The 128,371-nt window shown below is 38.7% G+C and overlaps 1 protein-coding gene across 1 annotated transcript; it reads left to right on the forward strand.

The window, feature by feature from the left end:
- The first annotated feature begins 4,625 nt into the window (after positions 1–4,625).
- SLC25A12 (solute carrier family 25 member 12) lies at positions 4,626–104,160 on the forward strand. The gene is made up of 18 exons (XM_068968469.1): positions 4,626–4,639; positions 5,589–5,636; positions 24,342–24,484; positions 38,390–38,505; positions 46,482–46,621; positions 59,838–59,984; positions 62,122–62,260; positions 62,932–63,025; positions 64,580–64,664; positions 78,005–78,086; positions 79,399–79,557; positions 82,610–82,662; positions 83,054–83,134; positions 97,374–97,514; positions 99,557–99,695; positions 102,101–102,259; positions 102,384–102,474; positions 103,808–104,160. The coding sequence occupies exons 1-18, from the start codon at positions 4,628–4,630 to the stop codon at positions 104,004–104,006; spliced, it is 2,028 nt and encodes a 675-aa protein (XP_068824570.1). The 5' UTR covers positions 4,626–4,627; the 3' UTR covers positions 104,007–104,160.
- The last annotated feature ends 24,211 nt before the right edge of the window (positions 104,161–128,371 follow it).

Genomic DNA, 128,371 nt, shown 5'->3' on the forward strand with positions numbered 1-128,371 from the left:
AGAATCATGCTATCTATTCTTCTCATATTTCCTGTAGCTGCAAGAGCTAGTTTAGTACCAACACAAGGCACTTAATAAATTTTGTTAACTAAAATTTGTGTTATTACAAGTCATAATATCAGAGTGTTAAAAGAAGCATTAAAGCTCACCTAGTTCAATCCTCCATCTGATCATAAGGTTTCCCACTAAATACCAGCGTGTACTGACTTATATAGTAACAGGGTACTCACAGCCTTAAGCATCTACAACAGTTCATTCCATGAATTCCTTTCAAAATCCACTGGGAAAAACAAAACAAAATGAAAACCTGACTGTTACTGCTTCCATAAGGGAATAAAGAAGACTGTGGTCCCAAACTAAGATCACTGTTATTCCCACTGCATAATTTATAGAACTTAGAGTCAGACTGTGAGGAAAAGCAGCTTAGGCATATGCAATTGTAAGAGTACAGCTATCTCATCTGATTCTGATATGCCACTCTTCCCTCTCCACCAAAATGAGAATTTATTTCAATTAGAGCAAATGTTTCTACAGGGGATATAATACTTGTATAGTATAGAGAAGTCCTAAAATGTGTCATTTATCTAGTATCTAACTATGAGTGGCATATAGACTCTTAGCAAGAGTCTAGTTGCTGTGAGTGGGGGATACTCTGTTGTGATGCATGGGGTTCTCATTGCAGTGGGCTTCTCCCTTGTGGAGCATAAGCTACAGGTGAACGGGCTTCAGTAGCTGAAGCTCACGGGCTCAGTAGTTGTGGTTCACGGGCTCTAGAGCATGTGCTCAGCAGTTGTGACATACATGCTCAGTTGCTTTGCAGCGTGTGGGAATGTCTCAGACCAGGGATCCAACTATGTCCTTTGTGGGATTCTTAATCACTGGACCACCAGGAAAGCCCCTATTCTAAATATCTAAGTGAGCATCTTGATGTGGGGGAGGGATACAATCCAGCTTCTTCCTCATCATAGTGTCATAGTGATGACATAAGTACCTTTAGTCTAGGAGGAGCCCCACTCCTGGTTTAATTAGTCACTGACATCCTAATGCTCTACTAGTGTTTGTAGATTTAGTTTTTGAAAGATGACATCCATCATACCTGTGTGGGATATGGAAACAGGAGCAGAATGTATTCCTGCCAGTAGGGCCTCCCAGGTGGCGCTAGTGGTAGAGAATCTGCCTGCCAATGCAGGAAACGTGGGTTGGATCCCTGGATCTGGAAGATGCCCTGAAGTAGGAAGTGGCAACCCACTCCAGTATTCTTGCCTGAAGAATCCTATGGACAGAAGAGCCTGGCCGGCTACAGTCCATGGGGTCACAAAGAGTCAGACACAGCTGAGCACATACACACTGACGGCCTATGCAGGATCTCTCACCTCTCAAAATAATGAGAGGAAGCTAGAAAATAAACCAAAAGAATATGTTATTAAAGATAAAAGGAGGGCCGAGAGTTGTGGCAGAACAGGCTCATTGGAAATTGCCTCTTGTTTTAATAATTACATTTTGGTTTATTAAAGCACTAGGTATTAGCATAATTCTAACTTTCACCTACAAAGTTAATACAGTGTAAGCTGCCTGGGAGTTGGAGACATATTTCTGTGGGTTGGTCTAGTAAGCTCATACTTTGCTTTTGCATCTAGGGGTAATATTTTTTGGGCAAGGACTTTACAGGCAGATTTAAATTCCCAGCTAAGTCAAGCTACATATTAAATATTTTATGAAACCAACACTAAAAAGTGACTATTGATGAGAATACTTTTGCAGCTAGTCTCTTAGCCTTTAACTTCCAATTTTGCTTTCGGCAATGTTATTCTTTTCGACTCAATCTTCAAGTTTTCAACTTATAGTTGTTGTGCCACAGTTTTAAAATTATTTATTGTTTATAAATATCACTTTGCAATCTAAAGAAAGAGTTATAAATTACTAATCAGGATTTTTATTTTTAAAAATTGTAAAAAGTTTTGAATTATTTCTACCTCCTTTTCCCAAATATACTGTGAATCTTATTTGACAGGTTTGTCTTTTGCTATCCCATTAAATCATAAGTCTACCCTCAACCCTGATCATCTACAATTGAGAAAAAATAAGTTTTAATATCTAATAATACTGTTAGCCAATCATCATAATAGAATGACAGATTGCAAAATTTTTGAGGGCAGAAGCTCCAATTCACTTGCTTTTGTATTCCTTTTAATACTTAGTTCATCTCATGGTACCTACTTTTAATACCTTTATTCACTTTATTGTTTGTAATATTTGGATAGATGAAAAATCCAGCAAAATTCACCTTTATTTAGGGTAGCTGAGTTTTTCTAACTTCACATTATTTAGGGTAGCTGGCAGCCTTAGTTTTAAGTTGTTAATATTATCTCCATTGTGACTAGATTGGCACCAGTGAAACTCTTAAACTTGCTTAAAAATCATCTATTTTTTATCCAGGAAAATTGTTACTATGGCCCAGTGTTTATTCCTATGAATTATTGTGGTGAGTTCTGTCTAAATATAGTGTTGTCTTCTTCTCTCCAAGTGGCCAGTCTGACCCTAAATTTCACTCCAACAGTATGGATTTGGCAAACAACAATATGTTCCATTAGCAAATAATCCCTTCATTTAAATAAGTGCCTTCCTTTCCCTTAAAAGTACTTTTATTTGAACTGAGGGACTTTGGGCTACAAACAGACATCCTTCCCTTGAAAAGTAACATACAATAAACATCTTGAGATTCCTACTTAGAGAAACTTCATAAAATAAGAGAGCAGAGTGTCAGGGACATAAGGTGCTAGTAAAACAAATAATGAATTTGTAAATGTTGGTCCATAGGGTCACAAACAGTAGGACATGACTGAAGTGACTTAGTACATATATCCAATTACATTGTTAAAAGAGGTTTGAACAGACTGAAGAAAGAGATGTGATGGTGGCAGACAGTTAAATCTACTGCAGAAGGAAAGCTCACTTTAGGAGTACCTGTCATATATTGTTCCTTATCCGCAATTTCCATCTGCCGCTGTACTTTCGTCATTTCTCTGGATCTGTGTTCGGGGTGCTCAGTCATGTCTGACTCTTTGCAGCCTGATGGACTGTACCCTTCCAGGCTTCTCTGTCTATGGAAATTTCCAGGCAAGGAAACTTTCCTGGAGAGGGTTGCCATTTCCTCCTTCAGAGGGATCTTCCTGACCCAACCTACTGTGTCTCCAGCTTTGGCAGGCAGATTCTTCACCACTAGTGCCCCCTGGAAAGCCCATTAACTTGGATACTTAACAGAAATAAAACCATTAGTGAGACTTTAGAAAAGGAAAACCTGTTGTGAGATTCAACACTGGAAACATGAAAGAGGGTGGAGGAGGGATTATTGCACTAAATGAGATAATATAAAGCTTGGAGTGTTAGACTTTTTTTTTTTTTTTAAATAGGGAGTATGCTTTCTTTAGACTTCTCTGGTGGTTCAGATGGTAAAGAATCTGACTGCAGTGCAGTAGACTTGGGTTCCATCCCTGGGTTGGAATGACTATCTACTCCCATATTCTTGTCTGGAGAACTCTATGAACAGAAGAGCCTGGTGGGCCACAGTCCATGATGTTACAAAGAGTTGGACAAGACTAAGCGACTAACACTTCACTTTTATGCTTCCTTTAAAGATACAAACAAACAAAATACACAGAGCTGGGATTGCAGGATGCACTGCCCACCTGTAAACTAGAAGTAGGGACTGTATGTTATTAATCTTTGTATTCTTTATAAGCAGGACTGTATCTGGCATATAACAGATGCCCAGCAAACAATTGTTGAGTGACTCAATATTCAGCTCAATATAGTGGTAATGGCAAGACTCAGTTTGAGACATTATTTTGGTTCAAAGTAGAGCTACTTATTTTTGGATGGGGCTGGAAATGTTTTTGTAGAGGGAAGTTGGGCCAGGATTCAGTGCCAGCCCTGGCAGATGGATTTTTTCCCCCTAAACATTTGTGTCCCACCTCAACCAGACAGGGATCTGAGTGATCAGGAAGGTGGAGTCTACTAATAAAGCTTTGTAACAGTTCAGGAGGCACTCTATTAAGTGTATTCATCTGATGCCAATTTAAGGGCATATTTCTCAAGTTACGTTTACCTAGGTTTGCCCCAGAATGAATGAGTCCTAGTCTGTTTTATTGTCAGTATTTCCCTCTCGTCAACAATTCAATTATTATTGTTGTTATTACTGAGACACGTTCTTTGATCCTTCGAAATCCTGCTCAATGTAGGCCTCAAGTGTTCCTGTAAGTCTCAAGGGAAAACGACTTTGGCTGAAGTCGGCGCCCAAAGCCACACCCTCCAAGAGGCCTTAAGAGACCTGGGGCTTTCCTGGCAGCTACTCAGCTGCTGGCAACCACGCGGCGCGTCGGAATCCCATGGCTTGGCATCGAGGTCGTCCCCGTGGGAGGCCGGTCCCCTTCCTCCGCGTCGCGGACCAGCCGCTTCTGGCCGGGACGCGGCCCTTCAAGCCGCCCCGCCCGCCCCGGGCTCATTTGCATAGGGACGCGCGCGGCGCCGGCGAGCGGGAGGGCGGGCGCGGCCGGGGAGGCGGCGCGCGCGCGCCCTGACAGCTCGGCCCTGCTCGCTCACTCGCTCGTCCCCGGCTTCCGAGCACAGCATGGCGGTCAAGGTGACTCTAACTCTCTGCTGCTGCCTTTATTTCATAAGAGACATTCCAGGGACCCTGCCTGCAGCCCCTCACCTCTTCCCATTGACTCTTTGGCCTGATTGTTAGATGGCGTGTCCTGGGGCTCCAGGGAGAACTGTGCGGGGCTTGGACCGGAGGGAGAGGATGCCCGGCGGGGGGAGGGGAAGGAGGAGGGCTTGTGAGTTGGAGGGGCTTGTAAGGACCACTGGTCGGTGAAGGAGGAGGAGTATCCTGCCCTAGGTACATGGGATTGTGAGCCAGCAGTTGGAGGGCATCAGAAAGGGAGTGGGAGGAAGTGGCATGGAAAGCCGGGGATACCCAAGGCATCCGTGTATTGTGGTGGGGGAGGGGATGAGTAATTGAGTATTTGGGGGCCTCTGGAGCCAGGGGCAGCGGTTGGCATTTGAGCTGCAGGTGACAGGATGTCTAAAGTATTTAGAAACGTTGTGGCTGCTTTCACTATTTTAGGTTGGGTGGAGAAGGAAAGAGGCGTGGAGATAATTATATTCTGCATTGCTTTCCACGGGAAGAAAGGCCAGTAGGCCATGCGATTAATTTGGGTGTTCCAACTTTGCTGTTGTTTCTACTCTTGCTGGACTCTTGGTTTGAAGGTGGGTGGATGCTCACTGTGTCGCGAGTGGATGTGGAGTAAAGTAAGGGCTTGATCCTCATGGCCTTTCCTTTCCAGCCCAGGGGAAATCTATCTGATAGATTTGCTGTTTCTTAGGCTCTTCACACCTGTCTTTCCACCGTGTGATCGCACAACTCCAATTTGACAGTTGTTATCAGTATTAGTGCTTTTAATATGTTTTCAACTAAATGCACTTGTAAAAGATAAGAGCATTGATTGTTAGCATCTGTGAACTCTAATCTGCAGAGATTATGTGATCTCTAGTGAAGCATTAACTGCCTTTTTCTTTTTTCCTTACAGACAACCAAGCGAGGTGATCCTCAGGAGTTAAGAAACATATTCCTACAGGTAATGGCTTCTGTGCTGTGCTTCTTCTTGGTAGAGCTGGGGTGGGGGAAAGGTGTAAGTCTAGTACTTTTTAGGCCTTAGCTTTCAGGAATGTTTTATCAGTATTTTCATGTTTCCTTCAGAACATGAGAATAAATAATATAGATTATAAGTCTTATTAAGATTTGATAAAAAGATTTCCCTCAAATTATTTTTTTTTAAGTGACTTAAGACATTAAAAAAAATCACTAAGGAGAAAAATTGCACCTTCCCTTAAGCATTGTGACCAAAATAAAATTTCAAAACATATTGACACACTTGTGCAATTGATAGGTATGATTAAAATTCTTTGTTCTTTGAAAATTATGTTTATAAAGTTTTCCTGCTTCTAAGCTACTCTCTTTGCAGTTTGTTACAGAGATAAGAATAGTATAGTTATTCTTAATTTGTGTGTGTCTTTTCTGCCTCCATTTATTTTTATTATATCCATGGGCTTTGGGGGTTGTGTTACAAAATGTTACTATCTGTGATTCTTGCAAGAATCCACCTTCAGTTCTGCTAAATTTTTATGATCAGTGACTTGGCTGTAGACTTTTTAAAAATTGGCTTAGTTTTTTGTTTTGCTTTATTTCTTAATTTCAGAAGTTCTGCATGCAGGAAATTGTGTTTAAGTATATAAAAAGGGAGACAAGCTTAGGTGACCTACCAAATACTGTATTTTTCTGAATTCTTTTGAGAATTTTTGAGAACGGGTCTATTCTGGACCCGTTCTTGTATAGAAACTTTGACCTTGGGCACGTCCCTGCTGGGTGTTGTAAAATGAGAGGTGATCTTCCAAGGTTCCTTCCAACTCCAAAAGTCTATGATTCTATATTAGGAACAGATTCTAACATGTGCATCAGCCTGGTGCAGATGACATTTTTATCTGAGAAATGTAGATTGCTTAAGCTATTGTTGGGGAGGAGGCTGCATAGATGACCAAATAGTGAAAATGCGAATCTTAAATTTTATAAACTCTGGTAAAGGGAAGCATCATTTCCAGAACAAAAGTAATTGTAATAGAAATGTTCTGTTTGTGGTTTGAAACCTTGATTTCTCACAAGTGTTCTTGAAAATAACCAAAAATATGTCAGTGTTAACCACACCATGTGCTCAATTGTTTCATGAGGAATTCATGTGATATGGTTAATTTTGTTTTCTAAATGAAGTAGGCATAGGAAAAATGAGTGGAAATGCTTCATGAACTAATGAACAGAGTACTGACCAGGTGTTGGGAACACTGGGTTCAATTGCCAGTCCTACCCCTATCCTGTGGTTTTACCTGTGAGCTAATTATCTGGCTTTCCTCTTCTCATGTATTTCTCAATGGGCTATAAGGAAATGGGAATTGAAGTCCTTTCAGCTTTAAAAATCTTGTGGAAAAAAAAATCTGTGATTCTGTATGGATTTGATTTTGGAGAGGAGAGGGCTGGGACGATGCCTAGCTTTTTGAAAACTTTCAAATTTTATCTTTTTACACGTTATTTTGATGATACCCTTACTTTTTATACTGAAAATTTGTGGAATTCATTAACTACATGTTTAGCAGTAATGGTAAAGCATTGACCCAAGAGTTATTGATAAGGGGCAGAACATAGATACTACCTTCTGGTAACTGAAACAGCTTGATAGAGAATATAGTTAGTTGAATCAGTTTGAGGGCTATTAGCAAGTAACATAGATTTCAAATTTATATCTTAAATACTTCAAACTATAGTTACTTGAAGCTATAGGGCATTATTTAGAAACAGTTTTGTTTTAGATGCATATGGTTTTTTAATATTTTAGAAACAATAGCAGGCAAAAATACATACTAACTATGCATTTCTTTAGCAACTTAAACATATTTATCGAAATAGTCACTGACAATTATTTACTGTGTGTCATGTATGTACTTGTCTTTAGTTTAGTAGACAGTAACATGTTGAATAATTAAAGGGGAGAATTGAGTCAAGACTTGAATGGACAGGTAAACATGACTAGTCCCTCTTTGAGACCTGTCCCATATACCACAACTTGTGGTTGAGGGAGTCAAGAACAATGAAGGGAAATATGTGACCTCTGGTATGATAGTCAAATTGATTTGTCTAGATTCTTGTGGTCATGTAATAATAATAACAATGGCTATTATTTACTGATCATTCTGAAGTATGCTGAACATTGGCCTAGTCTTTTGGGGTATTATATTAATTTTTTTTCTTTTTAAACTGACGTATAGTTAATTTACAATATTTCAGATAAGGATATCTTTTTAATTTTCATAACAACTTTTCTACATGCTTAGTCACTCAGTCATGTCTGACTCTTTGTGACCCCATGGACTGTAGCCCACCAGGCTCCTTTGTCCATTGGATTCTCCAGGCAAGAATACTGCAGTGGGTTGCCATTTCCTTCTCCAAGGGATTTTCCTAATCCAGGGGTTGAACCTGGGTCTCCAGCATTGCAGGCGGATTCTTTAACAACCTTAGGAAATAGCATTATTGTCCCTGTTAAATCATGCTCAGTTGCTAAGTTATGTCTGACTCTATGACCCCATTGACTGTAGCCCACCAAGCTCCTCTGTCCATGAGATTTTTCTAGGGAGGAATACTGGAGTGGGTTGCCATTTCCTTCTGCTGGGGATTTTCCCAACTCAGGGATCATACCTTTATCTCTTGATTCTCCTGCATTGCCAGACAGATTCTTTACCACTGAGCCACCTGGGAAACCCCTCCTGTTAAATAGATGAAGTTGAATGAGTTGGTTAATGTCACTTAGCTCATAAATGGTGGACCCTGGATTCTAGTCAAACTCTAGAATCCATATTCTTAACCCTTACATGATACCACTTGTGGGTTCTTGAACTGGAATGAGTTTTGAAAGCTGCTGCTGCTGCTGCTGCTAAAAGCTAGAGGCATGTAAAAGTCTAACCGCAACTGTGTTAAGAAATTAAAGCAAAAAAAAACTGGTTTGTTAGGTGATGAAATATAATACCTTTCCACTGTGACTATCTAGAACATTTGGCTAAGGCCTTCGGATTTGAAACAGTAGGAAGGCACTCTGGGTTTCTCAGTGGGCAAATTGAAGTGGGTAAATTCTGGCAGCTCTTGGTGTATGTTGGATAAAGTGTGGAGAGGTTGAAAGTAGGTAGAGAGATCTGTTAAGAGGCCATTGAAATAATTCATGTGGGAGATAATGACCTGCAGTGGCTGATGGCTGGGGAAATGGAATGGAAGGACGATGCCAGGGACTTTGGAAGGGATGAAATCAATTGAATGTGGTATTAAATATGAGAGAAAAGGAAAGAGTAGTAAATCTAGCATTTTTATGATAGATGTTAATTCATAAGGCATCTATTTTAGGAGTTGGGTGAGGGCATTGTTAAAGTTTGGTTGCTAAATAAATGTGCCCCAATAAGTTGAAGTCAGATACAAGTTTTGTATAGGTGGTAGATGAAACCTCGGATTAGGAGGATTAATTATAAAATAAACAAGACAGGGAATAAAGGACTGATTTATAAGTGATATTATCAATTGAAATGGAAGGAGGAGGAGTGGAAGTGAAGGAGAATGGCCTCATGGGAGTTTAGAGTGTCACAGAAAAGGGTCTAGTCAGAGTGAAATCTAGATTTTTCTGTTATTAATATAATTTTGTTTTGGTAGGATTTGAGGGGTCTTGAATTCAGGGTCGTTTGAGCTAATTAAAGACTACAGAGAAGATATAATTTTGAATTTTAGAATGCAATTGAAAAATTCTGGAAAATTTAGATCTGTGGCATTGACTGTCTAAATTCACAGCTAGCTGATGTGGCTCACAGTCATTTGTAAGCAGCAAAATACTCCTGTTTGAAAGTGATATTATACCTGTTTAATGACACTCCATTTTATGTGCAAGTCTATTTAGATGGAAGTTGATGAGTAAGTGAGCATTTTGATTCTGAGTATAGAGAAATAGGTTTTTTTATGTTCATCATTTCTCAAATTTTGATAAGCCGTGTTTTCTATTAATTAAAAGAAAAGAACAATAGTATTCACTAGGATTCTTTTTCCTGCCCCCTCCCCCAAGTACATAAAATTGGAGCACAGCAAATGAATTCTTATGTGTTAGACTACTGTAATTTTACAACCAGCTGTCAAGCTAATATTTTACTGTTAGTACCCTTGAAATTGTCAATTCTGGATTTATGTCCTCTTTTACCTCTCTCAGCCATACGCTATCATTGACCCAAATCTGCTCCATCAGAGGTATATGGTAGCAAAAGGACACAATGGAGGCAGTGAAGAGGAAGGTGAGCTAAGGACAACAGGGATGTCATAGGCTGGCTGTTATACACCTGGCAAATTTAAAAATGAAGAGTTAATCTGGTTTGGTCTGTGTTTTGTGGCAAAGTAGGTTGATCAAAAAGCAGTTTTAAGGGACTTCCCTGGTGGTCCAGTGATTGTTAGGACTTGGCTCTTTCACTGCTGTGGCCCTGTGTTCGTTCCCTGGTTGGGGGAGTTAAGATCCTGCAGGCCGTACAGTGCTGCCGAAAAACAAAAAAACTGTTTTAAGATTTTTGAAGATGTCTTTTTTTTCTTTTTAAATTGGTAGATTTTTCTGTTGCTCATTTACCAATGTATTCTATGATAAAGGCAATACATGTTGAGACTGTAGCATAATATATGCTAGACCCAAAATGTGTGGCAATGTAGAAATCAAATACTATTTTTATCCTTTTTTCTTATCACCAGTGTAACTAGAAGATCGTATCCCATATCAAATTATGAAAATCCATTTTTTCGTGTTTATTTTACATTAGAAAATAAGTAGAAGATGCTGCTGCTAATGTAAAGAAAACAGTGATTCTTCTTTAGGGTTTTTATGATAACATAAATTTTTAATTGAAAGAAATGTCCTTTATTCAATAAATATTTTTTTTTACATATTATGTACTTATTTACTTTTGGCAATAACCTGCAGCTGAAAAGGGAGTTAGCTTTTAGCAGGAGACTCTTCTATTTTGTTGAAATATGAGTTAGGGCTATGTTTTCCAAAGTGTAGGAAGTGTATCACAATATTATAGTTATAATAAGAGAATCAGGTATTGAAAGATGATAACATCTACTGAGGCCAAATGTGGAGAAAAATGGTGCTCTCATAGTACATTTGTGGAAACAAAGACTCTTTGCAAAGCAATTGGCAATGGTTTAAAATAAAAAGATAACCATTTAAAGAAACAATCCTATTTTGGGGATATTTATCCCAGAGAAATAAAAATACTTATAAGAATATATATGTACAAGATGGTTAGTGGCAGCACTCAGTTCCTCAAAAACAAACAAAAAAAAAGTTGGGGGCACAAAATAAATGCTATCAATGGGCAGTGGTAGAAAAATTATGAAATAAAAACCATGGAAAATTAAGCAGATACTAAAAAGAATGAGTTAGACTTACTCCAGCTGATTTAGAGGGATTTCAAATGTACTATAAATGAGTCTGCCTGCAGTGTGGGAGACACAGGTTTGACCCCTGGATCAGGAAGATCTCCTGGAGAAGGGAATGGCTACCCACTCCAGTATTCTTGGGACTTTCCTGGTGGCTCAGATGGTAAAGAATCTGCCTGCAGTCAGAAGACCCAGGTTCAATCAGGATGATCCCCTGGAGAAGAGAATGGTTACCCACTTCAGTATTCTTGCCTAGAGAATTCCAAGGACAGAGGAACCTGTCATGCTGTACTTCATGGGGTCACAAAGGGTGGGACACAACTGAGCGACTAACACTTTTTTTTTTCTTTATAAATAAGGAAAGACACATGTATATATGGAAGGATAGATAATGTTAACTTGGTTGAGGTAAGAATTCAGGGGAAATAAAAACAAAATCTCAATGTATATGTGTTAAATTTTGAGCAAGTGCATAATTTAAAAGTAAGAACTTAGTAATTCAGCTGCTGCTGCCAAGTTGCTTCATTCGTGTCCGACTCTGTGCGACCTCATAGATGGCAGCCCACCAGGCTTCCCCATCTCTGGGATTCTCCAGGCAAGAATGCTGGAGGGGGTTGCCATTTCCTTCTCTAGTGCATGAAAGTGAAAAGTGAAAGTGAAGTCGCTCGGTCGTGTCCGACTCTTAGCGACCCCATGGACTGCAGCCTACCAGGCTCCTCCACCCATGGGCTTTTCCAGGCAAAAATACTGGAGTGGGTTGCCATTGCCTTCTCCATAGTAATTCAGAAGTGAAGTTGCTCAGTCGTCTCCAACTCTTTGCGACCCCATGGACTGTAGCCTACCAGGCTTCTCTGTCCATGGGATTTTCCAGGCAAGAATACTGGAGTGGGTTGCCATTTCCTTCTCCAGGAGATCTTCCCAACCCAGGGATTGAACCCAGGTCTCCCGCATTGTATGCAGACACTTTACTGTCTGAGCCATCAAAACATGAAGTTAAAAGAGACTTCCCAGCATGAATTGAGTTGAAGAAACCAGTAAGAGACACACAGAAAGGGATCTATAGTTTTCTTAGCCATCCTGATTAAAGGTTTTCACCAGTTTTTCAGGCTATAGGAATTGCAGATAATAGCCTTTATCTTTGGTTTATAAAGTATTTGCCATAAACTATATAGAGTTCTTATTTTTTAAAAAGTATTAGGCATTAAGGGCATGCTAGCAACATAGTGGCCTGGCGTGCTGCGATTCATGGGGTCGCAAAGAGTCGGACATGACTGAGCGACTGAACTGAACTGAGCAACATAGTGAAGACTTTATCCTTGAATCAACTAGACAGATGAAAGAATAATTAAGATTAAAACATTAGAGTTATTAAATGCTATCTATGTCCTACTACCTGGAGAAGGAAATGGCAACCCACTCCAGTATTGTCCTACTACCAGTCAATACATTTTTAATTGCCTAATAGGCTAGGCACTGTGCGAGGTTTGTAGGTATGACAGAGCTGTTTAATGAAGGTATGGGTATGACCTCACATTCTAGGTAGGGGTGAGACAGACAATAACAAAGACCACACATTAAAAAACAAATATTAACCACAGGATTGTGACAATTCCAATAAGTAGAATGATGGAAAAGGTGATCGTTTTTCAAGATGGTGGCCAGGCCCCTAATGAAGTGATATCAGGGTTGAGAACTGAAAGGTAAGTAGAGAGAATTCCACATGTGCAAAGGCCTGGATGTGGATAGGATTTGGTATGTTCAACAAACAAAAATGAGGCCAGTGCTCCTGAAGCCTCAGTGAGTGAGGGGGTGAATGGCCAGTAAGAGATGAGGCTGAAGGAACCACACCAAGCAGGACCTTGTTTATAGGCCATGAAGAAGAGTTTGGATTCTTTTCTAAAAAATATTGTGGAACCTGTCGGAGGTCTTTCACCTTGAAAGTTGAATGATTCAGTTTATATGTTAAATCGATTGTACTTAAAGATAGATCATATTGAAATGTAAGCTTTCGCATATATTTCTGTGCTTTCTCATGGATTTTCTACTCTACCTTGAGTAGACTGTGATTGTTCCGATTTAATTTCCTCCTGTCCATAGCATTCTTAGGATATCTTGATCTGGGCCTTGGTTGACTCCTTTTCATCCAGGAGGCAACAGAATGTAGCCAGAACCTTACATGGGCTTTGTAATCTAACCAGAATCTGAATCCCCTTTGATCCCTTTTGCTGAGTGACCTTAGGTGTTTACATTTCTGTGGGAGTCTGTCTTCTCATCTGTCTAAGAAAGGATAACTGCATCTAGCATATAGGAATATTACAAAGATAAGATAGTGTGTAAGTAGTGCCTGGCACTCAGAGAACCTGGTAAAACTTAGTTCTTTGTCCCTTTCCTATTCTTCTGAGCTGAGGACTTTTCTTTCCTGAAAAGGATCTCAGTCTCTTGTGTTCCCCAGGTCACTATGCTGAACCTAGAAAGTGACTAAGGATGCTAATACGTATTTATGATTATGTACATGTAATCAGTTAGTTATTAATTACATTCTTGAGATATACACCTGAAGATCTTCACAAATCCCCATATTCAGAAATATCTCCACAAAAGATAATTTCTCTCTCAAGCGTATAGATCCCGAGAAGGGGTAGAGCCATGATTAAAAACTGGGAGACTGCGGAAGTATGTGCAGAGTTTTCATTTAAACCTTTTGTTGCTCTGTCTTAACCAGAGAAGGAATAGTAGTCCAACCAAGGAACACCAAGACGCAGAGCTGAAAGAGAGATTATAATTCATTCTTTGTTTGTAGTTTGTGAAAAATCATCTCCCTGTTCTGTTCAGCTCTCTCTCTCTTAGCACTGCTGAAATTTCTGAAACATGGCTCACTGAAACCAGAGCCATGGCTTCTAGAACTGTACTATTGTTTGTTAACTGTTACGTTGTAGGGACTATTTTAAGCTTTTTATACAAATCACTGTATGTAATCCTCAGGACAGCTCTATAAGGTAGGTGCCATTAATATTCCCATTTTATAGATGAGAAAACTGAGCCCCAGAACGGTTAAGCAACCTGCTCAAGGTAATATAGTAAATGGAGGAGACTTGCTTTATGTGTGTTAATACAACTTGCCTTATTTACTTAACATTGTATGGCAATGCAGGTACGGTAGTACATATAGAATCATCTCATTTTGGGGGTAGCCTTTTTTATTATGAAAAATTTCAAACATATATGAATTTAAAGAAAATAGCATAATGAATTGCCATCTACCATCACTAATCTTTGACTATCATGGCTAATTTTGCTTCATTTATATTGCAGCTGCAGGGGATTATTTTGAAGCAGTTCTCAGACATCTTATCACTGCATCCATAAACACTTCAGTGTCTATCTCTAAAAGATGATGACTCTGAAAAACAAACCAAACCAACCACAATACTTTCTTGTACCTAAAATTTTTCCTTAACAAATGAATTTCAATTCAGAGTTGCAGTTTCCATGCTTGTTTCTTTCTCTTTTTTTAAGCTATTTTATTACAATCAGGATCCAAGCCAGGTTCCTACATTGCTGATCTGTCGTCACTGCTCCCTGCCAGGATAAAAGGCCTTTTTTCCTTATGGCAAAAATCTTGCTATGTAATCAAGGCTTACCGACAGTAAAGCATTTGATACACCTAGGAGCTATACCTTGATTATCAAACACATGATTTGTCCAGGCTTGTAAATATATATGCCCCTTGAATGTTCCCATGGTTACTTAGACCAAGAAATTGAAGTGTTTTTAAGAACAATGCAAATTATTCAACTTAATCTGCTATGAAACATTCTAGTTCCAGTTATTGAATTCTCTGGGGTCGTTATTTCCAAGGTTTTTGGCCATTTTTAGGGGTTAAATTGTTTTAAAAGACTTAGCTTATTATGGTAACTTCTGTTAATTTCCGTGATTAACTGGAGTCTTGCACCTCCTCACTGTGTTAGACATTGCATGGTAGCTGACAGTAGGCCTTGATGTAAAAATACACATATTAACACAAAAAGAAGATAGTATTTCATGAAACAATCTGAGGAAGGCAGGTTTCTGGAGAATTCTTTTTGGAATATTAAATAGATTTTGTTTCCAGTGTAAGTGAAATATGCAACTGAAAATGCTAATTAGATGTATAAAACTGCCTTTTCCTAAAAAATGCATGTGTGCTGCTGCTGCTGCTGCTAAGTCGCATCAGTCGTATCTGACTCTGCGCGACCCCATAGACGGCAGCCCACCAGGCTCCACCGTCCCTGGGATTCTCCAGGCAAGAACGCTGGAGTGGGTTGCCATTTCCTTCTCCAATGCATGAAAGTGAAAAGTGAAAGTGAAGTCGCTCAGTCGTGTCCGACTTTTTGCGACCCCATGGACTGTAGCCCACCAGGCTCCTCAAATGCATGTGTAGATTATAGTAAATACCAGAAAAATTTTGTGTCACTCATTAAAATCTGTTTTAAAAAATTAATGTGGCTTCATAGAGTTGCTAAAATCAATGAGGCTATATGTATTAATCATTTTTTCTCATTAAAATATCATTTCTGCTATTGAATTCCGCATTGCACTATTGTAACCGAATTTGTGTTGTTGGATCTGTTGTGGTCTTTGCTTGTTACATCGAGTGCTTGAGTAGTGAAAGGGCATGCATTCCGGACTAAATTTGGCTTGCATTAGGAGTAAGAGCAGTAATAGTGAAGGACAGCAAGATTAGCTTCATGTGCTCCGCTCTTGCTGTGGTAGAAGTCTTTCTCTTCCTTTGCTCATGTAATTTCTTTTTTTCTGTGTAGGAAATGCTCTGTGTGATATTTGTAGTTACCAAATTTTGTGACATTGTCCTTTGAGAGTTAGAAATCGCAAGGATGTTGCAATCTGAAAATGTCAGTTTATCTCAATTGGAACAAAGTCAGGGAGGAACAGTTTGTTTTGACTCATGTTACAGCCACATGTTGGATAAGCAGAGATGAAGCTGCCTAGACCAGTCAGGACTGATTTTCTGATAAACCCAAGAATAGTAGGAGCCAACCCCAAGGAAACCTTGGTTAGAATAAGGGTGAAGAGTTAGTAACTCATTCATGTTTGAGCAGAAGCAGAAATATTCAGTATGCAAGGAGGAAACTGGGATCTGCTGCTTTTTTGTGTTTCTAAGCATTTTAGAATAACTATGTCAATCTGCATTAGCTTTACTATTTTCAAGTACTTTGATGTTCAAGGTCTCACTTTATTCCCTTAAAAAAGATCTACCTTTATGTAATTTCTCATTAAAGAGACTCTGAGAAGTGTGTGTTTGCTCCAGAAATCTCTACTATTTAACAACGCAGGAGATTAGAACCTCTTTTCTGACCTTAGTTTCAGTGTCCATCATGCCATGGTCTCTGAGTGACTTGAGGGCAGGAACTATGTTTTCTTGATTCTGCATCCCTAGTGCTAGGCCTAGTGCCCAGCACAAAGTTGGTACTTGGTAAATGTTTTAAAATGAATGCAAAATAACCTGAAAGATTTAAGCAGATTTTTGGCTTAATAAGAAGTCCTTCTAGATATATTACGTTGGTTTTGGTGGGCGTACTGAAAAAGAAAATCCTTGATCTTGACACAGTGTATAATTTTTAAAAAGTAACCAACTTTCTAGTCACAGCCTATCAGAACTTTCCTTTATAATTTCTAGAAAATCTTTTAGAAATATAAAAATCAAAAACATCTGTTTTTAAACTTACACCGTTTAAACAGCTAATTTATATCATTAGAACTATTTGGGCCTATTTACTCATTCATGTTCTTGTTAAAACTGTTTGGGCCTATTTACTCATTCATGTTCTTGAATTTTAAGTTAACCTTTTTTTTTTCTTCCCTTATTCAGTGGAAATGTAGTGTGTAAACTCTTTGTAAAGTCTGCTTTATAATTAACCTGTGATGTTGGTTGCATACATTCTAAAGGTTACTTAAGGTTATATTTGGTAAAATTGCAAAGGAGTTATTAGTATCCAGTTAACTACAGTCACGTGAGGTCTTGATGTGTTGATCTGTTGGCTTGATAGAACATTTCTGGGTAATATGATCGTCTCTTTTGAAGCTCGAGGTAGTTCAGTGAAAGTATAACATAAATCTGTGTATGAAACCATACTGTCTTTTATCAGCAATGATTTTGATTAAATATATAAAGATTCTAATTTTTCATTAACATCCATTTTCTTTTTCATGCTTCAGAATGTCAAGGCTTTTTCAAACACCTATGAACTATACTCAAAGTATTTCTGGAAATGCCAAAACTATGGGCACTTTTACATTAAAACACTTCAGTTAGGTTTTAAAAAAGTTTAATTGAGAAAATAGACCACCTATTTTTTCCTGATACTGTCAGCTACTTCTTGTCTATGTCTTTTATGAGTCCTTGACTTCTTGCCCAAGAAGGATTTATGACTGCTTAAGAAACATCTTTGAAATGGCAAATGATTAACTCTAAAGTTATTTGGAGTATGGATATAATATTTGGCTAATTTCATTTCAAGTCATTTTAGTTCAGTCTTTGAAATGATAGGAACAAAATAGAAACAATATTGTGCAACTAAATTAATATATTAATTTTTTAGCATAAGTGTAAGCCTAGGAGATCCAAAAGTTTGTCTTAAATTGCTTTTTTTCATTTTTTGTGTAAACATGCAAGTCATTTTGGTTAGCAGAAAAAGTCTTAGTAAGCCCACTTAACCTTTTCTTGTTTCTAGCTGTGTTACTTTAGGCCATGTTTCCTTTTTTTGTTTGTTTAAGGTTTGGACACGACTGAAGGGCCTTAGCAGCAGCAGCAGCAGCAGTAAGCGTTATTATTATCCAGTCAATTAAAATCAGCATTAAAAGTAATGAAGTTATTTAAAATAAATAGGTCATTCTTATTTTAAAAAATATTTTTAGTTTAAATGTATCACCCATTTTTGAGGTACCTGCTTTTCTTTGTTAAGGAAATGTTCTAGCCTTTTGGCTGACTGTGGGTAGATTCTAGTTTCAGATCTAAATTCCCTCTTCTGTTTTGTCTGTTCAGGCAGCAGGCTCAGTGACATTGCCAAGTAATTGTCTCTAATTTAATGAGTTAATTAGTTAACTGTCTCCTGCAGAAGTCAAGTACTGACTCCTTGTGGCTGAGAAGACTTGTGTTTTTTTTCCTCTGAGCTATGCACTTTATCTTTCAGTTAAAATAGACTAGGAGAGTTGGGAAAAACTCTAGCAAAATACCTCAGGGTAAGTGATTCTCTGGCATCATTTATAACCCCAGTTATTGGCAAAGCCTGTTCCAAGTACATGTCAACAAAAGCAATTGATTTCCTTGCTGGCTACTGTGTCCTTGGTGGTTTGTGCTAAGGCTGCTCCATTTCCTGATAGTTTTAAAGTTAAGAATGTTGGTATTTCTGTGTGTATGTAATCTGTGTATATAGTGGTGATAGTTGGGAATAAGATTCAGGTATTAGATATCAGACAACTTTGTGACAAAAACAAATGGACACCTCAGTCAGTTCAGTTCAGTCACTCAGTTGTATCTGACTCTTTGTGACCCCATGGACTGCAGCATGCTAAGCCTCCCTGTCCATCACCATCTCCTGGAGTTTACTCAAACTCATGTCCATTGAGTCAATGATGCCATCCAACCATCTCATCCTCTGTCATCCCCTTTTCCTCCTGCCTCCAATCTTTCCCAGCTTCAGGGTCTTTTCAAATGAGTCAGCTCTTCACATCAGGTGGCCAAAGTATTGGAGTTTCAGCTTCAGCATCAGTCCTTCCAATGAACACCCAGGACTGATGTCCTTGAGGATGGACTGGTTGGATCTCCTTGTAGTCCAAGGGACTCTCAAGAGTCTTCTCCAACACCATAGTTCAAAAATATCAAATGGACACTTACTTGCTTTATTTTGTCAATACTAACTGAAATGTTTTCATATTGTTCCTTTTGAAAATTAATATCTGCTAATTAAAGAAAGCAACTCAATTGGGAAGTGAGAGAACAAAGATCACCACAACCCATCTCTTATATTTACTTGTTTTATATTTAGTTCTTAATTATTTTAAATTTCTCATAGAAATTGGCCCAGGAGTCTTTGTTAATGAATATGAGCATTTTTATGGTTCTTTATGGACTTCCCTTGTGGCTCAGATGGTAAAGAATCTGCCTGCAATGCAGGTGACCTGGGTTCAGTCCCTGGGTTGGGAAGATCCCCTGGAGAAGGGAAAAGCTACCCACTCCAGTATTCTGGCCTGGAGAATTCCATAGAGTGTATAATCCATGGGGTCGCAAATTGATGCTTTTGAACTCTGTTGATGGAGAAGACTCTTGAGAGTCCCTTGGACTACAAGGAGATCCAACCAGTAAATCCTAAAGGAAATCAGTCCTGAATGTTCATTGGAAGGACTGATGCTGAAGCTGAAACTCTCAATACTTTGGCCACCTGATGAGAAGAACTGACTCACTGGAAAAGACCCTGATCCTGGGAAAGATTGAAGGCAGGAGGAGAAGGGAATGACAGAGGATGAGATGGTTGGATGGCATCACCAATTTGATGGACATGAGTTTGAGTAAGCTCCTGGAGTTGGTGATGGACAGGGAATCCTGGCGTGCTACAGTCCATGGGGTTGCAGAGTCAGACACGACTGAGCAACTGAACTGACTGATAGTTATAGATATATATATGTATGTATATTTATATATTGCTAAATTACTTTTTTGTTTAATTTTTTTAATTGGAGGATAATTACTTTACAGTATTGTGTTGGTATTTGCTGTATAGCTGAATCACCTTTTTAAAGGACTGAATGTGAAAAAGCAAGATGGATAGAACCGTGTGAATAGTATGTTATCACTTGTGTTAAAAAGACAAGGATAAGAATAATCGTACATATTTGTATGTATATATTGGCATATATGGGGCTTCTCAGGTGGTGCTGGTGGAGATATGAGACATAAAAAATGTGGGTTCATTCCGTGGTTTGGGAAGATCTCCTAGAGAAGGGCATGACAACCCACTCCAGTATTCTTGCCTGGAGAATCTCCATGGGCAGAGAAGCCTGATGGGCTACAGTCCATAGGGTTGCGAAGAGTTGGACCAACTGAAGCAACTTAGCGTGCATGCATGAATATTGGTGTCTATGTATATATCTCCTATATATAAAATTGACTTATGCACAAAAAAATCTCTGGAAGCATGTGTGAGAAATTGATTGCCTCTGGAGTGAGGAATTGAGTGAATGGGAAGAGGTGAGAGGAAAACTTTTTTCATTGTATATTCTTATTTTGAATGCTGTGAATTGACAGTATTAAAAACACAAATAAAACAAAAAGCCTCTAGCAATGGGTGAGAATCCCCATTGCTTTTTCATTTTCACTCCCACTTGGGCGCAGGCCTCAGTCTCTCTCCCCTGGATCTTTGCAGTGGCCACTGCTTGGTCTCCCTGCCCCCAGTCAGCTTGTCTTTTCTCCTGCCCATCTTTCACATTGCTGCTGAGGAAAGCACATGTCAGATCATGTCTCTCACTTCCCAGAATTTCCAATGGCATCCCATGGCCCATAGGATAAAGTTCCAACTCTTTGTTTTAGCATTCCAAGTCTTCCACTATCTGCTCTCAAATTGCCTTTTCAGTATCACTTCTACAGATCTTTATATACCCTCTCTTTGTTATCTTTCTCCAGACAACACCCCCCTCCCCCCAAAAAGAAAGAAATTCATTTTTTAAATTTCTGTTTTTTTTTTTTTTTTTAAAGCCTGAAATACCCTTTCTCTCGATTTGCAGTTAAAACTGAATTTTGCTTTCAAGGCCTGTTCTGAACATTATTTTCTTTTTCCTCTCTCCAACTCCCTGCCATCTATCCTCAAAATGAATCATTTATTTTTGGTTTCCATCGTATGTGTCTCATACCTTTGGCACTCATTCTACTTAATTGCTCACTTATCAGTTGTTTACATTCTATTTTTAGACTTCCTTGTATTGATCCCTCTTTCCAGCCCCAGTAGTCTTGCCAACATGGTGCCTTTCTCCACTCCTGCCTGTCTTTTACCCTGGTGGTTTTCATATCTTGGTAAATGTGTCAGATTATGTTATACATTGAAGAATTTTGAGGAGAAGAAGCAATTGATTAGAATTAGTAGAATCCACTCAACCTCATACAGTTTAATTTTTCTTTATCCTGTTTGCATGCCTATTTTGAAATGTCAAAGATTATTTAGTTTTCATTTTATAGATATGTGATATATATCTAGAGGCCTGGGAGGAAAATGGCATTGTTGAAGGACTCACAGTGAATAAGTTTAGAGCCAGGGTGTAAACACAGGAACCTTTCAGGTATGACTTTTACAGCATGTAGAGAGAACATGACTTTATTTGGGGGTTATACTAGTTAGGTGCTTTTGGTAGTACCAGCTAGTAAGAATGTGTCCACCTTTGGACATTCTTATGTTGGCTGATAGAGCATTTGCTGTGATAACCTCAATGATATTTTTCAGAATACCACAAAGGAAACAATTTAAAATTTAATTTTATCCTTATTGAAGGAGCTAATGGCTTGGTTTAGTCAGATTCCCAAATGAGGACATTTGAAATGTTTAACCAAAAGCAAACCAACAGTCCTTTGATCTTTTGATCCTTGTCTTTCCTAGAAGCAACCTCTTGTAACTTTTCTAGCTATTCATTTTTCATGAATAGAAGTATTTCTATTCTTCTTTATGAAAAGTAAAGTATAGAAATACTTCATATCTTTGTACTGCTGCTTCTAGACACTACTGACTTTCTCTTATAGCAGCTGAAGTATTTTACTTCCTCTCCCTCCATGCTTATCAGTATATTTATAATAGTCATTAAATTAATATTTGGTATCTACATTATTATAACTCTAAATTGTTTATTTTCTGCCAGATCATATAATGTTTTCTATTTTTATATGACAAAAATACTTGTTCATAATTTACTTTTTTATAGAGTTAAAAATTGCTTAACTTTTTGTTTATTTAATGATCTGTGTACCTGTTACTAATCCCTTAACAAATATTTACTGAGTGCCTGCCGTGTATCAGCTATTATTCTTGGTGCTTGGGATACATCAGTGAACATACTAGGCAAAAATTCCTTCTTTTGTGATATTTACATGCCACTTGCGAGATAGACAACAAACATGATAAGTAAAATACATAGTGTGGTAGGTGCCAAGGGGGAAAGCACAACACCAGAGGGGAATTGGGAATATAAATACAAGTCTGGGCGGCAATGCTAAATAGGGTGATAAAGGGTAAGTCTCATTGAGAAGATGACATTTGTGTAAAGATTTAGGCTCCTCCCAGGGTTATTTTCCACAAAGCCAAATGCCTCGAATAATCTGACGTTGCAGTTTCCCTAGCGGCTTGCTGTCTTGGAGCCCTCTCTCTGCCAGCCAGGACTGGCAGTCCAGAGACATACAGCACAAATGTTGTCCCGGGGTTTCCCTTGGCCACTTCACTGGGTTGGATCATCTGGTTTCCTGGATCCTCCATCTTTCTATTACTTGGTTCATGCTGTCTTTTTGATGGGGCAAATTATCCCATATCCTGAGAAAGGGTACATAAAAGGGAGGAAAAGCATATTGAGAATATGGATATTCCAAAGTACTTTTAACCCACCCTTACGGTTGATTGAAAATTTGGCTCAGTTTAGAATTCTTGGTTAGAAATCATTTCTCTTTGAATTTTCAGTGCCTTACTGCATTGTCTTCAAGCTTTCAAAGTTTCTGTTGGAAAACATTGAGGCCCATGATTCATAACTGTTTATACATGACCTATTTTTTCCCTCTGAAAACAATTAAGATTTTCTCTTTATTCTGATGTTCTATAATTTTATGATGATGAGTCAAGCCCTGGTGTGGGTTTTTGTTTTGTTTTAATCGACTGTGCTTGGCACTTAGTGGCCCCTTGTATTTCTCAATTCTGGGAAATGTTCTGATGTTACTACTTTGATAGTTGACTGAAGTAGCTAAGTTAATCAACTGCAACCCATAGAGGAAGGCTTTGGTTGTTCATGTTTGGTCATCAGTTCAGTCAGTTCAGTTCAGTCATGTCTGACTCTTGGCGACCCCGTGGACTGCAGCACGCCAGACTTTCCTGTCCATCACCACCTCCTGGAGCTTACTCAAACTCATGTCTATCAAGTCGGTGATGCCATCCAACCACCTCATCCTCTGTCGTCCCCTTCTCCTCCTGCCTTCAGTCTTTCCCAGCATCAGGGTCTTTTCCAGTGAGTCAGCTCTTCGCATCAGGTGGCCAAAGTATTGGAGTTTCAGCTTTAACATCAGTCCTTGCAATGAACACTCAGGACTGATCTCCTTTAGGATGGACTGGTTGGCTCTCCTTGCAGTCTGAGGGACTCTCAAGAGTCTTCTCCAACACCACAGTTCAAAAGCGTCAATTCTTTGGTGCTGAGCTTTCTTTACCACAGTACATAAAACCCTTACTATATATTGAGGTGTTTATTTAATAAGCAGGTATTATTATTATTTTATTCTCTAAAATTATTGACATAAAAGGCAGAATTTTTTTGTTTCCTTTTTCCAGCTCCTGGTACTTAGAAGGAATACCTGTGTTGGAAGGGCTTGTTTGTTATGCTGTTGTTGTTCATTTCCCTTTTACGGTTTGGCAGGTGTGTCTCCACCCCCATCTCTTGCCATCAGGAAGCCTCCAGAGGCTTTGAGGCTTTTTACCTTGGTTGCTCTTTCACCTTTCTTTATCTTTCTCATATTTCTTCATGTATATATATACGTATATACACACACATATATGCCATAAAATTCACCATTTTAAAGTGTCCAAGTCGGTGGTTTCTTTTTTGGTTTATTTACAGTGTTATGTGACTATCACCACTGTCTAATTCCAGAGCATTTTTATCACCCCCAAAGAAACTCCCCCTACGTAAAATGGTTAACTCCATTCCCCCCTCCTTCCGGTTCCTGGCAACTACTCCTGTACTTTTCTGATGCTATGAATTTGCCTGTTACGGACAGTTCATATAAATGAGGTCATGTGGTATGTGGTCTTTTGTGTGGTTTCTTTTAAGTTAAAGTGTTTTCAAGGTTCATCCATATTGTAGCGTGTATCGATACTTTGCTAATGTTCTGAACTCAGGCTCTGGGTGTCTGTTTTTGGACTATCCAGAGAAAACTTCTGCATTTATTGTTACCTTGATTATGATACTGGCGTTTAATTTACTTTTTCAGAAAACTTTTGTTGGGTACAAAAAGATACTGAACAATTTTAATATTAAGTATACATTATTTACTTTTTAGTATGCCAGTACTGAGGTTGATGGAGAACATTACATGACCCCGGAAGACTTTGTCCAGCGCTATCTTGGACTGTATAATGATCCAAATAGCAATCCGAAGATTGTGCAGCTCTTGGCAGGAGTAGCCGATCAAACCAAGGATGGGTAAGAACTTGTATGCTGTTCTTAAAAGCTAATGTTTTTCAATATCATACTAAAAAAATGGGAAAACCGTAAACTTACCCATGACCATTTAGAATTTTAATATTAATAAACCGTATCTTTTCTTAGAAGTTTAAAAAAATTGTTATTTACTGCCATTATCAAGTATACTTGCATTTCTTTCTTTTTTTTTGAAAAAAATACATGCAAAGCTGTATTTTATGTTGAATAATCTGGGCAGAATGGTTTTCAGATAGCTAAGTTATCTTTTATTCACTCATTCAGTAAATATTGAGTACTTACTATGTTTTAGGCACGTTCTGTGTACTAGAATTCCATCAGTGAATAAACCACAGAAAAACAATAAACAAAATTTAAAAATAAACTGTAGCATTAGGTGGTTATAACTGCTATAAGGAATAATAGGGAAGCATTTAGAGTGATACTTATTCATTTATCTGTCAGGTATTTATGAGACAGCCATCATTTGCCAGGCACTGTTGAACATTAGAAATATAAACAAAATGAGGTTCATGACCTTGAGAAGAAACTCATGGCTTAGTGAGAAAGGATGAGTAAACAAAGAGAAAAAGTAATACTTTGGGAATAAGGTGCTATGATAGAACCATATGAAATATACAAAGGACACCTACGACAGCATAATTAACTCTGTTTTGGGTGTTCAGGAGAGCATCCTAGAAGAAGTGATACTTGAGTGAATCTGGCAAGACAGAAAGAGTTTTCTGGACAAAGAGGGAGCATTCCAGGAAAGAGAACAACTGGCAGGAAACATCAAGGGGCGGGGACATGCAGTTTTGAGGGCATTAGCCTGCTGTGTCCCCTTTGCCTAGCAAAGCAATAAAGCTATTCTTTTCTACTTCACCTCCCCCCACAAAACCCATCAGGGGGCACCTGCATGTCTGTGTTGCCTCCACAGTGGGCAGGTTGTCGGAGTAATGGTCTTGACACAGCTGGGGACCTTGTATGCTCAGCTCTGACTGTATCCTATAGGCCTGTGACTCTCAGACGTGGAGGTATTTTTAGCCTGGCATTGTAGGCATGTGTGCAGTCACAGTAATTACAAAGTGCATCTTACTTGAGTGTCAGTTTACTCAAGTCAAGGGGGAGGGGCATTTTTCTATTAAAATCTAGCAGGACTGTATTATGGAGGGAGTGGAATATTTGTATTCTTTCCTTTGTGAGTTCCAAGCTAGAGCCCCAGGACTCCAAGGGCCTGGTTTCTTCTTCTTGCCTATAGAGGGGCGTGTGAAAAACTAGGCAAAATTAGTTTTAACTGTTTAAAATGTTTAGAAGGCTGTCATAATACAGTGGAAGTGTTGGTTTCTAAGTTTTTTGAATCCAGGGTTATTGTATTCATTTGTATTTTCTCACAGAGTTTAGCACAGTGCATGAAATTTACTATGAGTATTTTATATGTTGGAAAGATTTTATATGATTCATCACTGACAGATATTGAGGAACTTGTATACATTTTGTGCCCAGTCTCTAGAAGAAGTCAAATTGGCTGCTAGGTTACTGTGGACAATTCAGTCATTAGGTCTCTCAATAGCGATTAGACAGTGAGGCATATAAAAATTAATCGTATTTAATCAGAATTCCTTCTTCAAATCTAGAAATTTTAACTGTTGTCATTAACTTGGTCTGAGACTTGCCAGACATATCTTTTCAGATGCTTCCTCCGTATCTTTTCAGGTGCTTCTTCCGTATCTTTCCAGGCGCTTCCTCCGTATCTTTCCAGGCCGCTTCCTCCGAATCTTTCCAGGCGCTTCCTCCGTATCTTTCCAGGCGCTTCCTCCGTATCTTTCCAGGCCGCTTCCTCCGAATCTTTCCAGGCGCTTCCTCCGTATCTTTCCAGGCGCTTCCTCCGTATCCTTTCAGGCGTTTCCTCCGAATCTTTCCAGGCGCTTCCTCCATATCTTTCCAGGCGCTTCCTCCGTATCCTTTCAGGCACTTCCTCCGAATCTTTCCAGGCGCTTCCTCCGTATCCTTTCAGGCGCTTCCTCCATATCTTTTCAGGTGCTTCTTCCGTATCTTTCCAGGCGCTTCCTCCGTATCTTTCCAGGCGCTTCCTCCGTATCTTTCCAGGCGCTTCCTCCGTATCCTTTCAGGAGCTTCCTCTGAATCTTTCCAGGCGCTTCCTCCGTATCTTTCCAGGCGCTTCCTCCGTATCTTTCCAGGCGCTTCCTCCGTATCCTTTCAGGCGCTTCCTCCGTATCTTTTCAGGTGCTTCCTTTTGTGACCATACGTTCTGATCCATTCTACGGGTGTATCTTATTTGAAGCTTCATGTTGTTCTGTCAGAAGCAGTCGTGTTGTTAACGTGTGGTCAGGTGGAATTGAGTGTTTAAGTTGCCAGAGTAGAATCTATTAAAAATGGGTTTTGGCTAGTAAAGAGTCTAATAATGTTGAATACTGTTTACTTAAAAAAGCAAGCTATTTCTCTTTTGAAAAGGTATATCTGTTCTATTTAAAAATTTAAAAACTGCTTAAACTTCCTTTTTTCTCCTCCCTCCTTAGAATAAGTCAGATTGAGATTGGGTAGGAAACTTGATTCATAGAGTTAGGTCATAAAAATTATAAACATATAGATTATTTCTAAAAGCAGAGAAAGGTGGAATTTTCTAGAAACCTCTCATTCATGGATGATTGTCATAATTTCCTGAACTTACTGAAATGTAATGCAAAAATGAATGATTTTGTATTTTCAATTTTCTGGGGAGAAATGACAGGTTTTTCAGAGGGTCTATATGATTTCAGAAGGGTTAAATATCATTGTTAAAGTTTTTTAAAAAATACTTTTAATTTAAGAAAATCAAAGGAATTGATGATGTTTAAATTTATTCCAAGTAGCCAGCCCTTCCTCATTTCACATTTAAGGAAAATGAACTCCAGAGAGATTGACTGACTTGTCCAATAACACACGATTAATTCTCTTATTTAATTTTTAGCTCAGCTTCTTGTAATCATTTTAAAAAGCTCTCTTTTCTCTATTGTTCCGTTTCCTACTCCTTTAAGCAGGGCAGTGATGAAAGTTAGGATAGTTTAGTTGGTTTATCTTTTTTTCCAACTCCAAGAGGTATTCCTTGATTCTGTCATAGTTTTTTGAGGACAAGTCCTGTAGGTATACGGGCTACCTAGGCAGCGCAGTGGTAAAGAATCTGCCTGCCAATGCAGGAGACGCAAGAGACATGGATTAGATCCCTGGGTTAGAAAGATCCCCTGGAGTAGGAAATGGCAACCCACTCCAGAATTCCTGCCTGGAAAATTCTGTGGACAGTGGACTACAGTCCATGGTTGCAAAGAGTTGGACATGAACGAGCACAGCATGGCCTATAGGTATGTAACCTGACAAGAATCACATAATACTGTTTATAATTACTCCAGACCAAATCTGAATTAATAGAACTAGTATAAACAAGTTTGAGTGATTTAGGTAAGTGTATGAGAAAAGCAGTGTTCAGTTCAGTCGCTCAGTTGTGTCCGACTCTGCGACCCCATGAATTTCAGCACGCCAGGCCTCCCTGTCCATCAACAACTCCCGGAGTTCACTCAAACTCATGTCCATTGAGTTGGTGATGCAATCCAGCCATCTCATCCTCTGTCATCCCCTTCTCCTCCTGCCCCCAATCCCTCCCAGCATCAGGGTCTTTTCCAATGAGTCAACTCTTCGCATGAGGTGGCCAAAGTACTGGAGTTTCAGCTTTAGCATCGTTCCTTCCAAAGAAATCCTAGGGCTGATCTCCTTCAGATTGGACTGGTTGGATCTCCTTGCAGTCCAAGGGACTCTCAAGAGTCTTTTCCAACACCACAGTTCAAAAGCATCAAAGCAGGTTTAGGGGTGGTTAATACTGTGTCCCTTTGGTGTTCTATCCTTGCCTGCCCTCCCTCGTTTTCTTAGCATGTTAACTGCTCCCTTTCTCTTCTCCTGGCTCCCTTTTCTCTAATAGTAAAGTAAGCAAGAGTGTTTTGATACAAGTGCTTGCTATGGACAGCCATGTATTTTTTTAAATTGTTTTTTGTTTTGTAAATATTTTTTTTGGCTGTGCCACATGGCATATGGATCTTAGTTCTCTGAAGAGGGATCAAACCCAGGCCCCTCGCATTGGAAGCTCGGAGTCTTAACCACTGAACTGCCAGAGAAGTCCCTGGAGAGCCATGGAGAAACAACATTGTATAAATAGCATGATAGTTTGTCTAAAAGTAAAAGCCATTCAATTCAGTTCAGTTGCTCAGTCGTGTCTGATGCTTCTTGACCCCATGGACCACAGCACGCCAGATCTCTCTGTCCATCACCAGTCCCAGAGTTTACTCAAACTCATCTCCACTGAGTCAGTGATGCCATCCAGCCATCTCATCCTCTGTCGTCCCCTTCTCTTCATGCCCTCAATCTTTCCCAGCATCAGGGTCTTTTCAAATGAATCAGCTCTTCGCATGAGGTGGCTAAAGAATTGGAGTTTCAGCTTCAACATCGGTCCTTCCAATGAACACCCAGGGCTGATCTCCTTCAGAATGGACTGGTTGGATCTCCTTGCAGTCCAAGGGACTCTCAAGAGTCTTCTCCAACACCATAGTTCAAAAGCATCAATTCTTCAGCACTCAGCTTTCTTTGTAGTCCAACTCTTACATCCATACATGACTACTGGAAAAACCATAGCCTTGACTAGACGGACCTTTGTTGACAAAGTGATGTCTCTGCTTTTTAATATGCTGTCTAGGTTGGTCATAACTTTCCTTCCAAGGAGTAAGCATCTTTTACTTTCATGGCTGCAATCACCATCTGCAGTGATTTTGGAGCCCCCCAAAATAAAGTCTGTCACTGTTTCCACTGTTGCCCCATCTATTTGCCTTGAAGTGATGGGACCAGACGCCATGATCTTAGTTTTCTGAATGTTGAGATTTAAGCCAACTTTTTCACTTTCCTCTTTCACTTTCACCAAGAGGTTCTTTAGTTCTTCTTCACTTTCTGCCATAAGGGTGGTATCATCTGCATATCTGATGTTATTGATATTTCTCCTGGCAATCTTGATTCCAGCTTGTGCTTCATCCAGCTCAACATTTCACATGATGTACTCTGCATAGAAGTTAAATAAGCAGGGTGACAATATACAGCCTTGACCTACTCCTCTTCCTATTTGTAACCAATCTGTTGTTCCATGTCCAGTTCTAATTGTTGCTTCCTGACCTGCATACAGATTTGTGAAGAGGCAAGTCAGGTGGTCTGGTATTCCCATCCCTTGAAGAATTTTCCACAGTTTATTGTGATCCACACAGTCAAAGGCTTTGGCATAGTCAATCAAGCAGAAATAGATGTTTTTCTGGAATTCTCTTGCTTTTCGATGATCCAGCAGATATTGGCAATTTGATCTCTGGTTCCTCTGCCTTTTCTAAAACCAGCTTGAAGATCAGGGAGTTCATGGTTCACGTATTGCTGAAGCCTGGCTTGGAGAATTTTGAGCATTACTTTACTAGCATGTAAGATGAGTGCAATTGTGCAGTAGTTTGAGCATTCTTTGGCATTGCCTTTCTTTGGGATTGGAATGAAAACTGACCTTTTCCAGTCCTATGGCCACTGCTGAGTTTTCCAAAATGTCCATCAACAGAGGAATGGATAAAGAAAATGTACATTAATGCAGTAGAATATTACTCAGCCATTAAAGAGAATGAATGCTATTGTAGCACCATGGCTGAACCTAGAGATTGTCGTGCTGAGTCAAGTAAGTCAGACAGAGGAGGAGAAATATTGTATGACATCAGTTATATGTGGAATCTAAAAAGAAATGATACTAACGAACTTACAAAACAGAAAGAATGGATACATGTATATGCATTTGAAGTGTGCAGCCTGTGAGAACTCCAAAATTAAAACTTGCTGCTGAACGACTGTCGACAGGAGAATGTGGGATCCCACCAAAAAAATGTACCCCACATACAAGGGCAAAGGAGAAGCCCCAGCAAGTCAGTAGGATGGGCGAAATCATGTTTAGAATCAAACCCCATACCTGCCAGAGATGCTCAGAGGGCTCAAACAAAACCTGTGCATACCAGGAGACTCCACAGAGAGTGAGCCAGACCTGCCTTTGAGTGTTTGAGTGTCTCCTGTGGAGGGACAGGTCAGCAGTAGCCTGCAGGGGCTCTGTGCAGCAGACCTGGGTATTGCATAAGCCCTCTTGGAGGAGGTCACCATTAACCCCACCATAGAGCTGCCAGAACTTACACAGGACTGGGGAAATAAACTCTTGGAGGGCACAAACAGAAGCTTGTGTGCACCAGGACCCAGGAGAAAGGAGCAGTGACCCCACAAGAGACTGAACCAGACTTGCCATGAGTGTCCAGGAGTCTCCATGGGTTGACGATGGCCTGGTGCAGGGTCGGGGCCACTGAGTGCAGCCGTGCGTGCATGGGCCCTTTTGAAGAAGATTGCCATTATCTTCATTACAGATTCAGTTACAGTTCAGTTGCTCAGTCGGGTCTGACTTGGCGACCCCATGGAGTGCAGCATACCAGGCCTCCCTGTCCATCACCAACTCCCGGAACTTACTCAAACTCATGTCCATCGAGTTGGTGATGGATCATCTCATCCACTGTTGTCTCCTTCTCCTCCCGCCTACAGTCTTTCCCAGAATCAGGGTCTTTTCCAATGAGTCAGTTCTTTGCATCAGGTGGCCAAAGTATTGGAGCTTCAGTATCAGTCTTTCCAATGAATATTCAGGACTGATTTCCTTTAGGATTGACTGGTTGGATCTCCTTGCTGTCCAAGGGACTCTCAAGAGTCTTCTCCAACACCACAGTTCAAAAGCATCAGTTCTTCAGTGCTCAGCTTTCTCTATAGTCCCAACTCTCACATCCATACATGACTACTGGAAAAATCATAGCTTTGACTAGACAGACCTTTGTTGGCAAAGTAATGTCTCTGCTTTTGAATATGCTGTCTAGATTGATCACATGGACTAGAACCTTGTCTAATTCAATGGAACCATGAACCATGTGGTGTAGGGCCCCCCAAGGTCATGGTGGAGAGTTCTGACAAAACATGGTCCATTGGAGAAGGGAATGGCAAACCATTTCAGTATTTTTGCCTTGAGAACCCCATGAACAGTATGAAAAGGCAAAAAGATAGGACACTGAAAGATGAACTCCCCAGGTCAGTAGGTGCCCAATATGCTACTGGAGATCAGTGGAGAAATAACTCCAGAAAAAATGAAGAGATGGAGTCAAAGCAAAAACAACACACCGTTGTGGAAGTGACTGGTGATGGAAGTAAAGTCCGATGCTGTAAAGAGCAGTATTGCATGGGAACCTGGAATGTTAGGTCCATGAATCAAGGTAAATTGGAAGTGGTCAAACAGGAGATGGCAAGAGTGAACATCGACATTCTAGGAATCAGTGAACTAAAATGGAGTGGAACAGGTGAATTTAACTCAGATGACCATTATATCTACTATTGCGGGCAACAGTCCCTTAGAAGAAATGGAGTAGCCCTCATAGTCAACAAGAGTCCGAAATGCAGTACTTAGATGCAGATCAAAAATGATAGAATAATCTCTGTTCATTTCCAAGGCAAACCATTCAATGTCATAGTAATCCAAGTCTATGCCCCAACCAGTAATGCTGGTGAAGCTGAAGTTGAACGGTTCTATGAAGACCTACGAGACCTTCTAGAACTAACACCCAAAAAAAGATGTCCTTTTCATTATAGGGGACTGGAATGCAAAAATAGGAAGTCGAGAGATACCTGGAGTAACAGGCAGATTTGGCCTTAGAGTACAGAATGAAGCAGGGCAAAGGCTAATAGAGTTCTGCGAAGAGAACGCAGTGGTCATAGCAAACACAAGAGAAGACTCTCTACACATGGACATCACCAAATGGTTAATACTGAAATCAGATTGATTATCTTCTTTGCAGCCAAAGATGGAGAAGCTGTATACAGTTAGCAAAAACAAGACTGGGAGCTGACTGTGACTCAGATCATGAACTCCTTATTGCCAAATTCAGACTTAAACTGAAGAAAATAGGGAAAACCACTAGACTGTTTAGGTATGACCTTTATTAAATCCCTTACGATTATACAGTGGAAGTGAGAAATAGTTTCAAGGGATTAGATCTGATAGAGTGCCTGAAGAACTACAGATAGAGGTTCATGACATTGTACAGGAGACAGGGATCAAGACCATACCCAAGAAAAAGAAATGCAAAAAGGCAAAATGGTTGTCTGAGGAGCCCTTAGAAATAGCTGAAAAAAGAAAAAATGCAAAAGGCAAAGGAGAAAAGGAAAGATACACCCATTTGAATGTAGTTCCAAAGAATAGCAAGGAGAGATAAGAAAGCCTTCCTCAGCCATCAGTGGAAAGAAATAGAGGAAAACAGTAGAATGGGAAAATTCTAGAGATCTCTTTAAGAAAATTAGAGATACCAAGGGAACATTTCATGCAAAGATGGGCACAATAAAGGATATAGATGGTATGGACCTAACAGAAGCAGAAGATATTAAGAGGTGGCAAGAATACACAGAAGAACTGTACAAAATAGATCTTCATGACCCAGATAATCACGATGGTGTCATTGCTCATCTAGAGCCAGACATGCTGGAATGTGAAGTCAAGTGGGCCTTAGGAAGCATCACTACAGACAAAGCTAGTGGAGGTGATGGAATTCCAGTTGAGCTATTTCAACTCCTAAAAGATGATGCTGTGAAAGTGTTGCACTCAGTATTGCCAGCAAATTTGGAAAACTGAGCAGTGGCCACAGGACTGGAAAAGGTCAGTTTTTCACTCCAGTCCCAAAGAGAGGCGATGCCAAAGAATGTTCAACTTATTGCACAGTTGCACTTATCTCACACGCTAGTAAAGTAATGCTCAAAATTTTCCAAGCCAGGCTTCAACAGTACGTGGACCATGAACTTCCAGATGTACAAGCTGGGTTTACAAAAGGCAGAGGAACCAGAGATCAAATTGCAAACATCCTTTGGATCCAGTGCCCTGAATACTACCACCACAAAGCCATTCTTTTCCCTCAATAAAGGGCAAAGGCATAGAGTATACTGGGCTTCCCAGGTGGTTCAGTGATAAATCTGCCTGTCAAGCAGGAGACTCAGATTCGACCCCTGCGTTGGGAAGTTCCCCTGGAGGAGGAAGTGGCAACCCACTCCTGTATTCTTGCCTAGAGTATCCCATGGTCAGGGGAGCCTGGCAGGCTACAGTCCACGTGGTCACAAAAGAGTTGGACATAACTTAGCAACTAAATAGCAGCAGCATTGCTTTTGGATATAATGTAATTTGTGTAATTTAAACATACTTTGAAATGTTTTAAGTAATAAAAATAACTTTGAATGTGTAACGTGACTTAGGTGAGTGAGAGCATAAAATGAAATGTGAAATGTAGTCATTTTCTTAAAAATGTGTTGGAAAACATGTCTCTAAAAAGTCATATATCCTTAATTGAGTTTCTTCAAGAATATTTGAGTTCCTGCCCTGAATCAAGCCTGTGCTCTGACAAGCCTACTTTCTGACAGGGAATTAGATTTGAAATAATGAATTATGTAATTACTTTAACAGGAATTTTGTGAGGGGCACGGAACAAATGCTGTAAGGATGTGAAGTCATCTGGGGACTTTAAGATGATTCTCTTGAGGAAATGATATTTGGAATGAGCTATGTAAAGATTGTGTGTGTGCTTAGCTGACTTTTTGCAATCCCAAGGACTGTAGCCCACCAAGCTCCTCTGTCCATGGGATTTCCCAGGCAAAATACTGCAGTGGGTTGCCATTTCCTTCTCCAGGGGATCTTCCCAACCCAGGGATTGAACCTGCATTAGCAGGCGGATTTTTTTTTTTTTTCACTAAGCCACAAGGGAAGCCCAAATGCTCTGTAAAATCATTGAAGGCTGTTTCCCACTTTTTGATTGGGTTGTTTTTCTGGCATTGAGTTGTATGAACTGCTTATATATTTTGGAAATTAATCCTTTGTCAGTTGTTTCATTGCTATTATTTTCTCCCATGCTGAGGGTTGTTTTTTCACCTTGCTTATAGTTTCCTTTGCTGTGCAAAAGCTTTTAAGTTTAATCAGGTCCCGCTTATTTACTTTTGTTTTTATTTCCATTACTATAGGAGGTGGGTCATAGAGGATCTTGCTTAGATTTATGTCGAGTGTTCTGCCTATATTTTCCTCTAAGAATTTTATAGTTTCTGGTCTTACATTTAGGTCATTAATCCATTTTGAGTTTATCTTTGTGTATGGTGTTAGGAAGTGTTCTAATTTCATTCTTTTACATGTAGCTGTCCAATTTTCCGAGCACCATTTATTAAAGAGGCTGTCTTTGCCCCATTATATATTCTTGCCTCCTTGGTCAAAAATAAGGTACCCATAGGTGCATGGGTTTATTTCTGGGCTTTCTATCTTGTTCCATTGGTCTATATTTCTGTTTTTGTGCCAGTACCATACTGTCTTGATGACTGTAGCTTTGTAGTGTAATCTGAAGTCAGGAAGGTTGATTCCTCCAGCTCCATTCTTCTTTCTCAGGACTGCTGTGGCTATTCGGGGTCTTTTGTGTTTCCATATGAATTGTGAAGTTCTAGTTCTGTGAAAAATGCCATTGGTAGTTTGATAGGGATTGAATTGAATCTGTAGATTGCGTTTGGTAGTATAGTCATTTCCCCAGCCAGTCAAAAAGTGGGAAAAAGACTTAAACAGACATTTCTCCAAAGAAGACATACAGATGGGTAACAAACACATGAAAAGATGCTCAAACATTGCTCATTATTAGAGAAATGCAAATCAAAACTACGATGAGATATCACCTCATGCCAGTCATAATGGCCATCATCAAAAAGTCTACAAACAAGAAATGCTAGAGAGAGTGTGGAGAAAAGAATGCTCTTGCACTGTTGGTGGAAATATAAATTGAGACAGCCACTATGGAAGACAGTATGGAGATTCCTTAAAAAAACTAGGAATAAAACCACCATATGACCCAGCGATTCCACTCCTAGGCATTATACCTTCAGGAAACCAAAACTGAAAAAGACACATGTTTCCCATTGTTTATTGCAGCACTATTTGCAAAGCTAGAACATGGAAGCAACCTAGATGCCCATTGACAGATGAATGGATAAAGAAATTGTGGTATATATACACAATGGAATATTATTGAGCCATAAAAAGGAATGCATTTGAGTCAGTTCTGATGAGGTGGATGAACCTAGAACCTATTATACAGAGTGAAGTGAGTCAGAAAGAGAAAGGTAAATATCATATTCTAACACATATATACACAATCTAGAAAAATGGTGCTGAAGAGTATATTTACAGGGCAGCAGTGGAGAAACAGACATAGAGAATAGACTTATGGACATGGGGAGAGGGGAGGAGAGGGTGAGATGTATGGAAAGAGTAACCTGGAAACTTACACCACCATATGTAAAATAGATAGCCAACAGGAATTTGCTCAATGGCTCAGAAAACTCAAACAGGGGCTCTGTATCAACCTAGAGGAGTGGGATGGGGCGGGAGATAGGAGGGAGGTTCAGCAGGGAGGGGATATATGTATACCTATGGCTGACTCATGTTGAGGTTTGAACAAAAACAGCAAAATTCTGTAAAGCAATTATCCTTCAATAAAAAAATAAATTAGAACAAAAATCATTGAAGGCTATTTCAGTGTAGTTTTAGCCACTGGCTAGTTTCACAGCCTTTAGTATTATAGGATGAATAAGCTTTGGTTTTCCTTTTTGTTTTGAATTTTCCTTTAAAGTTTTTATTAGTGACATTTCAAATATATAAAACAAAGAGTAGTATAATGAATTCAATATACTCATCACCCACTATTTTTGGAGGTTAATTTGTGCTTTTATTTGCCAGTATAGTTTAACTACAATGGACTACAAACTCTTTTGATCTAAAAAGTAGATTTTACATCACAGTGCACAAGCACACATCACATATAATATATATATGTAAAAGTGAAACAAAACTTTGTCAAAATTATCCCCCTTGAGTATTAATTCTTTTTTAAGACTTTTTTTTTAAACCAAGGATGAACTGCGCTGATGCATGTAATCACCCCAGTTCATGTTAGAGTTCACTTTAATAAAGTGTGACTACACCTTTTTTTAATTTATTTTTTAATTTTTATTTTTACTTTATTTTACTTAACAATACTGTAGTGGTTTTGCCATACATTGACATGAATCCGCCATGGGTGTACATGAATTCCCAATCCTGAACCCCGCTCCCATCTCCCACCCCATATCACCTCTCTGGATCATCCCTGTTTACCAGCCCCAAGCATCCTGTATCCTGTATCAAACATAGACTGGCGATTCATTTCTTACATGATAGTATACATGTTTCAGTGCCGTTCTCCCAAATCATCCCACCCTCTCTCTCTCCCTCAGAGTCCAAAAGTCCGTTCTACACATCTGTGTCTCTTTTGCTGTCTCGTATACAGGGTTATCATTACCATCTTTCTAAATTCCATATATATGTGTTAGTATACTGTATTGGTGTTTTTCTTTCTGGCTTACTTCACTCTGTATAATAGGCTCCAGTTTCATCCACCTCATTAGAACTGATTCAAATGTATTCTTTCTAATGGCTGAGTAATACTCCATTGTGTATATGTACCACAGCTTTCTTATCCATTCATCTGCTGATGGACATCTAGGTTGTTTCCATGTCCTGGCTATTATAAACAGTGCTGCGATGAACATTGGGGTACATGTGTCTCTTACACTTTTTTTTAAATACACCTACTTTTAATAATTGTGAAGATAGTTACTAAATTTGTTTCACTTATATCTCCACCCATTCCTCCATCCCCTGGATTATTTTGAAGCAAATTCCAGGTGATGTATTTCATCTGTAAATATCTCAATGTATATTTCTAAAAGATAAGAAAAATTGCCAAAACAAACCTCAAAGATGATGTCTCAGTATTATCAAGCATTTGTGTTATATCAGTATTTTCATTTCCTGATTTTCTTATAAACTAAAAAATATATTGTTTTACTTTGTTTAAATCAGAATCCAAATAAGATATGTATCTTTGTAATTAATTGCTGTATCTTTTAGGTCTTTAATTTGGTTCTCTTCCATATCTTCTTTAAAATTTTTTTTCCCAACTCCAGATTGTTTACTTCTAATTTCCCACAGTCTACATTTTTGCTGATTGTGTTTCTGTCATAATGTTTAATTTAACATGTTTCTTTGTCCTTTATATTTTTTCTGCAAATTGTTGATTACATTTAAAACATTGGTTCTCAATGTGCTGGGTGTTGTTGGCGTCTAGTGGGTAGAGGTCAGTGATGTTGTTCAACGTGATGCAGTGCATAGGAGGCCCCCACAGCAGAGTTATCCAGCTTCAAATGTCACTGTTGAGTGCAGAGGTTTAGAAACTCTGATCTGGTAGAGACTTGGTCAGATTCAGTTTCAATTATTTTTCATCCAGTCTCTTTCTTTCTGTGATATTTAGGACTGTTGATTATTATTTAGATCCATTAATGTGTTAAGAGTTTACAAAAGGGTAATATTCTATCATGGGCTTCCCTGATGGTTCAGTGGTAAAGAATCCACCTGGCAGTGCAGGAGACGCAGATTCGGTCCCTGAGTCAACAAGATTCCCTGGAAAAGGAAATGGCAACCCACTCCAGTATGCTTCCCTGAAAAATTTTATGGACAGAGGAGCCTGGTGGGCTGCAATCCATTGAGTCACAGGAGTTGGACACAGCTTAGCGACTACACCACCACCAACCAATATTCTATCATTCTTTCTTTCTTTATTATCTGGAATATCACTATAGAGAAACTTCCCTTCATCAGTTATCTGGTTACCCTGAGCAATAGTTCATATTGTAAAGGCAGGTTACCAGCTGATGACATTGTATATTTTATTCCAGGTTGATCTCCTATCAAGAGTTTTTGGCATTTGAATCTGTATTATGTGCTCCAGATTCCATGTTCATAGTGGCTTTCCAATTGTTTGACAAGAGTGGAAATGGAGAGGTGACATTTGGTAAGGAAAAAAAAAGATTATATAGTTAAGTGAAGTTAGTGAGGCTGGTTCAATCTTTAATTGCTAAATTTAGTAACTGCATATAGATTGCTGCTTATTTAAGAGCTGGTCAGAAAATGAAGTTTTAATTTCCTAAAAGAATTTATGTAGATAAAATTAAAATGGTTTTATTTTCTTTAAAGCATTAAACTATTGCAAAAAAAATTAAGGAATGTAGGAATGTTGTTGCTTCAACTCATTGCCTCTCTGACACTTTCACATTCCTAAAGTTGGTGGTATAAAATTACCTTGTTCTGGGCCAGCCTGGGATAGATTTTTTATGAAACAGACTGAACAACATGGAGTAATCATCTCATTCTTTAAGGGGTTTCAGGGTAGAGAATTCAGAGCTTCTCTGGAGCCTCTTTGGAAAATTGCTACTGTGTCATTTTAACGCCCAAGAATGGAACTGAAGGAAGGAGTTAAGGCAGGAAGAGTTAGCATTCTCTGAAGCCCCATTTAAAATTTTTGATTTTAGAAAAGAAGGCTAGAATATTAAAGTTGCCTTCTGAATTGGGTGTAGAAATCGATTTAAATCATTTGGTAGGCACATCATTGAGCACACTGTGGATGTCTCAAAAGTGTACAAACTAGGATTTCTATATATAGCTATATATTAGTTTTTTAAAAGAGGCTTACTTCCAGAAATTAGTATGTTTTAGTAAAAGTATCAGCTAATTTTTCCTGCAATAGGCTTTTCAATTAAAAAGTAGTGTTTTCAAGGACCTAGAGCACTCCTCCCTTTTTTTAATATTTGAATTTTTTTTCATTGTGGTAAACAGTACCTAACACTAACCTTAGCATCATAACCATTTGTAAGCGTACAGTTCAGTAGTGTTGAGTATATTCACATTGTCATGAAACACATCTCGATAACTTTTTCATCTTGTAAAACTGGAACTTGAGCCCTTTTAGCGGTGTGCACTGTGAATTAGCATCAGTTTGTGATAGACTCCTGAAACTCCAGCTTCCCCTGAGCCGCGGTGCTAAATATTTATTCACTGTAGTGTTTGTTAGAAAACAAATATCCTCTTATTAAACCCAAAGGGAGAAATCACTGCTGTGGTGAGAATGGTGAGAAAGTACAGGCATTGGAAAGGACTGGTGCAGCTTTTGCTGTCATCTTCCTGGGCATATGTTCTAGCATGGCATTAAATGATTTCTTCTGCCCACTGACCCAGTTGTCTTCTGTGTAAGAACATTTTCCCAAATAAATATCTACTCAGAGCTCTTTAGGTTTCTGCGTTTATCTTGGCATTCTCTCTTTGGAGCAAGCCCTGGCCTTTTCTGCCTCCTAAAGAATGTTGACTTTCCTCAGAAAAGCCTAGATTTTATAGTTTAAAACATAAAGGCTTTATCATCTCATCATTCAGCATTAACTTTGTACTTCTAAGAATGCTGAATTTTCTGTTTTCAATAGTTATCACATGTGTTCGTATGCCTTACTTCTAAATATGGTGCACAGATGCTTGGGAAATAACTTGATACAAATATCTGTATTAGTGACAGTATGCCCATACTTCTATCCTGTGTGCTTGCTTAAAAATTAGATTTCCCAAAGCCAAATTCTAACTTACTTTGTCCCTTTTACCTTGGTATTATGATTCTTTGATTACCTTTTCCAATTTCTATTTTAAAAAATAAGTCACTCAAGTCAGTTTATTCAACAGACTAACAATAGAGACTCATGCCATTGTTGATTAGTGGATTAAAATGTGTAGGAAGTAGCTGAATGGTTTATACACACCATATTATTTCATGCAAATGAAAGCTTATAGTTATTAGACTCCAGCTTTAGCATTTTACAGATCTTTTGTTTTTTCCCTCATACTGATTTATGAGTTAAGAAAATGCAAATAGAATTAAAAGCAAAACAAATCAGTTTTAGTGTTTATAGCACCTGGTGTAAACAGAACATGTAATTCCTCCAGAATCCTTCATTCTACTGCTCCATATTAGAATTGGGAAAATTCTTACAGAATAAGATGAATTTGAACTCCCTTTTGAAGTTTTTCTTGTGATCCCTGGCCAACTGGATGGTTCCCTTGATGGTGTTCACCTAAATCCTGGGGACCTGGACCATTCCCTTCCCTAATGTTGAGGATTCAATTTTAGACGAACCTTCTTAACTATAATGAAAAGAATCATAATGAAGGAGTGAAAAAAGCACTGAAACTGTTACAAATGCCATTTAACAAGATTTCTAAGGCCACTCATTTCAGGCTGTATTTGACTACAGAATTTCAGCATAAGGAAATAATTAACCTGGAGTTGATTTTAATAGAATTTTGGATCTGTGATAAAGGTCAGTTTTCATGTTTGTACTCACTCAATAAAAAGAATTATGCTTATATCTTTACAGATGTATGTTTAGGTAGAAAGAAATTTAAATCCATTCTAACTCAGTCCTTTTCACCTGATGGACTTATATTTTCTAGTTTGGAGCTTATTTAAAGTATAGTTTTTTCTTGTGCACATCAGGAGAGAAAGCCAGGAGAGAATATTGGATGCAAAGTGTAATGGATTAGGGAAAAACTATTGTGCCATCAGTATTATCTCTCTCTCTTGGACTCTTACGATTTATGTGTATGTCTATATATATTGTTCTCATCTATGCTTTTGTTTTTTTAGATATGGCTTTTATACACATCAAATTGTGTACTTAAATTGTGTATATATAGCAGTACTGAATAACATTTACTTGAATGCTGGACAAGTTTTTTTTTTTAAAGATGCCTTTGCTCTAGGGGAGAGGACTTAGATCAAGATGTTGATAATCCATTTCAGAATGTACGAGCTCAGGAGAGGGTTCTGAAGTTTTTAAAAGAATGAATAACATCGTTAGTTGTTTCTTCTTTGGTGTTCTTTTAGTGAAACTTCCAATGCATGCTGTGGATGATTTCTTAATGGCTTGTATATCTGTTTCTGCCTGGTGGCATGAGCCTTCTACGGGCCATTGCATGACTGGTGTGTGCTAGATACAGTGTAACTTGCCTTGCTTTCACTATCATCCACTAGTGTACTGGGTGCTCAATAGAATTGGATTGAGGTAACCAAGATAACCAGCGCTTCTACACTGTGTTGTCAGTAGTTGCCATACCTTTGTCCTAAGTTAAAAAAAAAAACAAAAACAGAAACCTATTGCTTTAACAAGGATTCTAAAAAACCCAACAATACTCTTACCTATTAACTAATAAATGAATATAAAACATGTAATGTATTCTAAATTTCCTATTAAAAATCTCATCAATATTGTGTTCTAAAAGTGTTTGCCTAGGAATGGGAACTGTTATAAGGAAACTTTTCCAGGGGCGTATCTTTATCCCTTGACTGTAGAACTCTCAAAGAAGTAGGTTTTCCTTTTGATTTTAAGCTGTTTGACCATCAGTATGACTGTACCCTCAAAAAGTAGGGTTTCCTTTTAATTTTATGTTGTTTGACCACCAATATGTATAGCAAATAAACACATGTTCCATTTGTGCCTCTAAAATACTCCTTTTCCATAAAGGGCATAATACTCAGATTGGAGTGTTTTAGGCATGACTGCTGCTATGGTTAAAAGGTTTAGGAGATGGAAATCTAGATATGGAAAATGTCATATCCTCTGTCAGTGGAAACAAAGATATAGACATAGTATAATATGAAATCCTAATGGTAATAAATACCTAGTTTAACTTGGTAAGAATGAGAGCTTCACTTGGGCGTTCGAATTACTAAGAATTTTTGAGACTCAGATATTACAGAGAAGGTTACATTAATACTCAAGAATGCTTAGAGTTTGAGGTAAAAAAAGGACATGGTATCACTTGTTTTTATGCCATTTGGTGATAGATTGTTGAAGCATCTACCTTCTATAGTAATAGATGCTCTTTAAATGTAAACTCATTTTTCCTGAGAAATGGACCTTTACGTATATTTGGCAGCAGGACTACTGTGTGGACTGATTGTACAGTAGTCCCTTTTGGAGGTAGGTAAAGAGGTTAATAGAAGTACTTTTCCCTCAGTAAAACAGAGACGGTCACCCCAGAAATTAACGAGCCACCTGAAGTAGGACTTAGAAGTCTGGCTTGACATGCTGTGTTGCTGGGACTTCTACAGGCTCCTGTTGTTGATCTTTTTTATTGTTCTTGTTTGTTTTCCTTTGTTTTCTTTTTCAGTCTCTTGGTTGTTCCTCTTCTTTCCCCTCAAGTTTTCTTTCTCTGAGAAACTCTTCCACAAGTCTTGCCATTGTTTTTGTTCAGTTATACACAAGGATATTCATTGTTCATGGTGGGAGTCCTTTTAAAAGCCTCTCTGACTTCACTTTAAGAACTGTGCAGGTGAAACAGCTGTTGAGGACTCTCTTTTTTTTCCCCTCTGACAATAAAAATGTTTGCTCTCAAGCCTATAAGCTGGAAGCAGTGGCTCCTGCTGGGCTGGAATCCTTGGAATCAGGATGTCGTTGGGCTGATGGTAGGTGGGCTGTGTCACAGGGCTGATGGCTTGTATACCTACAGGAGGAGTTCTCTGGCCACACCGTTGGTACAGCAGCTCCTTCCAGGCTCATTCATGGAACAGGCATGGTGGCAGTCTTGGAGAAGAGTGCCAGCCCCGGTCAGAGGTAATTTTGTACTGCAGAAAGGTGAACAAGACCAGTAGGAAGCTCCCATAAGGACCAGGGGAGGGATGAGGGTGGATAAGATGGGGAGACACAGTGTGGGCTGCTGGGGAAATTAAAACCTCTGTTAAGACATATTTACCTAATATATATGCTTCCGTGTATTTCATTTAGTCCAGTCATCATAAGTGACTGATACAGCTAAATTGACTAATGTTATAGGTCTGTGAACATTTTTACTTAATCACAGTTGTCACCATTTACCTGCCCTCCTGACAAATCATTGTGCTCCTCTCCTTTAAGCAAAGAGAACATGACAGGCTACTTTTGTATCTGACCCCGTTTCCCCTTTCAAAGGAATTATAAACCATCTCTTTTATAAGCCCATGCTCCGCAGGAAGTGAAAAAGTGGTCTTTTGTTTTCTGTATGTCAGAAAACAAATGGATTCCTATTTCCCTTAGCAATGCCAACCTGATATAAAACACTCGATCATGATCCTGTTGACAATAAGATGTGACTCTCCTATCACTTTCATCCAAGCCAGGACTGTGGCCACTGAAATAGCACTGCTTAGAGAGCTAAAGACCTTTGTTTGCCACTGGAAAGATGGGATTCTCTCTGGGGAGAAACTTACTATGTAGTTTCAGTTGGATACATTGGGTGTTTTTGAGATTATTGGTGCCCCCTTTCATGTCATACAGAGCCTGATAAAACTGGATAAAAGGAGATAATTAGTGCTTTGGGCTAATGCCTCAGTATTAAGCTCTCCAGTTCTGGAGCTTTTGTACAACTTTTTTTTTTTTTTGGATAAGCATATCCTGGTAAAAGTAAAGTGGTAATTATGAATTTGACTTTAAAACAGTAGTTGTGCTAATTATTTCTCTAAGCTTCCTGATTTAGCTTTAGGGAGTTGGTAGTGGAAACAATAACAGAAAGGAAGTCGGATATATCAAGAGATGCCAGAGTAGGTTTGAAAGTTTGCAACCTGTGACATGGCTAAAATAATCAAAAGTGTCTGGGGGTAGTTAATAAACCATAGCACATAATAATGGTCATAATAAAACCATGTACAGAACTGTCAGCTGACCACTTTGGGAGAAGTGGGAAATGTTTAAACAAATATTCATGGAAAATGACACTTCTATATTTGGAGAAATTAATATGAGTAATTTAAGCCATCAGTTTAATTGTTTCAAGGGTATTGTAAGATCTTATTTAAAGGTTGCTAAGAAGTTTACTAAGTAGAATTTTTGTTAAAAGTTTTTACTATAGTGCTATTTTTTTCTGAATGTAAATTACACATTGTAATTTTGGTTTATAAATGTCCTTTTTGTGATAGAAAAAGCAATTTTTATGGTTCATTAAATTTTCATAAGTTTGAAAGATTTTGAGTCTGATTTTATTTGATATAGTTTCACATGAGATTCTGGTATTTTCCAGACATACAAAGGGAATTCAGTTTTATTCTGTTACTGCTACTAAGTAAGTTTTATACAATAACAGTATATTTCTTATCAAGCACTTGAGTTTTGAGAGTTTTAACCTTTAAATAAAGGTTATAAAATAACTTATTCCCTTTAATAATTTCTCTTAATGTAATTAAGTTATCCTAATATACTTTCCATCAATTTCTTCATATTCCCTTAGTTTAATACTGAAAATAAGAAACCAAATTAATTTGGAAAGAGAAGCAGGTAGGATCCTAAAAAAAAATCTTTGCTAAACTGCCATCGTATTTTTAGCTCAAAAGAGTTTTCTGCCATCCTTGTTGTTTTAATAATTTTGTAAACTTTAATATATTTTACAACTTGTTGAAATCTCACATAGAGTTGAGGGTAATCCTCTGTGTTGTTTAGAATCCCATAACTTGCTACTGCATTAATTCTTTGCTTTCGGAAACTAAAGCTCATATCTTTGATTTGTGTTATGGAAGATGAAAATAATTGACATGATTTGAAAACTCTGAAATACTGTTGCTATTTAGGCCAGAAATAGATGCTACATTCCATTTGAAAGAAAAGATGAGAATCCCATCTCCCCAGTGACATCCAATGCCGCCTTCCAACTGACCGATCGCTGTGACCTATTCAGAGCTGTCGTGTTGAGTCCAGACTGGTAGGATTTCCAGTTCAGGATTCTTACACTTCCCCTACATCCCCACCATAGCAATGCTTTTATCAAAAAAAAAGAATATTAAAGCTAAAGGGAATCCATTAAACCATTTACAATGTGAGATTTATATCTGTTTAGAGAATTTTCAGAAATTAGATAAAATAGCATAGTTGGAGATTATAAAACATTAAGCTTATATTTACTAATCTTTAATATAATTGATAGCTATAGATAATAAAACCCTTTCACTAATATAATTGGCTTAAATTTGAAAATAATTTTGTTCTTAAGACATCAGTAAAAGAGGCTTCCTGCTTTCTTAACTTTGTTAATGATTTTTTTTTTTTTTTGGCATGAGCTTCTAAATTAGTCTATCCAGTCTATGCTTGTTAAAGTACCAGTCATTTGTGAATTGACTTTTCTAGTAAGTGTAGAACTCTGTAAGAAAATGAATGCCATTGTCAGTGCATGAAGACAAGCTGTCAGAGGGTTTTGGTTGTATATTACATGGTGTGACTGGTTCCTATCTAAAAGTTAGTATACTGTGTTTAGTCCTTCTTTATTTAAAAGTGAATCACTAATTTCACTTATCTTAAAATATTTTAATAGCTGAGACTAATAATCATGGTTTTTATGGGGATTTTGAAGCTTTGTGTCAAGACCATATTTTTGACAATATCAGAAGCTTTTAATAAGGTGCTTGCTGCTGAGCTAATGATATGCTTTGGGTAGTATTTCTTATACCTATCTTCAATAGATATATTCAGGCTAGTGTGAATGTAATAATCAAGCCTCAATCAAGCCATACTTAGTATGACAAATATTGCATTATACCGTAATTTAGGTATTCATGCTTCTGATAAAGGGCTTAATTCGACTCCTTGAGGAACCGGGAAAACACTATTGATTTTATACTGGAATGCAAAGTAGCAGCCATTTATAGTGCAAGATATAAATCACTAACTAATTAAAATTAAATCAAGAGAAATTAAGAATCTCATGGCCTTATATGTAATGGTACACAATCTTAACTGTAAAATTATATTTTGTATCAATTGTGTTCCTGTGCATGGGTTTCTGGGCACAAAAAATTTTGCAGCTAATCTTAATAGAAGCAGATAATATTGACTTTTAAAATTTCTCTTAATTTCTTTCTGTAGGAACATTGCAGTGGACTAAACTACTTATTGCAGATATAATTTATTTATTTTTATTTTCCTTTTCAAGAAAATGTCAAAGAAATTTTTGGACAGACTACTATTCATCATCATATCCCTTTTAATTGGGACTGTGAATTTATCCGGCTACATTTTGGGCATAATCGGAAGAAGCACCTTAACTACACAGAATTCACACAGTTTCTTCAGGTGAGCTTAGTTTTTCATAACCCGTGCAAATATATAACATTCTATCTCCTTCCCTTTTACTTTTATTAGGTTTATTACCAAAAAATGGCAATTCTCTGTGGAATTTTAACCTAATTTTTCATTTCCCACTCCCAGAGGCAACTTATTTAAATTCTTATAATTGTTTCTTTCCTTCAGTGTTTACTTTCATAGCTTTAAATAATAAACATTATTTAAATGTTTTGAACTGCTGATACTTCAATTTTTAATTTTTCCCTCTTAGATATTTTTTAAATTTAATTTGAACAATTGAAGATTGGCAACTAGCTCTTTCACCTTTTCCTCTCAGACATTTTCGGTCCCCACCCTCCGTAGAATTATGTCATGATTCTGCTTAGATTATCATATTTGAATCACCAAAATTTTATAAACATCGTGCACGACTCAAATGATTACTTTTCTTAGAGACTCTAATTTTCATAGGTTCATTTTGTGGGTGTTAATGCTAATTCATTCTCAGACTCTGCCTCAGCTATTAAACTCTCATTTTTAATATATTTAAAACAGAGTAAGTGTCTGAGCAGTTTTGTTCTTTTGGAGCAATCCAGGAGCTTTCTTTTTTAAAAAAAATTTGAGGTGAAATTTGCTTAACATTAAATTAGCCATGTGAAAGTGCACAATTCAGTGGCACTTAGTACATTCCCCAGCTCTAATTCCGAAACCTTCTCGTTACCCCAAAAGAAAACCCTGTACCGAAGAAGCAGTCACACTCCATCCTTGCCTCTCCTCAGCTCGCGAAGCCACCAGTTTGCTTTCTGTCTCAATGGAGTTACTTATTCTGAATATTTCATATAAGTGGAATTATTCAATGCGAATTCTTGTGTCTGGCTTCATCTTAGCATAGTGTTTTCAAGGATTACCTATGTGTAGTGGATATTAGTAATTCGTTCTTTTTGTGGCTGAATAATATTCCATTGTATGGGTATATCGTATCTTGTCTATCTGTTCATTAGTTCATGGGCGCTTGCTTGGGTTCTCGCCTTTTGGCTGTTACGAATAGTGGTGCTGTGAACATTGGTGTACGTGTATTTGTTTGAATACCTGTTTTCGAATCTTTTGAGTATATTTCTAAGATGTGGGATTGTTGGATCATATGATAATTTTAACTTTTTGAGGAACTACCAGACAGTTTTCCACAGCCCCTGCACCACTTTTCTGGAACTTTCTGATACCCAACTTTGTACTTATTACATAGCTATCAGCTTATGATTTCCCTTCACCTTCATGCTGGGGAGTCCATTTGCCCTCCTGTTATGTTGAACCTTCCATTTGCTGGATTTCATCTCTTCATTTGCTATGATTTTTTCCCCCTCTTTTTGGTAGAATACTTACTGCAAGGGCTTCCTAAGGAAAGTAAAATAATTCTTTTGTGAGACTTTTTATATCTGAAAACCTCTGCTCTATCATTACATTTAGTTTGGCCAGGTATAGAATTTTAATAGGAATTTATTTTCCACCTAATTTGAAAATAAATCTCTTTTTTTTTTCTTCTTCTAACATCCAGTGTTGCCACTGAGCAGTTAATTACTATTCTCATTTTTGGTCTCTTTTGATAGTTTTTTTCCCCCCATTCTAGAGGTTTTAAGATTTTTTTTTATTTTCAGTGTTTTGAAATTTCGTGATGATGTACCTTGATGTGAGTTTATTTTTTTCATTGTGTTGGACATTCAGGGGTTCTTTTAATTTGAAAGCTGTGTACTTCAATTCTTGAAAATATTCTTCTATTTTTTTTCTTGTCTTGAACTAGTAAATATAATAACTGTATGATCCTTTAGTTCTCTTTTCTCTCCTGAATCTTCTATTAAGTTGTTTTTATTATATTTCTAATTTTCAGGAGTTCTTTTTGGTTTCCTAGTATTTTTAAAAAACTATACTGTTCTTCTTTCATGAATGTACTATTTTCTCTCACTTCTCCAAAAATATTATAGACAGGTGTTTTGTTTTTAAATTTTCTTCTTCTTACAATCTGCCTTTTTCCTTCAAGTTACTTTATTTCTTTTTGTTCGGATCTCTGTTTTTCATGTTAGCAGCTCTTCTTCCAAGTCGTCTTCTGCTCATATTAAAATTAGGATTGAGGCTTATTGGGAGCTTTGGGTTCACCCACCTCTCTGGGTGGGTGGTCTTACTGGGGACTCTCTAGTTCAGGTCTTTTATTTTGGACAGGGGAATCAGAATAATCGTTTGGCTTCCCATCTGAAGTATTAGACCTGGCTTTTGATATTCTGGTTGCTGAGTAAGACAAGAGGGTTACAGGTCTCAGTATTCAGTGTGGAGTCATGTCCGACTTTTTGCAGCCTTATGGACTGTAGCCTGCCAAACTCCTCTGTTCATGAATTTTTCCAGATAAGAATACTGGAGTGGGTTGCCCTTTCCTCCTCCAGTGGAAGTGGGCTTTCGTTTATTTTCCTCCCTTCACCTGTGCCTTGTCTCTCTTAGTCCAGAGACCCTCTGTTAAAACTCACCTTGTTGTCTGCCAGGGTTGGAAGAGGGCCAGAGGCCTGGCTCTGGGGGAGTATGGCAGGCAACTAACTGCTCTATAAACGAACTTCCATCTAAGCTCCTATTCTCAGTGCCACCTTCGCCATCACTCTAGGGGTACTGGTACAGCCAATGCATGAGTCTCTGGCAGATTCTGTTACGTACATTGGATTGCTTTTTTTTTGCTTTTCTAATTTTCTTGGGCCTTCTAAACCAGTTATCATTTGCCTCTTCGCACTCTAAACTTAAAAATGTAGTTGCTGCCTTCTTTTTTTGTTCTCTTTGTCTTTGAGCTTCTGTTTTGTTTTTCATTCTTTACTGTGATTTTTGATGAGTAATAGAGTTTTGAAAGACAGAGCTAAATGTATGAGTTCAGTCTCATTCAAAGCCACAGTATTTCTGAAGCTCTGCTATTTTTATCTCATAGTTAGATCAGATGCATTTCTAAGAACACAAGATCTTTAGCTTTAGTATAACTTCCTTTATTTACCCGTTCCCTCAGTTCCTTTTCCTGCCCTTTCAATCTAGAAGCAGATTTATTTTCTTTTATTTATTAAAATATTTTTATCTCTTTAGAATATATTTTATCTAAGTTTGGAGTATTATTTTTTTTCATTAGGGTGACCACGTTATCTGTTCTACCCAGATGTTTCGATTATACTACATAAATGGAGAGCTTATGTGCAGAACTTTTTTCCTTTAGTTGCTTCTTTTTGAAGCTCTTAATTTTAATTTTTTAACTTTTTATTTTGAAAGATGTCTATATTAAAAAAAAAAACCCATGTACCCATCAGCCAGCTTCAGCAGTTATATATTGACCAGTTATTTATTTATTTTTTTACTTAGACTTTCCACTCTGTTCCCTACTTGAGAATTTGGAAGCCAATTCCATTTAATCTATAGCTGCATATGTGATACTTCAAATATATATATCTTTAAAAGATACAAGAGTCCTTCAACTGTTGACCTGATAGAAAATAGGAAATCTATTCTTCTGACATTAGTCTTGCAATGAGGATTCTGCTTTGTCTTTAACATGAAGGTGCACATTTCCTTCAGTACTGTCATTAATAAGGCTTAATCATGCCCATGGTTGCCACTGGATATTTCTGAGAGGTTAAGATGCATGCATGGAGAAGACAAAGATATAACAAAGGCATAAATCGGGAGGAAAATAAGCAGGAGTGAGGAAGAGAAAGCCTATATAAGATGGAGTAGATGTGTGCCTGCTTCTGATGTAGCTCAGGAATATCCTCTCCTTGGGGAATGCTTTCAACCATATTTTAAGGCTGAAATAGAGATTTAAAGTGCCTGCTTCATTTGAAGGATGATGTGGTTGGAACTGAGGTGAGAAAAATATGAAGTGGGTTAGGGAGAAGGACTGAAGTAGGAGAGGAAAAATATTTATAAATTGGAGATTGAACAACATGCTCCTAAATAATGGTTCATAGACAGAATCAAAAGGAAAGTAAAAAAATATCTTGAGACAAATGAAAATGGAAACATAGCATACCAAAGCATTCATTCTTTGGTGCTTAGTAAAAGCAGTTCTAAGAGGGAAGGTTATAATGATAAACACCTACATTACAAAAAAAAAACAAACCTCAGTCTACCTTTGTACTTCAAGGAACTAGAAAGAGAATAAGCTCAAAGTCAGAAGGAATTAACAAAGATCAAAGCAGAAATAAATGAAATAGAGACTAGAAAGACAATAGGAAAGATCAATGAAACCAAGAATGGGTTTTTTTAAAAAGTAAAATTGACAAACATTTAGCTACACTAAGGAAAAAAGAAGACTCAAATAAAATCAGGAAGAGGAGACTGATTATAACTGACAAAGATCATAAGAAACTACTATAAACAGCTATATACCAACAAATGAGATGACCTAGAAGAAATGGATAAATTCCCAGAAACATACAACCTACTTCTATTTCATGAAGAAATGGAAAATCTAAACAGACCAGTTACCAGCAAAGAGATTGAATTAGTAAATAAAAACCTCTCAATAGAGAGAAGTCCAGGACCAGATGGCTTCACTGTTGTTCAGTTGCTCAGTTGTGTTTGACTCCTTGTGACCCCATGGACTGCAGCACACCAGGCTTCTCTGTCCTTCACCATCTCCCAGAGTTTGCTCAAATTTATGTCCATTGAGTTGATGATGCCATCCAACCATCTCATCCTCTGTTGCCACCTTCTCCTCCTGCCCTCAGTCTTTGCCAGAATCATGGTCTTTTCCAGTGAGTTGGCCCTTCACATCAGGTGACCAAAATATTGGAGCTTCAGCTTTAGCATCAGTCCTTTCAGTGAATGTTCAGGGTTGATTTCCTTTAAGGTTGACTGGTTTGATTGCCTCGCTGTCCAAAGGACCCTCAGGAGTCTCCTCTAGTACCACTGGAGGAAATCATTCATTCTTTGGTGCTTAGCCTTCCTTATGGCCCAACTCTCATATTTGTACATGCCTACTGGAAAAACCATAGCTTTGACTATAGGGCCCTTTGTTGGCAAAGTATTGTCTCTGCTTTTTAATATACTGTCTAGGTTTGTCATAGCTTTTCTTCCAAGGAGCAATCGTCTTAATTCCATGGCTGCAGTCACATTCTGCAGTGATTTTGGCTTCACTGATGAATATTGCCAAGCATTTTAAGAAGAATTAATACTAATCCTTCTCAAACTCTTCTGAAAAACAGAGGAGAGTGCACTTCTTCCAAATTCATTGTACAAGATCAGTATTATCCTGATACCAAAGCCAGACAAGGGCACTATAAGAAAAGAAAAGAACAGGTCAGTATCCCTGATAAAGATAGATGGACATATTCTCAACAAAATATTAGCAAACTGAATTCAATAGTAGACTAAAAGGATCATAATGAAGTGGAACTTACTCCTGAGATGTACGGATGATTCAACATATGCTAATCATTAAATATGATAGACCGTATTAACAAAATGAAGGATTAAAAATCATGATCATTTCAATATGGATGCAGAAAAAGCATTTGACAAAATTCAAGATCCTTTCATGATAAAAACTCAAATTAGATGTAGATGGAATATATTAATATAATAAAGGCTGTAGATGACAAGTCTACAGCTAATGTCACACTCAAAAGCTGAAAGTTTTTCCTCTAAGATCAGGAACAAGTCAGGGATGTCCACTATTATCACTATTATTCAAAAGGTAATCGAAGGACTTTGCTGGTGATCCAGTGGTAAAGAATCTGCCTACCAATGCAGGGGACATGGTTTTGATTCTTGGTCCAGGAAGATTCCACATGCCACCAGGCAACTGAGCCCACAACTACTGAAACCGACATGCCCTAGAGCCATACTCCATGACAAGAGAAGGCACCATAATGAGAAGCCCTGAGACACAACTAGAGGATTAGCCCCCACTCCCTGCAACTAGAGAAAGCCCGTGCAAGGCAATGAAGACCCAGTGTAGCCAAAAATAAATTAAAAAAAAATTAAAAACAAGGGAATGGAAGTCCTAACCTGAGCAATTAGAAAAGGAAAAGAAGTAAAAGGCATCCAAGTTGGAAAGGAAAAATTAAAGTTGTCCTTGCTTGCAGAGGACATGATATATGTAGACTACCCTAAAGATTTTATGCTTACACAAAATACTGTGCTGCGATTCATGGGGTCGCAAAGAGTTGGACACGACTGAGTGACTGAACTGAACTGAACATACTGTTAGAACTAAAAATAACTTCAGGAAAATTGACAGGTATAAAATTAGTATACAAAACTGAGTAGCATTTCTGTATACCAGCAACAAACTATTGGAAAGGTAAATTAAGAAGATTGTTTCATAATAATATGAAAAAGAAGGAAACCAGAGTAAATTTAAGTGAAAGATTTGTAAACTATAAGATGTTGATGAAAGAAATTGAAGACATGAATGAAAAGATTTTGTGTTCATGGATTGAGAAATTAATATTGTTAAAATATCCATAATACTCAAAACAATTTATGGATTCAGTGCAATCCCTGTCAAAATTCCAGCAGCGTTTTTCACAGAAATGGAAAAAAAACAATCCTCAAATTTGTATGGAACCACACACACAAAAAAACAAAACCCAAATTGCCAAATCTATCTTGAGAAAGAACAAAGCTGCAGGGATGACACTTCCTGAATTCAAACTATGTTGTGAAGGTATAGCATTCAAAACAGTATGATAATGTCATAAAACAGACCTATAGATCAATGGAGCAGAACAAAGAGCCCAGAAAGAAAGCCATGTGTATATGGAGAAAGGGTTCAGTTCAGTTCAGTCACTCAGTTGTGTCCGACTCTTTGCAACCCCATGAACTGCAGCACGCCAGGCTTCCTTGTTCATCACCAACTCCCGGAGTCCACCCAAACCCATGTCCATTGTGTTGGTGATGCCATCCAACCATCTCATCCTCTGTCATCCCCTTCTCCTCCTGCCCTCAATCTTTCTTAGCATCAGGGTCTTTTCAAATGAGTCAGCTCTTCGCATCAGGTGGCCAAAGTATTGGAGTTTCAGCTTCAACATCAGTTTCTTTAATAAATGGTGTGGGGAAACGGGACTCCTATCTTAAACCATACCCAAAAGCCAGCTCAAAATGGATTAAAAACTTAAATGTAAGACGTGAAACTTTAAACCCCTGGAATAAAACATGGAGAGTAAGCTCCTTGACATCCATCTTGGCGATGATTTTTTTGAATTTGACACCACAAGCAAAGGCACCAAAAGAAAAAATAAACATGTAGGACTACATCAAACTGAAAAGCCGCACAGCAAAGAAAACCAACAACAGAATGAAAAGCTATGGAATGGGAAGAAAATGTTTTCAAACTCTATATCTGATAAAGGATTCATATCCAAAAAATGCAGGGAACTCATTCAGCTCAGTAGCAGAACAGAACAAACACCCTCAAATGCAATTACAAAATGGACAAGGGACCAGAATAAACATTTTTCCAAAGAAGACATACAGATCGCCAACAAATAGATGGAAACTTGCTCAGCATTGCTAATCAGGAAAATGTGAATCATAACCACAATGAAGTATCACCTCACACTTACTGCGTTGCCTGTTAGTGAAAAGACCAGACATGACAGATGTCGTCAAGGATGTGGAGGAAAGGGAACCTGTGTACACTCTTGGTGGGAAAGTAAACTGGTACAGCCACCATGGAAAACTATACGGGAATTTCTCAAGGAGTTAAAAGAGCCTCTGTAATCCAGCAATCCTACTTCTGAGTGTGTATACAAAGGAAACAAAGTCATCATCTCAAAGAGACTATCTATATTCTTGTTTAATGCAGCATTATCATAGTAGCCGAAGTATAGAGACAAGTGTCCATTGACAAAAGAATGGTTAAAGAAAATGTGTCGTGTGTGTGTACACACACACACACACACATACACATCTCATTCCACATTTATGCAATGGAATACTATTCAACAACAACAGGAAAGGAAATCCTGTCATTTGCAACTGCATGGCTGAACTTGGAGGGCATTCTACTAAGCCAGTCACAGAAAGACAAATACTTCCTGGTATCACTTAAAAAATAAAACATTGTATACGTAGAAAAGAGTAGAATAATGACTATGATTGGAGGGGGTAGGAGAAATAGGAAGAGGCTGGAAAAGGGCATGAATTTTACTATAAGATGAATAAAATCTGAAGATCTAATGTATAACATGGTGATGAAAATACTGTATTATATAATTGAAATTTGCCAAGAGTGTTCTTGTCAAAAAAAAAGTATGTGAAGTGATGGATGTGTTAGTTAACTCAATGGTGGGAGTCCTTGTGCAATGTATACATATGTCAAATCATAACATTGTACCCATTTTTAAATATGCTACAATTTTGTCAGTTATACTTTCAGGTCAGATAGTTGCTCAGTCGTGTCCGACTCTTTGCGACCCCATGAATCGCAGCACGCCAGGCCTCCCTGTCCATCACCAACTCCCTGAGTTCACTCAGACTCACGTCCATCGAGTCCATGATGCCATCCAGTCATCTCATCCTGGGTCGTCCCCTTCTCCTCCTGCCCCCAATCCCTCCCAGCATCAGGGTCTTTTCCAATGAGTCAACTCTTTGCATGAGATGGCCAAAGTACTGGAGTTTCAGCTTTAGCATCATTCCTTCCAAAGAACACCCAGGGCTGATCTCCTTCAGAATGGACTGGTTGGATCTCCTTGCAATCCAAGGGACTCTCAAGAGTCTTCTCCAACACCACAGTTCAAAAGCATCAATTCTTCAGCGCTCAGCTTTCTTCACAGTACAACTCTCACATCCATACATGACCACTGGAAAAACCATAGCCTTGACTAGACAGACCTTAGTCGGCAAAGTAATGTCTCTGCTTTTGAATATGCTGTCTAGGTTGGTCATAACTTTTCTTCCAAGGAGTAAGCGTCTTTTAATTTCATGGCTGCAGTCACCATCTGCAGTGATTTTGGAGCCCCCCAAAATAAAGTCTGACACTGTTTCCACTGATTCCCCATCTATTTCCCATGAAGTGAAGGGACCAGATGCCATGATCTTTGTTTCTGAATGTTGAGCTTTAAGCCAACTTTTCACTCTCCACTTTCACTTTCATCAAGAGGCTTTTTAGTTCCTCTTCACTTTCTGCCATAAGGGTGTTGTCATCTGCATATCTGAGGTTATTGATATTTCTCCCAGCAATCTTGATTCCAGCTTGTGCTTCTTCCAGCCCAGCGTTTCTCATGATGTACTCTGCATAGAAGTTAAATAAGCAGGGTGACAATATACAGCCTTGACGTACTCCTTTTCCTATTTGGAACCAGTCTGTTGTTCCGTGTCCAGTTCTAATTGTTGCTTCCTCACCTGCATACAGATTTCTCAAGAAGCAGGTTAGGTGGTCTGGTATGCCCATCTCTTGAAGAATTTTCCACAGTTTATTGTGATCCACACAGTCAAAGGCTTTGGCATAGTCAATAAAGCAGAAATAGATGTTTTTCTGGAACTCTCTTGCTTTTTCCATGATCCAGTGGATGTTGACAATTTGATCTCTGGTTCCTCTGCCTTTTCTAAAACCAGCTTGAACATCAGGAAGTTGACGGTTCACGTATTGCTGAAGCCTGGCTTGGAGAATTTTGAGCATTACTTTACTAGCGTGTGAGATGAATACAATTGTGCGGTAGTTTGAGCATTCTTTAGCATTGCCTTTCTTTGGGATTGGAATGAAAACTGACCTTTTCCAGTCCTGTGGCCACTGCTGAGTTTTCCAAATTTGCTGGCATATTGAGTGCAGCACTTTCACAGCATCATCTTTCAGGATTTGAAATAGCTCAACTGGGATTCCATCACCTCCACTAGCTTTGTTTGTAGTGATGCTTTCTAAGCCCCACTTGACTTCACATTCCAGGAGGTCTGGCTCTAGATGAGTGACCACACCATTGTGATTATCTGGGTCATGAATATCTTTTTTGTATAGTTCTTCTGTGTATTCTTGCCACCTCTTCTTAATATCTTCTGCTTCTGTTAGGTCCATACCGTTTCTGTCCTTTATTGAGCCCATCTTTGCATGAAATGTTCCCTTGGTATCTCTAATTTTCTTGAAGAGATCTCTAGTCTTTCCCATTCTGTTGTTTTCCTCTATTTCTTTGCATTGTTCGCTGAAGAAGGCTTTCTTATCTCTCCCTGCTATTCTTTGGAACTCTGCATTCAGATGCTTATATACTTTAATAAGTTGGAATTTAAAAATGGGTGGAAAAGAAAACTACTTTGTCAAATCGTGTGTGTGCTTAGTTGCTCAGTTGTGCCCGACTGTCTGCGGCCCCATGGACTCTAACCTGCCAGGCTCGTCTGTCCATGGAATTTTCCAGGCAAGAACGCTGTAGAGGGTTGCCATTTCCTGCTTCAAGGGATCGTCCTGATCCAGGGGTTGAACCTGCATCTCTTGAGTCTTCAGGATTGGCTGGTGGATTTTTTTTACCACTAGTGCCACCTGGAAATCCTTGTTAAATCATGCTGGTTGTTTATTTTGTACTCTATCTTTCATATATTTTTACCAGTTGATTTTTAGTTTCTCTGCTTCTGTTGGTCTTTTCAAGAAAATCCAAATATGTGTGATGATATTATTAAATTTTTTAAAAGTTAAGATTATTGAAGATTTAGTAGATTGGATAAACTTGTCTCCAGCTTGTTAACCTGCTAGGAAAATACTTAAAAACTTGTTTTATTGTTAAATATCATACAACTATGGACATATTTATATGTATATTTTATACACATATAAAACAAATGTATAGTTTAATGAATCATGAGTAAAACCAGTTTCAATGTCTTTCAACCACTGTTGAGATACAGAAAAATATAATTAGTAAAATGGAGAAACTTCTATCAAAAGCTATTTTAAATGTCAGAAAAGGGTAAATCAACTTTGATTTGTAGGCTTTTATAAAAGAATGATAATGCTAATTGCAATGTTTAATATATCTTCTGTGAATAATATTTATATATTTAAATAGGAATATTGTTTCCAAGGGCTTCCCTGGTGGCTCAGACTGAAATCCATAGGGAAGATTCTCTGGAAAAGGAACTGGCAACCTACTCTAGTATTCTTGCCTGGAGAATTCCATGGACAGAGGACTTGGAGCGCTACAGTCCATGGGGGGTCACAGAGTTGGACACAGCTGAACGACTCACTTTCATTATTTCCAGAGTTGCAAATAGTGTGAAAATGGTATCTAATAGCACTATTATGATGTTGTGATAACAGATTTATTTGGATTATGTCATATGTCCTAGGAAAGAAATGCTCTAATTTTGACTTTTAAATAGTCCTTAGGAGATCGGAATACCAGACCACCTGACCTGCCTCTTGAGAAACCTATATGCAGGTCAAGAAGCAACAGTTAGAACTGGACATGGAACAACAGACTGGTTCCAAATAGGAAAAGGAGTACGTCAAGGCTGTATATTGTCACCCTGCTTATTTAACTTCTATGCAGAGTACATCATGAGAAACGCTGGGCTGGAAGAAGCACAAGCTGGAATCAAGATTGCCGGGAAAAATATCAATAACCTCAGATAGGCATATGACACCACCCTTATGGCAGAAGGTGAAGAGGAACTAAAAAGCCTCTTGATGAAAGTGAAAGAGGAGAGTGAAAAAGTTGGCTTAAAGCTCAACATTCAGAAAATGAAGATCATGGCATCTGGTCCCATCACTTCATGGGAAATAGATGAGGAAACGGTGGAAACAGTGTCAGACTTTATTTTGGGGGGCTCCAAAATCACTGCAGATGGTGACTGCAGCCATGAAATTAAAAGACCCTTACTCCTTGGAAGAAAAGTTATGACCAACCTAGATAGCATATTCAAAAGCAGAGACATTACTTTGCCAACAAAGGTCCATCTAGTCAAGGCTATGGTTTTTCCTGTGGTCATGTATGGATGTGAGAGTTGTACTGTGAAGAAAGCTGAGTGCCGAAGAATTGATGCTTTTGAACTGTGGTGTTGAAGACTCTTGAGCATCCCTTGGAGTGCAAGGAGATCCAACCAGTCCATTCTAAAGGAGATCAGCCCTGAGTGTTCTTTGGAGGGAATGATGCTAAAGCTGAAACTCCAGTACTTTGGCCATCTCATGCGAAGAGTTGACTCATTGGAAAAGACCTTGATGCTGGGAGGGATTTGGGGCAGGAGGAAAAGGTGACGACAGAGGATGAGATGGCTGGATGGCATCACCGACTCAATGGACGTCAGTTTGAGTGAACTCAGGGAGTTGGTGATGGACAGGGAGACCTGGCATGCTGTGGTTCATGGGGTCGCAAAGAGTCAGACATGACTGAGTGAGTGAACTGAACTAGGGTATTACTTGCACTTTAAAAATTTAATTAATTAATTAATTTTTGGCTGTGCAGGGACTTTCTCTAGTTGCAACGAGCAGGGGCTTCTCTTATTGGAGAGCATGGTATCTAGGGCGCGTGGGCTCAGTAGTTATGGCGCTCGGGCTTAGTTCCCCCACAGCATGTGGGATCTTCCTGGATCAGGTATCAAACCTGCATACCCTGATTTTGGCAGGTGGATTGGTAATCACTGGACCACCAGGGAAGCCCACTTTTTTTTTTTTTAATTTTAATTGATATCACCTACTGCAAAGTTTGGCTGCCCAGTAGCTGAAAAGTTCTGCGATCTTCTGGATTGTTTTACAGTTTGTGGGTATCACTCAAGGCCACATAGAGTGATAGATGAACATTGTTTATGCAGTTTGTTATTCATAACTTTCATATTAGAATTTGAGCTGTGGTTGGTTGAATCTAAGGACATGAAACCCTCGGATAGGGAGAGCCACCTGTAATCTAAGAAGTGCTCTGGGATGACAAGAACTTCTTCAAGCAGGAGAGTTACTACATATTTTAAAATCAAAAACTTAAAGCACTGAAAAAAATACTCTGTTTTCAGTAATGGAAACTTCAAGTAAACAAAGGTTTTTTTTTTTTTCTCCCTCCCTTTTTATTGACATTCTGTGACTTTTCTTTCTGAGAAATAACATGTAGTAAATATATTTTCAGGAAAATGTGCCTTTTGAAAAGACATGAAGAGTTTTGCTATACATTCAGAGATGTGTATCATTCATTTTTAAAGTAAATGTATGTAGAGGAAGGATGTCTCTGCTTTTGTAAAACACAGATTCTGGGGTATGCTTCCGTCAGCCTGAGGCCCTGTTTCTGACTTCTTCCTCCAGGAACTACAGTTGGAACATGCAAGGCAAGCCTTTGCTCTCAAAGACAAAAGCAAAAGTGGCCTGATTTCTGGTCTGGATTTCAGTGACATCATGGTTACCATCCGGTCTCACATGCTTACTCCCTTCGTGGAGGAGAACTTAGTCTCAGTAAGTAAAAAGCAGTACCTTCAACTTTCTGTTCCCTCAGACCTTTGAAACCATTGTCCTGGATTGCATCCCTCTGCATGTCTGCCTCTCATGTGTTGTCACTTTACTGTTAGTTGGTAGGAGGTAATCAGATGTGTGTAAGGGAGGGGTGTGTGTGTGTTGGTCGGGGGTGGGGATAGTGAATAGTTTTCCCCCAGATCAGCACCACAATCTTGCTCTCATATATTTCCAAATTGTTAATTTCCATTTACAGAGTCCACCTAAAGAAAACAGGGGAGTATGTAGACAAGGGTGTGCAGTTCCTTTTTCCCAAGGGCAGTACTTCTCCCAGACACTACTGCCTTCACCTTTGGCCTCTTTCCATCCCACCAGGCTCCCAAAGCCTTGCTATAAGGATGGCTCCTTCCTTTGTTGCCTGCAGGGTGCTGTTTGCTAGAGGGATCATCACTGGCCTCTACACTGTTTTAGTAGCCATGGCTGTGGCAGAAGGTATGGAGGAAGTATGTGGGTGTCAGCCCCTGTGGCTCACTCCTCTCTCTGCCCCTTCACCTGTGCATTCAGTCTGCATGGACCAGACAGTTTTTTGTTCTTGAAACTGCTAAACTCTGTAAAGTGAGCATCTGGGCCAACAGCAAACTGATGTCATCCACTTCCTCACAAAGAATGGTGAAACTGTCCTCACTTACCGCTTTTCTTGTTCCTGTATTGTACTCATGTGTAAGTTTTTGATTGCTGCTTGTTTTAAATGGAGGGACGCCAATGAGCGCTTGTGTTGTCTCAGCTGAAGATCATTATCCCTGATTTAGACCAGGGTAGAAAGATCAACTTCTGTTCTTTTTCTTCAGTGAATTTGAACATGGAGCGTGTCACTTTCTCCTATACATTTCACCTCCTTGACACCCATCTCCCACTCGCCTACCCTCACCTCATACCCTAGCCAAAAAAATGAAAGAAGGAAGAAAAGAAAGTAAGGGAGAGAGGGAGGAGAGAAGAAAAGAAAATCCTAGGGAGAAGGACTCAGTACCTTGGGGTGAGGGAACCTGTTTAATCTTTTCCGGTTGGTTAGATAGAGCTGTTATAGCCTCAGTTTACCAAATGCCAACTCAATTTCTGGAGGAATGTGTTAAATAATTTGGATCTGGCTTTTTGGGTCACTGGTATCCGAATTTAGGCTAATACAAATATCACATATATTTGGGTTAAGGCTTGTGTGTGAGGGATGGGGGTGGGAACATATGCCCATCATTACCTATACTGTCCTTAATATAGATCTTTATGATTAAGGTTGTCACACTGTCATTTCCATAAGTATTGGAGTTTTTAATAGAGAATGTTTTTAATCATCTGGATTCCTCTGACTCTTGGCTTAGAAGTTAAATGTTTGCAAGCTACGAAAAGTATTCTCTTTTGAGTTTATGTCCAACTGTTGGGTAGAGGGAGAAGTTACCTCCTACCCTGCAGAGTAGGGTAGCCTGTATTGTCCCCCTTCTTCCCCAGGCATGAGAGAGCCTCTTTAGCACTATTCCACTAAAGACATATTTATAGCAAGTAAATCCTCCCTAGATTTTCTCTATATCTTTTTGGAGTGTTTTTGGGTAGTTTTACATTTTGTCACAGAGATTCAGAGCTCAGCACAGACCATTCTATATGTTAATTATAACAAGGAGCTTAAAAAAGAAAAGATTAGTAAAGTTGATAAAGTGAAATAGTCTTAAAATTTAAAGTTACCACTGGTTTTTGTATATGGGTGTAGAAAAAAAAGCAAGTTTAAAAAATGTTTCTTATATTGTATGTTGAGGTTTGGATTATCCAGAAATAGCAGGAGTTTCATAGTTGAAGGTCTTGAAAATCCTGTTTAAATAATCATTGGTTTTGATCTGTGATAATTGTATTTGTTGTTTTTGACCTTATAGGTAGATGAACCATGAAGTCCAACTTCCAGATGTTGCTTTCTTCCTTAACACCTAAATTACATAGACTTTCCTGAGGGCTTGAAATGCACTGACAGTGTTTCAGCATGATACCTTCCTTGCGTTTATGGACTGGCTGTTTATCATTTTAGTAATGAAGACTCCTTTGTGTCCCTAAATGTGCTTTTGTTTTTGTTTGTTTAACTTTCTGTGTTGTCATTTCCTAGGCAGCCGGAGGAAGTATCTCACACCAGGTTAGCTTCTCATACTTCAATGCATTTAACTCCTTACTGAATAACATGGAGCTTGTTCGTAAGATATATAGCACTCTAGCTGGCACAAGGAAAGATGTTGAAGTCACAAAGGGTAAGATTTTTAAAATACATATTGATTCGAATCTCAGCATTTTCAGTTTTCTTTATCTAGGGTGAGAGGTTGATCTAGGTTTACTACTGTGAAGCCACATCTAGAAAGTATGTTACCATGTGTGTCTGTTTCACTTGGACCATCATGGTCTCCAAAAATCCAGTTGGATTTAATGGGATGCTGAGGTTAGGAGTGGAAAAGTGGCTTTGACAGTTTTAAAAAGAACCGTGGCCCAGTCTGTCAAACAGGTCAGTGGCAACGGCTTCTTTGTATGAGGAAGGAGTGGCCACAGAAAGATGGGCAGGGCTACTCCTTTTGCTGAATTGAGGTGGGATGTTTTAAGTGACTAGAGGAGAGCCAGTTCTTTTATCTTTTAGCTCTGGAGACCAAAGCAAATAAACAAGATGAGGTTAGAGGAACCTAAAGAGATTGTTTTACCTCTGAAATTATTTTTCCTGCTTCTACTGTTTCATCATCTTAACATTTTATCTTTTGCCAGTTTTCATATTTTTGTAGTTATTTCTATGTAGCTGAACTTAGATATTGAAATTCAGTTTTAAATTTTCAAAATAATACTAAAATGCTTTTAGCTTTCAGATAATAGTTAAGGTAGAAGCTTGTTACATGTTAAGAGTCTTTGAAGATTTTAAAGTATTTTCTTTTTCTTCCAGAGGAATTTGCCCAGAGTGCCATACGCTATGGACAAGTCACCCCACTAGAAATTGACATCCTGTACCAGCTTTCAGACTTATATAATGCTACAGGGTAACTATTCCAGTAATTCCTCATGATGCTTACTTTAATGTGAAGCAGTGGTAGTCTTTTAGTTCATTTATACAATAATTTGCTCAGTGTATAAATTTCAAGAAAAAGACACAAGTAGATACGAGAAACAGGGGAGGAGGATGAGACAGGTGAAGTAGGGCGAAATGGAGGAAGGGAAGGGAAAGCAAGAAGGGGAGGGGAAGAGAAAGGAAGGGAGGAAATGGAGAGAGAGAGGCAAAGAAGGGAGGAAGGGTTGTTGAAGAGTGTGAGAGAGGGAAAAGGGGAAGGAGGAATGATAGAGGAGGGAAGAGGGAAATGAGCAGTAAGTGAGGGACAGAAAAATTGATTTAATCTGGACTCTGTAGAGGTGGTTAGAAATTTTTAGAGATTTGTGGATATTTGCCTAAATTTATAAAATAAATTGAAGTACATGTTCAGGAATCTTATAACCTTTTTTTGATTCGTTGTGAGTGGGCATTTTCCTAAGCAGTATATACCATTTTGTGTTGGAGGGTATCATTTTCTTGAAATATGCCTGTGACATTATTATCATGCTGATTATCATAATTAAGCTTAGATGTTTTATGTCTCTTTTATAGATTGAAAAAACCCAGAGCACATAGAGAGTATTTAATTTGTGAAGTCTTGCACAAATCCAGATGAAAAAGCTTTGTCTGTGGGCATGCAGTAGGACCTTGGGATAGGGGACTCATGATCTACTAAGTGATCAGATTTTAACAGTTATGTAACTGTAAGCATATCTGAAAAATAGGTTTTAACCCTAGAACTGAAGACTAGTAGAAGTTGAGTGTACATAAATAATTTATTGCCTTCATGTTACATAATAAATTGTCAAGCTGGAGTTGATACTGGATAAACCAGCCAGTCTTTGATTATTGACATGAAATATCAGGCCATACCTCATCCATCTAGAATTTACATTTGTAGTAAAGGTATTGAACATCTTTCATGATAATAAAAGCTTGCAAAAAGTGCTTCTCAAAACTGGATCTGAAGTGACCTACTACCTGGATCATGGAATACACTTATTTTAAAACAGTAGTTCATTCACTCGGTTCAAAACTCAAAGAGTTTTAAAGAGCCCGCTGTAAAAACATCTCCCATCCACCCCTTCTCCCTTGTACCTTTAAAGGCAACCAGTATCTATCACTTTTGTGTTTATCCTTCTCAAGATACTTTGCACTTAAACATTAAAGATGTATACTAAAGAAATATATTCAATGTGTATGAACTGAACAGTGTTTATACTTTGCTTCTGAGAAGAATTATTTCTTTAGTTTTTGTAATCGATCTTTAAAGTCATTAAATTTATGTACTGTCTATTATTTCTTTAGAGTCTTTTGCTTTTTGTGTGGCAAGCAAGGTCTGAAGTTTTTTTTTCCCTCTTACTAAAATTATCTGTGTGAATAGGGAAATACTACTTTTAAACCATAGTTCTTTTTTACCCTTTTCTTTCTGAAGAAAGGTGATCTTAGTATGAGGTGTCTGTCGATGTCTAACAGTTTTCTTTCTTTCCCATATTTTTGCCTGAAGGCGCTTGACTTTGGCAGATATTGAAAGAATAGCCCCACTGGCTGAAGGAGCGTTACCTTACAACCTGGCAGAACTTCAGAGACAGGTAGGAGGCATATCATAAACAGAATCATCTTCAAAAATGCTCAAGTAGTATGGAAATGACAGCCTGAACCTTCTGAATCTATGGAAATGAGAACATGATTTACAGAAAGACTTTACTTAACACAAAGATTACCTTTATAAAACTGTTAGCCCCACCCTTATAGAGTATTGTTACGGGGCAGCTGGATTTATGTTTGTTTGTTTGTTTTTTTCTTTTAGCTTTTTTAAGATAAGGAAAATAAGAGTATAGACATATATGGGCTTGGCCTCCCTCACTCAGAGTAGCAGTCTTTTCCTTTCATTTGTCTAGTGACATTTAAAGATTAGTGTGAAGTTCACTTTGTATTATCAAACTGGTATTTACAGGGTTTTTAAAATACAAGACATTCCTCTACTGAAACGAATCTTTGACTGAGAATCTTTCACTATAGTGTCTTATAGATTATAATAGTAACACAGGAAAACTATGTAAATAATGAACCGGAAAGAAAACCTTGATGATTATTACATTTTTTATAATATTTGTTTTTTGTTTATATTAAGAATGGTAAAAACAGTAACTTCTGAGTCCTATAAAGTTAATGCAGCCTTATTTCTGGTTTCAAAAATACTCTCTTGGTAGGAAAATAAACTCCATGATATTACTTTGAAGAGTGGAATTGAGCAGATTTTTAAAAAATCTTGTTTTAAACTGAAACCCTATTTCTGAGGTATCTGGAAGAAGCCTCCGTTGCAGTGGTGGTCACATGGTTTTAGGGGTGAGAATGAAGGTTATAGGAGGGCTAGTCCTTGTCTAACAGACATGAGACCTGTGTCCTTCACGATTCTTTAGAAGACTGTGATACATTATGAGGCTAGGAGACGTGGGGAAGGTGAGGGGAGACGGGGGCAGGTGGGGGGGAAGAAGACAGGAGACGAGAGAGATGGGGAGAGAGAGAGAGAGAGAAGCTACATTGGCATACCATGGAAAGGCCCCTGTCTGTTTTGCTGCTACCACATTGATGAGTAGCCAGATGTGCTGGCAAAAGATCAAGGTATCTGAGTGTGGTGCACTGTGGGAAGTTTCAGTAGCAAAACTTTCTTCTGTTTGAGCTCCATGGAATGATGATTCTGCCTCTGAAACAAATTAGAATTTTCAGTTTTACTCTGTGTAATAATCAAGAACTTCATAGGTATTATAAGATCTTATTTAAAGGTTGCTAAGAAATTTCCAAAATAGGATTTCAGTTAAAAGTTTTTATAATAGTGCTATAGTCAGGTAAGTAAATTGAAAATGGAAACTAATTGCTTTTATATCTACATTTTATGTTAATACTTTGTTTGCTTGGGGTATAGTAAAGCTTCCTGTAAATTAAAATATATCAGTAACCCACTGAGATTTAGCCTCTTTAGTAGTAAAAAGCTCTTATTTGCTGCCTTCAAAGTTTATTTTTGTTATAAGTTCTCAGATCCTTTAAAAAAAATAGGTGGATTTATTCCAATTCATTGATTTATAGTAGAATTTAATAAAATTATTTAACATTTGGAGATGTGTTAAAATATTTAAAGAGCTCTTACTGAGTATAATTTTATATTTTATAGTACACATTTTATAAACAAGCATTTTCTTCTTGAAGTTTGAAAAATTTCATTGCTAAAGGAGGTTTTTCTTTTTTAGTGTTACATGTCTATGAGTAAAGCTTTCCTTGTGGGTGTCCTCAATAATTGTTAACTGGGGAATATCTCATTTAGCTTATTAAAAACAATGTAATGAATTAAAAAACCCAACTCATTTCCTCCTTTTTCAACCTTTCTGGTGCTCATCTTATTTTACTGGCCTTTCTCGCCCCTAGCTATTTTGCTGGAGGCCATCAATGAAGGTTGGCTTTTGTAATCTTTGGCGCCCTAAGTCTGCATCGCTCATAGTTCTGATTCCTTAGGAAGGTGTTGTAATTCTGCCACTGTTGGAAATTTTCTTGAAGACAGATTCGAAGATTTGCCTGCCTTCAGTGGCAGCACTGATGCTCAAAGCTTTTGTCAGTTACTTAGAAAATGGGCAGTGATAGAAACCACCATTATCTCTTGCTCTCTTCCTTTTCCCTAACTGGTAGAATGGCATGGGGACCTGCAGTCTCCAGAGAACAGGTAGACATCCTGGGTGTACGTATATTGGTCCCAAAGGAGGAAGCTCAGACAGAGCTTGTTTATTTTTCCTTTCACATATCACTTAGATAGGGTAGTCTTATTGCTGAGGAGTTGGGCTTCCCAGGTGGTACAGGTGAGGAATCCACCTGCCAATGCAGGAGACGTTAAGAGATGCGAGTTTGGTCCTTGGGTCGGAAAGATCCCCTGGAGGAAGAAATGGTACCCCACTCCAGTGTTCTCGCCTGGAAAAGTCCATGGACAAAGGAACTAGAAGGCTACTTACTGTCCGTGGGCTTGCACAGAGTTGGACATAATTGAACGACTGAACACAAACACACATTGCTGAGAGTTTGGAATAAAGAAATAAAAATGAAGATTTAAACTCTGTTTTTTTCCTGTAAATCATTATAAAAACAACACATTGAAAAAATAAAACTCAAAAGTCATGAATAATTTTTAGAATTTCATGGAAACAGATAACGAATATTATTTTAAGAGGGATTTGCAGCCATTGTAAAATCTGACCTTTACTGTCTTTGGGATCTGGTATAAGTTTCTATGGACCTCTGTTTCTCCTTTAGTAAAATGAGTACCTGCAGATCTTTCTAAGAATCCTTCAAGTTCCTGCATCCTGTAAAAATTATGTGAAGCAATGGGTTTTTTTCTTTTTCAAAAAATTTAATATATCTCTATTTTCCTTGTAACATTAAAAGCTTTATAAGGAATATAGGCTAAGACCTAAGTAGAATAATATAAAAATATGCCTGAGTTCTTACAGCAAAAAAATAGTAAACTTTATGCAGTTTTCAGTCTAGAAAAAGCTTTTCTTAGTTAAATTATTTTAAACTTATTAATGTGAGGCATTCTAAGGTAGCCACATAGACTGTAATTTTAGTGACTTGTTTTTAAAACTTCTCTAGACCACAGAATCACGGAAGTGCTAACTATAACTATGTCCATGTTACTTCCAGAAGACACTTTTGATTCTCTTGTAATTTTTCCTATATTATCAAACTAGGAGTACATAATTATTTACATTTTGTATGTAGAGTATTCCCCTATAGGAATTTTCTTGAAACCTAGACAAAAAATAGGAAGAATGGCATGTTGTGTTATCTCAACCTGTGAAAGTTATGAAAACACATGCGCGTGATGGAGGATCTCCGAGCTCAGAAATAAAAGTTATGAGAGAGGCAGAGTTTAAGAACTTGGGCGCTGTTAGGTAACATCTTTCCTGTCTCAGTTTCATCATTTATTAAGTAGAGAGCATAGTATCCATCTCACAGGATTGTGAGAATTACATGAGATCATGCACTTACACCTACTAAGTGTGCAATACATGTTAACGGTTATTATCGTTGTGGTGGTAGTTGTTAAATATGAGAAGGCTACCTGAGCAAACTCCAAGTTGAACTTAAATGTAGATATGACACAACTCCTTCATTCACCTTCGTCTACTTTCCTTAGAAGAATGGCAAGTGAGGAAGAATTATATCTTGTGTCTTCTCCTTTATTGCCTGAAATGTTTCACTTTTAAAATTTTTGTGCTGGCTGAAATTCTATATTGTATTTTTTTAAAAACTGTGATTGATGGATATCCTACCTGAAAAAAATTCCCACCCCACACCATACCCCAAAATCTATTCCACGTGCGCTAGTAAAGTAATGCTCAAAATTCTCCAAGCCAGGCTTCAGCAATACATGAACCGTGAACTTCCTGATGTTCAAGCTGGTTTTAGAAAATGCAGAGGAACCAGAGATCAAATTGCCAACATCCGCTGGGTCATGGAAAAAGCAAGAGAGTTCCAGAAAAACATCTATTTCTGCTTTATTGACTATGCCAAAGCCTTTGACTGTGTGGATCACAATAAACTGTGGAAAATTCTTCAACAGATGGGCATACCAGACCACCTAACCTGCCTCTTGAGAAATCTGTATGCAGGCTAGGAAGCAACAGTTAGAACTGGACATGGAACAACAGACTGGTTCCACATAGGAAAAGGAGTGCATCAAGGCTGTATATTGTCACCCTGCTTATCTAACTTCTATGCAGAGTACATCATGAGAAACGCTGGGCTGGAAGAAACACAAGCTGGAGTCAGGATTGCCGGGAGAAATATCAATAACCTCAGATATGCAGATGACACCACCCTTATGGCAGAAAGTGAAGAGGAACTAAAAAGCCTCTTGATGAAAGTGAAAGAGGAGAGTGAAAAAGTTGGCTTAAAGCTCAACATTCAGAAAACGAAGATCATGGCATCCGGTCCCATCACTCCGTGGGAAATAGATGGAGAAACAGTGGAAACAGTGTCAGACTTCATTTTTGGGGGCTCCAAAATCACTGCAGATGGTGACTGCAGCCATGAAATTAAAAGACGCTTACTCCTTGGAAGAAAAGTTATGACCAACCTAGATAGTATAGTCAAAAGCAGAGACATTACTTTGCTGACTAAGGTCCATCTAGTCAAGGCTATGGTTTTTCCTGTGGTCATGTATGGATGTGAGAGTTGGACTGTGAAGAAGGCTGAGCGCCAAAGAATTGATGCTTTTGAAGTGTGGTGTTGGAGAAGACTCTTGAGAGTCCCTTGGACTGCAAGGAGATCCAACCAGTCCATTCTGAAGGAGATCAGTCCTGGGTGTTCATTGGAAGGACTGATGCTAAAGCTGAAACTCCAGTACTTTGGCCACCTCATGCGAAGAGTTGACTCATTGGAAAAGACTCTGATGCTAGGAGGGATTGGGGGCAGGAGAAGAAGAGGACGACCAAGGATGGGATGGCTGGATGGCATCACTGACTTGATGAACGCGAGTCTGAGTGAACTTCGGGAGTTGGTGATGGACAGGGAGGCTTGGAGTGCTGCGATTCATGGGGTCGCAGAGTCAGACACGACTGAGCAACTGATCTGAACTGAGCTGGGGTATTCTAAACTTGGAAGATAAAAGCTTAGAGAGGATAACATAGGAGATTATATTCATAATCAAAAGATAAACAGATTTTTACAAATAGGGCATAAAATACTTGTCATAAAAAAGTTGAACTTCATTAAATTTAAGAACCTTTGTTCATTAAAACATATCACCGAAAGGGTGAGAAGACAGGCTACACAGAAGAGAAAGAAGATATCCAAATGGGGGAAGGAAGGAGGGAGGGAAGAAAGAAAGGAGGAAAGAAGATTCCATATCATTAGTAAACAGAAAAAAATACATATTAAAACTACAATTAGATGCCATTTTATACTATCCAGATTGGCCAGAATTACATCTGACAATGGCAAATGTTGTTTAGGAGGTGGAGGAATAGAGATAACCAATGAGAAAAATGGAAATTTTCATTTGATTAAAATGAGTTAAAGAAGGTGGGTTGCAGAGAGACAAGAATGTGACATTTTGGACCATGAAGTGCTTTGGAGATTAAAGACCAATTCTAGTCCAATATGAGAATAGGTAGACAATTTCTTTATTTTTTCTTTACTGTTTATCACATAATTACTTTTTCAAATAAATGGGGTGAATTTTATGTATGATGGACCTGCTTGGGAATATACATACTTTTTTTAAAAGTTTTGTTTCTATGGGAAATTATATTTAAGCTGCAGCCCACTTGCACAAGAAACTTTTGAAATATAAGATGGGGTTCTGTCAGAACATTATTAGAATGATTTTTCACTCTGTTTCATGTATAGCATTTCTTAGACATAGGAGTTTGTCTGTGTGTTTTTCATTCTAATAGACCTTTAAAACTTTGGATAGCTGCTGAGTAAAGTAAATAGAAGCATTATAATCCAGTTACTGATTCCTCTTTTTTTTTTGAATTTTTAACACCTGTCATCTGTGATAATTTTACCGTAAATTGAAGTCTGTTCTCAGAAAAGAAGAGATTGACTTTCTATACTAGATTTGTCTATTTATTAACCATTTACCTCATTTAAAGTGTTAGAATTAAAGACTTATTACAGTTTTTAACACAATTTAACCTCACTTCTTAGTCAGAAAGAAGTATATATTGTTTAGCATTTGGGAGAAATATATATGCAAATATGGGCTTCCCTGCTGGCTCAGTGGTGAAAAAATCTGCCTACAATGCAAGAGACGTGGGTTGGAGACAGCGGTTCGATCCCTGAGTGGGAAAGATCCCTGAGAGAAGGAAATGGCAACCCATTCTAGTATTCTTGCCTGGGAAATCCCATGGACAGAGGAGTCTGGCAGGTTACAGTCCATGGGATTGCAAGAGTCGGACATGACTTAGTGATTATACCACCACATGTATATATGTGTGTGTGCATATGTATGTATATATATAATTGTTTTTCCTTCCATCTCATAGAGTGTCACAGCTTGAGATTATAATCTTGTTTTTGAGCTCAAATTCAGGTGTGTTAAATTTGTAGATGTGATTTGCAGACAAAAGAATTTTGTTTAATTTTCCCTAACCTTTTAGAGGGCTTCCCAGGTTGCCCTAGTGGTAAAGAACCCTCCTGCCAGTGCAAAGACATAAGAAATGTGGGTTTGATCCCTGGGTTGGAAAGATCCCCTGGAGGAGGGCATGGCAACCCATGCCAGTATCCTTGCCTGGAGAATCCCATGGACAGAGGCGCCTGGCAGGCATAATATAGTCCATGGGATCGCAAAGAGAAAGGACTGAAGTGATTTAGCACAGCACATTTTGCCGTTACAGTCATGCATTTTAGTTGGTATAAAGTCTAGTCTTTCCCTCCCGCCCCAACCCATGCTCAGTATAAAAAACCTCAGCCTTTCCTTTTTTTTTTTTTTTTTTTTTCTGTTCATCAACAGTGGAAGAGGCACTTCTTTTTATTGGGTTGGCATACTACATGAAGTAGCTTGGTTTGGGCAGGGTGCTTGACTTGTTAACTGACATGATCTTGCCTTATCTAATTCTCATTTATAGGATGAGTTATGGTTAACAACAAAGTAAAAGAACTTTCTCTTCTGCAAATGAGATCTTGAACCATTTCCTCATTTCCTTTCATCCACATAGCTTAGAGAGCAGGTTAAAAATCGTTTAAGGTTCTCAGCTCTTATTGTGCTTTGAAAAACACTTAATTAATCTTGTTAAATATCACCTTCATGATCATAATCATAACCTTAAGGAAAAGAGTGCCTCTTTCCTTTGGCCCATTTGTTCACGGTGGGTGATCTTCTTAGTGCTGAGATTTTCTTTCAGCCTAAATGCTAAAAAATTAAGTATACAGTCATTAATAGAGATGACAGCTACAGTAGCATTGTACTTATGAATATTCATGAAGTGAAATCCATAGTATTAATTACATTAATTTACATACCTGAATATAAGTGAACCATAAGTGATAGCTAAGCCTAAAAAAAAGAAACAAAAAAACCCTTAGTAGCCATATATTGTATGCTTTTAAAAAATAAATGCTATTTAATAAGGGTGGAGATGACATTTCTTTCAAAAGGCATTTGGGTATTTAGAGTTAAAGATGTTTTTAGTTAAGGATTAAATCACAGTATAATCCTACAGTGTTCATAGGATTTTGTAGGGCTTAAAAACGTTCTTTAAAGGACGAGCATATAAAGAAAATATATGATTGAACACAGGAGAAATCTTTTATATGAATAAGGGAATTAGTGGTTACTTGATTCTTTCTTTAATTGAGGTATAGTTGACTTACAATATTACATTAATTTCAGGTATGTAACAGTGGTTCAGTATTTTTATAGATTATACTCCATTTAAAGTTATTACAAAATAATGACTGTATTCCCCTGTATGATATATCCTTTTTGCTTCTTTATTTTATACATAGTAGTTTGTCTCTTAATCACATACTCCCCGTTTAGTTTTAGTTTTTAAAAAAATTTTATTGTATAGTTAATTTATAATGTTGGGTTTAATTTCTACTGTACAGCAAAGTGACTCAGTTATACACATATACATTCACTGTTTTTCATAGGCTTTTCTGTTATGCTTCAAGATACTGAATATAATTCCCTCTGCTATACTGTAAGACCTTCTTTTATCCATCCTATATGTAATGGTTTTCATCTGCTAATCCGAAACTCCCAATCCTTCCCTCCCCCGCCCACCTGGCAACCACAGTTCTGTTCTCTATATCTGTGTGTCTGTTTCATAGATAGTTCCTTTTTGTCATATTTTAGGTTCCGCTTATCGGGATACCATTTGGCCCACACCCCTATCTTGTCCCTCCCCAATACTTAATTCTTATTTGGGGTCATAGCTGTTTTAGTCAGTGAGTTTTAAATTCAACATAAATCACTGCAGATGGTGACTGCAGCCATGAAATTAAAAGACGCTTACTCCTTGGAAGAAAAGTTATGACCAACCTAGACAGCATATTCAAAAGCAGAGACATTACTTTGCCAACAAAGGTCCGTCTAGTCAAGGCTATGGTTTTTCCTGTGGTCATGTATGGATGTGAGAGTTGGACTGTGAAGAAGGCTGAGTGCCAAAGAAGTGATGCTTTTGAACTGTGGTGTTGGAGAAGACTCCTGAGAGTCCCTTGGACTGCAAGGAGATCCAACCAGTCCATTCTGAAGGAGATTAGCCCTGGGATTACTTTGGAAGGACTGATGCTAAAGCTGAAACTCCAGTACTTTGGCCACCTCATGCAAAGAGTTGACTCATTGGAAAAGACCCTGATGCTGGGAGGGATTGGGGGCAGGAGGAGAAGGGGACGACCGAGGATGAGATGGCTGGATGGCATCACTGACTCGATGGACGTGAGTCTGAGTGAACTCCGGGAGTTGGTGATGGACCGGGAGGCCTGGTGTGCTGCGATTCATGGGGTTGCAAAGAGTCGGACACAACTGAGCGACTGAACTGAACTAACTGATTCTTTTGAAAGGAGTCATGATTGGAAATAATTCATATTCTGAGAATGAGATTTATTTTCACCCAGTTTTGTGATTGAGAAACTCCAGTTTCAGAAAAGTCTCATGTGTGCATGATTAGAGATTAAAAGCATTTGTGTTATAGAGGTAGTATAACAGCTATAGTGGTTATGAAAGATTTTAAAATCTAAGCCAAAATGCCATAACTTGAATTTATTTAAAATATTTGATGTTGAAAATCACTTTTGCCTCAAAGTTACAGATTATGTTTGTTTTCAAATGAATTGTCCTTGAAACAGCATATCAGAATTAACTGGTTAGCCTCATTGTATTCAGTCAATATTTGAAAAACTGACTGAAGCATTTTCAGTTAATATAATACTTAAAAGTGACACCAAGAAGGATTTTGCATTAATAAATGTAAAATAAAATTTAAATTATTTTGTTTCAGTTCAGTTGCTCAGTCACGTCTGACTCTTTGCGACCCCATGAACCACAGCACGCCAGCCTCCCTGTCCATCACCAACTCCTGGAGCCTACCCAAACCCATGTGCATTGAGTCGGTGATACCATCCAACCATCTCATCCTCTGTCGTCCTCTTCTCCTCCTGCCCTCAATCTTTCTTAGCATCAGGGTCTTTTCAAATGAGTCAGCTCTTCGCATCAGGAGGCCAAAGTATTGGAGTTTCAGCTTCAACATCAGTCCTTCCAATGAACACCCAGAAATGATCTCCCTTAGGATGAACTGGTTGGATCTCTTTGCAGTCCAAGGGACTCTCAAAGAGTCTTCTCCAACACCACAGTTCAAAAGCATCAATTCTTTGGTGCTCGACTTTCTTTATAGTCCAGCTCTCACATCCATACATGACTACTGGAAAAACCATAGCCTTGACTAGATGGACCTTTGTTGGCAAAGTAATGTCTCTGCTTTTTAATATGCTGTCTAGGTTGGTCATAACTTTCCTTCCAAGGAGTAAGCGTCACCATCTGCAGTGATTTTGGAGCCCCCCAAAATAAAGTCTGACACTGTTTCCAGTGTTTCCCCATCTATTTGCCATGAAGTGATGGGACCAGATGCCATGATCTTAGTTTTCTGAATGTTGAACTTTAAACCAACTTTTTCACTCTCATTCTTGTATAATTTCTATTTTTGTATGTTTAGAATATATATTGTATGTAATTTAATAATGTATTATTTAGATTTTTATGCATATAATCAATACAGTGAAATGTGCATATAACTTATAAATGAAATCATACAGTACCTGGCAGGAGTGTTCAGTCAGAAACAGCTGTTGAAGTCTGTTGACTTAAAGAATGATGGAGAAGACAGTGGGGTGACACAGGCCACCGCTCTGCTCGCTCCCCATTTCACAGTAAGACCTTTGGCAGGTCACCTGTCCTGTCCACAGTGTGGCCATCTGACCTGTGTGTGTACAGTGGACTGACTGACAAATTAGCACAGGGTGGTCTCAACTGTGGGTAGAAATTGCTGAGAGCAAGCACCCTTCTGATGGTCTCACTGGGGAATTTATTTCCAGAAGATTGAAAAACACTGGACCCCCCAGAAACTACCACAACATTGTAAAGCAATTTTATTCCCATAAAAAACAAGAAAGAAAGAAAAACATTGGACCCCTTGAGGGCTGCATTTGGTCTCCAATCCTGAGTGCTTGGTAAAGTGCTTTCATCTTTTGGAGGACAGCAAATCTCCAAATAAAATCAGTAGCATTATTATAGTAATAAATGGAACAAAAAGTAATTATGTTTTTGGATGGCATGTATTTTTTTACTGTTCTCTGAATGAATAAAAATTAGACTATACACAAGGTTTTGTTAAAATGTTCTCTTTCCCTTTTTAAATTTCTAATAAAATATCAGTATTAAAGATTAATTGCTCACTTTTATTGTAGCATATAAATCAAACATAATGGATGGCTATGTAGTTGCTTGGGCTAACTTACTAGGAAAAAATGTATCCCCTACAAAATCATAATTATGTCCTATGTGCAATTTTTCATCTTTTTATTCTATTTAAGATTCATTTATTGATTTATTTTTGGCTGTGCTGGGGCTTTCTCCAGTTGTAGAGAGCAGGGAGCTTTTTGTTGGGCTTTCTCTAGTTGCAGAGCACAGAATCTAGGCATGTGTGAGGGCTCAGTAGTTGTGGCTCAAGAACTTAGCTGCCCTGTGGCATGTGGGATCCTCCCCATCGGTATCGAACCATGTCCCCTGCATTAGCAGGCAGATTCTTAACCCCTAGAGCACCAGAAAAGCCCTCACCTTTTAAATAATGGTTTCTTCTATATATTAAATTCCGTTTTGGATGTAATGGATGTATGCTGCTGCTGCTGCTAAGTCGCTTCAGTCGTGTCCGACTCTGTGCGACCCCATAGACGGCAGCCTACCAGGCTCCACCCCTGGGATTCTCCAGGTGAGAACACTGGAGTGGGTAATGGATGTATACTTTCAGCTAATTGTATGGGTTTCCATGGAGGCTCAGATGGTAAAGAATCGACCTGCAATGCGGGAGACCTGGGTTCGATTCCTGGATTGGGAAGAGCCCCTGGAGGAGGCCATGGAAACCCACTCCAGTATTCTTGTCTGGAGAATCCCCATGGACAGAGAAGCCTGGTGAGCTACAGTCCATGGGGTCACAAAGAGTCAGACACGACTGAGTGACTAAGCACACAAGTTTGGTATACTGGGACAGTTGACATTTATACAATAGTGATTTTATTTGAAGTAATGATATTTGACTAATTGCCAGATTTTCCAAGGGTTTCATATTGACTTTTCATCAAACATTACTGATTTTCCTTCTTACTATAGAATTTATTGAACCATAACACTGTGACAAGCATAATGAGGTTTTAAAGATCTCTGCCTACAGAGATCACATTCAGGTAGTAAATATTAGTATTTAGATATCAGATGCTTTTGTTAAAAGAAATGTTTACTGTGGTGCACAATTTACAAAACAAGAACACAAAACCTTTCTATAGGCTGCTTCCCAAATTGTTAATAAATATCTGGTTTTGTCATTTTTAGCTTGCTTCATTGAACTTTGAAGAGATTGTACAAATGAAAGCAAATCAAAGTAGATTAGCTTACTTTTTTCTTTCCTTTAGATTTTAGGCATGGAGTCCCTTTCCATTAAATTATTCTAGTGAGAGTATCTAAACTTTTTTATTATGCTGGTGTTTTAAAAGCTCGTTCAAGTTGATATTTTTCAAGTTTTCTTATGATAAAACAGTATTTCATTCAGACTGTTACCATTTATAGCTGCTATTGTTCATAATCAAAATATTAAAGAAGACTGACAATTACTATAGACAAATTATTTCAGGTCGTTAATGCTGTGAGATACCAATGAAATACCATTCTGAATCATAATAGAATTTTCCCATTTGCTTTTTTCTCAAAACAGAGTTTTTATTAGAACTACAAATATGGCTAGGACAGTGGCTCTCAACCTAACTATACAGCAGGATGATTTGAAGCCTTTGAAAAATTTACAAGCCCCAGGCCTCAGGATATCTTTAAGGATATCTTTAGGTCTTTCAGGTGTTCTCTTTGCATAGGCAGAATTGAGGAATACATAGGTGTAGGAGAGCAGATGCTCAGTAGCATAGGTGAGAAGTACTATAATTATCTAGTGATAACCTCAGTGGTTAAGCTTCAGAGCCAGAAGTAGGGGGCAAAGGCTCTGAACTCTTGAAATATAGCAGCTATTAAAGTTTTTCACATTAGCCCAAAAAGACGTCTTTGACCTTGCTTATGTCTAATCCTGATAGTTCAGTTATATGATTTCTCCAGCCTTGATAGATGGGAGGGAAGCATCAAAATCAAACTAGGAGGCTGTTGGTAAAAGAAGTTACAGCTGTCAAGCATGGGAAGCTAGCACAAACAGCTGCCTTGGATCCTGGTCGTATGAATGGTCGTATGATAGTCGTATGAATATGTTGACCTTCTGTCTAATGTTGACCTTCATTTAATCTACCAGAGATGGTAGATTATGATCGGTATTCTCTGATTGAGGAAACAAGATAGTTTTTGTACATTTTGGAAAGATTTTTCAATTTTAAGTTGATTAAAGCAAAGAAGGCCTAAAGATTTTATACCTAAAGTATTTATTTACCTGAAAGATTCACTTCTGTAGAATGATAGTGTGTTCCCCAATAGTAGCAGATAAATGAGGCATTAACAGGCTTGTGAAAACGAGGGGGGAAAGCTACTGTATCTCTTTGGCCAGATACGGTTTTTAAATGTCGATAGTAGAAGTATCTGTTTCAGAATCTAAAAGTAACATAGCCAAATTATAGCTTTTTTCATTTGCTGTATGCTTTTCCATTTTTTTAAAAAGTATTTTCTCCTCCCCCACAGCAATCTCATGGTTTAGGCAGGCCTATCTGGCTCCAGATTGCCGAGTCTGCTTACAGATTCACTCTGGGCTCAGTTGCTGGAGGTGAGTGACATGTCTGTGTGCTGTTTCAAGCTTGTGTTCATGTAATATTATCTCACTAGACTGGGACAGATCAGCAAAGGTGCAGTTCATTGTTCCCAAGGGTCACGAGTTCAGGGCTTTCTGAAGTGTTCTTTATTTTTACCTGTGATCAGAGGACTTGTCGTAGCACAGCCATGGCCCCTCTGGCTCCAGTCTGTCTTCAGGACAAAAACCTCTGGAATCACGTGAACATCTTGGATGCATGCTGCATTCCGCTAGTTATTATGGTTAAAGCCAGTATGAAGAAATGGAGACTCAGACTGTTTTTTGGTGTTAGGAGTGAGGGAAGGTGGGAAATCAAGATTTGGGGTACAAATCCCAGATGCTTATGAAATAAAAGAACCTCTTAAAGTGATTCACATTTGCTTTTCTGCTTGTGTTTGGTGTCTTGCCTTTTTCCCCCCTTTCATCTTTTGTTGGTTGAAGAATATCTAGACTTGTTAGTGATTTGCTAAAATGAACCTCCCTTCTCTGCTCTTGGGCAAAATTTAAGAGGCTTTTTTTTTTTTTTTTCTGGCTTACATCTCTCCATAGAATATGTGTAAAACCTGAAGTTGCTTTGTTGAGAAGAACCTAGTAGATGTGATTAAAATACTTACGCTTTTTCAAAACAAGCCTGAACTGATGAAACTATTATTTTTTCTTTTCAGTCTCAGTTTTAGAAGTTGCAAAGCATGTTTTGGTTTTCAACAGTTGAAAATTTTAATACTCTAATTCATGTTATAAATTTTTTAGTGCCTGAGATTTTCTGAAGCCTGGCCTTTTTTTAAAAAACAAAACAAAACTGGGTTCTGTAAGTAGCGGGAGGGTCATGTTGAGATTTGGTTCCAATATTATAGCTGTAACTAAGGTTAATTTACCAAAGTGCTATAGTAAACTACATTGTAAATTTATAGCCACTTCTGTATACATATATAGTTATTTTAAGGGGTAACTGGTATAATATATGGACACTTATTGGAACATATAAAGAAATATGTTATATATAATATTTTAATGTTAAAGAAAATTGTGTGTTGACTATCTAATGTTGGTGACAACTTGAAAATTCGCTGCAGTTGTTCTCTGTAGCAGCTGTATTTATGGGTCCCAGTAGTTGCTAGCCTCTGATCCTTCAGCTGTGTATGAAAGAAAGAAAAACTACAGAAAGTCTCTTTTGTGAGAATAGATACTGTGTTCTGTTTCCTAGTCCTCTGAGATGAGATTTATTGTCCTTATTCTCCATTTAATTGTGCTCTCTTTTAAGCCTAAAAATTGTTTGTTTCATTTGTAGCCGTGGGAGCCACCGCAGTATATCCTATAGACCTGGTGAAGACCCGCATGCAAAACCAGCGTGGCACCGGCTCTGTTGTGGGAGAGCTGATGTACAAAAACAGCTTTGACTGTTTTAAGAAAGTCTTGCGTTATGAGGGCTTCTTTGGACTCTACCGGGGTGAGTAAGGGAATCTCAGCTGCTGAAGTGAGTGAGTTTGTCTCACCACAGCAGACTTGGCCTCACTCATTATGAAAATCAGTGCGGAAAAAAAAAAGAAAAAGAAAATCAGTGTGTAGCCTGTTCAGTGAGACCAGGGCTGTTGTTCTTTTTATTGTCTCTTTGTTTGTTTCCCCTTTTTACATTCTTGCTGGTAACTAGCTGTATTGGTCTGCAAACAAGGTCTTTATTTCCTATTTCTGCCATCCAGAGCCTGCGTTTGTCCCAACAAATGCAGGGTTTGTAGTCACTGTGCTCTTACCAAGTGAAGCACAGGTCTGCAGGTGGAATACAAGGATGACAGGTAAGAAATAGAGAGCTGCTTTTCTCAGTGAATTATAAAGGAGAAATAACACCTCTTCTCTGTGAAAGAGAAGCCAAGCTGCCCCTTGGAGGTGAGTTTACTCTCTATTCACTTGTTTCAGCTGAAAGAAGTAGCGAATTTTTTTGTCTCTTCCAAGGAGACCATTCATAAGTCTTTGCCAGTGACTCATCTGAAGTTTAAAAAAAAAACAGAAAAGGAAAGCTTTTTGCTCCACGTCTCATTCTTGCTCCCTTCCTCCTCTTAGCTTAGAGGCGCTGAGTGGAAGCAGACTGTCTTTTGCAGGGAATGTGATCACCAGCTGTAAGCTGAGCACAGTGCTGTCGGCGTCAGAGGCAGCAGCCCATGCAGGATTCTCCCCACCACCGTCGGCTTTGTAGGAACTTGTTCTCTTGGGAGAGGGAGACTTTCATGTACGTGTTTTCACTTTAGAATTTAGAGTTTCCTTTGGGAGGGAGATTAATTTTTTAATGCCTTTGGGCGCCACTTGGAATTCTTTGAAAAACTCTCTACATGCTCAGGTCCAGGGCATTTATGTAATTTACTGTACTTGTTTGTTTGCACACAGTCTCATTAATCCTGAGCTAATTCTGAGCCTGAACAAAGACTGGGCCTGAACAAAGCTTTATGCTCGTGGACAGGAGGAGAAACACCTCTGATTGGTAATAGGTGCAGACACTCAAGTGAAAATGTAGCTCTGATAGACTTGAAGGAGAGGGTCACAGGGATGTTCGTTTTTGGCATTTTATTTAGAACAAGAGAAGAGAGTGGTTCTGGAATCAAATTAGGCTCCAATACCCTGCCCTTGAGAAGGAACGTGATGAATTTTCTTAAGATATTCAGAACTCTAGCCTGTCTTAAATTCTAGCCGTACAACAAAATTCTAGCTGTACAACGTGTGCAGAGGTGTACATGATCTAGAATGCAGATCTGTGGATGTCAGTCTTGTTTGAGACTTTATTAATCACTGCATATCTGAATTCTGTTTATATGAAACCTGAGGGTTAAGTGGTGCTAAGTGGTTTTTTCCTTTGACATCTCCAATCTTTCTTTGTTGAATAAGACTCTTTCTCCCTGTTGGGTATACCTTAAAAGAGAAGGAACCTAGACGTACACACTGCACAGTTTACCTTCTCAATAGATGGATGCTTACAGAAGATTTTATTTGAGAGAGGTGTCATATTATTTGGGTCCAGTATAGCAAGTTGGGGGTAGGGAGTGAAGAAATTATTCGCTTTATTTAAGATGTGAGCTGATAAAATCAGTCCTTTAAATGAGAAACTCTCATATTGGGGGGAAGACTGTAGGAGTCCTGTATATGAACCCTGTGTTGAGATTGTCATATATTGCTTAGAGCTGGTCCATTATTTTGTCAGATGATTGACAAAACTGTTGACAGATTAGCCTAAATTTCTTTATAGGAAGCAATGATAAAATGACATAAACTATCAGTACTATATTAAAATTCTATGAGCCTTACTAAGGCAAGTTGTGAAACAAATACTCATGCTGACATGGTTGTTTGGGGATCAGATTAAAAGTAATAAGGCCTGATAACCATGAGAGAAAGTTAAGACTGCCATCTGCTGATTTATTCTTTTAAATCAGCTGCTACCCATTAAAGGTGTGTGCAGATTTGTGTTTGTCATTGATAATTCAGTTTGACTGACAGTAGCCTGTATATACGATTACTTGCTGGCTCTCAACTTGTAGAAAATCACTCAGCAATATCCTCAAAGTAGGGTTAAGATCAACAGTGAGCATGCAAACACATACATAATTTCCCCTTGCCTGGATAATTTAAAGACTATAATATGTTTATTGTTAGCATCTTTAAAAACTGTATGCAAAAATGTATTTTAACGATTTGGATAATCTATGTGCTTTAGAAAGTTGAGCCCTGTGAATAGCTACAGATGTTGAATTGTTTATATATTTTTTTCTTTTTCAGCCAGCCTGGAAATTTTAACTTTCTAAGAATAATGGTTTCCTTTATTTTAGGAGAATTCTTTTGAAATGACTTATGTTTGACATATATTAGTACATAGGCTAACAGTGGGCTGTGTTTTGCTTGTAGAGCATACCCATTAATTGATACTTTAAGCTGCATTTTTCTTTATAGTTTTGGCTTTCTTTTAAATGAGCACTAAGTTCTGCATTTCTCTAAAGAGAAAATTATGGGAGCTGATTTTCTGTAAGAGCCAAGCCACTGTGTGCTATTACACAGGTAGCATCATTTGTGGCAAAACCTGGGTCTGCTTAACAGGATGCTTTCCAGAGCTTTCCCAGGCATTCATCATTGGCTGCTCTAAAATGTCTGTGTACGTTAGTATGTTGTCAGTTGTAAAGAGAGGGAATGTGGTTCTATTGTTATTGGTAGTGTTATGGAAGTAGAGAAGATCCACGGGCTCCATTTCTTCCTCGTACTTTTTGAGAGGTGTTAGATAACTAGGCTTTAAGGGAAGCATGCTTAAGAAAAGGATTTATAGCAACAGACAGTATAACATTGTATTTGACATAAATAATTATTATATACATATGCATAGGTTTCAGGATAATCCATTTTTTCCCATTTTTATGAAAATCCTAAGATGTTTGATGGGTAAATAATCTGGGGGAAAATGCCTTATTGGGCTTGTACGTTCGTGTCTAGTACATCTATGTTGCTAACAATTCTCTCTGTTTACCTAGGTCTGATACCGCAACTTATAGGGGTTGCTCCAGAGAAGGCCATTAAACTGACTGTAAGTGGCTAACTCATTGAATTTATGTCATTTGTTTAGATTATCACTAAGCCAAAAATTAAAACTGCTGCTGGGACTTCCCTGGTGGTCCAGTGGTTAAGCCCCACACTTTCATTGCAGGGCCCACAGGTTCAGTCCCTGGTTGGGGAACTAAGATCCCTCATGCTGTGCGGCATGGCAAAAAAATTTAAAAAACCAAACAAACCCAAACTGATGCTGCTAAGACTAGCACACTGTCGAGGCATTTGTAAAATTTTGAATTTATATGTAGACATCTGCTAATTTTAAATTTTATATGAGACAAGTATTTTGCTGACTTGGAAAACTAATAATGTACCACTAAAGGCAATGATTGGGAGTTCTGGTTAATTAATGTTGTCTTTCTAATTAGGTTAATGATTTTGTCCGGGACAAATTTACCAGGAGAGATGGCTCCATTCCACTTTTAGCAGAAATCCTCGCTGGAGGTTGTGTAAGTATTAATACTGTTATTTCTCATGACAACTATGTTCCTTTAGCCTTTTTGTACACCAGATATAATACCTGAGTGACATCCCCTCGAGCTCAAGGAATTCTAAGCAGTTTTCTCAGATTGTATGATTTTTAAAAATATTTTATTGCATAATCTAACTGGTTTTGAGGCAGAAAAGAGTATTTTTGTTAGCTCAGTCTGTTAGAAGCTCCTGAAACATTACCTTTCACACATTTTGAAGTTCTAATTCTGTTTCTTTTTTAAATATCACAGAAAACAGGATAGTGGGTAGAGTTACCATTTATTTTTATTGACTGGAATAAGTGTGAGGTGACTGATGAATTGGGCCCTTTTATTTTAGGTGTAGGAGTGAGTAAATCATTGTAGTATCATTACAGTTTCCCTTCTTTTAGGGACCAGAGCAAGCAACCATAAATATGTTGAAGCTGTTGAGAGTTCTGAACACAGAGACTTTATCTTTAAAGTGTGAGCATGACATTGGATTTTGTCCAATTCTCAAATCTAAGTTTGCAGCTCAGCTAATTTGTGGTGTCCCTTTCGCATTTAGTGGTACCTAATTTGTTTAATCCATTTTGTCCCTGAAGCCTTTAATGACTTAACATTTGACTTGGCTGACAGTCTTGGCTCAATCCTCTTCAGTTGTTCGTGGAACTGAGGTGATGAGGTCAGTAACCTTTGCAGCTTTTAATTCAGAGAAGATGCCCTGAGGGTCAGAGAGAGGTCGCTCTGGATTCTCCTTCATATTTGTCAGCCTGGCACATACCTAGGTCCCTACCTTTCTGCAACCAGAGCTCTTAGGAAGGGTAGCTTGGTGCACTCCCTTGTGTGTTTATGTGTGTTAGCTTCTACACCTTCACGTATGCCCAAGTGCATTCTCAGAAAGAAGACTCATGTCTTTGGCTATCTCTCTTTTTTTCATGAAAGACAAATAATAAGCATAGACTAAGACCTTTGCTAGCTCTTACTATAGTTTCTCTTCGTCTTTATTCCAATTAGATGCTACAACTGTTTCTCTTCAAATTAAAGACCCATTGCAAATCATATTCTTTTTCTCAGTGGTTTTAGTTTTAATTTGGTTAAGAAATTTCCTAACTCAGCTTTGTCACAACACATGTTATACATTTGTCAGGAATCTCTCAAGTCATGTTCTCTTGTTCCATATAGATAATTTTTGTTTCCATTTATAATATCCAGAGGTTTTTGCCCATGAAACTGACTTGTAGTTACATTATGATCAGGTATTTGGTTCCTTTGTTCTTCCTAGGTAAAGACACTGTTTCTAGGTTTGAACTTTGGGGATTTCTGTTGAAGTCTGCGGTACCTCGAGGGTTGTACTGACATTCTACATTTCTTCCTTAATCATGCCTCTCTTCTGGAGGCTTAGATGGATTGTCTAGCTGGAAATTGATGGCATGAAAAATAGTTAGGTTGGGCTCTAAGCAGAATGATTTCATTGTCTGCAATTCTTCACCACAAACACTTCTGCTTCCCTCTTCCCTCTAAATCTCTTCATTCAGGGATAAAAGGAAATGCACAATTATCAAGTTTCCACTGATAAATTCGATCACACTACAGTGTAAGTGATTGGTGAAGCACAATCTGCTACTTCTCCCGAAAGTCTGCTTATTTCAATGGAGAATAAAGCCCTAAACAAAGAAGAGGTCTCTGTTGGTAGACTATCAGGCATTGTGGAATATAGGAATAGTTTTTTTGCTGAATGAAATCTGGTAAGCAGTCACCAGGTGAACACTAGGGAGAGTGGCTGCCTGAGAGGTAGGTGGGTAATCGGGGTGTGTGTCTGTGTGTGTGTGTGTGTTGCTTAGCCATGTCCAATTCTTTGCAGCTCCACGGACTGTAGCCAGGAGCCAAGCTCCCTGTCCCTATGTGTGTGTTGCTTAGACATGTCCAGTCTTTGCAACTTTGTGGACGGTGGCCCACCAACCTCCTCTGTCCATGGAATTCTCCAGGCCAGAATACTGAAGTGGGTAGCCATTCCCTTCTCCAGGCGATCTTCCCAACCCAGGGATTGAACCTGGGTCTCCTGCGTTGCAGGCAGATTCTTGACAGTCTGAGCCACCAGGGAAGCCTGATCATAAAAACCTTAGGATCCTGGGTATGGGCAGTGATAGGATGTGGAGTGCCCTATGGGTGTTTGGCTAAATGCTGTGAGTGCCACCAGGCAACGGGAGTGTGGTCACTCAGTTTTAAAGATGTACTTAATGTGTTAGCCTAACGCAAGTTAATTCAGAAGAAATAGTCAGTATTGACTTTATAGGTTTTTTTCTTAGCAGAAGGGGCAGCTAGGACCAGGGCCTCAGGTTCCCTACCTGTGCAAGGGAAAGTTTGCTGCTCTGAAAATGGCTGTGCTGTCCTTTAGGCAAAATGATGTACACTGACACGATCATGCAGTAACCAAGAAATGAAACTATCTGGTCCTTAAGCATAATGTATTTTCTTGTTTTTTGTTTTGTGATCTATTTTTTAAAGTATATGATATTAGATACCTGCAAAAGAGAATGCATTATATAGATTAAAAGTTATAATAAAATGAGCATCCATAAACCTACCACTCCAACTAAATATTGCTATTATCATTGATGCTGGTTTTTGTTTTTACTCTAGTACTGATCTGCTAGAATGCTAATGAGCAGTAGGGACTTTTCTTATTGGGTTGAACATTTTATAGGCATGGTCTCATTATTCTTTCTAATTGGAGTTGAAGAAAATAAACCCTGAGAGAAGATATAGCACTTAGTGAATGACAAAATTGTCAGTCAAACCACTTTTGTCTCCAAATCTCTGTTAGTACATATTTGGTATGTTTTCATTCTCTCTTTCTTTCTTTTATTCATTCTCATTCAACAACCTGTCAAGGCTGAGAAAGATTTAGAGTTTCCTCCTGTGCAAGGAACCAGACTTAAGATATGTTTATATCTCGTAGAAAAAGGGTAGTTCTGACCATTCTCACCAAATAAACTTAATCTTAAGTCTAATCATTATTCCAGTTTGGTAATTTGAAAGTAGAATTTCTTATCATGATTTACTTCATTTCTACATGTCACCAAAAAAAAATACATGCTTATGATTATAATTCATAATAGCTACCATTTCTTGAGCATCTTGTACTAGACTGAACACTTTATAGGCATTATGTCTTTGTTATTCCCAGCTATTAATACAGTTGAAGAAACTAAAAGCTCTGAAATCAAGCACTTAGTAAATGGAAAAATTGAGATTCAAACCACTTCTGTCTCTCAATCTGTATTCTTTCATATCTGGTATATGTTTCTATTCATTCAGTCTTTTACTCATTCTCTAATTTGTTGAATGATTGCTATATTTAAGGAAAAGTTTTGAAATAATAGCTTTATTGAGATAGAATTTCTATATCATGTAAGTCCCCACACATGAAGTAAACAGTTCAGTAGCTTTTAGTATAATCATAGAGCTGTGCAATGATCACTATAGTTAATTTTAGAACATTCTTATCCCCCAAAGAAACCTACTACCCTGTCTCTAATGATTCACCATTTCTGGACATTTCTTTTACATGGAATCAAACAACATGTGGCCTTTTTTTCTGGCTCCTTTGACTCAGAGTAGTGTTTTCAAGGTTCATTCATGTTGTGGTATGTATCAGTATTTCAAGCCTTTTTATTGCTGGATAATATTTCAACGTAATTGTATATAGGTAATACCTATATATAATATATATAAGTAATACCTATAAATAATATATAGGTAATACCATATTTTGTTTATTCATTCATCAGTTGTTAAACATTTGGGGTTTTTCCACCTTTTAGCTTTATGATTAAGTGCTGCTATGAACATTCATGTAAAGAGTTTTGTGGACATATATTTTCATTTCTCTTGTGTATATACTTAGGAGTAGAATTGGTAGGTCATATGGTAACTCTAATTAGTATTTTGAGGACCTGTGAGATCATTTTCCAAAGTATCTGCACCATTTTGCAGTCCTCCCAGCAATGTATGAGGGTTCTTATTTTTCCACATTCTTGCCAATACTTAACTATCTGTCCTTTATAGCCATCCTAGTGGGTATGTAGTGGTATCTTACTGTGACCTAATGACTGGCTCTGTTGAGCATTTTTTTCATGAATGTACTGGCATTTATATATCTTTGGAAAGCAATCTATTCAGAATATTTGGCCATTTATAGTTGGGTTGTTTGTCTTATTATTGAATTATAGGAGTTCTTTATATATTTAGTGTACCTTAGCAGATACATGATTTCCAGATATTCTTCACCTTCTTGACTGTCCTTTTGCAGAATTGAACTTTGATTTTAATGAAGTCCAACTTACCTTTATTTTTTGTTGTTTGTGCTTTTCATGTCATGGCTAAGAAGTCATTGCCTAATCCAAGATCATAAAGATTTATACCTCTGTTTTCTCCTAGGGGTTTTATAGTTTTAGATCTTACATTTAGCTCTTTGATCTTTCACACAAATTTTTAACCTTATTTTGCAGTATTTTGCTTTGAGCAGAGATGTTACCAAATGAAGGTTTTATTTTTTTATCTTGTTATATTTCCTCTTAATGTTTGTATATACGTGATCGTGTCCATGCACAATATTTTTTAAACCAGATCCAAGTTTTGTTAACTCTGACTTCCTGATTGGAAATGCAAGCAGCTCTCACTGCTTTTAAGGGCAGCGGAAAATCACAGTGGAGCTTCTCACTTTGGAAATAGATACGACCTTTGGGAAAAAAATTATAAACAGATTGTGCATTTTCATAATTTAAATCTTCATCATGAATGTTATCCAAACTTACTTTATATCTATATTAAAGTCTTCTCAAGAAACACTTACTAGTTCAGAATTTATGATTTAGGTGTGATTGCTTGTTTTTGTTGTTATTGTTTCTATAACTTGAATTTTAGATGTAATAATTTCTCCACCCTTTTTTAGGTGGAAATGGGGTAAGAGTATATACATGTGGGTACAGTTACTCAGTAAATGTCTGTTATGGGTGCATATGAGTAACGTACATGTAACAACAAGCTTCAAATAATTTTTCTCATTGTTCTCATAGGTAAGCCATCTTTATCAGGCTGTATGTTTTTATTTTTCTATAAGAAAGTCTCTCTTTATATATGTATAAGTATATGCATATTTGTATATACACACATTACATGTCCATATCAGACATAAATATAATTGTTTAATTATGATATCTGTTGTGTGCAGAATAATACTATGTCAACTCAGAATTTTTCAAAGTACTTTCACATACACGATTATCATCTCCTATAAAATGGGTAGATGAAGAACAGAAGCTCAGAAGGTCTACCTCTCACCTCAGATCACACAGCTAATATACGTTGCAGTTTTCATATATTCCCAAGTATTTTGATTTTAAGATCAACTCTTTGTTCTGTAATACTATCTTAGGAAATCAAATCAAGGCCTTGTCCATTTATCAAAATAAATCTAGATGGGTCCATTCAACTTTGTAGTGGCTTTTCTTTTTTGGAAAATATTATATGGATGTATATTATAATAATTTAACATATATCTGAATATATATGTTATTTAGATATAAAATGTATTAAAAAAATCTTAGATGTCAGCTTAATGAGTTTTAACAATTGTATACACCCATGAAATCAGCACTCAAGAGTGAGATGAAGAACATTTCACCCCAGGAAATTAATTCACGCCTCTTTCCAATCAGTCATGCTTCCCCTCGCCCAAGCAGCGACTGTTCTGATTTCTGTCAACAGTTTTGTTTCTTCTTGGATTTCATATCACCAGACTCATACAAAATGCTTTCTTTTATGGTTGGCCTCTTTTGCTTAATAAAGTGTTTACAAGAGTCATCCTTGTGTGGGTATCAGTATTGGTTTTTTTGTTTGTTTTAATTTTCCTGAGCATTATTCCATGGTATGAATTAACTACAATTTGCTTTCCATGCTTCTATTGAAGGACATTTTGGGTTGTTTTCAGTTTTTATCTATTATAAATAAGGTTGTTATAAACATTACTTAGTACCTAAGAGTAGACTAGGGTAGATGTATATTCAGTTTATTATAAAAGAAACTGCCAGTTGGTTCTTTGACGTGGATGTATCATTTTACAGTCTCATCGGCAGTGTACAAATATTCCAGTTACTCCCCATCCTCAAAATGTTTGATATTTTTAGTCTGTTTCAGTTGTTCTGGTTGGTCTGAAATGATATCTAGTTGTGGTTATAATTTGCATTTCTCTGATGCCTAAAGATATTGAGCATCCTTTCATGTGTTTATTGGCTGTTTATCTTTTTAGGTGAATTATCTGTTCTAGTCTTCTGTTTTTATTAGGTTACTCATTGTTACTGTTAATTTGTAGGAGTTCTGTATACATCATGGATACAGTCTGTTGTCAGATATATGTGTTATGAATATTCTTTCCAGTCTGTGACTTACCTATTAATTATCTTAATGGTCTCTGTAGTGGTTTTATGAAAGAAAAGGATTATGTGAATTTCTTAGACATGTCCGTAAACCTAAGTGGGAAAAAATTTAGTGTCTCTTTGAGTCAACAGAGAAGTCCCTTGAAAAGTCTAAAGGGACTGACCTATATGTATTTTCTAATGATCTCTCTGGTTAAGTATCTGTTTTTATGTTGTTAAACTCTAGCCAGAGCACTTAGGAGCTTCCCTGGTAGCTCAGCTGATAAAGAATCTGCCTGCAATGCAGGAGACCCTGGATGGATTCCTGGATCGGGAAGATCCCCTGGAGAAGGGATAGGCTACCCCCTCTAGTACTCTTGGGTTTCCCTGGTGGATCAGACAGTAAAGAATCTGCCTGTAATGCGAGAGATCTGTGTTCGAACACTGGTTTGGGAAGATCTCCTGGAGGAGGGCATGGTAACCCACTTCAGTATTCTTGCCTGGAGAATATCCCCATGGACAGAGGAGCCTGGTGGCCTACCGTCAGTGGAGTCGCAAAGAGTCAGACACAGCTGAGCAACTAAGCACAGCACAGAGCACTTGCCTAACTGATCACATTTACCTACTTCTAAAAGGACAAAAGTCATAAGATTCAAAATGTATATATTGCTCAACAAAGGACTGATGGCCCCAATATGCTGCAGGCATTTTCATAGCCCTGTATGAACATACGTCTTGGAGAACGCACCCGTTCCCTTGTACCTTGCTTTCTGTCGGTGTGGTGCTCTCACCTTGGTTCCTGCGCAGGAGCTATGTGAGGTAGATAAGGTAAACGATGGAATCTCTACTGTCATATTAGGAAACCAAGGAATGAAAAGGTTATGACCTATCTACGGTTACAAAGCTAACAACCATATAGGTCGACAGCTTTCCAAACCCGGATCTTTGTGTTCTTTTTTCTCCCTTTGGCCTCTGTGTACACATGGGCTCTCACACCACCATATCCATGCCCATACAGGTGTAGCAAGAGTGTAGCATGCTCCCACTTGTTAGTTGGAGCATTTACTAATCCTGGGAGCCCGAAGTGGTAGCTCACTAGCTCCTTAAGCCGTGTCTTTCTCAGCAAGCTGAGCTTGCAGATCTCTATAAAGAGCTGTTTGGAAATGGTCTCTTCAGCTCCCATCCCCAGGAACCAGTGCGGTCTCAACTTTATCCTTGCATACTTACATGAACACACACACATATGCACACATATTAAAAGTCCACATATATTATGTCAGTATGTGTAATTTAATCTATTCATATCTCTGAACACCCTGGCATTTATCATCACTCCTTTTAAACTATGACTGTCTTGGGCTCTTTTAGAGCGAACCATAGTGTTTCCCGTTGCTTTATAAAATAGTGCTTGGTGGATGGCATTGTGAGCCAGAGCCACTGTCTCTCTTCATCCTGCTTGAGTCAAAGTGACAACTAATTCTTTGACTCTTATTTGTTTTTCTGGCTGTTTTAAATACATATATATTGTACATCTGTTCAAAGAGCCATAGCCTTAAATTGAAGTTAGATTTTCACTTGTCTCTGTAAGGGAAGACTTTATAAAATGAATTGTTTAGATTGGACATTTGGCAGTTGGAGAGAAATAATTTCAAATATAAGAGACAACAGATCAAAGAGGGAAGTAAACAGGGGACTTGGTGCTTGGGGGTGGAGGGGTGGGGGTGGGGTCATGCAGCCGGTGGCAGGATCCCCAGCGTCTTTGTGGTCTTTGCCCCTGGGTAGGATTATGCGGGCAGGTCGAACAGGCCCAGTCCTGTGTGTAGCCCCTTGGTCTCAGGCACATCAAAGGTGAGTGGTGACATCTCAGTATTACATCCTTTTCTCCTGACTTTTGCTGTCAGCTTTGTCTGTTATTCACTCAGTCGTGTCCACCTCTTTGCGACCCCACCCTGTGGACTGTAGCCTGCCAGGCTCCTCTGTCCATGGAATTCTCCAGGCCAGAATACTGAAGTGGCTTGCCATTCCTTTCTCCAGGGGGTCTTCCTTACCCAGGGAGCGGACCTGGGTCTCCTGTATTACAGGCAGATTCTTTACTGTCACCAGGGAAGTCACTAAATCTTTAATAACTAAAGCTGTCAGCTTTAGTTTGTTTATTTTCCCATTAAAAAATTATGCAACACAAGATGATATGGAGGTTTTCCATTCTCTATTTTCTGTTGGATGTGGGTAAGCCTCATTCAAAATGAGATTTGTTCTGTCTCGTTGTGTCATTTGTAATTCAGTTCTGGAACAAAGAAATGACAACTTAATACTGAAAAATGGAAGCATCTAAGTCAGTTTTAATATTAATGCGTGCATCTCTTTAAAACAATAAACAACAAGTTTGAGAGGGAAGTTTGGCAGTTAGAGGTTAGAAATTAATTTTGGTGATTTGATGAGTGAAAAAATTCACCAAAGGTATTATTGTATGAAATGGTGTGCTGGTTAACACAAGTACAAGGTAGGAAGGTAGGAAAACATCAAATTACACAGTGTTCATTTAAGACTACATAGCTGTGTATCATCATGTTTTAACCTGAAGTTTTATTTATCTCAGTGTCTATTATTTCAGATCACTAGCTTTGGAGAAGGCAATGACAACCCACTCCAGTACTCTTGCCTGGAGCCTGGCAGGCTACAGTCCATGGGGTCGCTAAGAGTCAGATGTGACTGAGCGACTTCGCTTTCACTTTTCACTTTCATGCATTGGAGAAGGAAATGGCAGCCCACTCCAGTGTTCTTGCCTGGAGAATCCCAGGGCCGGCGGAGCCTAGTGGGCTGCCGTCTGTGGGGTCGCACAGAGTCGGACACGACTGAAGTGACTTAGCAGCAGCAGCAGTAGCAGCAGCTTTACTTAGTTTGATTTTTTTTGATGTCCATATATGCATAGGTAGATAAGCCTATTAAAAATTTTGGATCCACAGATAACTAGGGCTAACTAGTTTTTTCAAATGCATTTAAAGTATATGAATTCCCGTTTACCGTGGGGAAGCATGTATGAGAGAGGACCTGGTCTGTAAAAAGAGCCATTGTTTCTAAGACCAGTTCTGTTTCTTTTTTCTGGTGGCAGGGGTGGGGGTTGTTTTTTGTTTTTGAGTAGTTAGTACATTCATTTGATTCAGAATTTAAAAGATACAGTGGCATATGCTTTGCAGATTCTTTCTCCTACCTATTTACTTCTCCCAGGGGTGCAACCAGTGTTTTCATCTCTAATCCTTTCTGCTTCTGATAAACTTAACTAAATTTTGACATATTTGTGATAAATGGGTGCCTAATGTTTTATGTTCTGTTTATGTCACTTAGGATGATTTTATTACCTAATATAGACTGAATAAGAGCATGGAATTATTTGTGCTTAAATATTTACTTATTGGTCATTTTAATTTTTTTGTTTAATTTTGTTGCTTTTAAAAATAGCAAATGCCAGCCTAGTTGTAAAAATACAGATACTTTTTAAATTGAAAAGTTACTATATTTTTATTTCACACTTTAACACATCTGAAATTCTGTATATTTAGTGATTATATTTTGGAGAAGGCCATGGCAACCCCACTCCAGTACTCTTGCCTGGAAAATCCCATGGATGGAGAAGCCTGGTGGGCTACAGTCCATGGGGTCGCTAAGAGTCGGAGACGACTGAGTGACTTCACTTTGACTTTTCACTTTCATGCATTGGAGAAGGAAATGGCAACCCACTCCAGTGTTCTTGCCTGGAAAATCCCAGGGACGGCCGAGCCTGATGGGCTGCCATCTCTGGGGTCGCACAAAGTCGGACACGACTAAAGTGACTTAGTAGTAGGAGTGATTATATTTACTGTAAGTAGTATTTTTTTTTCCCTGTGAATATCTGTTATTAAATTCATGATATCAAAATCAGTAGAGTCTTAAAATAGAGGAGAAATGATATTTTCCTGATGTGTTTCTCAGAGGGCAACAGTTAAGGATGTGATAACATCATAATCTTGTTCTTTGTCACCAGATTTTCTTATCAGAGTAATTGAATTAGTTGCAGATTTTATTACCCCTTCTCCCTGTTCCCAGTTTAATATGTATGAGAGTGGTTAACCTCAGAGCTTAAAAAAGGACAGTGCATATTTGCCTTGTGTGTTTTCCTTTAAGTATTATAACATACCCAAAGTTTTAGACAAATCAGATAGCAATCTTTATTATTCAGTGTTTCTGTGTTACTGAACTCAGGCTTGGCTGCTTGTATCTTGAAAGCCAGTACTTGAGAAGTAAGTGTTGGTTAGAAAAGGAAAGGTTGCTTAATTCAGGAGGCCAGCAATCTGGGCAGAAGGCAGACTCGGGTCCAAAAACCAACTTCAAAGATTCTGTTCAACTGTGAACGTTTTTAAAGGGAGAATCATCTGGGGAGGGGGATCAGTCTTCATTATCTTCCACTGTGTACAGAGTCAGTGGTGAGAGAATAGGGCAGGGCTCCTGCAGTCTTGTACTAAGCCTGAAGTCGCCATCCTCCCCCTGCATGGGGGGCCTTCGTTCCTATAGAAGTCAAAGGTAATTTGTTCCGTGTATTTCTTGGGGAGGAACCAGAACCCTGCCTCCTGCTGCATTGTTGTTTCTTGACTGCTCCTGCTTTGTCTCTGGGCTTCTGCTCCCTCCCTTTCCTGAAAAGCAACTCTATGAATCTGTCCTTTGGAACTCAGGGAAGGTCAGGGAGGCTGAAGGAAGCCTATTTCCTACAAACTAGAAACAGGAGACGGAAAGGATCCCACAGGGTCTTGTTCCGTTCCATCTGGATATTGTCTGTATATTCCTAGGTCTGTCATAAAGTTCTTAAACATGATCATTTTTAAAGAATAGATAGATCATGAAATTGGTAGAAATTTTCTCCTTCAGTCATAGTGGAGTACATACATAGGTTTGAAACAAACACACAGGTGTGCGCCTTGCTTTTAGTGTCATTTCATTGTTTCCACATTCACTTGTTATATTTCATGTATTTTACATATATGGGAACATAAATATATATATGTGTAGTTTTGTGATTGTGTCCAGTGAGTTGATGGGACTTAGTATATGTTGTTATTGTTGTTCAGTTGCGCAGTCGTGTCTATAACTTTGTGACGCCACGGAGTGCAGTATGCCAGGCTTCCCCATCCTTCACTATCTCCCTGAGTTTGTTCAAACTCATGTTCTTTGAGTCGGTGATGCCATCCGACCATCTCATCCTCTGTCACCCCCTTCTCCTCCTGCCTTCAGTTTTTTCCAGCATCAGGGTCTTTTCCAATGAGTCATGTCTTCGCATCAGGCGGCCAAAGTATTGGAGCTTCAGCTTCAGCATCAGTCCTTCCAATGAATATTCAGGGTTGGTTTCCTTTAGGATTGACTGGTTTGATCTCCTTGCTGTCCAAGGGACTCTCAAATCTTCCTCAGGACCACAGTTTGAAATTATCAATTCTTTCTAACTGATGAAAGCAAGCTGAAAGAAAAGCTTCTTTTATGGTCTGACTCTCACATCTGTACAAGACTACTGGAAAAACCATAGCTTTGACGATATAGCCCTTTTTGTATATGTAGTACAGGTGCTGGGTAACAGATCTTAAAGGCGTGTAATGGTTAATGTGTTTGTGTTTTCCTTCTTTTAGCTGTACTGTTTGAATTGAAAGCCTATTACATGTACATGTAGGAAGAAACTGGAGAGTTGTTAAATACAAACTTCACTAAACTGACAGTTATTTCAGAAGAGGAGGAGGGACCTGTGTCTGTGTGGTTGGGGGCACAGTGCTATTTGGAGTATTCCTACTCTGCAGGATTTTATAGTTTACTAATGATTAAAAACATGAAAGAACTTTGTATTTATTTAAACATAATGTCCATATTTAATGAGTAGAACCCAGGGGTTGACCTCATCTGGTGGTGGTGAATTTGGGGGATTATAATAAAAATTTATGCTTTTTTTTTTTTTAAATCTGCTTTAGTTTAGAACATAAAGCGCATTTTCCCGGAGATAGTCTTTGCAACCATTATTTAAACAAGAGATTTCAAGGAAGTAGTAAACTTTTATAATTGGTTTGGTCCTTAATACTAGCTACAGGAGCAATTACTTGGATTATCATTTTAACATAATTTTTCACCCAGCAATCCTTTTCAAAGTATTGTCTCCTTGGATTGAAACACTGAAATACTTTCTCCTGCCTGCAGTGCAACAGATTAAGATGCAGAAGCAGGGGCAAATCAACGTGTAAAATTGGATCAGTCGTCATTCAGGAACCTTTGTGCCAGTGGTCTGGGTTGTATAGATTTGGGAGTTGCAGGAAATCCAGAGAGAGACAGCAAATTGCTGCACCCCAGTACTCGGTGGACAAAAAGAGGATTAGGGCCCTGAGGAATCCAGGGCAATCAACTTCCCACCAAGAGGAAAGGAATCTTGTGTCAGTGTTGGCAGTTGTGGATGTTGATAGGAATGAGGGATCAGGGTGAGAACAGGAGTGTTTTGTTGGTTTCTAGCCCCTGGTCAGTTAAGACAATGGTCTGGGACTTTTTGCTGCCCCTTGGAAAGGGGGTGTGGAGGGCTGTGGGTTTTAGAAAAATGAACAGGAATATGAGTGAAGGTGAAGTATTGAAGTGGCATTGAATGTGGCTTGTGGGTTTTATGGGTGTTTATAGTCCTTCTGTACCTGTGGAATTCCAGTGCCCAATGAGGCTCCTGTTTCACATGTGACATGCTATTACAGTGAAGTTATGATTATGTAATGTAATTATGATTATACGAGTGTGGTTCTGATTATATAGTGTAAACAGCTACACTTAAGATGACAGTGTGCAAATGAGATTTTTTTCACTTCATGAATGGAAATGTATATATATTTATGTTTTAAAATTTTTATTTATTTTTATGTATCCCTATGTGTACACATACACATGTTTTGTTTTTTTTTTTCCTTAGGGAAACCAGAAAAGGTGTTGGTAGCAGTTTTGTTAAACATTCTCTCTCCTCCCCTCAACAGATTTCCAGTGCACATACACTTTCATTATCTAAATTTAAATATCTCTATGGTCGCTCACCATGGGTGAGTGTGGAGTGTGGCTTTGGTTTGCCCTCTCTTGTACTTGTGATAACTAGATGCTCCATTTCCCATCTCTGTCTTGAACAGTGTGTCTAGTTTGGTCTTGAAATGATACTGCAATTGTCCTTCCAAATTATCTTCTTTTGTGTGGATGTAGTTGCAGAGTTTTGTGCAGGATAATACATTTTAGAGTTTGAACCAGAGGAGACTTGCCACCTTTGACTAGCGTGGGGCAAAAACACCTCTGTGTTAATTGCTCTACAGTCCAAGAAAGTGGCAGCAAGTAGTTGAGCTAAGGAGACTGCTTGCTTTCAAGAAGAGGAAAGAAGCTGTGTAGATCCGAATTTTAGCTCCAGCTTGGTGGAAGATACCAGTCAATCTCCTACCATCTCTTTCCCTTTCACTGGAGCACCAGCTGCCACATCTGGCTTCACTTTTGTTTTCCAAATGAGTTTATTAGTTTTGCCATTTTGGATATGGCTGGGTTGACCCAGGAAAGACTGGTCTGGGAAACACTCCTGACATTTCAAATAGAAGCAAAACTAGACATAAGTTGATTTGAGACAGAGTTTGGGGCCATCCCTGTGAGCCCTTCCAGCATCAGCCAAAGCATCGGACTCTCTTTCCCCTCCCTGCCAAGGGGGAGGGGTAAAGAGGTGCAGTGTGGAGGTCCCCAGATTTCTTTTGGCTCTACTCCGGGTCAGTCGGGCTCTGATATGGAAATCTGCTCTGTCTCTCCTTCCTTGCCTGCAGGCTGGCGGCTCTCAGGTCATCTTCACTAACCCTCTGGAGATAGTAAAGATTCGCCTACAGGTAGCTGGAGAGATCACCACAGGACCCAGGGTCAGTGCCTTGAATGTGCTCCGGGACCTGGGACTCTTTGGTCTGTACAAGGTGGGTAGATTCCCTTGGGTTATCTCAATAGAGAGGGTGTAGTGTACTCCATAGAAATGTGAAAAAAATGTCAAAACCAGACTTCTTCCCTATAAATGGAAAAGCAATCTTGTCCAGCAGGGTAGTTCCTATAGTAGAAAATCAAAACAAAAAGAAAAAATCAGGACACTTCTATTAGAGGCAGTGGGATGCACAGCCACGCCGTCCTGTTGGCATCTTCAGGCTTTTATGAAGTTGCCAGCAGGGAGGCCAGCACCACAGACCCGCTGGCTTCAGGCTCACAGCCTTTTATTTACCGGTGGATATGGGAAAAGTTTCTTTGGTGTTCTTTTGGGGCTGTTTTAGGACTGACTTCAAAATAGTCATATGTTTATTTTGAGTCTGATCTATCTCCATTGTTATCTTCACAGTAGGAGCTTGTCTTTGTCTTAATAATTTGACCACAGTGAAACAGTAGTGGAGTTTGGTAGGATTCAGGTCTTTAAGAAGTTAAGTGGTGGGATTTGTCAATAATGAATTGCATTTTAAAAAAGCAAAACAAAAGCAAACCGGAGTGTACTGTACTTTAGCAAAATGCCAGTCAACAGATTCCTTCCCTGCAGGTATGCTTACTCCCATCATTACAGATCAGATGTAATGGAGCAGAAGCTATTATTTTTCTTAAACAAGGAAGAGTATTTCTTTCTCTTCTTTCGCCTGGTGTAAGGGGAGGGATACGAAAATTTAGCTTTTATAGACAACTGTGTTTCCACAGCGTCTGATTTATTTATAGACCCATCACTGTAGAAATGTGTAAATTGGCTTCTGTAGCTGCAAATTGGAAATTAGAAATTCTCTGTATTAGAATCACACAGCTTCAAACTACAAACTGGTCTCTTAGGACCAATGATGCCTGTAAACCGATGATGCCTGTCCTGAGAGTTTTGTACATACTCTCCTTTCTACCCCCAACTGCCATCCTTTTTAGAATTCCCTTTGAAAACTGACTTTATTAAAATTATTTCTCTCTGTAGCATCTCTCAGAGAGTCCCAGGAAATTTTTTTTTTTTCTTTAATGTTTGAGTTTGCCTTTTAAAAACAGAGCCATCCGGAAAACAAGTACCAAAGGTGGAGTGTTTCCCTGGCTGGCTAAAGCCTGAGCAGTAGGCTAGTGTGGGCTGAGGAAGGGGCAGTGTCAGTCACCAAGACAAGCTGTCTGACTGTTTCTACTCTCAAGGAAACTTCCTGTTAAAACATTCTGTCTGGGTTTCCCTGTCCTCTGCCATTTAGGACATAGGAAGTAAGGAGGGAAGTTTGGTGGTTTCTTTTTCCCCTTCCCTAGAATGTATTAGTTGTTCACTTGTGTGTGACTCCTTGGTACCCCATGAACTGTAGCCCACCAGGCTCCTCTGTCCGTGGGATTCTTCAGGCAAGAATACTGGAGTGGGTAGCCATTCCCTTCTCCAGGGCATCTTCCCAGCCCAGGGATCAAACCCAAGTTTCCTGCATTGGGGGCAGATTCTTTACCACCTGAGCCACCGAGGAAGCTTCCCTTCCTTTTCTAAGGCTCCTACCCATAGCTTCTTACCTGGTACTTCAGGGGCTCTAAGCTGAGGTGGATTGAGTTGGTAATTTGCTAGTTTGAGGAGCTGCCTTTGTTGGTTGCTTTGAAATCAAGCTATCAATACTGGGTTTCTAAGTCTGTTCCCAGCCACACCCCATCCCCTGGCACTCACCAAGGCGAACCAGAACAAGCAGCCTAGAGGTCCGAACATTGAATTTTTATTAACCTTAAAATCTGAATCCATACTGGAAATGCCAGGAAATTGGTAGTTGTCAGAATACCACCGTTAACTAACTCTAGGGCTCCCAGATCCACCAGACTTTCTCAAACTTGGAGCCGCGTCTCGATTTCCCTGCGCCTGACTTGTTATCCTGTTTCTCTTCCACGTCAGTCCCAATGCTGTCTGAGGGACAGCTCAGGCTTGTCACCCTGGATCCCTCGTGGTCATTCACACCTTGTTTATACAACTGTTTTGCACTCTTTCCTCACTCTGTGACAGGGTGCCAAAGCGTGTTTCCTCCGAGACATTCCCTTCTCTGCAATTTATTTTCCTGTTTATGCTCACTGCAAACTACTTCTGGCTGATGAAAACGGACACGTGGGAGGTATAAATCTCCTTGCAGCTGGAGCCATGGCAGGTAACTTTTTTTTTTTTTTTAAGCCAAAAGAGTCCCTACCCACCCCACCCCCATTCTCTAAGTACAGAATCTCTGTGCTCCTCTTCTTTACTTCTGGAAAGGTTATTGTTTGTATCTGACTTAGTTTAAATACGATCGCTTTTTCTCCTTTGTGGGGTATGCTATAATTCTGATGAGCGTTAATTACATTTGCATAATGTGGGTAAACAGCTTAATGCAGCTTAGGAACTCGCAGCCAAATTAGCTCTGCCCATCTCAGTTGGGCTTTCATCAGTACTGTGTTTCTTAGCCTCCTCTGCCCCTGAAACCTTGGGTGCAGTCAAGCTGAGCATTAACGTAGAGAAGTTCTTCACCACATCAGTTGCTTTGTTGCACCTCATCCTGATGCACAGGTCTAGCATCCCCTCACTTTCTTATTCTGTATAGTGCAACCAACATGATTCGGCTCCAACTTGAGTTTGAAACTGTCCGTATTCCTTCTGCCATCATCCTCATCAGACCAAACAGAGCCATACTTCCTCCTCAGCACCACCCCGTGGGGGCGTTTCTTCTTGGTTCTTAACATGCTCTGTCTTTTATTAATGGTTGTTTACATAAATTCTGCCCTCTCTCCTGTGCCCGGAGCCCCTTGAAGGCAGGGGTTTCAAATGTAGGAAGGTGCTGAGAAGCTTCCTCTCAATCCCATGCTCCAGCCTTTGTCTTGTGTTGAGAGGGAGCTGATTCCAGATAGAAGGGCAGGACCAGGTTGTCCTTCACTGCAGCAATCCTCAGATGCGGCAGAAGGAGGAAAGGGCATGTGTTTACTTGCCATCACTGCTGCTTAGGGAGAGAGACGGGCGAGGTGAATGAACGCAAGCCCAGCGCTGCTCAGGTGGCTCTGACCACCCAGGCTCCTGCACGGCACGCCTTCTCCTCTGGTCTGCGGGCTCAGCAAAGCAGGACAGTCTGGGTACCCCTGGGGGAGTGGTATGTAGCAGGAACCCTGGGTTCCAGGGGCGCTGGTTGGACATGTTATTCTCATCCGTGATGACAGGGAATGACTCGTGATGAGTAAGAAACTCTCCGAGGGAGCCTTGAGCCCTTATTTGGGGCAGTCACTTGCAGTTATAATTCAAAAGCCAGTAAAGCTACCTGCTCAGTCTTGGCACTGAGTGTTCATCCAGCTCCTTTCAGGTATACACCAAAGCCTCCCCAGTTGAAGTGAGGGCCAGCACATCTTTCCTCATCTTTGCTCTCTGCTATCCAGACAGCAGCAAAGAACACTTTAATCATGGACAGGCATTTTGCCAGTGGCTGATGGAACCAAGTAAACATCTTCATGGAGCTGTCAGCACCAGCTTCTTGCCCACAGACATTTGATGTCAGTTTTCAGAATTAGAAATGAATTTTTTTAATTTTTATCTGTAAAGCTTTGCTGGCAGGCACTAAGAACATTCAGGATTCAGAACATTCCAAAGGCAGGAATTTACCTAGTTTCATGTGAATGAGGTGTAGGGCTTGGCGGGAGGATATTTGCATCGTCTCTAACAGAGCACTCCCCACCGCCCGCTCCAACTACGTTCCCTGAGTGGCCAGCTCCATCTGCCTAGTGATGATTCAGTGAAATTCAGGCCAAATTGAATTTCTTCCCCCTGAGGAAGATCATCTTGCTCCTTTGTTCCCTGTTTTGCTTTATAAGTGAAAGGTGTGGTTGTGAAATCCTTCTTGAGTGTCCTGCCGCTGATGAGTCTCAGCGTGGCCCCAGGGAGCTGGGGCACCGGGAATGGCTGACAAGGCCTTTTGATGATCAGTTCCCCTCCTGTTCCCTAACTGGTTGCCTGGCCTCCTCTGCTTCAGTTGTAACGACTTCTGTCATGTAAGCATGTCTGAAAGGAGTCACAGTTAACTCTCAAGTTAGCCCCTCAAAGGGTGAGTGGATATGAGTATTGATAGTCACCTCATACAGTAAGGTGACAGGAATCAGCAAAAGAAAAAAAACCACACTACAGTTTGCTATCAGATATATTTAGCAGCTCATTAAATTGACATTATCCTCATTCTTTATTATACATGAAAATACTGTCTTATTTAAGAAAAGGAAAGAGGTAATAAAATAGTTGAAACCCAAAGGGGAACACTGGGAATTGTCCTAGTAATATTGCTCCATTTATTCCTCTCACTGTTCTTTGGGATCATGCAACATAGAGTGATTTTCCTAATACAGAGCGAATAAGAGAGTTTTGCCCTGACTCCACTGAAGCAGCTAGTGGGATTATATATCCTTTTTCCATTAGTGCCCAAGGTAGCTATATAAGAAGCATTGAGTTAAAGCAGTTAAAGTTGCTAATTGTACTGTTGGTTGTTAGCAGTCTGTCTGTCCTTTGTAAGGTATTCGGGATGAATTAAATGTGCCTTTCTCCTGGAAGGTGTGCCTGCTGCTTCTCTGGTGACCCCTGCTGATGTCATCAAGACAAGACTGCAGGTGGCTGCCCGCGCTGGCCAGACGACATACAGTGGTGTCATCGACTGTTTCAGGAAGATACTCCGGGAAGAAGGGCCCTCAGCATTTTGGAAAGGAACTGCAGGTAGGGGCTGGAGCCGTGCAGAAAGGCTGGTTGGCATTGGGGTCGGGCTCCCATTACTCACCTGTGGGCTTTGCTGTAGCCATCCTGCTGTTAACTGTCCCCCTCCCCCTTTCTCCCTCTTTAGCTCGAGTGTTTCGATCCTCTCCCCAGTTTGGTGTTACTCTGGTCACCTATGAACTTCTCCAGCGGTGGTTTTACATTGATTTTGGAGGCCTGTAAGTGCAACTTTTCAAACTCCCTTATAAAGAAAGCACCAAAACCCCAGACAGGTGTTTGTTCAGCCTATAAAGGCATTTTTGGGATAGCAACCGACAGGACAGAGGACCCTGCAGGAGCAATACGTTTAAAACAAACCATGGGCCTAAGACTCTTCACCATTAGAGGAGTAAGACTTGGACAGGGTGACCCCATACACAGCATTAAGCAACTGCTTGGGGAAAGTTTAGAGAGGAAGCAAATTAAAATGTAATATGAATAGTTGTCTTTTTAGTGTAAGCGGATACTGAGCTTCATGGATTTAGGTCCTTATTTGGCCTTTTTACCAGAAGTAATATAAATTTGTGTTAGTTACACTTTTGTAAACTTTTGAAAACTCAATCAATCCCTTTCACACCCTCATGATTTCATTATTCACCATGATTTATTATTACAAAGGTTTAGAAGTTCTTAGAACTAACTCTCTGCAAAAAAAAAAAAAAAAGGTTCAAAGAAAGGTTATGCCCATGGACATAATCACTGGTGAGATTTAGGCCACAAATTGGGCCTTTTGACGGTTAGTACTTGAAGCTTTCACCGTGGACAAGAGGAATCACTTGAATTTGCTGGGAGGGGAAGGTTGTGCCCAAAGCAAGCAATTACCAGCTTTTCAGCAGAAGATCAAATTCTGTATCTGAGTCTTTACTCCATAAACCTATGAATTCTTTTCCTGCTCAGAAGCCAGGTAGGGAGTTAGCTGTTGAACAATGAAGTTGAAGGAATTATACAAAGAAAGAAAGGACAATCTCAAAGTTTCAGGCTTTTCAATACTTTTGCATTCTGGAAAAAGTCAGAATTATATTTACTTCTCTTTAAATAATTTTAGTAATAACCTTCATGAGCTTATTACTTGAAAAGTTAGCTTTTATAATTATGTTACAATAAAAGAAAATGTAAGTTTTCTGCAGTTAATTTATGCTTAGTGTAAAAAATTGGGAAAATAGAAAAATCATTCGTAGTCCTACTTCCCAGAGTGGTAATATATGAGTGTTTTTCCTTCCGATCTCTCTTTCTGTGGATCTATTTGTGTGTATGAAATGGAGGCCATTTCTCTTCTAAACCAGATACGTGAATCATTGCAGCTATAAGTCATGACTAGTGCAGCATAATTGACAAGGAAAACATTGGACACTCTTCTTGGTGACACATGGGTCAGACTGAAAGTGTTCAGTGGTGTGTCATCTTCTTCATTTTCTTTTGTTTGTTTTTTTGGAGTATAGTTGCTCCACAGTGCCGTGTGTCTGCTGTTCATCAATGTTGAACACACTGACCATTGACTTTTCCTATCCACAGCAAACCCTCTGGCTCAGAACCCACACCTAAGTCACGCATCGCAGACCTCCCTCCTGCCAATCCTGATCACATCGGTGGATACAGACTCGCCACCGCCACTTTTGCTGGCATTGAGAACAAGTTTGGCCTTTATCTCCCCAAATTTAAACCTCCTAGTGTTGCTGTGGTTCAGCCAAAGGTGGCGGCGGCAGCTCAGTGATAAGACAACCGTTCAGTGTGGCAAAGTGCGCCCTAGAAAGAAGCCTAGGAGAGCAGCCTTGTAATGTATCCAGTCAGCTGCATGGTGCTGACTGAGCTGAAGAATCAAATTATTCTTTCTATATGACATATACATATATTTGTTTATAAACTAATCATTTGCCCAGGAAAAAAAAATTACAATGCAGTTTGAAGCTTTAGTTTTATGTGTTGAAATGTTTTCTAAGCCTTGGCATGAATTAGTGTTTTAGACTGCTTTGCACAGCTTGCACTTACAGCGACTGTACATATTGTACATCTTTGTACAGAGACATCTTGGCACCTCATCCCAACAAATCTCATTTATAGAATGTAATGCAGTTCTGAGTGGCTTGAAATGTACAGAATGTTTTGAAAGTGTTTTATTAAGAATCACATGAAAATAAATGTGTTAAAATTAAATTCATTCTTTTATTGGTGACTTATGGAAATAATGCATCAATATTGGATGTAATTAATTCAGCGCTTGTTTTCCATTCTGGAGTAGAAAGGTATTTGCTGATAAGAGGCGTAACGAGACCAAGTGCTGACACCACTGAATAAGAGGCCCTTTGGAACAGATGCATGCCAGCGGATGCCGGAGGACCAGGCCAACGAATTGCACGTGCTGATGTGTTTCCATGTGTATTTCATGTGTGTATAGATTCTCCTCTGTTCATCAACCAAAAGGCATTTCCTAGGCAGCGCCTCTCCTGTCAGTGTGCATATAGCAGGGATGTCTCCAGCATGACTGGCTTAGTTTTTGCCTTCCTCTGACACTGCAAGGCAAGGGCCTAGCTTTCAAAAGAGTAAAGAATACTTTGGCAGTTTTCATTCGTATGGATATGATTCCAATCAAAAATAAAATGCACACCAAAATGTATGCATGGAGTTGGATTTTCCTTCATAAATGTACTGATAGTGCTTTTGATTTTGATTCACTACCAGTTGCCAATGACTAGTGATCAGGCTTCCCTCTTTCCCACTTTTATAGGAAATCATTTGACTTGGAAAGAGCTATGGTGGAGTAAGTGGAGAAGAAGATTTAGTGCGCTCTAGCTTCTTCCTTATGAATCTAAATACAAACTGCTTATTCCAAAAGTCACTCACCAAGGGTGTGATTGCTAATTTAGATCGAAACATACATCTTGACAGCCACATCTACACTTTGCTCTTTGTGATTTGATGTGTAGCATCAGAATTTATTTACTTTAGCAAAGTGCTTTGGGAAAACATTATTGTTGTTGCCAATGAGCTGGGATAGGAGAATGTATGCAAATATTTTCAAAGGGTGAGCCTGGAGATGAACCAAGTCACTTAGTATCCTACACATGGTTCATCAGTTGATGGCTGACAGCCCTGTTACACACGATAGGCTCTCTTGAGGCCTTCCAAGAACAAAAGAATTAGCTTTGAAAGCAAGTTATTTCCAAATGTATTCAGTTGTTCTCACTGGAATGGAATAAATAGCAATACAGTCGTTTTGCTATTACCACCTGTTAAAAATGAGCAAGTAGTCTGTGGATGTGTTCTTAAACAAAAATTCAGAAATATAGCGTAAAATGTAAAAGTACCCTCTTTACCCTACTTCTCCCTTCCCCTTCCTGCCCCAAAGGTAATCACTGCTCACAACTTAGAGTATAAAATTTTAGTCTGTTTTCATACATATATATATATAAATTCATATACATTTTTATATTTTTAAAATATAATTATGCTGTGTATATGTTCTGTGACTTGCTTTTGTTCATTTGTTCACTTTTGAGATCTTTGCATGTCAGTTCATAAAGATTTATCTTAATTTTTAATAGCTGCATAGTATTCCAGTATATGGGTTATGATACTTTTCATAAATATTCCCTTATTGACACTTACTCATTTTTTTAACTATTGCAAGCAAAGCTGTAGTGAACAGTAAACACCTTTCTATACATGTTTTGTACATGTGCTAGTATTTTCTTAGGATGGATATTGAAAATTGAAATTGGTACTTCGTGAGATGTATGGGTTTTACATTTTTATATATATTGTCACATTGCTTCAAAAAGGCTTTACAAATTCACTTTCCTTCTGACAGCATAAAGAGAACTCATTTCTTTGCAGCTTCAGCAAAAATGGATATTGTCAATCTTACATTTTAGGCAAATCGTGATAGGTAATCAATGCTGTTTTAGTTTTCATTTTACTAATTACTAGTGAGGTCAAATGTCTTTTTGCATTTACTGACCATTTGTGTATCTTGTTATTATTGTAGCGTATGCAGAAAGTCTATGAAAACATCTTTATGTGTATGTATACACAGATATATACACATAGATTTTTTTTTAAGGAGATGGTCATAAACACCTATGTAACTACCCAGGTCAAGAAAGAATATTTCTGGCACCTCAGAAGTTCCCTCAGAGGATCCTTCCATCACAACTCCTGTTGTCCTCTTTAGCACCATCCTGGCTCTTCATTTCTTTGCATTTCTTTATAGTTTTACCACATATACATTCTTAAACACACTTTTTAGTTCCTATTTTTGAAATTTTTGTGAATCAAATTATACTGTATACTTTCAAGACTTGTTCCCTTTTTTAAACATTATAAGATTCATCCCTGTAATCTGCTATATAAGCTGTAGTTCGCTTATTCCATTGTGTGAATATAATAATTTATTTTGCTGTTTTACTCTGAACATCTGCATCTGGGTTGTTTATAATTTGGGGATATTACAAATGGTGTTGCTCTGGATATTTTGTGTGTGTGTTTTGGAGTTTTTATTTTTTTTTCAAATTTGGAGTATGCATTTTGAAAGGTTTCCCAGCTGGCTCAGTGGTAAAGAATCAGCCTGCCAGGCAGGAGACCTGGGTTGGATCTCTGGGTCGGGAAGATCCCGTGGAGAAGGAAATGGCAACCCACTACAGTATTCTTGCCTGGGAAATCCCATGGACAGAGGAGCTTGGTGGGATATAGTCCATGGGGTTGTACAAAGTCAGATATGACTTAATGACTAAAAAGCAACTTCTGCATGTGTTTTTAAAAGGAAATATACCTAAGAGCAGAGCCCAAGGGATACAGGGTTTATTACAGTCAACTTAGCTAGATCATGCCCAACTATTTCCCAGAGATGTTCGTACTGATTTTCATTTCATCAAGAATGTAGCGACACTTTAATTTTTACTAATCTGTTGAGTGTATAATGTTATCTTGTGATTTTAATTAGCATTTTCCTTACATCAGATGAGGCTTAACACCTTTCATCTGTTCATATATATTACCACATTGTTCTTCAGAAAAGACTTTACTAATTTACTTTCTGAATGATAGCATGGGAAAATGCCCCTAAGTTTATTGGCTATTTGGATTTCATCTTTGGTGAGTGAAATATGTGTTCAAGTTTCTTGTCCGTTTTTCTTAAGTGTTTACAGGGGGTTCTTTATATATTCTGGATACTACTCCTTATGAGTGGTATTGCAGAATCTTTTCTCAAATTGTAGCTTGTCTTTTTATACTATTTTGATTAACATTTTCATATGTTCATATATATTAATTTTTGCTTACGGGTAGCATGTTTTATGTTTCACTTAAAACCTTTTTCTCTCTCCAGGTTATGAATATGCCTGATATTTACTTACATGGTTTATAGTTTTGTCTCTTTCATTGAGGTTTCATCCTCCTTGGGACTGTCTTTGACATGTGGTAATTTTTTTTTTTTTTTGTATCTTTATGTGGCTGATCTGTTGTCCTAGTACCATTTGTTGAAAAAATTTTCCTTTTTCCTACTGCTTTAAAGTGCCTTTTCAGTTATATGTTAAGGGTTGATATATGCAAAGATTTATGTCTGGACTTTTAATTTTGTTTTATTGATTTCTCCTGTGTTGTATACACTCTCTTCAATACTCTATCTTTTGAAAAAAGTTTTAATATATGGTATAGCAAGTCCTTTCACCTTGCTGCTGTTCTTCAAGAGCTTGTGGCTCTTCTTGGTTTGTTGTTCTTCCATGTCCATTTTAGAAACAGCTTGTCAATTTCCTCCCCAAAACTAAAAAAAAACCAGGGTGGGCCTGATTTGATCATGATTCTGTGGGCCATTTGGAGAGAATTCGTGTCATTATATGGGGCCTTCTAATCCATGAACATGTTATATGTCTTATTCTAAGTCCTCTAAATGTCTTAATAAAATTTTATAATTACCAAAGAGATCTTGAACATTGTATGAATAAATATATATATTAATTCCTATGTAAGTCATATATTTAGATGCTATATATATATACACATGTATACAGGCATATACACACATATATATATTTCTTAATGTCATTCCAAGTATGCTTGAATGAGGTTTCCCCACTTTTTATTTAAAAAAAATTTTAAACCTACATAAAAGTTTGAAGAGGTAAAAGGAACTTTTTTAATGCCTTTCAACCAGGTTCACTTCCCTATTTGCTTTATCTTTACAAATACACATTTATTTTTGCTGAACCATTTTAAAGTATGTTGCAGACATGGTATTTCATCCCTAAATAGTTCAGCATCTGTATACTATGAAAGAAGACATACTGCCACTGAACAATACCATTATCATGCATGAAAATTGACCAGTAATTTCATAATATCATCTAATATTCAGTCAAAATTCAGACTTCCCCAACAACTCCAAAAATGTCTTTTGTTCTTCCAGTGCAGAATCTGATCAAGATTTATGCATTATTCTAGGTTGCTGTGTACCTTTAGTCTTTAATTCTGCAATAATCCCCTGCTTGTTTGTCCTTAACATTTTTAAATTGTTTCTTATAGAATGTCCCACATTTTATACCTGATTCTTTCCTCATGGTGTTGTCTAACTTGTTCCAGTGTGTAAACAGGAAGTTTAGTGGTGAAATTTTCTTTTAATAGCTCTACTAAGGTATTCTTTACAGAGCTGTGTAACCACCACCACAATCCAATTTTAACGTGTTTCCATCACCTCCCCCAAGGAAAATAACATATCTACTTTACACATTCTCAGCAACAATTTATTACTGTCTATCTTATAATTATTCTTTGGGTGTGAAGTGATACTACATTTTGGTTTTCATTTGCATTTCCCCAAGGACTGAAGATGTTGGGCATCTTTTCACGTGCTTGTAGATATTTGTGTTTAAGTCTTTAATCTATTTTTAAGATGGGATTTGCCCTTCTATTACTGACCTGTAAGAGTTCTTTATATATATTTATAGGATATGAGTCTTATATAAGATTTGCAATTATTTTCTCCCAGTCTGTTTCCTTAATGGTCTTTCAAAACACACAAGTTTTACATTTTAGGTCCAATTTATTAATTTAAAAATTTTATGGATCATGTTTTTGGTATCATCTAAAAACTGCCTAAATCAAGATCTTCTCTAGGTGTTTTTGTTTTTGACTTTATCTTTTGTTGTTGTTCAGTTGCCAAGGCATGTCCGACTCTGCAACCCCACGGACTGCAGCATTCCAGGCCTCCCTGTCTTTCCCTATCTCCTGGAGTTTGTCCACGTTCATGTCCACTGAATCACTGATGCCATCCAACCATCTCATCCTCTTGTTGCCGCCTTCTTATGCCTTCAATCTTCCCAGCATCAGGGTCTTTACCAGTGAGTCGGCTGGTTGCATCAGGTGGCCAAAGTATTGGAGCTTCAGCTTCAGCATCAGTCCTTCCAATGAGTATTTAGTTCTTACATTTAGACCTGTGATATATTTTGAGCTAATCTTTATGTGTGGTGTGAAGGGTCTAAATTTATCTTTTTGCATTTGGCTATCTAATTTTCTCAGCATCATTTGCTGGAGAGACTGTCCTTTCCCCAGTGAATTGCTTTGGGTGCTTTTGTCAAAAATGAATTGACTGTGCATATAAGGGTTCATTTCTAGATTCTCTGGTATCTTTTTGCCTTCTTCCACCTAGTGGAAAGCTGTTCCTCTTCCATCTTAATGAGGAAGCTTCATGTTTCTCACCATTTAGTATGATGTTAGTGTACATTTTTTGTAGATTTTTTTTTTTCTATCATGGTGAGGAAATCCCCCTCTCTTCCTAGTTTACTGAGAGTTTTTAATCATGAATGTTTGATTTTTTTTAATGCTTTTTCTTTATCAATGTGATCATGTGATTTTTCTGTTTTAGCTTATGGATGCAGATTACATTGATTTTCAAATGTAATGTTGAACCAGTATTGCCTTGGATAAATCCCAGTCTGTTGTGTTATATCATTCTTTTTCTACATTGTTAAATTTGATTTCCTAACATTTTATTGAGGATTTTTGCATCTGTACTTAAGAGAGATACTGGTCTATAGTTTTCTTGTAGTGCTTTGTCTGGCCTAGTTGTAGGTTATGCTGTCCTCATAGAATGAGTTAGAAAATATTCCTTCTTCTTGTATCCTCTGAAAGAGATTGTAGAGAATTAGTAAAATTTCTTCCTTAAATGTTTGTTGGAATTTGCCAGTGAACCCTTCTGGGTGTGCTGCTTTCTTTTTTTGAGGGTTAATTATTATTGATTCAATTTCTTTTATATAATCCTATTCAGATGATCTGTTTCTTTTGTGAGTTTTGGCAAATTGTGTCTTTTGGAAATTAGTCTGTTTCATCTAGGTGTTACCATTAAGTATATGGGCAGAATTTTTCACAGTTTTGCTTATTGTCCTTTTAATGTCCTTGAAATCTGTACTGATATTCCTTCTTTCTTCTCTGTTATTAGTAATTAATAATTAGTCTCTTTCTTTCATAGCCTGGCTAGAAACTTGTCAATTTTATTGACATTTTTAAAGAAACAGTTAAAAAAAAGTTTTTTTTAAATTTTTTTCTATTAATGTCCTACTTTTAATTTAATTAATTCTGCTCTAGCTTTTATAATTTCTTTTCTGATGCTTCAGTTCAGTTCAGTCACTCAGTCGTGTCTGACTCTTTGTGACCCCATGAACTGCAGCACACCAGGCCTCCCTGTCCATCACCAACTCCCGGAGTTCACTCAGACTCACGTCCATCGAGTCAGTGATGCCATCTAGCCATCTCATCCTTTGTCGTCCCCTTCTCCTCTTGCCCTCAATCTCTTCACATCATGTGGCAAAAGTATTGGAGTTTCAGCTTCAGTATCAGTCCTTCCAAAAAACACCCAGGACTGATCTCCTTTAGGATGGACTGGTTGGATCTCCTTGCAGTCCAAGGGACTCTCAAGAGTCTTCTCCAACACCCCAGTTCAAAAGCGTCAATTGTTTGGTGCTGCTCAGCTTTCTTTATAGTCCAACTCTTACATCCATACATGACCACTGGAAAAAACATAGCCTTGACTAGACGGACCTTTGTTGGCAAAGTAATGTGTCTTCTTTTCAATATGCTGTCTAGGTTGGTCATCACTTTCCTTCCAAGGAGTAAGCGTCTTTTAATTTCATGGCTGCAATCACCATCCGTAGTGATTCTGGAGCCCAGAAATATGAAGTCAGCCACTGTTTCCACTGTTTCCCCATCTATTTGCCATGAAGTGATGAGACCGGATGCCATGATCTTTGTTTTCTGAATGTTGAACTTGTAAGCCAACTTTTTCACTCTCTTCTCTGACTTTCAAGAGGCTCTTTAGTTCCTCTTCACTTTCTGCCTTAAGGGTAGTGTCATCTGCATGTCTGAGGTGATGGATATTTCTCTCGGCAATCTTGATTCCAGCTTGTGCTTCCTCCAACCCAGCATTTCTCATGATGTACTCTGCATATAAGTTAAATAAGCAGGGTGACCATATACAGCCTTGACGTACTCCTTTTCCTGTTTGGAACCAGTCTGTTGTTCTATGTCCAGTTCTCACTGTTGCTTCCTGACCTGCATACAGGTTTCTCAAGAGGCAGGTCAGGTGGTCTGGCATTCCCATCTCTTTCAGAATTTTCCACAGCTTATTGTGATCCATGCAGTCAAAGGCTGATGCTTGCTTCAGATTTAATTTGCTCTTTTTCTAGTTTTCTAAGATAGAAACGTAAATGATTATGTTTAGATCTTTTTCCTTTCTAATATGTGCACTCAGTGCTAGAAGTTGCCCTCTAACACTGCTTTGTTGCATCCCACAAATTTTGATAAGTTAATTCAAAATATTTTAAAAATTCCTCTTGATACTTCCTCTTTGGGCTTTATGTTACTTCAACTATGTTAATTTCCACATATGGGTTTTTCCAGTTGCCTTTCTGTTACTTATTTCTAGTTTAATTACATCATGGTCTTAGAGGAGGCGTTGTTCAGTCGCCCAGTCGTGGTCCCACTCTTTGCAACCCTATGATTGCAGCACACCTGGCTCCTCTGCCCTCCAGTGTCTCCTGGAGTTTGCTCAAATTCATGTCTGTTGAGTCAGTGTTGCTATCTAACCATCTGCCGCCTCCTTCTCTTTTTGCCTTCAGTCTTTCCCAGCATCAGGGACTTTTCCAGTGAGTCAGCTTTCGTATCAGGTGGCCAGAGTATTGAATCTTTAGCTTTAGTCCTTCCAATGAATATTCAGGGTTTATTTCCTTTAGGATTGACTGGTCTGATCTCCTTGCTGTCCAAGGGACTCTCAAGAGTCTTCTCTAGCACCACTACATGATTTCTATTGGTTAAAATTTATTTATACATCATAGCCCAAAATGTGGTCTATCTTGGTGAATGCTCAGCGTGAGCTTGAGACGAATGTGTATTCTGTTGCCGTTGGATGAAGGAGTCTATGGGCTTCCCTGCTGACACAGTGGTAAAGAATTTGCCTTCTAATGCAGGAGACATGGATGGGTTCGATCCTTGGATCGGGAAGATCTCCTGGACTGGGAAATGGCAACCTGCTCCAGTATTCTTGCTTGGAAAATTCCATGGACAGACGAACCTGGTGCACTACCATCCATGGGGTCACAAAGTGTTGGACACAACTGAGTGATCACGCATGTTGAATTTTGTCAAAAGCTTTTTATATACATCTGTTGAGATGATCATATCTATTTATGCATCTGTTAGAGATGATCATATCTACTTATGCATCTGTTGAGATGATTGTTCTTGTGATGTATCATATTGATTGATCTGCAGATTCTGAACTGTCCCTGCATCTCTGGGATAAATCTCCCTGGATCATGGGGTCAGATCCTTTTAAAGTATTGTTGGATTCAGTTTGCTATTTTGTTGCAGATTTTTGCATCTATGTACATAAGTGATATTGGCCTATAATTTTCCTTTTTGTGTATGTGTGTGGTATTTTTGTCTGGCTTTGGTATTAGAGGGATGCTGGACTCAGAATGAGTTCATAAGTGTTCTTCATCAGCAGTTTTTTTAGCATAGTTTGAGAAGGATAGGTGTTATCTCCTCTAAATGTTGGGTATTATTCACCTGTGGATATTTGGTATTATTTACCTGTGAAGCAAATCTTGTCCTTGACTTTTTAAAAATATTAGTTATTTGGCTGCACCAAGTCTTAGTTGCGACATGAGGGATCTTTAGTTGTGGCATGTGGAATATAGTTCCCTGACCAGAAATCAAACCAGGGTCCCCCACACTGTGAGCGCAGTCTCAGCCGCTAGACCACCAGGGAAGCCCCTGGTCCTCAACTTCTATTTGTTGGGGTTTTTTTTGTTGTTGTTTAATTACTGATTCAAATTCATTACTAGTAATTGGTCTCTTCATATTTTCTTCTTGCTTCAGTCTTGGGAAATAGTACATTTCTAGGTTGTCCATTTTATTGGCTTTTAATTGTTCATAGTAATTTCTTATCTTTTCGTATTATATGGTGTTGGTTGTAACATCTCGTTTTTTATATCTTATTTTTTTGGTTTTGCCCCTGTTTCTTTTTTTTCTTGAGGGGTCTGGCTAAAGGTTTATCAGTTTTATCTTTGCAAAGAAACCAGCTTTACTTTCATTAATCTTTATTTTTAAAATCTCATTTCTTTAATATCTGCCCTGACCTTTATGATTTCCTCCCATTAATTTTGGGTCTTGTTCTTCTTTTTTTAGTTCCTGTAAGTGTAAGGTTAGGTTTTTTATTTAAGATGAGCTTATATTGCTATAAACTTTCCTCTTAGAACTGTATTTGTTGTGTCCCTTAAGTTTTGGATCATTGTGTTTCTTTTTCATTTGTCTTCAAGTATTTTTTTTTAATTTTTTGTTTGATTTCCTTAGTGATCCATTGGTTGGTTAGTTACATATTGTTTAGCTTCCAAATGTTTGTGTTTTGTTCTCACAGTTTTCTAGTCTCATAGCATTGTGGTTGGAAAAGATGCTTAATATGATTTCAATTTTTTAAGTTTACTGAGGCTTGTTTTATGTCCTAGCATGGAATCAGTCTATCCTGGAGAATGTTCCATGAGCACTTTAACATGTAGTTTCTTGCTTTGGGATGGAATGTTCCCTCTTCCTATACATATATAATCTATGAAGTCCATCTAGTCTAATATATCATTTAAGGCCAGTGTTTCTGTTATTGATTTTCTGTCTGGATTACCTGTCCGTTGATGTAAGTGGAGTGTTAAATTCCCTATTATTATTCTGTTACTATCAGTTTCTCCCTTTATGTCTGGTAAAGTGTAAAGTGAAGTCACTCAGTCGTCTCCGACTCTTTGCGACCCCAAGGACTGTAGCCTACCAGGCTCCTCCGTCCATGTCAGTGGGATTCTCCAGGATAGAATACTGGAGTGGGTTGCCATTTCCTTCTCCAGGAGATATTCCCTACCCAGGGATCGCACCTGGGTCTCCTGAATTGCAGGCAGATGCTTTACCCTCTGAGCCACCAGGGAATGTTTCCTTTATGAATTTAGGTGATCCTGTTTTGGTTGCATATATATTTACAGTTGTTATGTATTCTTCTTGGATTGATCCCTTGATCTGTGTCCCCAGGGTAAGCTCCAGTTGCCACCTTCCTCTTCAAGACTCTCCAAGATCAACAGGTAGGTCTGAACCAGGCTCCTTTCATATGACTGCTTCTGCCCTGTATTCTGATGTGTGTGAGATTATGTGCGTGCCCTTCAAGAATGGAGTTTGTATTTCCACAGCCTTATGGTTCTCCTGAAAGTAAAGCCCCTCTAGCCTTCAAAACCAAATGTGCTGGGCTTTTGTCCCCCTGGGCTGGGGGATTTCATGTGGGGCTCAGATCCTTGCTGAGGGAGAATTCTGTAATTGTAATTATTCTCCTGTTTCTGGGTCAGCCGCCCGGGAGTCTGTGTCCTGAGTATACCGCAACTCTACTCTTCCTGTCTTGTAGCTCCTTCTTTTTAGTTGTAGATCTTTTCTTGCAGGTCCTGGCCTTTTTCATTGATAGCTGTTCTATAAATAGTTGTAATTTTGGTGTGAACCATGAAAGGAGGTGAGCTCAGAGTCTTTCTATTTCAACCTTTTGAAACTCCTTCTCCCTTCACTTTTGAAGGATAATTTCACAGTCAATAGAAACCTAGGTTGGTGCGTTCTTTTTTCTGTCAACACTTTAAATACTTCATTAATCTCTCCTCTTGCTTTCATGGTTTCTGAGGATAAATTGAATTTTATTTCCTCTGGCTTCTTTCAGGATTTTTTTATCTTTGATCTGTAGTTTCAATACTGTGTACCTAAGTGTAGGGGTTTTTTTTTGTTTGTTTTGTTTAGCATTTATCTCTAAGCTTACTAGATTTGTGGTTTTGGTGTCTGACATAAATTTGGGGGAAATTCTCACTGTTTCAAATATTTGTTTTGTCCCTTTTCTCTCCTTCCAGTATTTCTGTTACACATATGTTACATCTGCGGTTGTCCTACAATTCTTAGATATTCTGGGGGTTTTATTTGTTTACAGTACTTTTTCTCTGTTTTTCAGTTTTAGAGACTTCTAATGAGATACCCTCAAGGTCAGAGATTCTTTTCTCAGCCATGTCCAGCCTACTCATAAGTCCATCAAAGGCATTATTCATTTGTTGCAGTGTTTTTATCTCTAGCATTGCTTTTGATTCTTAGAATTCCTGTCTCTGCTAAGTTGCCCGCTTGTTCTTCCATGCTGCCTCAATAGAGTCCTTAACATTTCATAGCTTTATCTCAGCCTGATAATTCCAACATCCCTCCACATCTGCCTTATGGCACATGTGCCATGTCACATAATTTTGATATTTGCTGTCTCTTCCAACTGTGTGTCTTAAGTTTCAGGATGCCTGTAATTTTTTCCTGACAAATGAGCATGACGAACCAAGTAAAAGGAATTAATGTAAATAGGCCTTTGGTGATGTGTTGATGTGTGGGGGGAGACGTGTATATGCCTGTGATTAGAGCTCAGCCTTTCAGTGAGCCTATACCTCTGAATGGGCTTCCCTGGTAACTCAGATGGTAAAGAATCCGCCTACAGTGCAGGAGACCTGGGTCCAATCCCTGGGTTGGGAAGATCCCCTAGTGTTGAAGACTCTTGAGAGTCCCTTGGACAGCAAGGAGATCAAACCAGTCAATCTTAAAGGAAATCAGTCCTGAATATTCATTGGAAGTACTGATGCTGAAGCTGAAGCTCCAATACTTTGGCCACCTGATGTGAAGAACTGACTCATTGGAAAAGACCCTGATGCTGGGAGAGATTGAAGGCAGGAGAAGGGGACGACAAAGGATGAGATGGTTGGATGGCATCCCCGACTTGATGGACATGAGTTTGAGCCAAGCTCCAGGAGCTGGTAATGGACAGGGAAGCCTGGCGTGCTGCAGTACATGGGGTCGCAAACAGTCTGATGCCTCTGGACTGTGAATTAGATGTTTCTCAGTCCCCCAGACCACCACACTTAGGTGGGACAGGATGGCTAGAGTGGGAGTTGGATACTTCTGTCCTCCCAGGTCAGTTTGGCTTTGTTTAAATAGTTTCTCTGAGGGTGAAGTGGAGTGAAGTTGCTCAGTTGTGTCCGACTCTTTGCAACCCCAGGGACTGCAGCCTACCAGGCTCCTCCGTCCATGGGATTCTCCAGGCAAGAATACTGGAGTGGGGTGCCATTTCCTTCTCCGAGGGTAGACTTTACTAAGTAAAGCAAAATGCTCTCATGTATTTCAGAATAGTTCCTTTCCTCTTCCCGGAAACACACTGGAATTATTCTCATACATTCCCTGTGAGAAACTGGCAGACACTGAAGAGGTAAAACACAAGTGTCCCCATCCTACCCGCTGCATGATTGGGCTCGCCTGGCGTTTTAAATTAGAGTGTTCCACGCTGAACCTCCAATGATTTGTCTATTATGGTTCCGGTTCCCTTACTCTGGCATTCATTTCTAAAGAGTGTACTGCTACAATATGTTGTGATTTTCTGTATGTGCCTGTCAGTCTAATTCTGGAGACAGTGCTTTGCCCTGTGACCTTACTTCCCTTATAGATCTAGGAGGAGTTATTTCCAGTTAGCTTTTTACCTCCTTTTATGATGAACTAGCAGGCAATGGCACCCCACTCCAGTACTCTTGCCTGGAAAATCCCATGGACAGAGGAGCCTGGTGGGCTGCAGTCCATGGGGTCGCGAAGAGTCAGACACGACTGAGCGACTTCACTTTCACTTTTCACTTTCATGCATTGGAGAGGGAAATGGCTCGCACAGAATTGGACACGACTGAAGCAACTTAGCAGCAGTGTATAAGCTGCTTACATGCAGGACTGGAAACTGGAAGTCTAGGATTCTTGGTTCAAAGTAAGTTCCTTTCTCATACGTTATTGTCAGAGAAGACAGATGACAGTAGTATTAACTTGCACATAACCTGTTTTTTGACAGCTAGCAGCTTTTAGGACTTGTTAATCATGATTATTTTGAAATTTTGCCTTTTAAAAATTCATCTGTTTCTGTGCTAGGCAGGGATGAACCCTTTTATCCTAAGACTTTTCAGACCACCCCCATGCCTAAATCTACTCTCTTTCTACATACTTTTATCTCCTGTCTAGTTATATATTGGAATATTTGAACCTGTATCTTTTAGCTTTCCTTGATATTTTCTCCATCTGTACTTCTAGGTTGAGTAATGAGAGTCTTGCTGTCTGGTCATCCTGCTCACAGCTTTGCTCTTAAGCTGTACCCCTCTGGTATTTAGTCTTTATTTAATGCCTATGATATCTTCTCTGCCCTTGGGATATGGAATCAGTTATCTTCTTTCTTCTGTGGATTTTTTTTTCAGGTTTTTCTTTAGGCCTTTCTTGAAGTATTTTGGTGATTTGCTTAGTTGCTCATTTAGTTGCTGATTAGAGACTCTTTTTGTGGATGTTGTTCTGTTTATCAGAGCCAGTGATGGGATACGTAGGCTGTGCTTCCAGGCAAGGATATATCAGTAGTTGAGTTCTGGATATAGGCTTTTATTCCTCTTGAGGGTAAGCAAGTACCTATGAGGCACTGCCTGCTTCTCCAGTTCCAATGGCTTCACCCACTGTTAGGGTATAGGCTGGGTGTAAACACCCCATCAATACCCAACTTGGCCCATGGTTGGGGGATGGGACTGGTCTAGCTATTCTCAGTCAGCTCCCTAATGAACCACCCTGCCAAGTATCCATGGGCACTCTCCTACTTTTTGTATCTATTGATTCTGGGCTCCAGCCCATTCCTCTATCTGTTTGGGGTTGTGATTTTCTCTCATTTTATTTGCCTATAGCCTTAATCCCATCTGCGCTCTACCTTTTTGGCATTCTTCACAATTTCAGTTCCATTGCTAGCCCTCTCATTTTCAGTCCTATAGCACATTGCTTATTTTTCTTCTACTCTAGCACCTTACGGAATTTAGGGTTGAGGGAGTAGATGCTTCTGTTCCACCTGCCACCTTCATCCAGGCTCACTACTACCAGGTTAATTTACGTAACAACTCATTTTTGTACTGTTCTTTTGCTCCAGTTAATTTTCTTGAAAAGAACTAGTACTGCAGTGGTTCCTGAGCTGGTCCTATAGTTACAAAATGTGCTGTACTATTAGCCATTCACAGAAAGTATTATTTACAAGGATTTATTGAAATACCAGCTCTTTTCTCTGCTTCCTAGTATGCACAACTTTGTGATGAACCTACAGATACTCAAAAGCAAATCCTACTAGTGAATACTCTTAGGGGGTCACAAAATAGTATTCAGTAATACTTTGGCCACCTCATGTGAAGAGTTGACTCATTGGAAAAGACTTTGATGCTGGAAGGGATTGGGGGCAGGAGGAGAAGGGGACGGCAGAGGATGAGATGGCTGGATGGCATCACTGACTCGATGGATGTGAGTCTGAGTGAACTCCAGGAGTTGGTGATGGACAGGGAGGCCTGGTGTGCTGCGATTCATGGGGTTGCAAAGAGTCGGACACGACTGAGTGACTGAACTGAATAACCTATTTTATTTGCACTGAAAGATTAGAGACAGTAGATCTTAAAAACTACTCAGCTGGTCAGCATCATGGTAGGGTAAGACATTCCTTTTTGTCCCTCCCTTTTTAGCAATGAATGCTAAACTCCTGTCTCCTCTACTCTGTGGCCAGGTCCTTATGCACTTTTGGGGTGCAGCTGCGAGAATAAGGCAAGTGAACACTCTCAGAAAAATACACCAGGATTGGTGGGCATGAGAGCAACCACAAACTGGAGCTATAGCGCCATCTTCTGGAAAACAAGAGATTTCCTGCAGCCAGTCAGCCAAGTGGTAAGAACCAGAGAAGACATAAAAGCTTAAAGAATTCTGCCACAAGAGGGAGCAAAAAGAGTGCAGTGGGTATTCCTATACAAAGGCAAAGAAATCTCCATATGTAACAGCCCCGAAGAACAGTATACCCTATCTGAAGCCAACCAATAAAGATTTAATTCATGTACTTCAGATGTGAGAGCAGCAATGCCAGACTACAAAGAACATGGAAAATCAAGTAAACACGTCATCACCAAAAGAATAATTTCCCAATAACTGAGCTCATACGTATGGTGTTCTGTGATCTAGCTGATTCTTCAGCTATTTTGAAGAAATTCAATGAATTACATAAAAAACTTAATTCAATTTTATCAGGGAAAAACGTACATGAACAAGATGAGATGTTTACCCAAGGAATAGATATTATAAGAAATAATTCTGGAGCTGAAGAAATTCAGTGAAGGAAATGAAAAATGTGATAGCATCTATAGCACTGTGAAGCAAATGGAAGACAAGATACATGACCTGGAAGACAGGAATTTTGAAGTAAGAGCAGAAAAAAGAAAAACGAGTGAAGAGTAAAGAAAGTCAGTGTTATCTATGAGATTCCATCTAAAGAACAAATGTATGAATAGTCAGTGTTCCAGAAAAAGCAGAGAGGGAGAAGGGGGCAGAAAATTTATTCAAAGAAGTAACAGCTGAACAGAAACCTGAGGAGAGATTTGGATATCCAAATTCATGAAGATAACAGGTCAACCTACAATCTCAATGCAAAAAGACCTCCTTTAAGACACATTATAATAAAACTGTCAAAAAATCAGAGAATTCTGAAAGCAGTCAGGAAAAAAAAAGATTATATAACTTACAAAGTCACCACCATTAGGCTATAAGCAAATTTCTCAGCAGGTCAGAAACCCTACAGGTCAGAAGAGAGTGGAATAATATATTCAAAGTGTTCATTGAAAGAAAAAAAACTGCCAGCCAGGAATACTTCATCTGACAAACTTACCCCTGAGATATGAAGGAGAAATACTTTCCCAGAAAAACAAAAGCTGAGGGAGTCCACTAGACTTGTTTTGCAAGAAACACTGAAAGGAGTTCTTTGAAGCTGGAATGAAAAGATGCTAGTCAGTGACATGAAAATGGGAAAGCATACAACACACTGGTAAAAGGTATGAATATAAAAGCAATATACAGAATCAGTTCCATGCATGCATGCATGCTCAGTCATGTCTGACTCTCTGACCCCATGGATTGTAGCCTGCCAGGCTCCTCTGTCCATAGAATTTTCAGGTGAGAATACTGGAGTGGGTTGCCATTTCCTTCTCCAGGGGATCTTCTCAACCCAGGAATCAAACCTGCATCTCCTGCACTGGCAGGCAGATTCTTTACCACTGAGCCACCTGGGAAGCCCCACAGTTATACAATACCAATAACAAAATATCTGAAAAGAAAAAAAAATTACCCCACTTACAATGGCATCAAAACAGTAAAAGATTTAGAAATAAATTTAACCAAGGAAGTGAAAGATCTGTACAGTGAAAACTATGAGACTTTGATGAAAGAAACTGAAGAAGTCAAAAACAAATGGAAAGATATCCTGTGTTCACAAACTGGAAGAATTAATATTGCTAAAATGTCCATATTACCTAAAGTCATCTATAGAGTCAGTGTAATCCCTATCAAAATTCCCATGGCATTTTTCACAGGAATAGAAAAAATAATCCTAACATTCATATGAGATTTAAAACAAAAGACCCCAAATATCGAAAACAACCCCAAGAAAGAAAGAAGCCACTGGGATTACACTTCTTTGTTTCAAACTATACTACAAAGCTTTAGTAATTAAAGTAGTATGTTACTAGCATAACACACACACATAGATCAATAGAACAGAGAGCCCAGAAATAACCTGCTGCCTAAACAATCAACTAATATTTGATAAGGGAGCCAACAACACTCAACAGGGAAAGGACAGTCTCATCAATAAATGGTGCTGGGAAAACTGGATAACCACATGCAGGAAAATGACACCTCTATCTTACATCACTCACAAAAATTAACTTGAAATGGATTAAAGACTTAAACATAAGACTTGATCCCATCAAGCTCCTAGAAGAAAACAAAAAGCAGCTCCTTGATACTGATTAGTGTAGTGATATTTTAGATATGACACCAAGAGTACAAGCAACAAAGGAAAAATCAACAAGTAGGGCTACAAAGTAAAAACCTTCTGCACAGCAAAAAAAAAAAAGCAACATATGGAATGGGAGACAGTACTTGCAAAGCACATATCAAGCAATTAATAGCCAAAATATAGAAACCAAACAAACAATCTGATTAAAAGATGGATATAGAACCAAACATTTTTCCAAAGACAACATCCAGATATATGACGAGGTGCTTAACATCACTAATCATCAGGGAAATGTAAATCAAAACCTCATATGTTAGAACGGGTGTCATCAAGAAGACAAAAGTTGTGAGCATGGAAGGATAAGGGAACCCTTCCTTGTACCCTGTTGGTGGGAATGTAAATTGGTACAGCCACTATGGAAAACAGTACAATTCCTCAAGAAATAAAAAACAAAACTACCTTAGGGACCCAGCAATTCCACATCTGGGTATATATGCACAGGAATGAAAATAGGATATTAAAGAGATACACACTCTGTTTACTGCAGCATTATTCACAATAGCCAATATATGGAAACAACCTAAGTGTCCATCAGCAGATGAATGGACAGCAGTTATACAGACATACGTACAATGGAGTATTAGCCGTAAGAAACGAGGAGTTCCTGCCACTTGTGACAACATGTAGCTAATGCTAAACCTCTATCACACTACACCTACTTATATAAAGCAATATATGAACATATCAAATCAGTACATTGAACCCTGGCCTCCTGCACTGCATGTGGCTTCTTCACTGTCTGAGCCACCAGGGAAGCCTTTGTACACCTTAAACTTACACACTGTTACATAGTTTACTACATAACTCAGTAAAAATTTTAAAAATGGTACTCTATTGACTTTAGGAAAAAGCCTAGCACTACCCTCAGCTGCTTCATTTGAGAGGACCTCTTAATTCTATGCCTAGGCTCTTCTGTAGCTGTATCCCCATCTGCAGGGCCAACAGGGTATGACCACCTGCAGCGCATTTCATTTCAATCTAGGTCCTGTTTAAGGTACCTGGGACTCAAACTTCCTGCATAAACAGCTCAGCTTCCAGGCTCATTTTCCCAAAAATGTAGCCTTATATTTAAGGGTGGTCAAGAGGTGGCTCTTTGCAGGGGGACAAAACTTAGGCATATAGGCTGAAGAACCCACAGATGTTCCTTAGTGCCTATTAAGAAACTGAATGGTGGAAGAGGATGAGAGGAATGGACTGTGGGCTGGCTCTCCCCTGGCTACCACCTCTGGAATTCTGAGAATCGGAAAATTCTAAACTCCAAGCTGCATGTGCATGTTGTGTGAACATAATAGCTTGTTAGCTTGATTTTATAACATCAAAATATTTGACCTGTTTCCTCAGGCCCTGCAGATATTAGGGGGAGGAGTTAGGAAAGAGAAAGGCAGTGATTGCTAAATAGATTTCAGGCAGAGTCCTCCTTACCAGAGATGTCACAAGGGAGTCCTGATCAGTTGTAGGTAAGTCGACTACTTAAGAGCTACCATCATCTTCAGCCAGTGAACATTTACATTCCCATATCTAATCTGTTTCTTCCTGAAGTTTGAGTCAACCAGAAGGACAATAGAAAGTTATAAAATATCTTTATAGGTTCCTCAAAGCCAGAACACTAACCCTAATTCCTCTGTTACAAAGTTACTCCATGGTCCTTTTATGCCTGTGCCACTGTACGCAAGCTTATCTGAATAAAAAACTGGTTTGTTGGTAGACTAAGATCATAAAGGCAGTGTGGTATAGCGGTTAAGTACAAAACTCTATAATGAGAATGCTTGGGTTTAGTTCCTAGACTGTGAGCAGTTAATGTCCCCAAGCACAGCGACAACGTGCTGGACGTGGCCTGCCCCAGCTCAGGGAGAGCCCATTACATGTTTATTTTCCCAGCTCCACGTTCAGTGACATCATTGGTAGTTTGCTATTGGCCACGGTGGAAGTATTTACTCCACAAATTGTTCAAATTAGTTTCTGTTTATTAAGTTAGTAATAACAGTAGTTCCCACATTATAGGGGAGCTTAGATAAATGAGAATGTGTGTGTGTGTGAGAGAATCATGTAGCTAATGCTCAATAAATGCTACCAGTTAATACATGGTCAGAATATACTAAGGCCAGAGTTTACAAAGCAGAGGAAACAAACTTTGGAACCAGCGACACATACTTCCACTAAATATAAAGTGTTAGTACAAGATCTTTATACTACTGATCTTCCCAATTCTATTTCTTTGAAATTTATTTCATACACGTTCTGTGGTCTTTCTCAGTAGAGAAAGCAGGGGGAAGGGAGCTAAGATAAGATTAGACAGTAATCCTACCTAGCTGGTCAAGCCAGAAAGCCCTTTGTGGTAAAGCAGAGGTGTTGGTAGAGATCTCTGAATTTCTAAAAGCTTGTTTTTAACCTCTCACAGCCAAGAGAGAGAACCTACAAACTTGTGGGAGCTACTGAAGAGCAGGTAGTAAAACTGTTGGAAGTCATCACCTCCCATTATAACATGCCTCTTATTTGTACAGTGTTTCATTTTTACACAGCCCTGAAGACACTTGCTCGAATGTATGGTTAACTGAGTTTCAACCCAAGTTGACACTAAGTCTAAGACACTGAACTAGAAACACACATCTCAGGACCCTCATTTTTGAAGGGGTTTACCAACCAAACATTAGGATTTAGTTAGTTTCCTCTCAGTTGATATAATTCAAACTAAAGAACAGGATCTTTCATAATTAGCTTTTTAGGGCTTCTGATCTATGTGGATGTATTCTAGTTATTCTCATATAACACTGATATTACAGCAGCAACCGTTTTGCAACAGAGGATGATGGTCTAGAGAAATGAAAGACTCCCAAAATAAGGAGCAGGAAAACCCAGGGATAGTCTTCCATGAAGAATCACACTGTACTCCTTTATCTGATTTTTCAGCACAAAATATACAAGTCCTTTTAAATTCTACTTAAACTCCTGAGTTTCAGAAGGGCTAAGGCCATTTCTTCTGCCTTTGGAAGATGAAGCATCCTCCAAACCCATCTAATGACCCTTAGTGTACTGACAAATTCATTGATTGTATCAAACATTATTGGAAGTGGGGACAGTCAAGAAGGGCATAGTTATTTTACCAAGTATTTGTTATCAAGACAGGTTTTGACTTATTTCTGGAAATCATAACTTGGATATAATGCGACAGCACAGATCTGCTAATAAATTAGACAAAGGCTATTCCTGCAAGACTAATTTTAGGGCTTCCTCTAAGCCTGGCAACTACACACAGGTTCTTTAAGACTGAAGCTCCTCTTTCTAGTGACCATCTTCCCACAGTAAGCCCATGTTATTTCCAAGGGGACTGACCCTAGGGAGGGATGGGTACTTCCCCAGTTGTAACAGTTGAGTAACTACTGTTCCCCAGACTTTTGTGGGCATGACTGACTCTAGGAGGTAGCTGGATCACCTCTGTCTTCTCATTGATTTGAAAAAGGCATTCCACCTCTTCTAAGGCTCCAGATATTGTAATCCACATCTGAAACTAACATAAGAGCAAGAGCTACTTATCAACTAGAAATTGAATGGGTCTTTTTCCTACTGGCATAATCTGTAATTTTACCACAGAATGCAGTAAGAGAAAGTACTCCTAGGAAAAGTATCATTAAGGACAATAAATATTTCTCCCTCAGTTCAATGATACTCTTAAACACCTGAGGATTCAAATTGTGATGTGATTTCTTAGAATTAAAAACTTTTTGTTCGATACCAAGCCACCTAATCCTTAGATTAGCTTTTGTTACATTACCCAGATGGCTACATAAAGTGATCTCTCTCCATTCTTATATTCTTTAAAAAACAATCCATTATTTGTAGGGTACTTCATAATTTACAAGTCTTCACATACATCTCATGTAACCTTCACACAAAGCAAAAATTTTCATCACTTCACAGATGAGAATACTGATACTTTACCCAGGTGATATTACTGGAAATGGGGAGTATCAGGAAGAGAATTTGGGACTTTGAGACCAGTATTCTTTTTTTTCTTATACCAAGCCACCCTTAAGTATAAAAGATTCTGTTCCAAAGCATTTCTATTTGTTCATAAAGTTTTTTAAAAATCTAGTACAAAAATTCACAAAGATAAAATGACTTGCCATCAAAGCCTTACTGGTGGCACACTGATTTCCAGAGTCACACAGTCACGTCTCGGCATGTTCAGCACCACGTAGGTGTGTTCTACACCCTACACAATCACTGCCCTACAGCTTTCTGATCAAATCAAGTACATTACAAGAGAGGCAGGATAATACATTACCACGGACCTGAATAAATGACCTCACAAAGTGAAACAGACCTTTCTGAAAGCTTACCTGAGTGCAAGCTGTTCCATCCTCTGGCTGGGAACTGGTAATGGAATATTAAGAAGCTGAAACTGAGATTCCTGCTATGAAACTAACAACACAAAATACTGTAATTTTAGAAAAGTTTGTAAAAGATTGCTGATTGGCTATGTTTAAACTCTCAGTGGCCAGAAGCTACATTCTGAAAACTTAATACCAGAAATCCATTTTAACTTTTAAGAAGTTCAGGGATTGTGAACATGGCAGGCAGAGAATCTGTACATCTAAATTCCAACAAAAGGTCTGAGGGCACTGGCCTATTGAAAAAGGATTACAATATGATGACTATTCAGCGCCTTCCAGTTGGCATTCTGGCTAGGATATAGGATCTTTTTCTAAAATGTGTTTCTTATATGTGAAAAGGATTCAAAAATTATACCATATATTAAGTGCAAGCAAATTATTACCTTCTTAGAGCATTGAAATTGATTAGTTAAAAGAATGTTAATTGTAATCCTCTTCTTCAAAAGAAATCATAAACATGCTGCTCCCTTCTTGCCTTTGGGGCAAATTTCCTCTTCCTTGGTAGCACTAGAGACCCCGTCTGTAAACCAGATCTCTAAGTAAACAATTTCCTGCTTCTCCTAAGTTACTTCAGTCGTGTCTGAACTCTTTGCGACCCTATGGACTGTTAGCCCGCCAGGCTCCTCTGTCCATGGGATTCTTCAGGCAAGAATACCAGAGTGGATTGTCATGCCCTCCTCCAGGGGATCTTTCTGACCCAGGGATCAAACCTGCATCTCTCATGTCTCTTGCATTTGTAGGCAGCTTCTTTACCACTGGTGCCACCTGGGAAGCACTAAGTAATTTCTTCAGCATGTTTTTTAAATGAATAAAAAATAAAAGATTCCCAGGTATTTTTCTCAAACCTGTAAGGTCCCTAGTTGCCTAGCAATTAGCAAGGTAATAGCAGGAAAGCAAGAACTCCTTTCTTGGCTCTGGCTTGGTGGAGGGGCTGGACCTCAGTGGGAATCACCATCCCATAACTAAATCATCAAACAACGCAAAGCTATAGCTTTTTAGCTATAAGCCCAAGATTCAGGCGTAATACTGTCACGTTGGGTACTATGTTACGTTTGAAATAACTTGGTTCTCACAGCCACTGAGCAGCTGGAGTTGGAACTGAAGCTCTGTTCTCTGCAATGTACTTAATTCTACAGTTTTTTCTAATTATGAAATATCACAATGCCAACACTAAAATACCAGGATTGTGGGAAAGACATTTAAAAAGCATTGCCTGAGGACTTCCCTGGTGGGTCTGTGGTTAAGAATTTGCCTGCCAATGCAGGGGACACAGGTTTGATCCCTGCTCTGGGAAGACTCCACATGCTGTGGGGCAGCTAAGCCTGTGCACCACAACTACCAAGCCCACACGTGTCAGAGCCCATGCTCTGCAACGAGAAGCCCATACACTGCAGCTCGAGCGTCCCCTGCTCACCACAACTAGAGAAAGCTCGTGATGAAGGCCTAGTGCAGCCAAAAATACGTATTTTTAAAACTATGAAAAAATAAAAGCGAATGCCTGACAGAATGGAAAGATGAAAAACTATATTCTTCACACCAGATTTTTATTCACTCATTCAAACCCCTTTTCCATGTGGTTCAAGTGGTAGAGGTTACAATCTTTTACTACTAGCACAAAACAGAATGAATCAACATTCCTACAATACTGAAAGACTAGGATCATTCCTAAAGCTACTTGGCTTTACTTCTTACTCCTGAATTTTAAGTCATCCATTCCTTCAATATGCAATATCTCAGGATTATTGAAACAATGTTTTATATCTAGAGACTTTCTAAACTTTGTAGGGAACTAGATCTATAAACTGGAAGATTTTTTTTTTTTGGTTATTAATACAAAAAACGATTATTTCTGAGGTTTACAAGCTAACTGTCTGCAAAACTGAGTATTCTTCCTCTATTCAAAGGTAACCAACTTAATTTCTCATCAGAAAAGAAAATAACCAAACAACAAACACAAAATAAGAAATTAGCCAGAAAGCTACGGCTTGTTTCCCACTCAGGAAAAAAAGTATAACTGGTAACAAATACGGTACAATTTCCATAAGTGGATTTTTTTTTAAACTTGTAAGGTTTCCATTTCTAAAACAGAAGAGTTGAGACACTTTTCTAAGCAGCTTAATCTGTCAGAAGATTTCATATCAATATTTACACCCTCAGTACTTTGTATTTTGCTTTTACACAGTTAACTTTTTTTCAGTTAACTTTAAAAGGCAATTCCTCCCATTAAATTCGTGT

The sequence above is a fragment of the Capricornis sumatraensis genome, chromosome 3, assembly GCF_032405125.1.
Source record: "Capricornis sumatraensis isolate serow.1 chromosome 3, serow.2, whole genome shotgun sequence".
Lineage (NCBI taxonomy): Eukaryota > Metazoa > Chordata > Mammalia > Artiodactyla > Bovidae > Capricornis > Capricornis sumatraensis.

Bases quoted from the DNA above. Each gene is read 5' to 3' on its own strand.
- SLC25A12 (XM_068968469.1), top strand. The intron at 46,622-59,837 runs GTGAGCTTAGTT...TTCTTCCTCCAG, and splicing joins AATTCACACAGTTTCTTCAG to GAACTACAGTTGGAACATGC. The intron at 64,665-78,004 runs GTAGGAGGCATA...CCTCCCCCACAG, and splicing joins TGGCAGAACTTCAGAGACAG to CAATCTCATGGTTTAGGCAG.